Source organism: Bemisia tabaci, chromosome 9 (genome assembly GCF_918797505.1).
Source record: "Bemisia tabaci chromosome 9, PGI_BMITA_v3".
In the NCBI taxonomy this organism is placed as follows: domain Eukaryota; kingdom Metazoa; phylum Arthropoda; class Insecta; order Hemiptera; family Aleyrodidae; genus Bemisia; species Bemisia tabaci.
Genome location: NC_092801.1, coordinates 10020989 through 10165167, shown reverse-complemented (window position 1 = coordinate 10165167; position 144179 = coordinate 10020989). Strand labels below are relative to the sequence as shown.

Genomic DNA, 144179 nt, shown 5'->3' with positions numbered 1-144179 from the left:
AGGCCAAAATTGTATTCGTGAGACTAAGTTTTTGAAGTAAAATCATAGGAAATATGAATGATACAATTAGTGTAATATACAAAAATACGTGGAGCAAAACTGAAGATGTTATTCGTCTTTGAATAGTTAACAGCATATGAGGTTGACATATTGCTGAAGTCACTTCCCATCCCCATCGAGAGAAATTACAGGAGCGTGGTCCGATCAGTCAGGAATCGGTGATGTGCTGATTTCCTCTAATTCACTGAAAAAAAAATCTCGGTGTATTTACTAAGAAAAGGGTAAAATTACCAAGAATTCAGGGTTCTATTTGATCCCAGTTTTTTCTTGGTAAAATTACCATACATGGAATTGGTACTTTTACCGAGAAATCTCGGTAAAATTATTGAACTTTCTCGGTAATTTTACTGGACCTTGGTAAAAACGCAAATATTTTTTATCGACTGTGGTAGAATTACCGAGATAAAATGGCAAAGTTACCGGGAATTGATTACCAATAAAAGTGGTATTCTTACCTGAAAAAAACAGTAAAAATACCGGTTTTTAGATAAGCTTACCAGTCTGTCTTGGTAAAATTACCAATAATTGGTAAAAAAAGTGAGATGGTAAAAGTACCAACGAACCTTGGTAAAGACGCCGAGAATTTTTTTTCAGTGTTCATCTTGAATTTTATTATCAACCTGACGAAAAATGGATTTTTGCATTTTCTTTAAATATGGGCAGGAAAACTCAGCCCCCCCCCCCCCTCGTATGGCACCGTAAGGCTTTTAGAGACCCACTCCCTTCGAGCCTTACGTACTTTATGGTCGGCCTCAGTTGGCTTGTTTCTTCACAGGAAAATAAAATTGGAGCGGAAATTTTGAAAACACCGCGATTGAAATAGATGATTTGGCATCTTGGCTATCGAAATGAAAATTGGACCGCGTTAAGCAGAAAGGAACCAGGCCATCAGCTGCCAAATTGATTGAGCAATTTAATTTTATAGATGAAAACGGTAGCGCGGATATTCGCGCAAATTTCAGTGAATTCTCTACTTAATACGGAGCGAATTCCGGAAATTTTCAAAGGAATGCGTAGAAACTCTCTTGCAAAAAATTAAATTGCCCAGTTTTTGGAACTAGCTGATGTGGCTTGCTGAACGCAGTTCAATTATTTTGCAGTTGGACAGGATGTCCTCTTTTCACTGAAACTAATTTGAAATACACATTTAAACGCAATAATACGTCTAATTGTCATGAAACATTAAATCTACGCCTTAAGGATCAATGTTTCATAAGCGGAAACTCAACGCAAGTGACAAAACTAAAATGCGGAAAATACCGTGTCCGGCCCGAGTAAGAGTCGACCCACCGTGCGACGCCGACCGAGCATTGATACAGTCCTTCACGGTAGCAGACACCTAGCACGCGTCAATTGGCCAATCAGCGGTTGAGATTGTGTGCGATACCCAAGCTACCCCTCTCCTCGCTCCTCGATCAGTTTCTCACTCTTTCGCCGGCCGCCACAGTATTCGGTACGTAATCCTCTCGCGCGTGGAATCAGTCTGAAGCATTCATGGCTTTCATCTCATAATTTTGGGACAATCGACCGCCAATATCTTCGTGTCGTGTTAAGAATCTCGCTTGTTTTGTTTTGCGAAAACTCTCGGGTGTGTGCAAACGATCATGCGTCGTGGTTGATTTCTCAAATTGGATGTTCAACGCCGCGCCGGTGAGCATTCTCCGTCTAGGCGAAATAGAAACTTCGTTCGTTTCGACTTGTGTGCCCTGCGTTTGGGTGAATCGAATGATACATCCCTAATTTTATTCGGTTTTCGTCGTTTTATCAGTTCGAGTTTCGGGTGTGAGTATTTGTCGATGAATTTCCGCGGAATTCGGTGCGTTCTTGCATGCGTTCACCTGTTGCGTTGTTCGGAGTGGAAATCGTTCGAAATCGCGAGGTTGCAATGGCGACTACCCTGTTTAGTTTCGTACTTTCTCGTTTCCGTTCGTTTTATGCAAGTGCGTTCTGTGTGTTATCCGTTGTGTTTGTTCGGGAAGGAGGGACGGACTTCATTCTCTCTAGACATCTGAATATTTCCCCGGTTTCGTGTCCTTGGTTTCCGCGAGTAATTCGAACGAGTGCCGCCATTATCGACAAGAAAATTTTGGATCCTCGTCTCATCCTTTTTGATGCTGGTATATTCGTGGCTTTGGTCCTGGAGTCAGGTTTGATTTTGAAAGTCATTTCGTGTAACTAGCTTTTATTTGAATTCTGCCCAAATTTGGTGTCATTTTTTGTATAATTGTATCTTTATTTCTTCATATTTTGTCGAAGGTGTAGTGTGCTGATCTCATCTGAGTGAAGGACATGTTTTATGAATCTTGCTGTTATGTTCCTACCTTTCATTCTCCACTCACTGAAAGTTTCTATTTACCATTGGTTCTAGATTTACCAGGGCATTTTTCCCCCTCTACTTTAATTAAGCTCAGCGAAGTTTTGCCTCAATCTGAACTGAGTAAGAAGTTCGAGACATGTTTTATTTCAGAATTTTCTCCTACTTTGGCAACCCTAGTGTTTTCTGAGACTGACGTCTATCAATTTACACATTGACAGTGAGATTTTTCAAATGCATATCTGTTTGTGACGTTGCAAACTTCCTGTCATATTTTAATTTTTCAAACGAAAAATACGCAAGATTATTTCTTAGAAACTTCCCTGATTTTTCTGCTCTGTGAGTAAGAGAGAATGTAATGCAGGCTCACCAATGTTCATTTTTTCCTGAAAATTCCATTAATAGTTTATCCGAATTTTGAGACGAAAGTGTGTTCTCTAAGAGGGAAGGGGGGCTTAAAATCTTCTCGCTCTGCCCAGATGACGCCATAAAAAATTGTGCGTTCAAGTAACTGAAAACTCGAATTAAAATTGATAATTCTTAAGTCAAGACCGGTCATCTCTTGCCCTGCCCGTTTGGATAATTGAGGGCTTTTGAGGAAGAAGTGCAGTATGTAGTGCAATTTTTGGGGGAAAATGAGACGGTTGTTATTTCAGCTGAAAATAGTCTTAAAACATATTTCGTGGAAACTCACGATTGAAATTTTTTAGCATCAAAATTCGAGCAGGTATAGACTTCCTTTCCGCCACGAGGCTCTACTTAATTTTGAAACTTTAAACAACTATTTCTTGTAGTGGCAAAAACTGAGCCTTGCTCTCCAAGCCCCTTAATTTTAATTTACTGTCGTTTGGAATAGTAATTTTCGTCCTACAAATTGTTCATGTCCAAGGCAAAAATGCCGCAGGGTATTCATTACATATCCATCACACTCTTGAATTTCCATTTTAATAATTTTACTGTTCACCGTTAGTGAGAGGTATTTCAGTAGGTTTAAATGCCCATGAGGATTTTTTTTTTTCAATGTTAGAGGAGAAAGCAGCAAAGAATTGCACTCCATTCTGCAATTAGGAACTACTATTTCAGCCTTAGTTTGAAAACAGCGTAGGTACTATTGGTTTCCCATCGACGTATGTTTTTCACGGATGAGCCAGAAATTGCAATTCCTAATTGCATAATGTAGTTCAATTATTCAGTGCTGAGCAAGAGCGCTTTATGAACCTTCAGGCGTCGCCAGATTAAGTACCTCTAATAAAATGCGAGTTTACTGGAGCCAATTTTGAGTAATATTTTCAAATCTTTCAGATAATTTTGTTTGCAATTTAATCAGCAATTTTACCTGAACTATCCGAAAATTTCAAGGAGACATACGCCTAATTTTGTTTGCAATTCAATCCGCTACCTGAGCCATCCGAAAACTTTGGACATACGCATAATTTTGTTTGCAATTTAATCCGCAATTTTACCTGAGCCATCCGAAAATTTCAAGGAGGCATACGCATAATTTTGTTTGCAATTTAATCCGCAATTTTACCTGAGCCATCCGAAAATTTTAAGGAGGCGTACGCATAATTTTGTTTGCAATTTAATCCGCAATTTTACCTGAGCCATCCGAAAATTTTAAGGAGACGTACGCATAATTTTGTTTGCAATTCAATCCGCAATTTTACCTGAGCCATCCGAAAATTTCAAGGAGGCATACGCATAATTTTGTTTGCAATTTAATCCGCAATTTTACCTGAGCCATCCGAAAATTTCAAGGAGACATACGCATAATTTTGTTTGCAATTCAATCCGCAATTTTACTTGAACTCCCCGAAAATTTTAAGGAGACGTGCGCATAATTTTGTTTGCAATTCAATCCGCAATTTTACTTGAACTCCCCGAAAATTTTAAGGAGACGTGCGCATAATTTTGTTTGCAATTTAATCCGCAATTTTACCTGAGCCATCCGAAAATTTCAAGGAGACATACGCATAATTTTGTTTGCAATTCAATCCGCAATTTTACTTGAACTCCCCGAAAATTTTAAGGAGACGTGCGCATAATTTTGTTTGCAATTCAATCCGCAATTTTACTTGAACTCTCCGAAAATTTTAAGGAGACGTGCGCATAATTTTGTTTGCAATTTAATCCGCAATTTTACCTGAGCCATCCGAAAATTTCAAGGAGACATACGCATAATTTTGTTTGCAATTCAATCCGCAATTTTACTTGAACTCTCCGAAAATTTTAAGGAGACGTGCGCATAATTTTGTTTGCAATTTAATCCGCAATTTTACCTGAGCCATCCGAAAATTTCAAGGAGACATACGCATAATTTTGTTTGCAATTCAATCCGCAATTTTACTTGAACTCTCCGAAAATTTTAAGGAGACGTGCGCATAATTTTGTTTGCAATTCAATCCGCAATTTTACTTGAACTCCCCGAAAATTTTAAGGAGACGTGCGCATAATTTTGTTTGCAATTCAATCCGCAATTTTACCTGAACTCTCCGAAAATTTTAAGGAGACACGCGCATAATTTTCCTCAAAAAAACACTTGTCATCCAGGGAAATCTGGCAACTCTCGAATGTTCACAAGGCGTTCTTTCTCAGCACGGCAGAATTGGCGGGAAGTGGGAAAACGGACTCCGCTCAACTCGCCACGGTCGGGCCCGATTCGGCCGGATGCGGGTACGCACACACACACTAGCAACCCTTTCTAGGAATCATTTCAGTCTCCGAGGTTTTTTAGCAAGAAGGTCCAGCCATTCTGCCTTATCTGACTCTTTCGAGTCAATTCGTTCGCTCGCCGGCCTTCTAATCCGCCGACACGCACTTCGCTTTCAGACAACCCTCCTTCCTGTCACCACACACAGAGTTACTTACCTAACAAGCGCAGAATATCTCTCACTTCACCCCCCCCCCCTTCCCCTCTCCCTTTTCCTTGTCTATATTGAACACGGAACGGCACTGTCCCGATTTTTAACATTTTAATGATAGTCTCCCCCCTCCTCCCTCTTTCACTGATGAATACCTTCGAATCAGTGGCGTGGCGTGAACGATCGATTATCGATATTTCTCCATTTGAAGCTATGGTAAAGAATCGATTATTAAGGTGTTCGCAGCGAACACCGTGTTCATCGATCCTTTTCCGTAGGTTTGAATGAGAGATCTATCGATACATCGCAAAGCACGCCACGCCACTGATTTCGAATTCGTGTTAAATGTTTGGATTACATTTTGTCATTCTGAACTACAATTTCTGGCCCATCCGTAAAAACTCTTATGTGCCTAGGGAAACTTATGGTACATACGTTGTTTTTAAACCGAGCCAGAAATGTAGTTCGTAATTACAAAATGAAGTCTATTTCATCTACAGGTAGCAAGAACAACAGTAAAGAGTAGTGACAGTGTAAGTAGGTATTTTTGAAAATCTTTACATTTTAATTTATTTCATCAAATTGTGCCTAGCTTAGTTTCATGTTTCTTTGCATATTTAAGGTGGATCTTCAGCTTTTGCGCAATGCATTCTGGATACGTTCCGAATTACCTATTCTAATTTTAACCATTTGGTGGACTATTTTAGGAAACTGAAAATTTCAGTCCGTAGATGAATCATTAAGCAATGTTCATCCCGAGAATCATCTTTCAAAGCCTTAAAACGAAGTCTAAAGTATTGTCTCCAGTTTGCAACCGATTTTGAAGTATCGATATAGATTGAAACTGGAAACAATACCGTTGACTTCGTTTTAAGACTTTAGAGGATAATTTTCGGCACGAACATTCCTCAATTATTCATCTAGTGATTGAAATTTCGATTTCCCTAAAAAAATTCAGCTAAAGGTTCAAACTTGAAATATATCGATCGTAGCTAGGATGCATTGCGCAAAAGCTGAAATTCCAATATAAGACGATTTGAAGGCCTCCATATTTTGTGTCAGAATGACATGCGATATATCACATCAATTAGTTTCGTGTTTTCAGCTACATGTCATTTTTATCGAATTCAGAGATCGCGTGTCTGTTGTCACGGGACTAAAGAATTCACTTTTCTTTATACTTAGTCCCGTGACGACAGAAATGTGATCTCCGAATTCGATAGTAATGGCATATGGCTGAAAACACAAAACTATCGATGCGATATTTCGCATGTCGTTCTGATACAAAAAAATGGCGTCCGTAGAATCACCTTAACATTTATTGTGTCTTAATCTTTTCATTTTATTTCAGGTTTTTAGATTTTGAGTGGGTGAATGTAGATAGCACCCGCGTGAATGTTGTCTTGAGAAGGGAGAGGGGGGGGGGGGCAAACCGTGGGTGTCAAGAGACGGGTCTGATGGTGAGTTGACGTTGTTTGTCGGACGGTCGGGTGGGCAGTTGGTCGAGAAGTTTGTCGATCGTTTTTTTCCCGGAAAAAACTTTCGAGGGATCGTTCGACCTACTGCCTATCTGAAGGTTTGACAAACTGCGAGAGCATGTGGTTTGTTGAACTGAGTGAGTGCATGCGGTTTGTTCAGCGGTCGGGTGGGCAGTTGGTCGAGCAGTCTGTCGATCGTTTTTTCCCCGGAGAAAGCCTTCGAGAGATCGTTCGACCTACTACCCATCTGACGGTTTGACAAACCGCGAGTGCGTGTTTTGTTTGACGGTGTGAGTGCATACGGTTTGTGGAGCGGTCGGGTGGGAAGTTGGTCGAGCAGTCTGTCGATGGTTTTTTCCCCGGAGAAGCCTTTGAGAGATCGTTCGACGTATTGTCCTTCTGACGGTTTGACAAACGGCGAGTGCGTGTGGTTTGTTTGACGGTGTGAGTGCATACGGTTTGTTGAACGGTCGGGTGGGCAGTTGGTCGAGCAGTCTGTCGATCGTTTTTTCCCCGGAAAAAACCCTCGAGAGGTCGTTCGATCAACTGCCCATCTGACGGTTTGACAAACCGTGAGTGCATGTGGTTTGTGGGACCGTCCGGTTGGGCAGTTGGTCGAGCTTTCTGTCGATCGTTTTTTCCCCGGAAAAAGCCTTCGAGAGATCGTTCGACTACTGTCCATCTGACGGTTTGACAAACTTTGAGTGCGTGTGGTTTGTTTGACGGTGTGAGTGCATACGGTTTGTTGAACGGTCGGGTGGGCAGTTGGTCGAGCAGTCTGTCGATCGTTTTTTCCCCGGAAAAAGCCTTCGAGAGATCGTTCGACCTACTGTCCATCTGACGGTTTGACAAACTTTGAGTGCGTGTGGTTTGCTGAACGGTCGGGTGGGCAGTCGGTCGAGCAGTCTGTCGATCGTTTTTTCCCCGGAAAAAGCCTTCGAGAGATCATTCGACCTACTGCCCATCTGGCGGTTTGACAAACTTTGAGTGCGTGTGGTTTGTTGAACGGTCGGGTGGGCAGTTGGTCGAGCTTTCTGTCGATCGTTTTTTCCGCGGAAAAAGCCTTCGATTGAACGTTCGACCTAGTGCCCATCTGACGGTTTTACAAACCGCTTCACTTCATCTGGCGCTCGTTACACCGTCAGGTTACGATCTATGCTCCCATCATTGTGGGGTCAGGAATGACATCAGTTTGATGGGAGGTTGAGCGTAACCTGTTGATGCAGCGAGCGCTCTGGTAACACGGGAGACCGTTTTTCTTTATGCACCATCCACCGCGGGCGTACATGCCGCCGAGTGGCAAAGTCTGCGGGGTCGAACTCCCGCCGGAACTGGCCTGCGGTCGTTACGTTGGGCGTTACAGCCGTGATTTGCACGTAGCGAAGAGACTCTGGTTCCGTTCTGGGTCCCAGAACGCAACCGGAGTCTCTGGAACTTTTCCGGGGCCGAATGTATACCTCTCACCCTCTTTTGAAGGCACCAACTTTTACTTCCATGAAAACTCTGCATCGAACTTGCGTCCCTTGGTCAAAAAATGTCCCTTGATAAATCAATTATTTTCAAAAAATCGCACCAATTGCACTCCAGATTTTTCCAGCCTTTATTAAGTGACTAAAAAATCTTGATTGAATGTGTTGAGATTTTCTGAAAATAATCGACTTATCATTTTGAAACTTTTATTGGTCGCGATGAAATTCCTATCAAAAAATTTTGCACCTGTGTACCATAAGAAAAAGCGACGAGTCTTTTGCGTTCCGCCTTCAAAATGGGGACTCTCACTTGCATCCCGCAGTACAATTACAATCATTCTTTTTTTGCTATTGCAACTCTGCATTATATTTTTGAGTGCCCAAAAAAGTTTTGAAGTAAAGTCTCAAACTTTTCACCGAATTCAATTGGAGACGGTAGAATACTTGTGTTATACTACAGGGTTGACAGAAATTTCCCCAATTCAAGCTTTGCTTTTTGTTTTAAGAAGACTGGAAGATGTTTCGAATCCTCTCGGTCCTATCTTAGAAAACTGAAACTACTACTATACTATGAGTCGTACAATTAGATCTTCACCTCGTCCGCCTGAAACCAGGACTTAGTGAGAAAAATGAAGCCATTGAGAGGATTTCGCAGTAATTTATCATTTTGGGCCTCACCAAATAGTAGAATAAATAAATATTTTAAACTGAAGATTGATTGATTATCTCCGCTTTTTTTGCCCCTTTAAGTTTCATAAATGAAAATCATGAACTTAGTTAGATCGTTTACGAAATAGAGGACGCAGTGCGACGTTGCCGGCTCGTAGTCGCTCTCACTTTTTCCCGCGGGATGCAAATGAGACCCCGTCTTCCGGGGTTGCCACAGTCAGGGAATTCCGGGAAACCCGAAAAATGCCAAGGAAAATTTGTTAAATCACTGTTATTTGCTTTTTAGAATGGGTGTGAGGTTTTGAACAACACGTTTTGCCTGAAAACTATTTTCAATTATGTCTTCTTCATCACCCGTCATTTCTTCAGTTGTCAGGGAATTTCACCCAAATCATGGAATTTGATTTTCTAAATTCTGTGGCAACCCTGATCTACGTCAACACGGACCACGGGACGCAAGTCGGATGCAACCCTCGAAAAACAATTTGACTACATTTTACAATTTGGAACTATGAATTCTCGCTCTTCTGAAAAAAACACGTATGTGCACAGGGAAACTAATGACACATACGTTGTTTTTAAACCGGGCTAGAATTTATAGTTCCAAATTGCAAAATGCAGTCCAATTGTTTTTGAAACTTTTTATTTAATATGCCATTTTATACAGAGAGTAATATTTTTACATTGTTATGTACACTATTTTTGCTACTAATAATATTACTACTACTACGACTACTACTACTACTTTATTTATTTTGCTCAGTACCGTCACATCCTATACTCTAACCCTAGGGCCCGGGGTCAAAGTGGCCCTAGCGGCCAAAAAATGTTTGAGGTACTGGAGCAATTTGTTACCTAATTCGTCTCGGAAACTCACGAGTAAGCATATTTTCTGCGTTCTTTAAGTTTGGGGCCCTCTCTCGCAGTCTCACGGGCCCCTCTGGTCCATCTCTTTTCTTAATTTTTTCTTAGTCATCTTTGGCAATCAGAGCTATCAAGAAGGCATGAAATTTACGTTGAGTAAGTTCTAAATTGCTTCTAGTTTACCTTCGATTTTAAAAATGTATCGGGGGAGTCCCCCCACCTTCGGACCTCCCCTTTTCTAGAAGGGATCCTCCCCCTGGACCCCCAAGTGGCTCGTCACTTCAATTTTTAGCGGGGCCCATCTGTTGTTGTAGTTCATTTTTTTTTTTTTTTTTTTTTTTTTTATTATCGCTGGAGTATAGAAAACGGATACATTTTTTCGCTTACAATGGAAGTGACGATTGAAATTAAAGACAAGAATTATCGGGACTATAAAAAACAAAGATGAGCAAAGGTGGAGATATGAAAAAACAGGTACAGAAGGTTACTTAATTCAACTCTGGTTGAAAATGTGCGATACCGGAATCCGCCTTTTGGCATTCATCGGCAAAAATTAATGCGTCTATTAGAGCTTTTTTATTGACTAGGGCGGTTTTGATGTAAGACGCACTTTAATCTAGATGTCTTTTGAATCTTGTAGACAAGCTTGGAAATTTGCGATTGCAAGAGTCTTTCCGATGTGTTTCTTTAGTCGAGCTCTTTGCTTCTTTTACTGTCAACCGAAGAGTTTTCAGCACTACATATTTCCTGAACACGTATTCAAGTTTTGATCAATATATGTATTCCAACTTGATTTCATCAATTCAAATTTTGTTAGTTTCATTGCGCGATAGAATTTATATCAACTTACTTAACGTTAGAATAAAGTTACTAGCTCGTGGAGGTAATGCATCTTCAACTTTATCGCGGAAATCTCAAGGCGTAGCCGTTTCCAACTTTTCTTTAAAAATTAAAGCAATTAATCTGTTTAAATTGATTTGGAGGTCAGAGCTCACTTGAAACTTTTTACCGTCGATCTTGAGCTTTAGCATAGGGAGTGTGCATAAATTAGATCAATATATGTATTTAAACTCGATTTTATCAATTCAAATTTTGTTACTTTGATTGCGCGATTGAAAAATTTAAATCAACTTGATGTTAGAATAAAGTTACTAGCTCGTGGAGGTAATACATCTCCAACTTATCGCAGAATCCTCAAGGCATAGCCGTTTCCAACTTTTCTTTAAAAATTAAAGCAATCAATCAGTTTAAATTGATTTGGAGGTCATAGCTCACTTGAAACTTTTCACCGACGATCTTGAGCTGTGGCATAGGGAGCGCTCATAAATTACGTCCTGCACTTTTCCGGCAATTTTGACCCACCCTCCCCCTTGTAACGCTTTGTAACGGAACCTGGGACCCCCTCGACAATACGTGATTCTTGACTGACCCCTCCCCCCTTTAAGATTCCAAATAATTGTGGGAGACTGTTGAATAAATATCTGGTTACTTGAAGTATTCGCAATGATTTTGTGACACATAATGTTGAAGAGATGAGAATGATATATGCACATTTTGGATTTTCTGTGTTTTTGACCAACAGAGAAGACCACTTTTTAATGAAATAATCAAAATTTTTGAAAAACAGTAAAAGCTGCATTAAAACTTGTAGAGAAGACTACTGATTTGTGTCCTGATGTTTGATGAACGTATATGACCCAAACTTCAATTTATGATTTGAAGGAAGGCATAGAAAGGTGGAATATTGTTAAGCTTAAAATAATTGCACCCACACATTATGGAGCTCCAAAATGCTGAAAGAGATCCGAAGTAGTGTTGTTCAAGGTCGCTTATGGTGTAGGGCCCGGAACGTTTCATCTTGTTTTAAAAAAAGCTCTTATATATTTGATTACTTGGATGGTTCTGATTTCGATTCGCTGTCGTTTTATTGCCTCACCCAATATATGATTCGGGATGAAATATTAGTCCATCATTTTATTAAGGAAACCGAGTACCATTAATTTAGGAACATCAGCATTTTCCCCCTCTAATTTTTTTAATTTCAGACAGGAAGATTCCTTGATGATTTTTCGACTTGCTAGCTACCCTCGGTTTCAGCTCCCTTTAAACTTTTGTCACGCGTCTTCTTGCGCTTAAAGTTTTCGAGGTTAGGTACGTATCATTTAGTGGCGTGGCGTGGCGTGCTTTGCGATACATCGATTGTTATGCCATTTAAACCTATGGAAAAGGATCGATTAACAGGGCGTTCGCAGCGAACACCTTTATAATCGATTCTTTACCATAGGTTTAAATGGCATAACAATCGATATATCGCAGTTCACGCCGTATCATCGGTGTTGGCGCTTTAGTTTTGTCAATGATTCCACGGGAGGCAGTAATTTTATCTCAACGTTAGTTCTATAAAAGTGCACCGTTGCACCAGGCAATAGGCGACACGCGAGGGTCTTTAGTGGTTGCAACTCACTTTAGTTCGGTAGAAAGTGTTAAAACTGGCGAGAGTAATTATTTTAGAGTAAACTTTATGGATCAAATTCTTCAAGGAAAAACGTCTTGAATTCGGCTTTTATAGGTAGATTCAGCAGAGGGTTGGTTTTTGTGTTTTTTTGTTAATGTTGTTAGTTTTCTAGACTTTCAAATCTGAAAATTCTGAAACTAAAAAATTCACCCCCCTCCCTACCCTGTCCTCTTAGTTCTCAATTCGGAATGAGTTTCTATTTTCTAGCAAGTATAAATCATGGCGGATCCAGCAAATTGGCAACATTGTTTTTCTACAGTTAAACCAATGGGAATGTATCGACCCTTGGAGAAGCCAGGTGCTCCGACAAGTATCGATTATTTGATATAGGTTTAAATGGAGGGAACCCGGTGTTACCAAATTGCTGGATTCACCTATGGTATAAATGCATGAGCGAAACTTATGTTTGGCCGGATGTCGTGTAATGTGACAGTAAGAACAGCTCTAAGTTTCTCCCGAGACGACTCTATTTTTCAAAATTTTGCGGGGGAGGCCTCCTGGACCCCTCTTTGAGGTTAAAGATGTCCCCTGAGCTCCTCTTCTGAACTGCAGAGGAATTCCAGCAATCCTCATTGTCAGGGTGTTTTTTAATGTCCCTTGGCGAGGTGTTCTTCGGCACCCCCCCCCCCCCCTCCCCCGCAATATGTTCCCACTTCCGCGCATGTGCAAGAAGCTCTAATGTTTGTCAGGATCCACTCGGTGATAGCAGCTAACTTTAGCCAATTTGACGCCTCACTTCTATAAATTCGGTATCAGACTCGTGTTTTTTTTACTCAGCCTGCAATAAAATTATCATAAGCCTATTGCTTTGTCACACTGCCGTTATTATTAAATACTTACTTCTAAGTAACTGACATCAAGGACGTGGGTGCAGCTTGTTAATTTTCATTTAAGTCTTGAATTTTACTCAAATGTGGCCGGCAATCATTGTCTCAGACGCCTGATTTTCTTCAGTAAGTTTTCGCTTTGCGAATAATGCAAACATTAGCTGTATTAGTGTTTTCTGTAATTGTATCTTCAAAGTTTGAGTTTTTGAAATAAACTCGAACGCGGCGGTTTTTGAAGTATCGAGGAGAATGTAGACGTTCAAACATGTTTCGTGTGGTGATGATGAATTTCTCTCGACAGTAACATTACTGAAACTGAATGTGTTAATGATCTTAATGTGTGTACAATGTTAATAATATTTAATTTTAACTTTATTTCTTCTACTTAGAATAAAAATGTGTGAATGTTTTACATTACGTAACGCATGATGTGTGTTTACTTGTTTGCGCATTCAGGAAGGGTAGATAATTTATGGGAACAATTTTTCAAACTTAGACTGAGCTAGGGACTTAGGATTCATCTTAGAATGGCCAAAATTGCTTCTTGTATTATTTGTGAAGGGTTGGATTATTTTTTATTTTTTCGGAAGAAAAACTGTTTCTTCTTCTCCCTCTAAAACTAATAGCAATTTTTTTCATAACAAAGAAGAAAAAAAAAACACTATTCACTCATTGAACATGTCCTCTAAAAAATAATACATAATGCAATATTGATCATTTTTCAAGACACCCAGAGGTTTTTAGCGCAAACAGAAGTAGAGATTTTTCTATCGATCGCGAGCTTGAAAAATGGCTTAAATTAATTTTCGAAGAAAATGTAGGATTAATCTATGATTATCAGTTTCAAATTATTTTTGATGGGATCTCTAATCTAGATTAAAAAATAGTATGGAAGAATGCCATTTTCCTCAGCATTGTCTTCCCATGCATTGGGCAAAAATCCAGATAAGAGGCAGAACTAAAAATAACAATCGTAAAATTAAAGTTATGGAAGCTCAATTCGAGTACCAGGTACCAATTGCCTAACCGCCAGGGGCTGTCGACGGATATTTATTGCTTCCGCGTGAATTACCTATATCACGAGTGGTTATTTTCATGTTCTGCCCACAAAAAAAAAGAAAAAAAAAAGAAAAAAAAGAAAAAAAAAACTTGGACGTTTTGCCAAACCACGTCACTGCCATAGATCATGATGTTTAAAGACGTTCACTTTGGATTCTCTTTTTGCAATGATTACTACAAGTAATCATTATTTCTCTCTAATTCATAAAATAAATTATTTCAATAGGGGAGCTAATGGCCTACACGTTGTTTTTAAAATTAGCCAGAAACAGTAGTTCCTATTCCCAAAATTAAGTCCAATTCTCGAGCAGCCTATATGAAGTGTGTAAATGCTCATAGCTTGCAGGGACTGTCTGCAGCTTTATTGGACTATTTATGCTAAAAGGAACTATGTTACACGCAATTCCTATGCACTTACAGAGGCAGATCCAGCAACTTGGCAACACCGGATTGGCTTCATTTAAACCCATGCCAAATAATCGATTCTTGTCGGGGCACCTGGCCCCTCCAAGAATCGATACATTTCCATACGTTTGAATGGAGGAAATCCGGTGTTGCCAAATCGCTGGATCCGCCAATGTGCACATAGTTCCTTTTAGCATAAGTATGCTCTATAGTTCTGCCTTGGTAAGGTAAAACGTCGTATGAGCCCTCGGCTGCTGCCAAATTTCTTACGATAAAATAAGCAATTTAAGGAAACTTGTTTTTCTTCCAGTTCATCTCAGGACTATCGCAAATTTATTCACAATTTATTCTACTTTTTCTGGATAAAAAGTGTACTTTCTTCGGAAAATGCACTAAAAAATCGACAACTTCCCTTAAAGATGAATGTATCAGAGGGGAGTTACAGCAGTATTCCGATGTTCATGCGGCTGTTTCACGTAATTCTGCAGTGTTGTACATTGTGTATAGATAGTGTAGATAGTGTATAGACAAGAGCCGTTCTTTTTCCGGTCTCTGGGTTTCATGCCAAACATCCTCATCGCCGCAACGTTTCCAGCCCTTTTTTCTCGTCTCCTCGCGTGTGCCTACGGGAGTTTCAACCGGATTTCGTCTCAACCATTCGTTGAATTTTTATACTCGGACGAAGCAACTGGATCTAATTACATTCTGGTGCGTTGTTGTGCTCTCTCCTAATTCGACTGAAATTTTCCTCAACGTTTTGAATTCGTAATTTTGCACGATTTCTGTCTCCTCGCACGGTAATAATGCTCAACGATTTTTCTCAAAGCGGACATGAGTCTCGTCACCCCATGCCGCATCATGATTTTTGAATTTTTAACGATTTTTTAAAAATCCTTCATTAAGCTCGACTCAGAAGCCGAAACAGCAACCGGAATCGTATAGTTATGCCCACGACCGAGTCCTGTTGAATTGTTCCCACATCGATTTCGCCCAAAACTTGATCGTCGAATGAAAAAATGCGTGAAAAACGTCAATGAACTCCGAAGAATTTCTTTTCCGTTTTCCAACTTGGAGGAAGGACAAAGGTCATAGGATCAGAATCGTTCTTACACTCACGAAATACATTTTATTCAAAATTCATGTGAACATTTCAAGGGCATAATTTGATTTCCGGTGGTCTGAATTTCCCCCAGAATCAATGGAAATTCTATTCAAGTTAAAACAAAATTGTCGATCAAAATCATTGAATCGGCGAAAAATTCACGAACCGGTGAAAATATCCTGTCGAGATAGCACATCATCGCCGGAAACGGCGTTATTCGACGGCAAGCGCTATGTAAGCAATCGGCGCGTCTTTAGCGTTTAATGATGCAATGTTTGAAGTATTCACACGTTTTTGAAGGCGCTCTAAACGGTCCATGTTAAGTATGCTGACTTAACCTCGTGGGTGAAACAATTCGAAGTATTCGCATGATATTGCCGTCGCTCCGAACTGCCCTCGGTGGCTCTCAACTTCGTTGCTGTTTTACGAAAATCACAGAATCCACAGTTTTAGACAGTGTCGACATTCGAAACCAGGACAATCTCGAATCAAATATCAAATCTCAATCTTGTGGATTTAATCTCGAGAATGTTCCTGTTTCCATCAAACTGCTGATGGTGCATTTCCTGAGGCACTCAAGTCTGGAGACAACACCTCATTCGTTATCTCTGATACGTTAGTTCTCAATATTCGCTGAGCCATCTACAACGCAGAGATTTTGTTCTCAATGCCCGATTATACTCGAGCCGCTATCAAAAGTTGCAAGAGTGCATTACGCATATTTTACTTCCTTCGCCGATGGATGCAACGATAACAACGTCCGTGACCGGAAATCCGGGAATGTACGGTCGGATCGCCGTCCTGCGTCCATCAATTTGAAAGCTGACATTTCGCACCTCTCAACTCTGTGCCCTGAAGAAGATAACTTTTCCACGAAAGTTAGTCGGCAGAATTCCAGGCCGAAAGTTTAGCCGCCTGGGTTGTAGCAACGACTAGTGACTCACGGACAGTTATTAGAATCAATAAAGCATGGTAAATTGAATGTTTTCTCCTGGAATTGACATCAGCACGCCGACTTTCTTCAAAAATCTCTCTGACGCCACAGTTTCATCGATGCCACAATTTCATCGTTCCGAAAAATGCACCCACCAACATTGATGCTTTGTGCCCCAAACCAGCTTCTCCCTGTTGACAGGCATGCTGGTCCCTTAATTGAAGCAGCCTCTCCCTGTCAACAGGCAAGCTGATTTGGAACTGAAGACCTCATGGACATGATTCTACTTGCTTTTCTCTTGGCGATTTCCAGATGCGGAAAAACTCATGGACATCGTGCGCCAAGTCAGCCTCTCCCTTTTGACAGGCATGCTGGTCCCTTAATTGAAGCAGCCTCTCCCTGTCAACAGGCAAGCTGATTTGCGGGTACATTTAATGCCAAATCAGACTGAAAATTGGCACAGTTAGACCTGACCACATCAGAATCGGTTGAAATTTGGCCTTTCAGACTGCTCACCGACCTGAGTTGAAAAACTTAAATTTAAATTTGTTTGCTATGGCTCGTTCAACTTTCGTTGAGACTTGAAGTTCGAAAATATCACAGACATGGCATGACGATGATCAACACAGCACAATGAATGAAAATCACGGCGAATGGCTTATTTTTAAGACAAATATAATAAGCTCACATACTTTTGCCAAAAATGTCGAAAATTCATAAATTGTCGGCTTATTTTTTAAGGCAAATATAATAAGCTCATAGACTTTTGTCAAAAATTTCGAAAATTCAAAAATAGTTCTTGGAAAAAGTGCGCAGCCACCAATCCTCGTCAACGTCCGCGGACCTTTTATTCGTCGTTCGAGCAAGGCCGGCGTCCTTCGCCGTGGACTACATGTCATCATGGGCGCTTTACTTGAGAAGTATTTGCTGCAGAGGCACCGATTCGGTGTGCGTATCAAATGTCATGCTGATAAAGAAAGTCAAGGAATTCGTCGATCGATTCGGCGGCTGGACCGAAGAGCCCTCGGAGCCCTCAAGGATTTACTTCTTTCAAAAGCACCTTTACTCAAATGTCCCGGTTATCTACGAACAGGACTGCGGCTTTTTTCCAACAAGCGCCAACGATGCTTCAAGAAAAACACCCGAGTAGTACACTCGAGATGAGAGAAGGAGAGGAGAATGGCTACGAATGCAGGAAGATATGGATGGATAGTTTTTGCAGATGGATGAAACGGCGTGGAACCCAAGAAGTGAAGTGAATTTGCCGCAGCGAATTCCTGTAATCTAATAAATCGCCCAAGAAATGTGTGGAAAAGCATTGTTAGAAGCTTCCGTATCGTAACTTTGCACGAAAGTCATTCGCCGATGCCGTACTGGCAAATTAGAACGGTGAATTACTTTCGAGCCTATTTACGATGCGGAAGTTTCATTCTGATTTTATTACTTTTGTATTCTTATTGTGTGAAAACTGAATAAAAAAAAACTTAAAAAAAAAACTTAAAAAAAACCTTAAAAAAAAACAAAAAAAAAACAAAAAAAAAACAAAAAACAAAAAAAAAAAAAAAAAAAAAACAAAAAAAAAAAAAACAAACAAAAAAACAAAAAAACAAAAAAAAAAACAAAAAACAAATAAACAAAAAACAAATAAACAAAAAAACAAAAAAAAAACAAAAAAAAAAAAAAAAAACAAACAAAAACAAAACAAAAAACAAAACAAAAAACAGCCAACACTGGTAAAAAAATCTCTTGGTTCAAGAGTGCAGTTTCTTGTCGCCGGATTTAAGAGTCTGGACTCTTGTTTCAAGCGGATTTTGAATTGAATCAATGCAAAATCCGCTTGAAACAAGAGTTCAAGACTCTTTAATCCGGCGACAAAAAACTGCACTCTTAAGTCAATGCACCGCGGCATTGGTCCAAGAGGTTTTTTTTACCAGTGATAGATGAGGAAAGTAAATGAAAGAAAACAAAATGAATGAAGAAGAAGAAGAAGAAAAAAAAAATTGAAAAATAATGAAAAAAAGGGATAAGAAAGATAGATTCAATGTCATTCGTTTTAAGTGTTTCAATGTAGTCTGCATCCAAGAGCCGAAAGACCGTGTGCATATTTCTGTCGGTGGAATTTTTTAGCCATCGTGCATTAAAAATCCACATGAAGCTAATAATCTTAATACAGAGGGAAAAAATTCATATGAGCACTATTTCCCCTCAAAGAGGTACGCCGTTCGGTGCAACACTAGTTACGACCGTTCAGGAAAACCAAACAGCATATCTCTTTGAGGGAAAATTGTGCACGTATGAGATTTTTCCCTCCGTATTGAGAGTTTCAGCTTTATGCGGATTTTTAACGCACGTTGGCTGAAAATTCGAACTTACTATCTTAACCACTCGTGCGTCTACCACAATCAGTTTGATATTTCTGTCGTTTAGAAATTTTGAGAAATAATTCGAATATTTTCTGTTGCTAGATATTTAATGTTAACAATAGAAGAATACACAATTTAAACAAAAATTAGTTTATATTTTATTTCTTAAAAAAAAAATTAAACCTGGTCTGTCGGCTCTAATCTGCAATTGTATGTCAGTACCTGTAAAGCATTAGAGACCTACAGTAAGGTCACAAATTTTTCTAATGCTAAATGCTATAAGTACAATTTGTTAAGTTAAGTGCATGCAAATTAATTATTACTGTTGAGAAATTTATCATCACCAATGTTGCCAGCACGTCGGTTTTTCTACCTTTCATCCGTACCTCTACTTTTCGATATTCCGAAAACCTCGCTCATCAGTTGACAATCTGCCATTTAAACCCATGGAAAAGAATCGATTATAACGGTGGTCGCAAGGAACACCTTAAGAGTCGATTCTTCGCCATAGCTTTAAATGGAAGAATGTCGATAGTCGATAATTCACGTTTCTCCATTGCATTATTTACCTTTTAGGGAGCCTCTCGGTGTGTCTGTGATGCTACCTCGTGCGTTTTTTTATTGAAAAATGACTGGTGTAAAACGATACGAATTGTCGCGTTTTAAAAGATTTAATGTACAAGTTCAGGCGTTACTCTCATTGGCGGGCCGAAATCGCCGCACTGTGTGCGGGCAGAGACGAAACAGTCAGTGAGAGTAATTAGGTGAGATACTATTCTACGGGGAAATTAAGGTAAAAAGAAGCGCTTAAGTCACCAAATGAACTCTATCGAGTACTAGTATCAGTGCAAGTTAGAGGTGAGAAAGTTCTCAGCTCAGGCAGATGCCTAGGAATAGTGGAATACCTGAAGTACCTACCAATATAAGCCAATTTTTTTTTTGTATTTTTCAACAGCTTTCTTTGGTTAGTTGAAAAAGCTTAACTTTTCTGATAACCAATTAGACTGCATTTTACAATGTGGAACTATACATTCTAGCTCTTATGGAAAAACACTTATGTGCATAGGGAAACTATTGGCACATACGTTGTTTTTAAACCGGGCTGGAATTTATAGTTCCAAATTGTAAAATTTAGTCCAATTAAAAGTAGTAAAATAATAACATCAAAATGCGATTTTGAAATCAATTTTGCAATCAATTCAAGCAATTTTGAATTTTTTTAACTCTGAATTTTAATAGACAAAGTACCTGCCTGATAAAAAAATTGACAGGTGTTTAAGGTTTTATACCTGATGACCTTGATATCCCCGTAGATAGTGTGGCCCAGCTCTATCCTACCATTTTGTTACTTACAGTATTTGGGCCACAGTCTTAGCGTTTGATATTGTAATTAGGCAAGTAAATATCATTAGGATTTAGGGCATAAACCATCAAATAAATTAGACCAGAATAGGACTTTTCTTTGAAATTAAGTTCGCATACGAGGCACATCGAGACACCCTCCCTGAAGATTGTGGCGTCTGAGACACGTAGGCGGTCGAAACTAGCAATGTCAGCGTTAACAAATACAAGAATTGAAACAAAATGTGTTGGAAGTCTGAGTAGTTTTGACTAATGCATAATCATTGAATCGGCTCTTGCGGAAACTGCTTATTTTTGTTTTTCATTATCCTGTGAAGCATGCCCAAAAAAAAAAAAAAAAACTTTCCTTTTAATTGCGATTATTGCCCTCATCGCCTGGCCGAAATCGCCGCACTGCGTGCGGGCAGAGTCGAAACAGTTGGTGAGGGCACTTGAACTTTTAATGGTGGGATAAAAAATGCCCGAAAGATTACCGCTAAATTGCAAGGAGTCTTACAAACCGGAAAGCTTTTTGTAAAGTATGAAATTAGCAGTGTTCTCAAGAGCTGTTCAATTTAACGCCTTCAAATTATCGGTTACATCCATGATTAACGATTGAACCTGCGCGATTCATTTTTGTTTACGTCATTTACCACTACACCGATAACTGAATTTTTTTCTTTTTTTTTCCTTTTTTCCCTCTTTTTTTTTTATTTCTCGCGGATTTATTATGCACTGAAAAAAAAAAAAAAAACATTGGATCTAGAGTCCAGACTCTTAAAAACATCGACAAGAAAAAATACTCTTGATTCAATCAGATTTAAGCTTAAATCAAGAACAAGCCTCTTAATTTGAGCGGATTTCTTTTTGATATAAGCTTAAATCTGATTGAATCAAGAGTTCTTTTTCTTGTCAATGTTTTCGAGAGTCTGGACTCTAGATCCAATGTGTTTTTTTCCAGTGTGTCTCGTCATGCATGACTTCTCTTGTTGAGTTTGGATCCTGATAGACATTTGAGTGCTGTATTTTTACAATGAAACATCCCTTCTATGTACCCTAACAACTTAGGACCCAGAAATCAAAACTTTTTTATGTCATTGAGCCCTGAGCTTCGTTTAAAATGCAAAAACCCAACTTTTTCTCCCAGTTAAAGCAATCATTGTACTTTCTCCGAGTCTTTGTCCTCCTTTCTTCGAATGTCGTCCAAAAGGAAACACTTTCGTTCTCGAGAAGTCCCATCTCTCAATAGTTTTGTCAAGAGAGTTGCCATTTGATTTTGGAACCGAGGGAATTTTTCGTCAAAAACATGAGCGGGTAGGATGACCTTCACCATTCAGTGTCAAGTATACAACATTATTTCATGACATTTTACCGTATTTTCGCGCCCTTTTACAGATTTAATTCGTTCATTTTTTCTTTATCAAAGGAGACGCTGCCTCTCTAGGTGCCTAAAAAAATCGATGTGCTAGTGGTTGCGCTTTCTGATGATCAGGAGGTGTCGTTTTTTTAAATTTTTTTTTTCCTTCTTTTTTTCGGTCATTTGGTCGTGCGTGAAGTCATGTTAGCAATTTTTCACCTTTCGCGCCCTTACATTGCCTTTTTATCTTGTCCTCTTATGTCTTTTCGCATTTCTGCAGCAGATCAGTAACCAAAATAATAAGAAAATTACCTTTTTTCTGTAGCTCCATTGCAGAGTTTTTTTAAAAACCCACTTGAGTTCTGTGTCGTAGTTTTTATTATACCCGGTAAAGTAGCCAGATATTTTTCATGAGAAGGGGTTTATAGTTCAAACTTACTGATGTAAAGAGAGAGAGAAAGAGAGGGGGGGGGGGTTTTCCAAACACTCTCGGCGCATAATATTAATCCTTTTTCTCAAAAATTAATATTTTATCGGAGGGAATAAAACAAGCATACTGCCGTGCTAAGGAAAAACGCCATATGAACCATCAGGCGTTGCCAAATTTCTTTTCATTAAACGCAAATTTTCTGGTGAATTAAAAAATATTTTCCTCCCAATTGTTCAGATAATATTGTACCCCTCCCCCGTGCTACTATTGATACCTCATGTCGTCTCGAAAGTTCAAGTAGCTATTATGCCGATCTCCTATCGAATATATCGGTTTTATTTTTATCATAGTTTTCTGTGCGAATCGTATTTATGCTTCTACTCCCATGAGCTGTAACTCCAGATAATAAATCGTTCAGAAATGGTAGTATATTGATTCGTAAAATCGATGCAATGATGATTGAAGCTCCCGATGAAAAATTAACGTAAATTTTTTCTCGAGCTGTCTGAGCGACCATTTTCAATTTCTAAACTTAATTTTCGCAAGTAGTCATCGTATTTTAAAAAAATTCTGTTTTTTTTTCTCCTCTTTTTTTTTCTAATCAACAGATTTTAAGTAATTTCTTAAGTTAATGCTTTTGAAAGAATTGTGCACTTTTCATGCGCACCTCTTCGAACAGAAACAGAATGAAAAGAAGAACAATAAACATTTGACTGACTTAATACAAATTTCCATGCTTGACACTGCGACGTATGACATCACTACTGACTTTTTATCTCTCCGCCCATAAACATTTTATGTAGTGTTAGTAGTAATAGTAGTAGTAGTAGTAGTATTAGTAGTAGTAGCTTATTACTTATTTTAAAGAGGTGCCTTAGCACCCCTATCTACTCACATCTGTGCAATTTAAATACTGAAGAGTTAAGGCATAATTAAAAGTTAATTTTTGAGTAATTTGGAAGAAAAGTAAAAGTTAAAAGCACTCGAAGTTCAACTTGAAGAACATTTCGAGGGTAAGTGCCTTTTAGAGGGAGGGTGCAGAGGTTAAGGCGATTCGATGGACGCCATATTTTGTGTCAGAACGGCATGCGATATATCGCATCAATTGGTTTCATTTTTTCAGCTACTAGTCATTTCTCTCCAATTTTGAGATCGTTCTGTTCTCAGGAGACTTAAGCACTCGCTTACCAATTTTAACAAAGAAATTCAACGTAATAAAGGCGTGGTTTTTTTTAGAGAGAAAGCATTCCGAATGGGATGTTTTCCCTCTAAAAAAAACTATGCCTTTATTACGTTGAATTTCCTTGTTAAAATTGGTAAGTGAGTGATTTAGTCCCCTGACAACATAATTGCGATCTCAAAATCGGAGAAAAATGACGAGTAGTTGAAAAAATGGAACCAATTGATGCGATTTATCGCATGTTGTTCTGACACAAAATATGGCGTCCATCGAATCACCTTAAAAGGGCTGATTACACACGTCCTGATTGGAAGCCGTGTCGGTCCCCATTCGGGACATGTGTAATCAGCTTTTGTGGTCGAGTCAAACTCACAGTGTGGGGCCCAGGTTCCACGATCAAATCGAGCCCATCAAAATGAGTCATCGATGTGATTGTTGAGTATTGCCTATCAAAATTAAGAAGCCCCTCTACTTCATGATCATCATGAATCGAGAACTGAGTATCCAAAGACAGTTATTGGATACTCTATTCCCGATTTGTCTTGATCATAAAGTATAGAGCGGCCTCTTAATTTTGATCGGCAACACTCAACAGTCACATTGATGACTCATTTTGAAGGGCTCAATTTGATTGTGAAAACCGGGCTCCACGCTGTGAGTTTGACCCGAATTCAAGGTGATTCGTCAAGCTTAAGTAACGTGGTCGAACCGGCATACGATATATCGCATCTTTTAGGTCAAAAATCTCTGCAGATTTTGAATATTCAGCATAAAAAGGACGATAGCCCCTGCGCATGAGCCTAAAGAATCATTCTGAACCCAAAAATTGGAAAAATTAAGAGAAATGAATGCAGAATAGTGTTTGGAAAAAAATCTCGCATTCGATACAGAAATCGATAGCTGTATCGAATGTGAGGTTTTTTTCCAAACACTATTCTGCTTTCATTTCTCTTGATTTTTCCAATTTTTGGGTTTAGAATGATTCTCTAGGCTCATGCGCAGGGGCTATCGTCCTTTTTTTGCTGAATATTCAACATCTGCCGAGATTTTTGACCTAAAAGATGCGATATAACGCATGCCGGTTCGACCACGTCTCTTGCGCTCGACGAATCTCCTTAAAGAGGTCCCGGGAGTTCCGTATCAGCCGCGACGTGCATCTCACGGCCGTGACGCCCAACGACGACGACCGCCGTCAGTTCCGGTCATAGTGCCTCCCACGGTCCGACGTCCGACGATCGGGTGGACACCCGCTGGACGCTCCGTCGACTGCTCTACCGTGATGACAGCGCCTCCGTATCAGCTTCACTTTCAGGCTGAGGTCTTTTGCCTTGGTCTGGAAGTGAAGTTGAGTTGGGGGCTCTGTCGTCCGACCGAGCACTCGTCGGGGCGCCCGGCGCGCGGTCGTCCGCTCGGTCGGCGAATGTCGGTATACGTCCGACGATCGGGTGGACACCCGCTGGACGCTCCGTCGACTGCTCTACCGTGACGACAGTGCCTCCGTATCAGCTTCACTTTCAGGCTGAGGTCTTTTGCCTTGGTCTGGAAGTGAAGTTGAGTTGGGGGTTCTGTCGTCCGACCGAGCACTCGTCGAGGCGCCCGGCGCGCGGTCGTCTTCCCGGTCGGCGGATGTTACCGTCTGGAGGCGCTAGAGGAGCGACCTGCGGACACCGCCCCGGCCGCACGTCTGCCCCGGTGGATGGTTGCGGGCACCGTGGAGGTGCCCTTTGTACCCTTGGTCGGTGACCTTGGGATTGGCTCCCGATGCCAATGGGCATGGTTACCAGCTTCTTCTTTCTCTCTTTCTGTGGCTGACTGAGTGACTGATTGACTGCTTGACTGAGTGACTGATTGACTGAGCGACTGATGACTGAGCGACTGATAGACTGAGCGACTGATTGACTGAGCGACTGAGTGACTGAATGACTGATTGATTGAGTGACTGAGCGACTGATAGACTGAGCGACTGATTGACTGAGCGACTGATTGACTGAGCGTCTGAGTGACTGAATGACTGATTGATTGAGTGACTGATTGACTGAGCGACTGATTGACTGAGTGACTGAATGACTGATTGATTGAGTGACTGATTGACTGAGCGACTGAGCGACTGAGCGACTGAGTGACTGATCGACTGAGCGACTGAGTGACTGAATGACTAATTGATTGAGTGACTGATTTACTGATATGGTTAGGTGGAATGCATTAGATGAAGGTTAGAACAAGGGGGCTGAACTTATTGGACTCCATCCCACCTAAAGTGGCAAGCCAACTAAAAATTTTGATTCCCGTAGGAACAGCGATAGTAAAATAAGCCCGAGTATCGGCATCTATTCCATCGGTAATTTTATGACGACCTCAAGCGATAAAACCTAAGATACCGATAGTTATTATAGCATAAATTATACCCAACCTCCCAACCTCCAGCTTAGTGGTTTGTCAGGGCCTGAGAGGTTTATCCCTCGCCTTCACCCACTCATGATCTTATTCATCATGTAAGTATCTATTTTTTCTTTAATTTTTAAGTTTTTCAAGTTATTATATATTAAGTTGAAAAATAAATTCCAGCTCGAATTGTTTGGTGTTTTTCAGAAAAAAGTGACATGTATTTTGTATTACCCATCAATCTCCTCAGAAAAATCTGAAGAATTGATCTCCGAAATCTCCGACGTTTAAATTCTCCTGGTTTTCGAGATATTTTCGATGGAAAATGAACCCCGTGTTATTTTCCACGAGGGTCCCGACAGAAAGTAGGCACCAGGCAAATCAGCCAATCAGAGACGACTCGTGAAAGTAGGGATTGAAACTAGGCCCGCAATCAATATTGCTCTTGTTTTCTCCAGAGGCGTGGCGTGAATTGCGATGTCTCGATTGTTCTGCCATTTAAACCTATGGTAAAGAATCGATTATTAAGGTGGTCGCTGCGAACACCCTGTTTATCGATCCTTTTCCATAGGTTTAAATGGCATAACAATCGATATATCGCAATTCACGCCGCGCCACTGATAAATGTTAGTTAGGTTGGAGCAACTCTTCGCCATCCAATTCAGTTAAAACATAGATGAAGCTGCTATTGCAACAATTGAATCATTCGCTCCTTTTCCCCCCTCTTTCTTTTAAAGTTTGAGAATACGTCGTTTTGTTAAAGATCATCAGGGCTGCCGATTCTTCAGTAACTCTCACAGTGAGTTATTTTTGAGCATCAGTGAGTAGAACGTGAGTAGAATGAGAAATTCGCGGGTAATCTGACTGTCCAAGAGTAAATTTCTTGTAGTGTCTCGAAAAGAATTGTATTGAAGCGATCAATGAAATGGGATAAATGATCCCCAATTAGTTCATGTTTGGCGAGATTTTTATGAGTAATAAGTGAGTAAAATCATGAACGGTGAGTAAAATTAATAACGATGAGTCAAGAGTGAGTAAAATTGAGAACGATGAGTCAAGAGTGAGTAAAATTGAGGACGATGAGTCAAGAGTGAGTAAAATTGAGGACGATGCGGCAAGAAGAGTGAGTAAAATCAAGAAACGGTGAGGACCTAGTGAGTAAAATGGAGAAATGATGAATAAAGCGTTAGTGAAATCAAGAAACTGTGAGTAAAGAGTAAGCCGAGAACAGTACGTAAATATGAGAAAAATCGAAAACAGTTTTGCGAGATTTGTAGGAGTAATTTTTGAGTACAATCATGAACGGCGAGTCAAGAGTGAGTAAAATCAAGAAACTGTGAGTAACCAGTAAGTTAAATCGAGAAATGATTAGCATAGAGTCAGTAAAATCAAGGGCGGTGAGATACTAGTGATTGAAATCGAGAAACGACGAGGAAAGAGTAAATCGAGAACAGTGAGTAAGCGAGAAAAATTGAGAATAGTGAGTAACAAGCGAGAAAAATTGAGAACAGGGAGTAGCAAGCGAGAAAAATTGAGAATAGTGAGTAACAAGCGAGAAAAATTGAGAATAGTGAGTAACAAGGGAGAAACATTGAGAAAAGTGAGTAACAAGCGAGAAAAATTGAGAACTGTGAGTAGCGGGTAAATGAAATATATTTGCAAAACGTGATTAAAGGTGTCGGCAGCCCTGATTATGATGAACCAAGTCGGGAGAGTGTGCCCAACCTCGTAACGTCAGGAATTTTTGTTGCGGAACCTTGGAATTCATCTTCCAGTCGAAAAGTATTTTCTGTCATTATTTTCTTCCGCATTCACATATTCTGTGGACAAGAGCCAAAACTTCTGCCCTGAAGTCATGGAATTTTCGTTTTATTCTTTCGACAACTCGCGCCAGTATTTTTTTTTTTTTTTTTTTTTTTTTTTTTGTATAAAGCGATTTTATGAGAAATTGAGTCAAAATCTCATCGAAAAGGCATGGAAAAGTCAGGGATTTTCATATTCAAAAACTTTAAAAAGTACTTGACCCACGTATGACGAACTAGAGTTTGTCATTGAAGGAAAACACCACACCTCACAGAATATTCTCAAGCCAAACGAAGAATTAGTATTGATGCAATTCCAACCATATTTGGACTGCATTTTGCAATTTGGAACCATAAATTCTGGCTCTTCTGGAAAAAACACTTATGTACATAAGGAAACGAATGGCACATACGTTGTTTTTAAACCGGGCTAGAATTTATAGTTCTAAATTTCAAAATGTGGTCCAATTGTAGTTCCACGTTTATTGATGATGTTGTGTCATCATGTGCATGAAAACAATACGAATATTACTTTTTTCAGTCCTTCAAGCAACCAAATTAATTGGAACAAAAATAATTTTTGAAAAATATTGCATCTTCTACAAAACTGGACTTACTCCAATGGAAGGAGACACGCCATTATGATTAATTTTTTTTGTCCTTTGTTATCTTTTTTTGTTTCTTGAATATCTACAGGAAAAATGGCTTTTGATTTTATTTTTTATTTCAAGGTACCCTCTCACCATTATCATTATAATCTTTGATTTAATTTGTATTTTATCTTTACAAATTACGTTGTAACATGTACACACCTCATTTGGGCAGAATTTAAGTAAGCTAAGAACGTTTGTTTTTTGTATGATTCATTTCGTGGCGGATCCAATAACTTATTTTAAAAAAGTAGTCTCTGTTCTAGTATAACCTTTTCGTGGCTAATCGTTTAGGGCGCGGTGCGTTTTCAGTGGTGGCGTTGTGAGTGCTTTCAGCTTGGCGTCGGGCAATTGGATAACACTTACCTGGTGCGTATCTCAAAGTTTTTTTCATTCTTGTGTTTTAATTGCATCCATTGAGCCCGTGCACTGTCATGCCAAGGATAAACGTCGTATGAACTTTCAGCCGTTGCCAAATTTCCTTCGATGAATCAGAAATTTTCGGGCAAATTCATGAACAGGGTGTCTAGCCTCAGGAAAAACCTAAAAATCGGAAAATATCAGGAATTTTTGACCGATCAGGAAAATATCAGGAAAATCGGAAAAATCGGACGTTTTATCAGGAATTTTTCTTACGCGAATCTCCTGAGCGGAGAAAGTCTTACCGCCTTTTGCCTACCGTGCCAGGAGTCGAGAAAAATTAGGAAAATATCAGGAATTTTTAAAATGAAAAATCCAGGAATTTTTTATACAATATCAGGAGAAATCAGGAAAATTTCAGGATTTTTCAAAATTAATAAAATACTAGACACCCTGATTCATCTTTTTCTTCTGATTTTCCAGAGAATTTTCCTCGTAATTTGATTTAAATAGTCTGAAAATTTCAAGGAAACACATTCATAACTTCCTTTTACAATAAATATTTCCCGAACGGAAATTTGGCAACATTCGAATGTTCATACGACGTTTTTCCTTAGCGCGACAGTGCAGGCGTACAGAATTTGCTTGATCTCCCGATCCGTGGATCGCGGGTGGAAACCAGACGGTGTCAGTGGCGAGGCCTGAGTGATCGATTATCGATATTTCGCCATTTGAAGTTACGGTAAAGAATCGATTGTTAAGGTGTTCGATGCAAACACCCTGACTGTCGACCTTTTCCATAAGTTTAAATAGCAGATTCATCGGTATATCGCCAAACACGCCATGCCACTGGACGGTGTGAACCTCCAAGCTTGGTGTACCCTCACAATCAGAGACAAGGCATTGATATCTTGGCAATGGTGGAAGCTTTTACTTTCGGGATTTAAACATGCAACCGTTGATCTACGAAGTAGATGGCCAACAACGTGTTGAGGAATTATTTTTGCAAACAAACCAAAGTTTGGGAAACTTGTTTGACTCATGACATCACCCGAAGCTCGTCATCCACCTAGTAGTTAAGGGGGGGGAGGTCGAGGAGAGCGCTACGCCATTTTGTTTTTATAAGTTTAAAGACTCAAGAATAGGTATATGATGTGGTATCACGCTAAAATGAAGGATAACCTTGAAATTCTACCTGTCTGAAATTAGTGGCGCGGCGTTTTTAAATGAAGGCATTTTATTCGCATCGTGATATAAGCGGGTATAAAGCGTGCAACTGTGCGTACTTCGGATAGGTAGATGATGTGGTATCTCGCTCAAATGAAGGAAAATCTTAGCGTTTGGCCTATCTCGAATTAGTGACTTTATGAATGCAGGAATGCAGGCTGGGTTCCTCCTGGGAGAAGACGCAGAGGGCGCCCAATGAAAGGTTGGAGGGAAGGGATTGAAGCGGAAATGTTAAGGTGCTCAATCCCCCAAGATTTGTGGTTTGAAAGAGAGCAGTGGAGGTTAGGAGTCGTTGAGCGCGAGGGAGTGCTGTAAAGCGACTTATATGTATGTATGAATGCAGGCATTATGCTTGCATCGTGACAAAAGCGGAAATCAAGCGTGCAATTATGCGGATTCCCCAATAGGTATGTAGTGTGGTATCACGCGATATGGAAGGAAAATCTAAGTCTTAAAGTTATGAAGAATAGGAATTTAATCAAGGGCGTCAGTAGAGAAAAACTACTGAAAATTCCGAGCTCCAGATTCTAAGCCGGGAAAATCGGGAATACTGAAATTACAACATTTCAGACGACGCCCTAAACTGTCCGTGGGAAAACTAGTGAAAATTCAAGATAACATGGAAACATTAAAGTTTCCTAGTTTTACTACAACCTGCGTCTACTTTATTACGTATTGCGACATTTTAACTTTCCTGGATCAAAATTTAACAATTAGCGCAAAAATTATCCTCGGCAAAACCAGTCAGTGGCCTGGCGTGCTTTGCGATCCATCGATTGTTATGCCATTTAAACCTATGGAAAAGAATCGAAACACAGAGTGTTGGCAGCGAACACCTTGATAATCGATTCTTTACCATAGGTTTAAATGGCATAACAATCGATACATCGCAATTTACGCCACGCCACTGAAACTAGTGGAAACTCCGAGCTCCAGATTTTCCTTCTAGAAAACTGATTAAAAGCACGGCATTTCGGTTGTTTTCTGAAGATACTCGCACAGACTTCATATTTTAAAGCGTGGTCTTAACTTTCTCGGGTGGAAATTTTAAAAGTTTGAATTATGTTTTGTAATAAGGAACTCCTATCTGTGGATCTCCCGTAAAATCATCTTTCAACACGGGGAAACCAGTGGCACAAATGCTCTTTCTAAGATGAGGCAGGAGGCAGGAACAGTGGTTCCTTATTGCAAAATGGGGTCCATTTAAAAGTGCCTCCATTCATACCAGACGTCACTTATTTAGATTGCTTTTTGCGAAACGGAACCAAGAGCATTCCAATGTTGCTAGGATTGTGCGACTTACATTCATTGATAAAGTTACGGGAATCATGGAAACAGTCAAATTTACAAAGGTAATTTTAATTCACAAATTCGTAGGTCTTAAATTCATAATTTTTTGGAAGTTGAGATAAAATCTGTTCAGATGATCTGTTTATATTTGCAAGGTGAAAAAAGTTGCAAGATCTCAGCGACATTCGAATGATCCTGGTTCCTTTTTGCAAAATGCAATCCATTTGTGACAGGTGAAACGTCAAATTTTGCCTTCATTTTAACGTGATACAACATCACATACCTGCACCGTATCTTGTGATCCGCTTGTATCACAATGCGATTTTAATGTCCCCACACAGCTGGTCTTAACGACTTTAAATTTTTTGACGAGTCACAAGCAAAAACTCTTCAGATTCTTGAAGTAGAGTGTCCACTGAGTCATTTAAGCCAAAAAGAAAAAAATTCTGTCGAGCTCCTGGAAAATAAAGTCGATTTAAAGGTATTTTTGGGCTAAAATAGCCAAATTACCCATAGCAAGGCCCGTCGTATTATTTAAAAAAATTGTTTTCTTCCTGGGTATAATGCCCAAGTTTCTTAAACATGCATATTTTAAGCCTCCGATTACTTAAACTACCAATTTTAACCATATGGTAAATTTTGGGGGCCTAAAATGAGCCCTCAGAGCCAAAAATTGCAAACATTTTTGAAAACTTCGGATTTTCAGGGGGGTGTTTTTTTTTTTAACGTTGTTTTTTCTACAGTCGTCAATGAGTAATTCTGAAGGGCATTTTCGATTACATACTTGAAATTTTGACTGTTCAGGCGAAGGGGGAAGGGGGCACCAGGCTTTGCTTTGCCATTCTCACAGTTTCTGAAAACGCTTGAAAATTCCCTTTTACATTGGAAGTCCAAAATATCCCTTTTTATTCATTAATTACTGTATCTGATATTATAAAATATGCAGCAGGAGTTACTGCCCCCCCCCCTCCTCCTCACTACGCGATGCATGGAAACCTTGAACTCACTGCGCGCGCTACCGGATCCTTGCTTTTCGCATCCGGACATTTGCAGGATAAACTTGTAGCATAAACATGTCCATTTATATGTAATGCTAAAGACCGCCAAATGTTTTATTGCAAATGCCCGGATCTACTGTACAACGGACTGCCATCACGCGAAAAGCAAGGATCCGTTAGCGCGCGCAGTAAGATCAAGGTTTCCATGCATCTCGTAGTGAGGAGGAGGGGGGGGGGGGGCAGTAACTCCTGCTGCATATTTCATAATATCAGAAGCAGTAATTGGACGTATTTCTACCAAACAGACCTATGTGGAAGTGAGAAATATGGGGTGTGCTCGTTAGTCTCTGGCCGTAAGAGTGAATGAGAATAATAAAGCGCCAGTGACGTCAGCGGCAATGATAGTGCGCACTCGAGCGAGGGGGAGATCGTTAGAGGGATCCTTTAACTCATGAGCCCTGTCCACAACGCTCTCGTGCCATGCCCGCGGCTCATGAGTTCCGCACTCAGCTGCACATAGGTCTGTTTGATAGAATGCAATATCCCGCTTTTCCAATTCTTCAAAAGGAACCACGCCCACTTTTACATTGCTTCTTATGCAGATTTCTAGAGCACACCCCACATTTCTCATCGCCACATAGGTCTGTTTGGTAGAAATACGTCCAATTAATGAATTAAAAAGGGATATTTTGGACTTCCAATGTATTAGGGAACTTTCAAGCGTTTTCGTAGCGCGCAGTGAGTTCAAGGTTTCCATGCATCGCGTAGTGAGGAGGAGGGGGGGGGGGGGGCAGTAACTCCTGCTGCATATTTTATAATATCAGATACAGTAATTAATGAATAAAAAGGGATATTTTGGACTTCCAATGTAAAAGGGAATTTTCAAGCGTTTTCAGAAACTGTGAGAATGGCAAAGCAAAGCCTGGTGCCCCCTTCCCCCTTCGCCTGAACAGTCAAAATTTCAAGTATGTAATCGAAAATGCCCTTCAGAATTACTCATTGACGACTGTAGAAAAAACAACGTTAAAAAAAAAAACACCCCCTGAAAATCCGAAGTTTTCAAAAATGTTTGCAATTTTTGGCTCTGAGGGCTCATTTTAGGCCCCCAAAATTTACCATATGGTTAAAATTGGTAGTTTAAGTAATCGGAGGCTTAAAATATGCATGTTTAAGAAACTTGGGCATTATACCCAGGAAGAAAACAATTTTTTAAATAATACGACGGGCCTTGCTATGGGTAATTTGGCTATTTTAGCCCAAAAATACCTTTAAATCGACTTTATTTTCCAGGAGCTCGACAGAATTTTTTTCTTTTTGGCTTAAATGACTCAGTGGACACTCTACTTCAAGAATCTGAAGAGTTTTTGCTTGTGACTCGTCAAAAAATTTAAAGTCGTTAAGACTAGCTGTGCCCATCCATAGACGTCACTAATTTCAGAAAGGTGAAACGTTATTTATGATTTTCCTTCATTTTAGTGTGATACCACATCACCTACCTACTCCAGAGTCCGTATTGTTTCACGCTTGATTTCCGCCCGTATCACGATGCGATCATAATGCCCTCACTCCTAATTTGAGACCGGTGAAGCTTTATGATTTTCCTTCATTTTAGCGTGATACCACATCACATACTTACTCCGGAGTCCACATAGTTACTCGTTTGATTTCCGCGGGTTGTGCGATGCGATCACAATTCCCTCATTCCTAGACGTTACTAATTTCAGACAGGTGGAACTCTAAAATTTTCCTTCATTTGAGCGTGATACCACATCACATACTTAATCCGAAGTCCGCAAAGTTGCACGCTTGATTCCAGCCTTTATCATGATGCGGTCATGATGCCCTGCCCTCATTAATAGACTACACTAATTTAAGACAGTGAAATGTTAAGATTTTCCTTCATTTTAGCGTGATACCACATCACATACCCATTCCGGAGTTCACATAGTTGCAACTTTGATTTCCGTTTATATTACGATGCGATCATAAGGCTTCATTATATACAGCTACTTTTTAAGTTTCATGGAGCGAACTGAAAAATAACATAGGAATGAAAATAATAAATCGTCATTGAGACGGCATTATTGTCCCACTTTGTCATCGTTGTCCAAGTTTTAAAATAAAAATTAATTTGAAAAAAGCAAGAATTAATAATAACTAAACCAGTTAATTTTAAAGTACCTATACTTGATGAATTAGGGATCAGTTTTGAGGTCAACGTTTACCATTTGCTAAAAACGTTGTAAACAATCACGAATTTTGATCAAAAGGTTCTTTTCTGCCCATCGGGAATATTTCATCGTCATAAATCAATAAAATTTTTAGAATATCATATCAATGCAAGATAGAATTATTGACAATTTGCCTTAATAAGTACAGAATACTCTTCTAGCCTCCCTCTAGATTTTTATCCTTCCATTTAATAACAAGTTTACTTTTTTATTTTTTCCAGAAACCTGTGCTGTGAGCTGCAACCCCGACGCAAGGTATTTAAATCATTTTTGCACTTATTACTGCATTCATGAATGTCTCCTCGTCTCTCGAGTAGATGTGTCAAAATATCTGAAGCAGACTCGTCGAGTCACTTATTCTTCCACTAACAGGTTTAAGTTTCACTGTGTATTCATTTATTTAAAGCCAGGTCATTATTATCTTGTCAAGATTTAGATGCGATTGTATGTGGTATCACGCGAAATTGAAGGAGATTCATAGCTTTTCTTCTATTTGAATTTACTACGCTCACGAAAATTATACTCGCATATATGTTAATTTCGCATATTTTCCTCGAGCGAAGCGAAAATTTTGTGATTTTCATGAATTTTATGCTTTAATCGATACCAAGATTTTTCCGCGGTGTTGATGTGAAAATTGTGTTATCATTTGTGATCTTTATCAACCGCTGAAAAATTTGCGTACTATCCGCGATATTGAAGTGAATGTAATTTTTGAAAATGTAATTTTTAACGATAGTACCGAACCGCCGGAAATATCTCGTGTGTGCTGCGATATCGCTTATCATCGCGCGATTCCTCATTTTCCGTAAAAATCAGAGGTGGATCCAACAAATAGGCAACTCCGAATTTCCTCCATTCAAACCTAGGCTAAATAATTGATTCTTGTCGGAGCACCTGGCTTCTCCACGCATCCATACATTCCCATAGGTTTAAATGGAGGAAATCCGGTGTTGCCAAATTGCTGGACCCACCAATGGTAAAAATCGCGCATTTTCCGCGATATCGTGATGAAAAACGTGAAAGTATGAAGGATTCAACAAATCCACTGGAAAGATCGCGTTTTTTACGCAGAATTTTGATGAAATTCGCGTATTTTCTCTCATTAACATGCGGAATCTAAGCTAGCAATTATTCGAACTCCGGAGTAGGTATGTGGCATCGCATGAAGTTGAAGGAGAATCTTAGCTTTTCGTCTAGCTAACGTTATTGACGTGTACAAATGTTACGCTCAAATCGATCCAAAAATCTTGTATTTTTCACGATATCAAGCTGAAATTGTGTGACCTTTCATGGGTTCAAGCAACCGCTGGAAAAATTTCGTTTTTCTTCGCGACATTGGGTTGAATAATGCGTAATCATGAATGATTTTGCAAAACCGCTAGAATAATCGCGTATTTGACCGAGATGTTGCGGAGTTTATTCCGTAGTTTTCTCTTACGTAAAAACACCACAACGCAGTTGCAAAATTGGAAAAATCTAAAAAATGATTAGGAAAGTCCGCTAAAATACAATCGGAAAAGAACTCGAGTTCCCTATGTTTTTGGTCATATAAATCTCCTCAGTTCAGATGAAAAAGTTTCATAGCCGCCTAAAGACTAATATTCTTCACCAAAGACTTTTTTTATCCGGACTAAATCTCGCTTTCTACCACCGAAAACTCCAATGCTCCATGTATTGTGGATGAATCCTCGTAATTAAATTTGTTTTCGCCGTTTCGCATTCCCAAATTTGACCGCTTTTCTTATATCGTCCTTATTTAGCGTTTTAAAGTCTTTTGCGTGCTATTAATTGTGATCAAAATAATTTTAATCCTTTGAAGAGGAAGAAAATCAAACAAAATTCACCCCCCTCCGGCCCCGACGCTTCTGTGTTCAGGATGTCTGCAAGTCCGGAATTTCCGGAAAGTCCGGAAAAAGTACTGATTTTTTAAGGGCGGTCCGGAAGCACCAGAAAAGTGTGGAAACTCCGTTAGAAGATCCGGAATTTTTTCATTTTTTTGTCGTTTCAGTCACGATTTGAGCGGAAAACTTAAATTTTTGAAATTTTTCAAAATTCGTCAATTAGAGATACTGGAAAAGTCCTGAATTTTTTTGTTGAGGAGGCCTGAATTTCTTGGGAATGCACGGAAAAAGCACTGTAAAAGTACTGATTTTCGACCAGCCCGTTCTAGTAGACACCCTGGTGTTACTTGCAAACTCGTCTCCTATTTTTTTGCCTACTTTTGTTTAACGATCTTTTCCTTACCAAGAGCTTTGCCAAAAAACCTCAAGCTCCTTTTCTCAGCGGTCCTGTATCAAAACACATTTTTCGAGATGTCTCTCTAATCTTAACTCGAGGAAACGAATAGCGTGCATTTGTTGTTTCTAAAAATACTTCCTTGTCGAACAACTTGGTCCAGTAGCTGCAACAGCTTTGAAATGTATCGATTTATTAGTCTAAATCTGATAGGTGGAAGAGTCTAGAGCACTGAGGACGAGGAGTGAAGAGCACAAGCAACGGATGTTGCCTACGCTCAAAATGAAGGCGTTTTTAGCCCCTGATAATATTTCGATCTCAAACGGGGTATCAGAACAGAGTTCAAATACGCCAAGGAGTTTGAGAGCGTATTCTATTCCCGCGAGAATTGCCACTCTGTTTTTAAAAACTGATTTACAAGTAGTCATAGTAAGAAATAAAAGAAAACATAATTAGGCATCGTTTAACTTCATCAATTTAGGTAAAATCCGTCCATTTTAATATGAAAAGCGCCCAAAAACGTTGAATCAAACCTAAGTTATGGTAATTTGAAGTTTACTCTTCGCGAAATATAAATCTGCGACGAATGAGTTCAACATTACAATCTGCCATGTTCAGGAAACTAAATTCACGGAATGAAAATGAAAACGCCAATCGGCAAATCCAGCAAGTTGGTAACATTTGAGGACTTATGTGTAACAATAGCTGATGTCGAGTTTTCACATCGTGAGAAAATCGCGTTTGAAGTTTTCGAAGCTTTGCACTAAGCCGGCCTGTAGAATTGAGAGGATTCTTATGAAGATTTTCATGTAGAGCAACTCTTCTTGTAAAAAATACACGTTTTACGATCTATTTAAGTGAAAAATTGAAGGAGTAACAGCGATTTGAAAAAAAAATGTGACATCCGTTATTTATACTGAAAACATTTTTTTATGCATGAAACAAAGTCTTCAGGAAGGGTAAGGCCAAGGAAACAATACCAAAATACCAAAAATAAGTCAATGCTGAGTCGTTTAATTAAATTTAACGAAAAACTAAAACGTTTAATTGTAACTTTTACAACAAAAATAAGGAAAAACATTATAAAATCAGTTGAAAATTCATCAATTCTGGCGAGACGGCCCCGATATAGCTGCAGCCCATGGCAGGTGCGTGGGCAGTTATCGCATAAGTTCGTTCGAATCTCAGCGGTGTTCAGCCGCGCTGGTCGCGAGATCCACTGATCTCTGGAGATCAGTCGATTCTCACATCCGCTGTTTTTACTAATAATATGGTTTTCAGTTCATATCTCACCGAAAAGTTGAGCTGGAAGTCTGAAACTTTGCAGACATTTTTGAGGGCTCCAGAATTGGAAAAAAAGCGTTTGCCCTGAAAATGGCGGATGTCAGCGACCGCTATTGTTACATTAGTCCTCCATCACTTATGGTGATGAATCGATTCTCCGAGGGGCCAGGTGCTTTGCATTATTCCTCAGTATATGTAAAAATGGAGGAATTATTCGGTTTTTGGCCACTCATAATGGAATCAAATCAAATACTTACTGAGCTATTGACCGACTTTCATTGCAATGATAAGCGCACTAAACCCTTCCTTCAATAAAAAAAAAAAAAATTTGCAAGAGGATGTTTATATATGTAAAAATTTTACCTTAACATGGTGAAAATAAGAGAAAAATATGAGCCTAAACGTTTGCTCTGCTATTTTTTACCATGTTAAGGTAAAATTTTTATAAATATAAACATCTTGCACGTTGTGTTTTATTATAGCATGGCCTGAGCTCCCATATCATTGTAGTAGAAATCAGCTAATAGCTCAGTATTTCCTTTGATTTCAAATGGAGGAATGCCATCGTGCTAACCTGGAGCTGCCTCTGTTGCTCTGTTTACGCCCTAGAATTTCCAAATCTTCTTTTGCAACTAAATTCTACAAAAATTATTCCTCTAAAACATTTGCTTCAGTCTTCCAAGGTCCTTTTTTCTATTGACGGTCAAGTGCTCAATCTACACACGTGGTTTTGAAGTTCCATCGTCCAATCAAAATCATGCGTTTGCTTCTCCAGTAGGCAGCAATGCATAGAGAAGTATGTGATATTGCGTTCTCTCTGTTTGAAGGCGTTCGGTAGATTAGGTCCAGCCGCTAGCGCGCCAGCCTCTTCACTATCAACCATACATCATAGTTTGTAGGTTGTTTATTTTTTTCCTTTTTCAAAGAATAAGGTATCGTGAACGAACCCAATAAAACACTCACTCGAAAATACACATTCACCGCGCGTATTCAATCTCTGAATTTTTTGACTCAACTTGTATCTTCAACCCGAACTCACCCGTAATATTAAATGAACCACATTTTGCAAGAAGGTACCATTATATACCTGGCTTATCTTAGAAACAACATATATGCCATCGGTTTTCCTATGCAGGAAGGTCATTTTATGGAAGAGCCGGAGATAGTGGTTCCCTATTGCAAAATGTAATCCAAAGAAAGAAACCAAAGTTTAAAGTAGTGACTCGTTGTATTCAACTCCAAGAGAGTTTACAGACGATAATTAGTATAATATACTATCAATAAATTTACTGAACTCAACACACTCGTCCTATTCAACACGAACTCTTATTTGGACCGCAGAAAGGAATCAAGTCACGTTAGCTATTGCCAAATTTAAGTGGGCACTTTAATTTTTTACAAGGTAACGTTTGTGCGGATTCCTTTGAAAAATCTAAGGGATTTTTTTTTGTACTATGCAGGAATTTCGCTGTAATTTGCCACAAATCCGCACAACCGTTTTTGGTTCCTTCCTGCTTACACTGGAAAAAATAATTTTGCTCACAGGGCTCCTGCACTTTATTTGTAACAGTCACGGAAGTTTCCGTTATGAGGACAGAGCACTCAGTGTTCTGTCGTCAGCACCAACTATTTTTTTGCGTATGACGCGGCCCACTTGCTCTTTGGATTCAAGGTTTTGTCCCGCAAAAAGTAAAGTAAATACAGCGGCGGAAACTCGCTCTATAGAGCTCTACCGTAATAGTGAAGAGAGCAGTAAGGGTTAAATTTCCGAAATCGAGTTTCCTTCAAAATTCGTCCAATATCTTTCAGTAAGGGTTAAATTTTCGAAATCGAGTTTCCTTCAAAATTCGTCCAATATCTCTCAAATGAAACCTCTAAAATTGCTGAAACAGCAAAGTTTACCTTATTTTCATGAAAACGAAACATATGAGAAAGCAACGAGTGCGCCAAACAGGACTTAAGTTCAGGGAAGACAGCAGTAAGTGACTTTATTTCTCTAGAGCGCCAATGAAAACAGTGCTTTCAAGTAAAGTGCCGGCCTCTTCTGCCAATTTCTAACCGGAAAATGTGTTTGTTGTGTGTCCAAATTGCAACCACGAAAGCATGCAGTAGGTAGCACTCAAAGGCTGTCTTATGCCTTACACTATAGCCTAATATGAAAATGGATCATTCCCCTTTACGTAATTGAAATAAAAACGGTCAGTTTTTAATCATCCAAACGATTCCTATGAGTCTTTCCAGGGTATGTAGCATCAGGAAAAACCGGAAAATATCAGGAATATTGGCCAATCAGGAAAAAATCAGGAAACTCGGAAAAATCGGACGATTTATCAGGAATTTTTCCTACGCGAATCTCCTCGGCGGAGAAGTCTCACTGCTTTTTGCCTACCGTGCCAGGAGTCGTCGCGCCGGCTCTGTTCCCGATTATTTCTCACCCTTCAACTTAACTTTATCAGAAAATATAGGTTTCGCATGCATTTATGCAATAAATATAGTTTTTACGAGAAAAATCAGGAAAATATCAGGAATTTTCAAAATGAAAAAATTAGATATTTTTTATAAAATATCAGGATTTTTTAAAATTAAAAAATACTAGACGTTCTGCTTTCGGACGATTAGTGATGATTTGAGAAAGAACGGAGGCTTCTTTCCATAAAACTTTCCGGTCAGGAAAAATTTTATGTCGAAGTCCGTTTTCTCAAAATTTCATTTTTGCACTTACTGCTCTCTTGGCTATCACGGCAGAGCTGAGGAAGCGCGTGTCAAGCATGAAAGCGAAACGCGTGGCGGCTGGCGGCGTCGGCGACTAAATCGGAACAAGATTCGATGGGAGGGATGCTCCTGGCCTGGTCTGGCCGTGCTGCGGTTCCATTGGCCGAGGTCTGAATCGAACCGCGAACAGTCTACCTTCGTCGTTCGAAGTCGCCGCGACCGCAGGCTCACGGACTCCCAGGAGTCGGGTTGCGTCACGCCACACGTCAATCGCCGACCGGGATATCACTCGTCAAGCCCGTTTTCCGTTCTCAAGTCGGATATCAGTGCACGCTGAGATATCATCAGCAGGTCCCGTTTTTCGCCAAATTCATTTTGAAGTCGGATATCGGTATGCGCAGAGATATCACCCTTAGGTCTCGTTTTCCCACCTATTTCGAGTTCGGGTTGTTTTTAGTGCGTAGCGAGGTGAGATATCACTCGTCAAGCCAAAGTCTGAAAGTCTGAAGTCGGATATTAGTACACGCTGAGATATCATCATCAGGTCCCGTTTTTAGCCAAGTTCGAGTTCGGGTTCGGGTTGTTATCAGTGCGTAGCGAGGTGAGATTTCACTCATCAAGCGCGTTTTTTGGTTGAAATATCTGCAAGTCGGGTATCCGCACGCTGGGATATCACCTCCCAGTCCCGTTTCCCCGCCGAGTTCGAGTTGTTATCTGTTAGCGAGGTGAGATATCACTCTTCGAGCTCCGATTTTTGTCGGAAAATCTGCGAGTCTGGTTAAGCTATGTCTCGGTACGTTGCCGGTCGAGATATCACTCAATAAGTCCATTTTATCCGAAAGTCGATTCTAGTCCATTGTTTCGTTTTTCAGATGAAAATTTTGCAAATCGAGTGCGGTTCGGTTTCATTGGTACATCGCTAAGAGAGATACCATTTCTAGGTCTTGTTGTTCAGCTAAGTTCGAGCTCGGATTGTTTTCAATGCACGGGGAGCTGAGATATCACTGAATGAGCTCGGGTTTTGGATGATTGTTCCGCAAGTTTCTTTCCATCAAGTGTCAATGCGTCGCCAACTTGGATATATATAATTTCGAGACCTCGTTTTTCTGTCAAGTTCGGGTCTGGTTTGTTGTCAGTGCGTAGCGACCTAAGATATCACTAAACAAGCCCCTGTTTTCAGCTTGAAATTTCAGTTTTTGTAGTTTAAAATTCAGAAAACGTGCGAATTCTGTTATCAGATTTTTTCAAAAAAAGTGCGTGTTTGGACTTATATTCCGAGATTGTTTAAAGAAAGAGTGTGATAGGCAATTTACGGATAACGAACAAGATATTTAGATAAAGTTAGTGACGTTCAGTATCCAGTGTTTGGCGCTCTGTCATATTTGAATCAGGTACCTAACATTTTCACACGATCTCATTCACTAATAAAATTGTTACGTATAGTAATGCTAACACCGATGATCTATTTTGGTACTTGCAACTAAATGATCTGCAATGAGCTCAAATTATCCAGAGATTTATTGATACCATCGTACCTATCCGTCGTTTGTAAAGCACGTACTGAACTTAGTCTTCGCATAAATTTACTCATTTTTGTGGAAGAACAATCATTCTTCAACATTCTTGACCATCTTGATTTGATATTCGAATCTGAAGATTGGCAGTGACATTTTTTGTGTCAGAAGGTTGGCCGCCCTTTCGGGCCCTATAAGAGCTCCATATTTAGACATATCTGTACTATACCTATGCAAGTGCTATGAGAGCATCATGATAGCCTAAAACTCGCAGACCAAACAAAAAGCGTCCTCATTTTTCAGTATGAAAAAGATGGGAATGGCCATACTCTGCCATGGTAGCCAAGAGAGCAGTAAGTGTTAAATTTTCGAATTCGAGTTTCCTTCAAAATTCGTCTAAACTCGTTTTTTTATTATTATTTATTCAGCAACAGATTAATTACAAATGCCATATTGGCTTACAAATTAGACAATATAAAGGTTCAATAAGGAAATTTACTTTAGGTTCAGACTCGTTCAGATGAAATTTCTGAAATTGCTAAAACCGGAAAATTCAGCCTATTTGTATCAAAACGAGACGTATGAGAAAGCCATGAGTACGGAAGAAATGACGAAGTTTTTAGGCAAGACGGCAGTAAATGACAATATTCCTCCAGAGACGCAATGAAAACAGTGCTTTCAAGTAAAGTGCCGCCCTCTTCTGCCAATTTCCAACCTGAAAATGCGTTTCTTGTGTCCAAAACGCAACCACGAAAGCATGCAGAAGATAACACTTACGGTAGTCTTGCCTGGCAATAATAACCTAGCTTGACAATGAAAAATACCCATTTTATGTAATGGAAATAAAATCGGTCGATTTTTAATTATCCTAACAATTTCTACGAGTCTGCCCGATGATAAGTGGCAATTTGACAAAGCACGGAGGCTTCTTTCAATAAAATTTTCCGGTTAAAAGCCTTTCGCTTGAGCCCGTTTTCTCAAACGTTCATCTTTGCACTTACTGCTCTCTTCGCTATCACGGCAGTCTACCCACACAGATACTCTAAGGGCATCATTATTAGCCTAAAACCCGTTGACCAATCCGAAAGCGTCTTCATTTTCCTGTAATAAAAAGATACGAATGGCTATACTGCCGTGCTAAGGAAAAACGCCGTATGAGCATTCGAGAGTTGCCAAATTTCCTCTCATAATATGTTCGTTCCTGAGAAGAAATATTAATATTTTTCCTTGATATTTTCAGGAGCTTTAGGAGAAATTGCGAATAAAATTATCTGAAAAATTGGAAACGAAATATTCATTAGTGAAGAAGGAGAGAATTAAAACATGGATAAACAAGGCTTAAACATAGCAAATGGTCTAGCCTTGTTTACCCATGTTTTAATTCAAGACTAAAAATTAATTCAAGACTAATTCAAGACTTAAACAATTGCTATATTTTACCCATGTTTTAATTCTCTTCTTCTTTATTCGTATATTCGGGCGATGTTTTTCTGCGTTATCGTGATATTCATAAGTTCACTGGGGGAAAAAAAAAACACATTGGATCTAGAGTCCAGACTCTTGAAAACATTGACAAGAAAAAATACTCTTGATTCAATCGGATTTTTGCTAGAATCAAAACGAAATCCGCTTAGATTAAAAGGCTTGGTTCTTGATTTAAGCTAGATTCTGATTGAATCAAGAGTACTTTTTCTTGTCGATGTTTTTAAGAGTCAGGACTCAAGATCCAATGTGTGTTTTTTTCCAGTGAGGAAATTCGTGTGTTATCAAAGTATATTTGGCAACGCCTGAAGATCCATACGGCGTTTTTCCTTATCACGGCAGTATACTCTTTCTATGCACCAGGAATAGCAACGCCCTTACGCGAGTACACAAAGGTTACTCTGAATCCTTTTTTTCCTCCCGAGAGAGAGTTCGGCAGCACAGGTCAGGGACGGGCTTAACAAGGTGGATCCCTGGATCCCTGGCTCACACCCGGCTGCCTTTCTTTTACCCTCGCCCCCCCCCCCCCGCCCACGTCCCTTCCCGCGGGACGTGTCTCGCCGGGAACACCCGCAGCCCGCACTACTCGTCCTCGGCGAAATTTAAATTCGCCGCGTGTGCAGTTCCCGGAAGCAGCGCAGCGCGGAGCCCCACAATCCAAACAACTTGTTAGAGTAGTTTCCACAAGTTGATTATGAACGATTCCCATCTCGCCCGCTCAAAGCACCGCGGAGCTCTGCCGCGCTCGGGAAAAACGCCGTATGAACCTTCAGGCGTTGCCAAATTTCTTTTGCAGGGTGTCTAGCATCAGGAAAAACCAGAAAAACTGGAAAATATCAGGAATTTTGGCCGATCATGAAAAAACCAGGAAAATCGGAAAAATCGGACGTTTTGTGTGTCTAGCATCAGGAAAAACCAGAAAAACTGGAAAATATCAGGAATTTTGGCCGATCAGGAAAAAATCAGGAAAATCTGAAAAATCGGACGTCTTGTGGGTCTAGCATCAGGAAGAACCAGAAAAACCGGAAAATATTAGGAATTTTGGCCAATCAGGAAAAAATCAGGAAAATCGGACGTTTTGTAGGGAATTTTTCTCACGCAAATCTCCTTAGCGGAGAAAGTCTTACTGCTTTTTGCCTACCGTGCTAGGAGTCGAGAAAAATCAGGAAAATATCAGGAATTTTCAAAATGAAAAAATCAGGAATTTTTTTATGAAATACCTACCATGAAAAATCAGGCAAATATCAGGATTTTTCAAAATTAAAAAATAGTAGACACCCTGCTTTGATAAAACACGGCTTTCCTGGGACAACAATGAATATTTTCCCCCCAATTTTTCCGATAATTTTGTTCGCAGTTTCATTCGCAAAGTTCCTGAAAATTTCAGGCCGCAATATTCATAAATTCTCTGAAAAATAAAAATCTTAGTGGAGGAAATTTGGCAACACTCGAATGTTCATACGGCGTTTTTTAGCATGGCAGAGTTCTCCGCGGAGTGGGTCAGTTTCAGACGGAAAGCTCGAAGAGGGGAAATCGCGGATCTGAAAAGAGTCGCTCAGAGAAAACGTGGTTTGGTTATTGAAATGTTGCATAAACTTTTGTAAATGTGATGGCGTCGACAAAATGCGCCTTAAGCATCACTGAAAAAAATTATATCGCTGATCCAACAATTTTGCACTTGTTTTCCTCTAAATTTTCTCAACAAAATGCAACATTTTACCCGGATGTCCATGGAGAAAATAAACTTTTTCATCCTTTATTTGATTTTTTGAAGCCGAACAAACAGAAAATCCTCAATTCTAAGTATCATTGGATTTCAGAGCGCAGAAAGAAGAAATTTCCAATTTTTAGCATCGATATCCCGACTAATTCCGCATTTTACCAGAAATATTTCATTCCTCCATGAATCCCAGTTTTCTAGGTCCGAAAGAACATCACGGAAAAAAATGGAATGCTGATTTCACAATTAAGTTGTTAAAAAATATGCCCGACGTGTTTCAAGAAGATTTTCTTATTAAAATGCTAATTTAACCATCTCCGTTGTTTAATTGGACTGCATTTTGCAATTTGGAACTATAAATTCTGGCTCATCTGATAAAACACTTGTGTGCATTGGGAAACTAATGGCACATGCGTAGTTCTTAAACCAGGCCAGAACTTATAGTTCCAAATTGCAAAATGCGATCCAATTAGCTTTCCCCCTATTGTAAAATGTACGTTTGAAACATGTCGGACATATTTTTGAACAATTTAACTGTCAAATCAGCAACCCACTCTTTTCCGTGATGTTATCTAGGACCTTGAAGACTGGGATTCATCAAGGAATGAAACATTTTCGGAAAAATGGGGAATTCGTCAGGAAATTGATGCTAAAAATTGGGAATCTCTTCCATCTCCGCTCTGAAAAATGATTTTTAACGTCTGTAATTTTTGTTAGTTCGAGTTCGACTTCACAAAATTAAAGAAAGGACGAAGAAGTCGATTTTTTCCGACAGACTTTGGAGTAGAATTTTGAATTTTGTTGAGCAAATCTAGAGGAAAAAAAGTGAGAACCCTGGGTTTTCATTTGGAATTTTCTTTAATGAAAATCAGGGAATGAGTCACTCTCACTGGTCACAGGATCGTGTTTCGATGCTTGATTCCCATAGATTAGCTAAAAATAATAAAATCTGTCTACGCAGCATTGCTCTGGTTTTAATATTAGCCGAGAAATCGCCCTTTAAGAAGTCGTGGTTTTGACGTCATCCACCGCGGTAGTGACACCCTTTGGTCTCTTCCACCAAAACAGGGTGTTCGCATCGAACACCTTAAGAATCGATTCTTTCCCTAACATCAAATGGAGAAGTATTGATACTCGATCATTTACGTATCGCCACAGATTTCAGTCCAAACGGTTGTAGTTGAAAAAAAGAAACCATTTTTGGTTTAGTTCCGACGACACACCGGAACCTGAGAATGAATGGAAACTTAAGGTGATTCGATGGACGCCGTATTTTTTGTCAAAACGGCATGCGATATATCGCATCAATTGGTTCCATTTTTTCAGCTACTCGTCATTTTTCTCCAATTTTGAGATCGCAATTCTGTTGTCAGGAGACTAAAGCACTCACTTACCAATTTTAACAAAGAAATTCAATGTAATAAAGGCGTGGTTTTTTCAGAGAGAAAACATCGCATTTGATACTGATATCGAAACTGCTTTCGAATGCGATGTCTTCTCTCTAAAAAAACCCCGCCTTTATTACACGTTGAATTTCTTTGTTAAAATTGGTAAGTGAGTGCTTTAGTCTCCTGACAACAGAATTGCGATCTCAAAATGTGAGAAAAATGTCGAGTAGCTGAAAAAATGGAACCAATGGATGCGATATATCGCATGCCGTTCTGACACAAAATATGGCGTCCATCGAATCACCTTAAAATACAATTTTCTGAAACCTGTTTTTTTCGCCGTATTTTGTTTGATCGGAAAAGTCCTCGTAAGTGTTTTTACGGATAAGCCAGAAATCATAGTTCTCTATTTCAAAATGAAGTCCAGACTATCCACGTATAAAGATGAGAATCGAACAATATCTCACTGATTTTGCAACCGCAGCGCGAGATGCATCATCGTTAGCGCGCGAATGAGCGCCATAAATGCAGCTTCACCATAAACGTGATTCTTGAGTTGCGTAGTCCCATTAGCATGTCATATTCCCCACGCGGAGTGCGTATCCGCGAAAAGTACTGCTTACTATTGTTTGCGCTTCATCAGTAGAAGGTTCCGTTCGGGACCATCGACTGGCTTCGATTCTTGTCTTCGCGCCGGGAAGCTGGATGCATCATTGTTATGTTTCGAAGGCTGAAGAAACTGCGTCCTTTTTAGGTTTAGAGCCAATAAAGCTTTTCTTCGACATCCTTTCAAGGTCCTGCATGTAATGTTCCATTAATTAATACTAGAACCTCCCTCCCCCTAACCTGCGAAGCTTCATAGATTGGTTTCATATCAATGGCCAAAAAACACACGATCTTAATATCGTCCCATAACAGCGGCCAAAGTGCGAAACCACGTTACATTTCAGCGCAGGGTGGCATATAATGTAAGATAGAAATGAAAGATTGGAAATTTCAGTGAGATATTTCATGAAATTTTACGAGGCTGTGAAACATTTCATATTTTTCAGGGGCTAGACTATGCAACCCGCAATCGAACACACCAAAATAGAAGCCGCAATCGAACACACCAAAATAGAAGCCGCAATCGAACACACCAAAATAGAAGAAAGTCACAATTTTTAAATTTTGCGAAACATGAAAAGGAACCGGTATTTTCCAATACCTTTGAAAACTTTCTGAAATTTCATGAAATATTTCTCGTGAAATTTCTAGATCATATTTTTCATGAAATTTTGCCACCCTGTTTAAGTGTTTCATTATTTCCGCCCCTATTTTATTTTTCCTAAAAGCAACGAGTTAACTTAATAGTTTGGCATTTTTACTGGATATTCGGCCGACAGAGGAGAAAACTCGAGAAATTATATCGAATTGTTTTTCGAAGCGAAAATTAAGTATGACTGGAAGTCTACAGCGACGCAAACGGATGTACGTGGTTTTGCACTTCGGCCATCGATGTATCGATAGGAATTGTGGGGGTGGGGGGAATTCTCGCTCTTTTTCAACCGATAGTAAGGATGATCGAATTTCGTGAACCGATCGATCGTTGTTCCTTATCATTCCAAGTATACGGTTCGTCAAACCGAACTTTTGGTTTGTGTAACCGATTTTCCAGTTTGTGTTATCGAATGTTATAGATTCTACGACCGAAATTCGCTCGTCAGTTCTTTTCATCGCCGATTTTCGTTCTAGGAATGGAAGTTTGGTTTGACAAACTGACTAGTTCGGATAACATGGAATGCCGAACGTTCGGTTCATAATATGACGGATTTTTACGCGAAAACGCCCTCAGCTGATGGCGTAGGCAAATTGCGCTCCACACTGAAAAAAATTCAGTCATTTGAACCGAACGTTCATCGTTCCGTATCATCCCAATTATTCGGTTTGTCAAACTGAACTATCGATTCGCGTAACCAAACGTTCGGTATAAGTGACCAAACTTTGTTCGTCAGTCCTTTTTACCGCACAACTTCGATTACACGAACCGAATTAGGTGGGATGAAACGGAGCACCGAACTTCGGTACATACGGCCGAACTTTTTTTTTAGTGCAAAACCTGCTTGTTCCACTTAAAGATCTGCAGGAAATTTTCGTCGAATCACACAGCAGAACCAAAGTTTTGTTTTCTTATTGCGTCGTCCGGACGCTTCAACAGTGCGTTACGAAATAGATACGCGAGAGCTCCCAAACACATGTTTCAGTTACCTTGGGTTGAAACAGGGAAAAACGATCCGAAATTCGTCCCAAAACCTGAATCCACTCTCACGGTCCGTGGTCCGTGAGACACGGCACTGTGCTGTCATGGTTAGGATTGCTGAAAGAGCATCGGTCTGTCGCAAACTTCGGCTAAAACATCAAAAATGATACTCGCAACATGAGGAGAAAGGAATAAAAATTACGATGAGCGCAGTAGCAGAGTCTGAACCTCGCTCTTTGATATAATTTGAATTTACAGGAAATTCTATAAATATTTTTCTTTGAATTCCATCGAGAATTCTATTCGCGGCCAGATCGAAATCATGCGATTTCAAAGGAAAATACTCACAACTCTCCTCAAAAAGAAAAATTTTATCGGGAAAAAAAGTTGGCAACTCTTGAATGTTTATACGACGATGTTCCTCACCAAGGCAGAACACGTAAATTAAAGTCGTTGAACTTTCTTGACAAAATAGATGAAATGGACTTCATTTTGTAATTGGGAGCCACGATTTTTGGCTGATACTTAGAAACACATACGTTCATAGGTACTCTAATGGCACGTGCGTTGTTTCTGAACTGAACCAGAAATTTTAGTTCCTGATTCGCAAAATGGAGTCCAAATTAACCACTAGACAGGGCAAGAAATGAAGCACCGCGGTACATGTTTTCTGGTCAAAATGGACTTTTTTTCTTATTTGGGAACCAGAATTTCTGGCTCATCCTCAAAAACACATACGTTCATAGGGACTCTAATGATAAATAGGTTGTTTCTGAATTGAAGTGGTTCTTTATCTAGCGCGGGGCGCTACGAGTTCTAGGGCAGGTCGCAGGGCGAAGAGCGGAGACGAGCAAGATGATGAGAGGGCGGCGACGCGGCACGAAACGGCGGGAACCAGAATTTCTGGCTCATTCTTAAAAACACGCATGTTCCTAGGGAAACTAATGGTACATAGGTTATTTCTGAACTCAACCAGAAGTTGTAAGAAATGTCGTTGAAGTTTCTTGATGAAATAAACGAAATGGACCTCATTTTTCAGTTACGAACCACAATTTCCGACTCATCCTTAAAAACACACACGTCCTTAGAGAATCTAATGGCACAAGCGTTATTTCTGAACTAAAGCGGTTCTATGTCTGGCGCGGGGTGTTTCTGCATTTTGTAATTCAATCGGGGCGTGCGAAAACCGCTAATGTCCATTCTTCCAATCTTAAATTTTTCTGAGTTCATAATACTTTTTGGAGTTGGTCGCAAACACAAAAGTGGCGTTAAAACTCGCGTCTCCGGGTTGCCTTAAACCCAAAACGAGCCTTATGGTCGTGTCAACCCTTTAAAAGTATTTTGAACTCAGAAAAATTTAAGACTGGAAAAATGGACCCTAGCGGTTTTCGCACATCCCGATTAAATTGGGAATCACAATTTCTGGCTCATCCTTAAAAACACGTATGTGCATAGGGAAAATAGTGGTACATATGTCGTTTTAAACCAAAGTGTTTCTTTGCTTATCGCGAGGCGCTACTCCATTTTGTAATTGGGAACCATTTCTGGCTCATCCTCAAAAACACATACGTTCATAGGGACTCTAATGGTACATAGGTTGTTTCTGAATTGAAGTGGTTCTTCGTCTAGCGCGGGGCGCTACGAGTTCCAGGGCAGGCCGCGGGGCGAGGAGCGAAGACGAGCAAGACCATGAAAGCGCGGCGGCGGCGACGCGACGGGAACCACAAGTTCTGCCTAATCCTTAAAAGCACACATGTTCTTAGGGAAACTAATGGTACATACGTTATTTCTGAACTTAACCAGAAGTTGTAGAAACTGTCGTTGAACTTTCTTGATAAAATAGACGAAATGGACTTCATTTTGCATTTAGGAACCACAGTCTCCAGCTCATACTTAAAAAATACATGTTCTTAGGGAAAGTGATGGTCCATACGTTATTTCTGAACAGTACCAGAAGTTGTAGTAAATGACGTACAACTTTCTTGTTAAAATAGATGAACTGGACTTCATATTGTAATTAGGAAATTTCGGCCCAATCCAAAAAATGTCACTAATTACCAAAAACAAAAAAAAACAAAAAAAAAACCAGGCACCCAAAAAATATGATGGCAGTACCGTTTGGATTCATCATATAAAAGGAAATGATATCAAAACGGCCCAATTTTCTCTTTCATGCCCATGCAATATACCAAACACCCCAACTTTTTTCACAAAAAAAATAAATAAATAAATAAATAAATAAATAAATACCTATAAGGTATGATGACCTGAACACGTTTATTGGATCCATCGCTTTAAAGGAGTATGATATCAAATCGGCCCAACTTCTCTGAAATATGCCCATCTCGGATCAATAATTTTTTTGAGACCTTCCGACTCATCGCTGAGGAGACACTGATCATTACTTGACCCTTAGTATATGTCCTTGTTTAGATGTCAAAGAGTTCCTTATGAGAACTGTAATGAATTTTTTTTCTTTGAAGAGATAAAATCAAAAAATCGTCATAAAATTGAAAAAAAAATTCGAAGAAAAAAAAAGGAATGGGCCGGCCGGCCGTACATACAAGTGGTAGATAATATAGGGTGATTATCGTCTCTCTTTCACATATACATGAACAAGTATCATCGTCAAAAGGAGGATCAGTCCTTCTTGAAATCGTCATTGAAAGATAGACTGAAAGATATTCACACATGAGTGAACAACTTAACAACTTTCAAGCAATGCCATATTCTTTGTTTGTTTCTGATAGAAGGCCTTACAAACTACTGAACCTTGGCGTATTATTGCGAATATTATGTGCCTCCTACTTGTACAATGCTTCTTTCTTAGCAACTTCATGGATGTTGGCAAGACCGGTCGGTCACCCATGCCAAAATGTTGGGGCATACCAATGTATCTACATTTCCCCCTTTTTTTTTGTACGTGCCGGCCGGCCCATTCCTTTTTTTTTCTTCGAATTTTTTTTTCAATTTTATGACGATTTTTTGATTTTATCTCTTCAAAGAAAAAAAATTCATTACAGTTCTCATAAGGAACTCTTTGACATCTAAACAAGGACATATACTAAGGGTCAAGTAATGATCAGTGTCTCCTCAGCGATGAGTCGGAAGGTCTCAAAAAAATTATTGATCCGAGATGGGCATATTTCAGAGAAGTTGGGCCGATTTGATATCATACTCCTTTAAAGCGATGGATCCAATAAACGTGTTCAGGTCATCATACCTTATAGGTATTTATTTATTTATTTATTTATTTATTTATTTTTTTTGTGAAAAAAGTTGGGGTGTTTGGTATATTGCATGGGCATGAAAGAGAAAATTGGGCCGTTTTGATATCATTTCCTTTTATATGATGAATCCAAACGGTACTGCCATCATATTTTTTGGGTGCCTGGTTTTTTTTTTGTTTTTTTTTGTTTTTGGTAATTAGTGACATTTTTTGGATTGGGCCGAAATTTTGTACAAAAATCATATTTTTGTTTTTTTGGAAGGATATCACGTATTTTTGGTATGACTTCTACGAAGTATCAGGCAAAGAGAGTTCCCATTTTAAATTTAAAAGTTGTTCCCGCGGGCGCGAGGCAGAGAGGAAACGACCCCCCCCCCCCCCCCCTCGAAAGCGGCCCACCTTTTTTTAAGGAATTTCGTTCAAACCGCATGTCAATAATCTGTAATCGTTCTCGAGACATCAGTAAGGAAGGATCCATATTTTTGGCACACCCTGTACGTCACAGAAAAAAAACCGCAGGTCAGTATTGAAATCGTGACAAAGTTGGGTCACTTGACGTAATGCCTAATTCTCATTGGCTACGAACGATAGAAACTACAGTAAAGCGCATTGACTTATAACGCAATCTAGGTCGCGCGGTAGGTAAGACAGCTAGCGGGGTAAATCAGGGTAAAGACGCGCCTTCCGCTTAGTGGATACATCCGGATATACGAACGAAAAGTACCCGTATCAGGCAACGGCACTGGCATGACAGGCATTTCCATTGTCTCGGTCTCGGACTTGCTGGGTGTTGCTGAGTTGCCTATCGTCCCGCCTGAAGGGACTCTAGTCTCGCCGAAATTTCCTAATGCGCAGTCTAAGCCATAGATAGTGCATAGAGAGGTTATGATAATTACAAGGTACACTCTACTACAGGTATGGACAAATGGAATTTTAGAAAGTCGTCAAAACGCGTAGATTTGACAGCATCGAGAGTACGACTGCGAATGGCATGTGCGGCAAATGGACGGTACGACTTCATACGTCACTCGATCGCCGATTTTCTCAGCGCTGCCACTTCGGCACCCCGTTTGTCCATACCTGTAGTAGAGTGTACCTTGTGATAATTATGTTATAGGCCGTGTATTGTTTCGTTTGGAAATTTTGAATCGGGTTTGAGCAAAATAGCATTGCAATTTCAATTTCTCCTGGCTCCTGTCTCTTTTTCTATGTCATATTATTTCTGAAATTAATAACAATATAACTTCTTTAATGGTTTTCTCATTGTACGCACGAAACATTTTCAATTTTATGCTGCCCCGAGGAATAATACTTCCAAATGTGACCATTCTTGATTTTGCATGATTCCTTCTCTCTCTAGGTACCTTTTTCGTTGTGAGTGAGTTTTCTTTTATGATTCTCTGATTACTGAGGGCACAATGCTTGGGCACAATGTGCCTGAAACGGAAAGTTGCTACTTACTTGTTTACTATGTGCATTCCTATCCAGACATCATATGAAATCATCTTGGTACTTGCGTTAAATCTTTCCGTTCATAAGGAGATGGTATACAATAAACTTTAGTTGTGATGACATAAATTTTCTCAACTGCATGCTGATTATTGAAACTATGTCAGTACGACAAGGCAAGACACCCCTATCTTAACCGTGCAATATATCGCATTTCGATCTCTTATCAGACTGCTTCAAACTTTCAATAATCGGCCTGCTGCAATGAAATCCTTTTATAGCTTTCATCATTATGATTCTCCATTTGGCCATTCTGGTCAACTAGAGTCCACAAAGACACATTGACTTTAAACGAGCAACAGGGTGAAAGGGAGAGTGCCAGTTTAACTAATAATGGGTTTATTTTCAATGATAAATTTAACCAGTCTATTTAATGTCACACCTTCAAAGTGGGTGAATGTGTCAGGCAAGAACCCTGATAATCAACAACTTCAGAGCTGCTCTTAATATAGGACTTCTATGTAATGTTCCATCTCCTGTGTACAGTAGGCACAAAACCAGGATTTACATTAGAGGCATCACCTGTGTTAAGGGATACCTTTTATGACTTACATTATCCAACATTTTTTTTTGGATTCTTGGAACTAATGATAGAATGCAAGCTAAATTCTGCAGCTCAGTGCAGGACCTCTATCATTTACGCTGCTTATACCTAGTTATGCCTGCCAGGTCCTTTGACCATTCGAATCGCGCATTTCTCCGAGCTCCAATTTCATCATCAGTAATAACATTGCAAACGCGTGATACCGTCTCATAAAGACAGTAAGCAAAGTAAGTATTTATCAATATTTTTAGTTTTATGAGAGATGTCTCTAAAGCTATGGCATTCTGTATCTTGAGAAATGTGACCAGTTCACTCGTCATTGGAAAAGATAAACAATAAAAGTTGATGCTTCCGCAAGCAAAAATTACAGTTACCACAACTGAAATTTCGATCTCAATAGCATGAATCTTCTGAACTGTAATGAAACAGTTTGATAACATTTCATTTTCAGGAGCCTTTATCTGCCAATGCTGGTCATACAGAGTCAACAGCGATTGAGTTTCAGTGTGTTATCAGGGTACAACAGAGAATACCACTTTAATTTTTGGTTTTCCTTTCAATAACATTTCATTTTTATGAGTCTGTATCTGCCAATTCTGGTCATGCAGAGTCGGCTGCGATTGAGTTTCAACGCACTATAAGGGTAAAACGGAGAGTACAATTTTGATTCTTTGTTTTACTTTCAAGGATGGAAAAAAAACAGTCCATTTTCTGTCACACCTTCAGGCATGAACTTTTCAGCTAAGGACTCAAATAAATGCCAACTTAGGAGCCACTTGTCATGTATGGTTCTTCTGTATTAGTCCGTCCCTTTCGTACCGTAGACCGAGAACCAGAGGTTAAAGTATAAACATCACCTACATTCAAGGCTTAATTTTATATCCTATGCTATGTGATCCCTCTCATACGATTCTATCGAGCGAATGATTCTGCCGGTAAGTTAATTATGTGGAGCACCATCATATCTATGCTGGGAATTGCCAGGGAGATTCTGCAACCATCCGATTAAGGTAACTCTCACATCAATACAGTGGCAGGTAAAGTAAGCAGGTATTTATGAGAGATTTCTCAACTCGGGCATTCAATGCCCACTTTCCGGCAAAGAAGATGCTCTGTTGATATACTGTTGCAGCCCAAAATATCAATTACAACTAATATTTTTAGTCGCCTCAGTCTCAATCGATAGCTTTCATTATTCTGCCAGTTCTGGCTACCCAAAGTCCACATCTAATGAGTTTTAACTCACTTTCAGGGTGTGCCAGAGAATTAATTCCTGTATCCATTTTCCGTGCTAAATGAACCAGCTAATTTTCTGTCGCACTCTCATAGTGGGTAAATTTGTCAGGCGAGGACTCAGATAATCTAGAGGTCAGGCGGCACTGATGTATTATATCGAACAGCTGCTCTGTATTATCTCCTATATGTGGTAAGCAGTGACGGCAAGTTTACGTCTCCAGGTACTGCAAATTTTAGCCGATGTATAGAGAGGTTATCATCAAGGATATCCTGCATTAGTTATAGCATTTCAATTTTATCAAACCAATGAAATAGTAGCATATAGATACATACCTTCTGCAGAGGTCAATATGAAAGACCTTGATTTGAAGAATTTTATCCAAATACAGGCAAATTAGACGATTCAATCAACTTCTGACACAGAATCAAGGAGACTTGCTGATAATCAAATTAACAGTAATGTTTGAAGTCAAGTATCTTGGATGTTGTGACATTGAGTTGATTTCATTAACAGAGTGCTGCGTAGCTTCTTTAAGAAGACACATACGCACGACTGATGGGTGAATGCGTAAACCGCGTTTCCAATATAGAGCATTACAAGTATATGAAAACATTGAGGCTTTATGCACCGATATAACATGATACACTGAGAAGAGACACATCAACTCCAGAGGAGTTCGGCTGCTAGCAAAATTTTAGGAGAAAGTGGAAACACAACTTCATCCCCACAAATTGAGAACCCGACAGACATCATCGTATTGAGGGAAAGGATGATTTTCTGGTGGATAGTTGTTGAATCTGATTAACGAGAAATAGTATCTAGGACTCACTATAATGGGATATCATCAATTATTCATGAACAATTACTTGTAAAGATCACTAGATCCGGGCCGCTGGGAAGAAATAGTATAAGTAGCAGGTTGCGATCTGAGTAGGTACTTACTGTAACAGCTCATGCAATGTAAGGGTGTGGGAATCATAAAAGGATTATATAGAAATGGATCCAGTTATCTTCGGCTACGATAAAATGGAAACACGCATCAATTAATCTATCTTCATCTTATTATTTCAATTAATCTATCTTCTTCGTATTAATTAAATATTTAAAGCCATAATAACAGTAGCATAACCTGAAATTTAACCTCTGGAGTCGGCGCTCACCATCCATCGCGCGGTTCTACAAGTTATTTTCAAATTCAAATGTGCTTGAAGAATTGAAGGACCCGCTCCTTCTTTCGATTATTTCTCCTTTCGACGTCTATGTAAGTCTGCAAAAGTACCAAAAGTTCCATCTCCAGCGTCTACAGATTTAAATTTTACCTAGTTTAATGGGTTTTATGCTACCATTACTTCCACAGCCGTGCCCCCAGGTCGCCTATTGAGAATACTAGAAAATGAACTATTTACCGTTATTTCTCCCTTATGTCTCATTTATGTCAAAATTCCAAAAATATGTATGAGCTTTATGAATAGAAGTTTCAAAATATCTACAGTTGTATAGGGTTTTTTTCTACGGTTATAGCTGTAGGTTTGTCTAAATAACACGCCCGCCTTCCGCGGCCGGGCGTTTCGCGGGCCTCGAATCTGCCCCGAATCTGCTCAACAATTCCATCAGTGTCAGCTTTTGTTGGGGTCCATGTCGTCAAAAACGATCGTCAAGTTTTGGGGTCCAAAATTTGTCGTTAAAGCTTAATAACTTTTTTAATATTTAACTAAACTTAAAAAGGGTGGGCATTACGAGTAGAGCTGAGCATACTCTACCCAAATATTATAGGGTTTTTGGGGTTTACTCTCCGACTTAATTAGTAGGAGAGCTTAATGGACCGCAAACCGTGCAGAAAAGCCCGGTCGCGTTGTTTCGTGTAAAACTAGTTAGGCAGCAGCCACCCGTCTTTTTTTTTTTTTTTTTTTTTTTTTTTTTGGGTCGTCATTTTTTAGAGGGAGTTTTTTAGGATTGGGCCGGGGTGGCTACCGCCACCTAGAATTTAGGAACCCGGCTGATCCTTAAAAACACATACGGGACGGTCCATACTTCATAGGGACTCTAACGGTAGATGCGTTGTTTCTGAACTGAAGTGGACTTCATTTTGCAATTAAGAACCACAGTCTCCGGCTCATACTTAAAAAATACATGTTCTTAGGGGAAGTGATGGGCCATACGTTATTTCTGAACTTAACCAGAAGTTGTAGTAAATGACGTTGAACTCTCTTGTTAAAATAGATGAACTGGACTTCATATTGTAATTCGGATTTGGGAACCCGGCTGATCCTTAAAAACACATACGGGACGGTCCATACTTCATAGGGACTCTAACGGTAGATGCGTTGTTTCTGAACTGAAGTGGTTTTTTGCCTAGCGCGGGGCGCTACGAGTTCTATGGCAGATCGCGGGGCGAGGAGCAAAGACGAGCAAGACGATGAAAGCGCGGCGGCGGCGACGCGACACTCGGCTACGCGGTGACATCTTCATTGATTCGCGGTGCGAGTTACAAGTCGCGGGCGACAAGCGGTAATTGGTGCGTGCTTTATTGCGAAACTCACTTAGCGGGGACGCGCCCGCCCCGCGCCCACCAGACGCACAGTGGTCCCTGCGCGCATCTCGACGATCAGAATCCGATGTCAGTCGAATCGTCACGTGAGATAGTACGATAATTAGCGTCCTCAGCGGGCCGATTATTGAAATTGATAGACAAAGCAATAGACAAAGACGACAAAATAGATATGGAGAGATCCTATTGGTGGAAGCGGGTGGTTGCAATGGACAAAGGAGGTAGGTAATAGACTAACTAACGGCGACCCACGAAAGACCCGACAGTTAGTCTATCACTTTTTCCCTTTGTCTATAGGACCCACTCATTTCAACCAATAGGATCGCTCCATACTCCCTATGTCTTCTTTGTCTATAGCTTTGTCCATCAATTTCAATAATCAGCCCGCAGGTATGACTCACTTCATTCATAGACGGATCTATGCTGCCGTGATAGCGAAGAGAGCAATTAGTGCAAAAATGAAGTTTTTAGAAAAGGCGCTCAGAGTTGTCTGACTAGAAATTTTATTGAAAGAAGCCTCCGTTCTTTCTCAAATTATCACAAATCGTCCGAAAGACCCCTAGAAATCGTTTGGATGATTTAAAATCGACCGATTTTATTTAAATTACATTAAAAGGGAATTATTCATTTTCATGTTAGGCTGGCTAGTGTAAGGCAGGACAGCCTCTAAGTGCTATCTACTGCATGCTTTCGTGGTTGCGTTTTGGTCACACAACAAACATATTTTCAAAATCGGCAGAAGAGGGTGGCACTTTACTTGAAATTACTATTTTCATTTGCTCTCTGGAGGAATAATGTCACTCACGGCTGTTTTTCCTGAAAATACGTCATTTTTTGTGCACTTACGGCCTTCACATATGTCTCGTTTTAATGTAATTAAGATTAAGTTTGCTGTTATTTTGAAGAAAACTCGATTTCGAAAATATGACAGTTACTGCTCTCTTCGCTATCACGATAGAATCCGAAACTACATTATCACGGCAGTGTTCAAGAGTGCATTATTTTGACTGCGTTCTGCAATGGGCCTGCTGCAAACTTTTGCTAGAGCGAAAATAAGATTAGTTTCTTAGGGGCCGCCCATTTACGACTCTCATTTTTCGACAACCCCCCCCCCCCCCCCTCCCTAATTATATCCAACCGCCATCCACTGCTAGACCTAACTTTGAGATTTGCTTATTCTTCCCGAAGTCTTCCTGGGTCTGTTTACTATCCATTTTTTCGTGGAATAACAACTTCTTCGTGGGTATTTAATAAAATTCAACATGTCTTGCATGGAACTCTGATGAGGTTACATAATATGATACTTAATTTTCAATATGTCTTTCTGGGGTTTATTTGAATATTTCCGAACGATAACCAGGAGCAAAAACGGTACAAATAGAGGCAAGAGTCGACCCACTAAGCGACACCCACGGCTTACACCACGGAGTTGCCACCTCCAGGATCAAACCCCAATATTCCCCCTCGATCAAATCGCGATTTCATGATTTTACGCTCTATGTGACAACGGCGCAGACCCCATGCGGGCTCGCTTCGCAAATGCCGCATCATGGATTATTTAGTACCTTAATCCACATCACACCTGCTTTGAATCGCGTCGAAGATTAATAGCCACTCTATTAGTCTGAATTTAAGGTGGATTCGTTCGTAGTGAGCTCCGAGGGTCGATGGAAGGGTTGTTTTTGCTTCGCGGAAAGTGGAAGTTTTGCGAGTGGGTCGGTTGTTCACTCGTTGGAACTCTGTTTCAATTGTTGAACCTTAAGAACACTCAAAAAAAAGTTACGGGCTATGTAGACATACCGTCCGTTCTGGGCTCAGAGGCCGAAAGTTCCGGGGGATGGAGCCGTTACTTCGATTGCTCTGGATGCTGGCCTGAACTCTCGCCCTCTGAGCCTAGAGTGGACGGTATGACTATTCCAGGGTGCCATGAAACGTAAGAAAGAAATGAAAGATTGGACAGTTCGGTAGAATACCTCATGAAATTTCACGAGGCTATGATATATTTCATACCTTTTAGCACTGGAAAAAACACCTTGGATCTAGAGTCCGGACCCTTAAAAACATCGACAAGAAAAAGTACTCTTGATTCAATCGGATTTTAGCTTAAATCAAGAACCAAGCCTCTTAATTTAAGAAGATTTCCTTTTGATTTAAGCAAAAATCTGATTGAATCAAGAGTATTTTTTCGTGTCAATGTTTTCAAGAGTCTTGACTCTCGATCTAATGTGTTTTTTTCCAGTGAGGGGCTAGAGTATGCAACTCGCACTCAAACACACGAAAATTGAAAATTTTTACGTTTTGCAAAGCATGGAAAAAAACCGGTCTTTTTCAATATCTTTCATAAATTTCTGATACAGGGTTATTCAAAAGTTACGCACCACTGGCCATAACTTTAGTTCTAATTATGATATCGATTTGCGGTTTGTGGCGTCCTTCCTCATATCGAGGGGGAAACTTTTTGAGGTACTTTTCAGTTCTTCATCCCCCCAGGGGGAGGGGGGGCGGGGGGCAACTCAAAAATTTCAAATGGCAACCCCCATCATGTGATACATCGTTAGAAAGAGCATGAAAAAAGAAAATTTTTGGCGCAAACCGGAAGTCGATCCGACCCCCCTGTCAAAAGTTAGGGGGGTCCAAAGGTTATTTAGGGGGTCCGTACCTTCATTTTTTAGAGTAGCTTCGGCGGCTCTTGGACATGCCGTTTCTCTTTTCAAAGAGTCCTCGAATACTCCAAGTCTGATACCGAAGTCTTCATATTGCCCCCGGGCCACCACAGCCCCCCCCCCCCCCCCCCGTAGGGGGGATGGGCCTGTTACAATGAAACATTGCATTAAAATGCGAAAAGTCACAGAAGAGCTTCAAACTTAGTATCAAATCCGAGTGGACCTTCTTGCCAATGTTAACGCACACGCAGCCTGCGACTTTAAAGTGAGTTTTTAAAACTCTTAGCCCCCTGCCCCCCCTTATTTTTGGTTGCAGCGTGGGTAAAAACCGGGAAATTCACTACAAATAATGCCCGAAACTAATGTCCAACTTGAGGAGGACCCTTGAAACGTTGCGATCAGTCGGAGCATTGAAATACAAGGACTGCCACCCCCTTAAAGTACGGAAACATCCAAAACTACCCCGCTGCCCCCCTCATTTTTCGTTGCGGAGCGGGTAAAAACCAGGAAAATCGCCAGAAATGATGCCCGAAACCACTGTAGAACTTGACGAGAACCCTTGAAACGTTGCGCTCAGTCGGAGAACTGCAACACAGGAACTGCCGCCCACTTTAAGGACGGAAACATCCATAAAACCCCCGCTGCCCCCCTCTTTTTTCGTTGCAGAGCTGGTAAGAACCGGGGCATCATTTCTGGCGATTTTCCCGGTTTTTACCCGCTCCGCAACGAAAAATGAGGGGGGCAGCGGGGTAGTTTTGGATGTTTCCGTACTTTAAGGGGGTGGCAGTCCTTGTATTTCAATGCTCCGACTGATCGCAACGTTTCAAGGGTCCTCCTCAAGTTGGACATTAGTTTCGGGCATTATTTTTAGTGAATTTCCCGGTTTTTACCCGCTCTGCAACCTAAAATGAGGGGGGGGGGCAGGGGGCTAAGAGTTTTAAAAACTCACTTTAAAGTCGCAGGCTGCGTTTGCGTTAACATTGGCAAGAAGGTCCACTCGGATTTGATACTAAGTTTGAAGCTCTTCTGTGACTTTTCGCATTTTAATGCAATGTTTCATTGTAACAGGCCCATCTCCCCTACGGGGGGGCTGTGGTGGCCCGGGGGCAATATGAAGACTTCGGTATCAGACTTGGAGTATTCGAGGACTCTTTGAAAAGAGAAACGGCATGTCCAAGAGCCGCCGAAGCTACTCTAAAAAATGAAGGTACGGACCCCCTAAATAACCTTTGGACCCCCCTAACTTTTGACAGGGGGGTCGGATCGACTTCCGGTTTGCGCCAAAAATTTTCTTTTTTCATGCTCTTTCTAACGATGTATCACATGATGGGGGTTGCCATTTGAAATTTTTGAGTTTCACGGAGCGCAGACATAGAAACTCGAGTTGCTGCCAAGAAAATGAGGTGCGTGCTCCCGGTGGTGCCGAAAGATCCAGCCCCCGTGAGTTGTAGCTATTTTCGGACAAGGAGTCAGAGGTAAACATTCTCCGTCAATGCCGCAATTGACAAGCGATTGACCGCTCTCCAAAAGTTGCGACTCATTTTTAAAGGTGAAGTGTCAGGAGTATGATCCCTCCTCCGAGTTAATTTCTGATGACGCTGCCAAATAGTGCTTTAATCACATACGTGGAGTGAAAATTCGAAGTATGGAAGGAGCCATCGGGTGTTGCGATAATTGTACAACACGGAAAAAATGAAATCGCTGAGTTAACAGTTCTGTACTTACTAAAGTTTCTGACATGTTGCTATGTAGATTTTACAATACAAAAATGCTAATTCAGCTTTAATCACATAGGTGGAGTGAAAATTCGGAATATGGTAAGGGCCATCGGGTGTTGCGATAATTGTACAACACGGAAAAAATGAAATCGCTGATTTAACAGTTCTGTACTTACAAAAGTTTCTGACATGTTGCTATGTAGATTTTACAATACAAAAATGCTAATTCAGCTTTAATCACATAGGTGGAGTGAAAATTCGGAATATGGTAAGGGCCATCGGGTGTTGCGATAATTGTACAACACGGAAAAAATGAAATCGCTGATTTAACAGTTCTGTACTTACAAAAGTTTCTGACATGTTGCTATGTAGATTTTACAATACAAAAATGCTAATTCAGCTTTAATCACATAGGTGGAGTGAAAATTCGGAATATGGTAAGGGCCATCGGGTGTTGCGATAATTGTACAACACGGAAAAAATGAAATCGCTGATTTAACAGTTCTGTACTTACAAAAGTTTCTGACATGTTGCTATGTAGATTTTACAATACAAAAATGCTAATTCAGCTTTAATCACATAGGTGGAGTGAAAATTCAAAATATGGTATGGTAATAAGGTCCATCGGGTGTTGCGATAATATTGTACAACACGAAGAAATGAAATCGCTAATTTAACCATTACGTACTTAAAAAAGTTTCTGACATGTTGCGATGGAGATTTTACAATACAAAAATGCTAATTTAACCACCTCAATGGTCAAATTAGCTTTTCACCAGTTTAAAATGTACATTTTAAACATGTCGGAAATATCTTTTATCAATTTAATTGTTAAATCAGCAATACATTTTTTTCGTGAACGTGGACAATCTTTCAATAGCATTGCATGGCTCCGAAGAATATGAACGAGTCCGTCGTGGACATGAGCGCTACTGTCCTGCTAAGGAAGAACGCCGCATGAGCATTCAAGAGTTGCCAAATTTCCTTGGATAAAATTTTTATTTTTGAGGAAAATTATGAACATTTTTCTTCGAAATTCTTGGGAAGTAGGTATAGATCAAAATACTAACAAAATTTTCTGGAAAATGGAAAAAAAATATTCATAAGTTTACCAGGGAATTCGTGTTTTATCGAAGGAAATTTGGCAACGCCTGAAGGTTCATACGGCGCTCTTCCTTAGCACGGCAGTATAATGATTGAGTCCTTATTGGGAATATTTTGGAGACCGATGATCGCACTAGAATTGCTATAGACTAGGGGAGGGGGGCACGGGAGTCCCCCCTAGATGTTTTTTTAATCTTTTGAAGCATTTAATATGCAGTTTAAGTCAATTTCATCATGAATAATTACCAAATATAAGCGTCTTTCCCGCTTCTTTCCTACGTTCTTTCCTTCCTTTCCTTCCTTCTTTTTTCAGGCGAACGAGGGGGGGGGGGGGGCTTCACCCCCAATACGCCCCTCTTGGATCCGCCTATGAGAATCACGTTGAACACACAAAAAGGTCTGATAATCACTCCTCAACACATAATTCGCGTAGTACGTATCACGGTAAAATGTTAGAATGCTTGTGAACAGTCACGCAAAAGGGTCAAAATTTAAGCCCTACAAGATTTGTTTCCTCGTTAAGATCTCTCCTCCCAATCTGAGTAGGTTAAGTAACATTAGAACAATTCCTATATACTCATTCAGTGGATGGTTTACTTTAATTCAGACTCACTACCTTCATATTATTCCCGAAATTAATGAAGATTGACGTTCCCTCCACGAGATCTAACAAAATGTTGAGTAAAGAAGGCGTGTCTTCCAAATCTATCATTATTTCCTCATACAGTTACATTTTCCTCATAGTTTCATTTTCCTCCTGTTCTCATTCTAGCATTGCTACAATAATGTCCTATGTCTCCCCGTTTTCGTGCATTAACCTCCTATGGAAATAATCCGGGACAGTACATATATTTTTTACATATATTTTACATTTATTTTAGATATTTTACATATTTTTTTGACATTTTTAAAACTGAAGAAGGCTATCTCGGAACATACAGCTCGATAATGGTATACATATTGGAGATATCTAGGAGATATTGGATACAGTTCCTTTTGGTTAATAGAGATTCAATTTCAATCGCATTTCATCTTCTTTAAAGCATGCTATGTGTAAATTTTTCGCAGATTTTCTAATTTTTATTGTGTTTCTTTTTTGCAGGTGAGTGTCATATTACGATGGTCGTAACAAGGATTGGATTCTTGCTTGTAAGTAAATGTCTTCTCCAACTCCCTTCCTGCAAGATTTTCGTGCAAGAAATTTTACCATCTTCCGTGTATCACACGTGTTAACGCCTTGCCTGTTTTTGGTGTGTGTTTTTTTTAGGGGGGGGGGGGGATTCGCTATAATTTGCATTGAGACGTGTGTGTGTTTTTAGTGAACTTTAGTACGTACGGTTATGAAGAAGAGTCCAAGTATGACAGGGGAAAACTATGGTTATCTGCCACGAAGTTCGATACCTATGACTTTCAATTTCCTGGTTCAAAAACTTTGGTATTCCTTATGAACCCATAGGACTTTACCCATCGCGTACATAGGATCCTCACTCGTTTTACACGGATATTTTCGATTGGTTGAGCACAATCTAACGCGTTATCCACAAATTCTATTGGACTGAATTTTGCAATTATGAACTACAATATCTAGCCCATCCGTCTAAACACTTATTTGCACCGGGAACATAATGGTGCATACGACGAAAGTTCGGTAGGGAAGTACGGAGAAGGTGCGAACTTTCGGTGAAGGTATGGAAATTTGAGATTTCTGTGACAAACTCCAGAAAGTAGCTTTGAAGGTATGCGAGATTTCCCAACATTATCCATTTATGAACATCCCTGTTCGATTCATCGTGATTTTTGGTTTATTCCTTCGTCATTCCATCTAGTTCCACTTTCCCAATCCGAACATGGTTAAAAATGTGTGCGAGGTAAGGAAAAAGTAAGGAAAAGTTAGGAATAAACAGGGATTTTTGAGAATCGCTAAAAAGGAATTTTCGGGAAAATAAGGAAAAAGCAAGGAATCGGTACTAGAAAAGCATTACCGATGACAGAGTTCCAGTATACACCCTGCAGTTTCCCTACGCATATACGTGTTATTATGGATGAGCCAGATATTGTAGTTCCGAGTAGAGTACCTATATTGAGAGAGTATGGCCACTAGGCCCCATGGAGAGACTTAGGACCCAAAAATGGCGGTGTTTTGTTTAGGTTTTTGTGGATGGGAGGGGGGTCATTGCAAACTTTTGACGATTATCACCAACCGCACTTGCTGCCAACCTTACTACATCTAAGATAATTTTTCTCAAACATTGCACACGATTAGCCTTAAAAATATGTAAAGAAGTTGCAATAGTGAATTTGGGTAAATTCCTCGTTACGATAAGCAAAGAAAACTACATTTTGAGTCATTTCGCATCACATTAATTTATGGCGTCCGCCATTTTCTGGTCCTAATGGCTCCATTCAGCCTAAGATGGCTGAGCCAATCAGAGGTGGTAACACCCGTGGCCATACTCTCTCAATATAGGTACTCTAGCGCCGAGTTGGAAAATGCAGTCCTATTTGGACCGAGTTCAACAGAAAGGAACCAAGCCACATCAGCTATTGCCAAGTTTTACTGGGCAATTTAATTTTTTACGAGAGAACGTTTACTCAGATTTCTTTGAAAATTTTAAGGAATTTGCTCTGTATTGCGGAGAAAATTCATAGAAATTTGCAGAAACACCCGGACAACCGTTTTCGTGTAAAAAATTAAATTGCCCAATTAAATTTGGCAATAGCTGATGTGGCTTGGTTCCTTTCTGTTTAACGCGGTCCATTTACACCCGAATGTAGACGGTTTGGCGGCTGAGGGATGGGACGTCGCGGTTGGCAGCTGCTCAAAGAGGAAAAGTGTTGTGTTAAGTCGGGTGTTGGGTGCCCTCGGCCGGCGCGGCGACGAGGAGTCACTTTCGGGCGTTATCAATTACACCATCGCAGCGGGAAATATGAGGATGAGAATCGTTTAGCCGCACGCAGAACGCCGACTCAAATTGGGCGCCCGGCCCCGCGTTGCGATATCGGAGCTGCCCGCACCGACGCGACGGGAAAAAACGTCACGGATGAGGGCGTTGAGCAACATTTTTGTGATCTGTCACTGCTTACAGAAAAGAGAATCCTATTGTTAGCTTAGGGAAACAAAGATTTTGATTCTCTGGGAAAAAAGTTACGGGCTATACTTAGACATATCGTCGGTTCCGGGTGTTGGAACCGTAGCTTTGATTGCTTCGGGTGCTACGCCCGAGAGACATTTTAGTTCGCAATTCAACACTGGAAAAAAAACACATTGGATCCAGAGTCCAGACTCATAAAATCATCGACAAGAAAAAATACTCTTGATTAAATCGGATTTAAGCTTAAATCAAGAATCCAGCCTCTTAATTTGAGCGGATTTCCTTTTGATTTAAGCTTAAATCTGATTGAATCAAGAGTATTTTTTCTTGTCGATGTTTTTAAGAGTCTGGACTCTAGATCCAATGTGTTTTTTTTTCCAGTGAATCGGAAATATCTGGAAATTTCAGGGAGGTATAAACATAACTTTCTTTCGAAAGATATTTTTCTTCGAGGAAATTTGGCAACCCTAGAATGTTATACGGCGTTCTGCGTTCTACCTTAGCACGGCAATATTGTGAAAATCAAGGTGCAATAGACGCATTTAGTTGTTGGTTCGATATCTCGAAAGTCGAAATGTGCCCTAACAAACGAACATAACCTCCAAAACGAATAATCGATGAAAGAATGCTAAAACTAGCCCAAAACTAAATCATTAATCCGCGGGACCGTAAAATTATGAAAGCTAGTCATTTTCCAAAACGTTTGAGACCACATTCACAAGAATTGATAATATAATAAGCTTGTGACGTAATACTTAGTCTTTGGACTAACGTTTTGATCGTTTGTTGGGGCACATTTCGACTTTCGAGGTATTGAAATTAAATCGAGATGTGACGTCACACTAAATGCGTCCATAGAGCCCGGAAATCTTCTAATTTAAAGTGTTTCTCTATAAACAGAGATTATTGCACAAATAGATAGAGCGAAATATCAGGGACTCATCTTCATTGGGAGCTTTGAAAAAAGACTTACAGTGAAGTGGGGATGTTAATATTTGTGAGAATAGAAATGGTCACGAAATAAAGAACTGACGCAATCGACGTTGGAGCCTGGTAACGCAGAGCAGTGGCGTGGCGTGCTTTTCGATCTATCGATATTTCCCCATTCGAAGCTGTGGTAAATAATCGATTATTGAGGTGTTCGCTGCGAACACTCTGTTAATCGATACTTATCTATAGGTTTAAATGGCAGATCAATCGATTTATCGCAAAACACGCCACGCCACTGACGGAGAGCACTCTCGAAAACCGCTCAAACCCCCTTTAAACTCTATAGTTACTTAGTTTTTTTTAAATTTATTGGGGGATATGTTCCCTTTTTTCTAGTACGATCTCGCTTACGCGATGTTCAGCAGTGCGAATCGACTTCATTCTGCAATAAGGAACTACTGTCTCTGGCTGATATAAGAAACAACACGTTTGCCATAAGTATCCACCGTGCGGATACGTCATTTTACGAATGAGTCAGAAATAGTAGTTCCCAATTGCAAAATGTAGTACAAATGTTCAGTACTGCTGTGCTAAGGAAAAATGCAGAATGAACATCCGAGAGTTGCCAAATTTCCTCCGATAAAACATTTTTTTCTGAGAAAAGTTTAGCATATTTTTCTTCGAAATTTTCAGATATTTCAGATAAACTTGCAAACAAAATTTTCTGAAAATTTGAAGAATATATTCACAATTTTCCCAATAAGTTCGTTTTATACAGAAGGAAATATGACAACGCTTGAAGGTTCTTACTGCGCGTTCTTCCTTAGCAAGGCAGAATATGATGTTTAATTTTTTAGTGTATTTTCCGAAGGAAATACACTATTTTTTACAAATGATTTTTTTAAAACACCTCTCTGACAACAATGTTCCGCTCATCATTGTTTCGGATGATTTCTTCCCGGCTGAGAAATCGACTCCCCACCTGACAATCTTGGCATCTTTCGAATTTTTGTCACGATGCATTATTCTATTCATTTTTCACTTCTCTATTTTTACCTTTTACATCTCTAAAATGTTTTCCCTCCTCCTTGTGATAAGTTTTTCTCCATTCAGCGATCTGGAATCTTGTGTGCTTTATGGCTGCGAGAAGAAGAGATAATTATTACAACCCGCTTTTTTCGATCACACTCGGAACCATTGCAGTTCCTCGATTCTCAACAGTATAAAATTGAGTCCAATATTGATGAACCCCAAAAATTGACGAAATCTTTTCGATTATTTGCGCCTAAAGTGTCTCAAAGTAGGTAATCGATTTAGAATGGGTCAGTTGCGCTGATCTCAGAATCGTGTTTTGATGCTTGATTATTTTAGATTAGCTGAACATAATAAGATCCATCCAAAAAGTAACTTACCACGTTCAAGAAAACCTAAGTTATAACTCAGGATTTCCACGCGTTTTCCTCTAGATTTACTGACCGAAATGCAATATTTCACTTCATAGTTTGTGGAGGAAAAATCAACTTTCCCATCCTTTCTTTGAACTTTTAGAATCATCGGAAAAAGAAGAAATTCCTGATTTTTAGCATCAATGTCCCAACAAATCCCGTATTTCCCCGGAAATGTTTCATTCTCTGATGAATCCCGGTTTTCAAAAGACAGACAGATCTGATATACTTCAGCAATTTATACGAAAAAAGCGTCAAAACACGATTCTGTGACTAGCACAACTAACCCACACTGGATAAAGAAACACATTGGATCTAGAGGTCAGACCCTTAAAAACCTCGACAAGAAAAAGTACTCTTGATTCAAGCAGAATCTAGCTTAAATCAAGAACCAAGCCTCTTAATTTAAGCGGATTTCGTTTTGATTCAAGCAAAAATCCGATTGAATCTAGAGTTTCTTTTCTCGTCAATGTTTTCAAGAGTCTGGACTCCAGGTCCAATGTGTTTTTTTTTTCCAGAGCATTGTCGATCTGATACTTAGTAGAAGTAGTGAATTTTCGACCGTAAATCGTCGTCTCCTGAACGAGGGAACGTAACTCCATTCCAAGGTTGCAAGATTCATTCAAAAAATTCAAATTTTAAAAGAGTGTAGCGTGCAATTTTTGTCCAAAATTTATCTGAATTTCGCGTGAGATCAGAAGAAAAATCAGAGAAATTTTCAGCTAGAAATGGAGATGTTGCATGTGTGAGGAATTTGCGATTTGACCAATGATTCTTATGTAAAAGTTCGCGAGAAACACGATGGTGTTACTAGTTTTCTCTGAAATCATCTTCCAAGCTCAAAAAAAGCTCTCAAGTTGAGGCCAAAATGGAGGGGATATCCCAACGCTATCCTGAGAGTCCACCGCTACATGAAGACAAACTCTCCATGCAAAGATAGGGAGCAAATACATTAGCAGGGTTGCCGTGTTTTTAGTTTTAGAGTCCCCAAATGAAGTGGCAGCACTGTCAATGTATTTGCTCCCTATCTTTGTATGGAGAGTTTGTCTTGATGTAGAGGTGGACTCTCAGGATAGTGTGGGATATCCCCTCCATTTTGGCCTCAACTTGAGAGCTTTTTTTGAGCTTGAGAGTAGATTTCAGAGAAAACTAGTAGCACCATCGTGCTTCTCGCGAACTTTTACGTCAAAATCAACGGTCAAATCGCAAATTCCTCATAGACGCAACATCTCCATTTTCGACCTTAAATCGTCGTCTCCTGAACGAAGAAACGTAACTCCATTCCAAGGTGCAAAATTCATTCAAACAATTCAAATTTTTACAAGAGTGTACCCGTACTACCCGTGCAATTTGTGTCCAAAAATCTGAATTTCGCATGAGATCAGAAGTAAAATCAGAGAAATCTTCCGTTAGAAATTCCCGAGATCCTTTGGTAAAAATGCGATTTGTACGGGGAAACTTGACAACATTGGAATGTACTTACGTTCTTTCGTGAGGGAAACGACGAAATCGCTCGATCTGCTACTTCTGCGGCGTGTCGAACTTACTCCGTCGATGTCTTCTCGATGAGGGCGATACATCGTCGAAATTGGGGGCGGGCGCGGGACCCCGAATTAGTCGGACGCGCAAATCGTCGTCCTTCCGACTTAATGACGTTACTATCTTTCTAATTGAGCCCTGGGATGCATAGGTCGATACGGCCGTCAGGGTTCATCCGAAAGTATGGATACGCCGTCGCGTCAGCGGAGCGACGCAATATGTACCGGGTGACTCGTAAATCAACCGCCATAGCTTCCAGTTCTTCGTTAGAGTCGTTAACGCCACCGCATGTTGCCAGATTGCCATTTAACGTCCGCTTTTGTGGCTTGAATAATTCCTAACTTTCTCTAGTGGTGCATCAGAAGTCCGACACTTGGATCTTATTTAGAAAAAAGGAATCAGCGCGATCACAGTGTTGTAAAAATGTTGCATCTTTCAAGAGTGGCGGTAGCCACCCCCGGTCGAGGAAAATGACGACCTACTAAAGTCCAAATAGGAAAGGGGTGGCCGACATTCTTAGTCACACCTAACTCCCTTAATCTGTAAATTGATTCGATTTAGAATGGAATTCAGAGTAAATATCTCAAAAATCTCCTAGAGCAGCATCTTCGTTTTTCCTCCCCACCAAAAAATTGTTAATTTTTTTAGAACAGTAATTGTGTAAATTTTAGTACTGTACAATTTTAAGTATTTTTAAAAGAAAATAACAAGTTGCACGATTTTGAAAACACTGTAATCGCGCTGGTTCCATTTCGCTAAACGAGATCCACATATTTGTCGCTTGCGGTCACTGACTTGAATGGCGTGGCATTGTTTGTGATCCATTGGTTGATCTGCCATTTAAACCTATGGGAAAGGATCGATAATCAGGGGGAACACCTTAATGATCGACTCTTTACCATAGCTTCAAATGGGGAGATATCAATATATCGCAAAGCACGCCACGCCACTGGCCTCGCGCGTTTTAAGTTCTTCACCATGAAGTCGTGCCCATAGTCGTTCGATTACATTACGACTGGAACCATTTTGACAGACATGAAATTCTTATATTTTATGTTTCGTTGGGAAATTCTTGCAGACTCTCTTTTTTCCTCGCTCAAGAATGAGCGTAAATTTGAGCCTTAGGCTCTAACTATTTGAGAAAATACAAGTAACGTACTGAATAATCACACCTTTGTATTCAATCGGAGTGTTGGTGGATCCAGCTAATTGACAACATTGTTTCCTCTCCATCTCAACCTATGGAAATGTTTCGATATCCGGAGAAGCGAGGTGCTCCAACAAGAATAGATTCTTTAATATAAGTTTAAATGTAGGAAATCCGGTGTCCCCAAATCGCTGGATCCCCCTATGAATCAGAGAGAGAAAAAACAACACTAAAATGAAGAGAATGATTTATGCACTGCTGTTAAACCAAAACTCTTATAATATGATCTCTTTTGTTTTTATTCATTACTATCGTATAACAATAACGCAGTCGGCAAAAAATTCTTAAAAAATTCTCCGAATGTCGAGTTTTTTTAATCGCCAGCTTTGAAGCAGATTTTTACGCAAGGATAAATCGTATCGTATAGAAGAATACTAGCGCTTCAGAAACAAATAATCTTTTTGGCACATTTTAGCAACAACATATGTGTCATTGTTTTCCTTACACCGATTTGCTCTTTTACCGATCAGCGAGAGAAGTTTGTTCCTTTTTGCATTATTGCGATTTGTCCGCAGTGATTTAAAACCGCAATTAAAGCGACAAGCCTATGTTTCGGAAGGAGGATGTCTTTCAGAACACCTGACGAGCTACTGTTTACGACTCGAAGGCTAATGCTCACACTTTATCATGCAAAAAGGGACGAACTTTATCGGCTCAATTTAAAAATAACGTATATGCGTCGTTAATTTTCCTATGAAGACATATGATTTTACCCATAGACAAGGTTTAAGTCCTTTCTGTATAATTCGACGGGCTCCTATTAAATCGAGAAACAAGCACTGTTGAAGAAAAAAACTTAGTGTGAAAATCAGAACGTTGCCAAATATTTTCTGATAAAAACCAATTTTTTGGAATCTTTGCATTTTTATCCTCGAATTTTTTACGGGATTTTCTCCCAAAAATTTATCTAGTCTGTTTGAAAATTTCAAAAATAAATTATCATAATTTTTATCGAGAAAATATCTTACGATATTTTAAGGAAATCTGGCAAGGGCTGAATGTCGATACGCCATTTTTCTTTAGCACAACAAAACGAACAAGAGATGAATTCGAACCAGTGTACCTGTTGTCGGAAGCTGTGTTTTGGTTGGTGCGTAGGTGTACCTTTAGCTTGTCAAATTAGAAAAGGGAAGGAAGAACAAAATTAAGTAGAAAAGAAGAATAAGAAGAAAAACCACCTCCAGTTTTTCGGAAAATTTGGCAGTATTCGAACTTGTCTCAATATCCGGTCAAGGTCTTTTGCGGAAATATAGTGGTCCTCTAACGAGGTGAACATGACATCTGGTTCCTATCCTGAAGTAAGCGTTTAGAGGAATTTTTCGCTAATACTTTAGAGAAGCATTGCTTCCCCAAAGCAAGACGTAAATGAATTATTATGTCCATATTACTTAAAGGCATGGTGTCTAAGACCTGCAACAATCGGGATTTATCAGAATATGAAAAATCTTAGGAAAAATTAGGAACCAATAAGGGAATCCGTTCCAGAAACCGAGAATTTCTTTTTCTACCGCTCAGAGATAATTTTCTTTTTCGTTCTACTTAAAAAATTGAAAGAAAAATAGCAATGTGCTTTGTGCACAACCACCGTACTCTTTCCGAGATGTATTATGCTTCCAGGGTCAGGATGGCAAAATTTCAAGAAACAAAATCTTGAAATTTCCCGTGAAATATTTCATGGAATTTCAGAAATTTACTATCGAAAAACACTGGTTCTTTTTCATGTTCCGCGAATTGTAAAAATTGTGACTTTCTTCTATTTTTGTACGTTTGAGTGCGGGTTGCGTACTCTAGCCTTGAAAAATATGAAATATTTCACAGCCTCGTTTTTCATGAAATATTTCATCGCAATTTCCAATATTTCATTTCTCTCTAACGTCTCATGCCACTCTCCTGGGGTAATTCGACCGCGTTGAGCAGAAAGGAACCAAGCCACAGCAGCCACTGCCAAATTTAACGGGGCAATTCAATGTTTTACATGAAAACGGCTGTTCGAATTTCTGTGCAAACAATGAATTTTCTGCGTAGTACGAAGCAATTTCCTTAAAATTTTCAAAGAAATCCGCACCAACGTTCTCTTGTAGAAAATAAATTGCCTACTTAAATTTTGCAATAACTGATCCCTAGCTTGGTTCCTTTCTGCTTAACACGGTCCAATTTATCCGTCCTCTGCCAAAAAAGTGAAACTTTTATTTCAGCAAAGTTTTTCCGATTTATTGATGTCCTTTTACGTTCATCTCAGACCTACTCTCATCACCTACAGATCCACTTATATCTAGAGTACCTATATTAAGAGAGTATGGCCACTGGGCCCCATGGAGAGGCTTAGGACCCAAAAATGGCGGTGCTTTGTTTTGGTTTTTGTGGATGGGAGGGGGGTCATTGCCAACTTTTGACGGTTACCACCAACCGTACTTGCTGCCAACCTTACTACATTCAAGATAATTTTTCTCTAAAATTGCACACGATTAGTCTTAAAAATATGTAAAGAAGTCGCAAGAGTGCATTTGAGTAAATTTCTCGTTACGATAAGCGAAGAAAACTACATTTTGAGTCATTTTGCATTACATTAATTTATGGCGTCCGCCATTTTTGGGTCCTAAGGGCTCCATCCAGCCTAAGATGGCTGAGCCAATCAGAGGTGGTAACCCCAGTGGCCATACTCTCTCAATATAGGTACTTTACCTATATCTTTGTAAGATGTGCTGTGTGTGGAGATGGTCTCGGTTCCATTCCGACCCAGTGACTCATTTCCGTCGAGTTCAGGAACCTCGGCTACCTCGATCCGAAACTAGTTCAAGTTCCACCCGTGATTCCACCCGCGAGAGCGGAGGGACAGCTAATTTGGCATCGATCCCTGCCAACTCCCCTCCCCGCCCCCCGGAAGGGCGCCATCAATCACTTTAAACGAACTTCAAAGACTCCGTTGCAGTGAGAGAATTAATTTATCGTCGTTTTGATTCGATTACTGTCCGCGTTTTTATTGTCTCAGACCCGGGAGCTGCAGTGTTGCCACGCGGTGAAAGAAATTGGCAATTCAGCCGATTTCTTGTTTTGCCACGTGGCTCTACAAATTTTGACACCCCGCAACTCCATTTGGTGTGTTTAATGTATATCGTTACCTTCTGGTCAAAGTGTCACAGGCGCCTTCCGATGTTTCAAAATTTCCGCCAGTAGTTTATTTTTATCGGAGACATTGTTGCGGTTGAATCTGTTTGAAGATTTCACTGAATGTTATCGGCAGCACAAAAAAAAAATTCAGTGACATTTTTGGACAGCTTCGTTCGTTGAAAAAACTTTCTGTAAAAAAAATGACAGCGGAAATTTGGAAACGTCACGTGGCGCTTGTCATACTTTTGCCGGAGGATGACGACATGGGGACCACATACTGCCGTGCAAAGGAAGAACGCCGTATGAACATTCGAGAGTTGCCAAATTTCCTCCAGTAAAATGTTTATTTTTGAGGAAATTTATGAATATTTTTCCTTTAAATTTTCAGAATCTTTGGGTGAAATGGCGAACAAAATTTCCTGGAAAATTGGAAGGAAAATATTCATAAGTTTGCCAGGAAATTCGTGTTTTATCAAAGGAAATTTGGCAACACCTGATAGCTCATACGGCGTTCTTCCTTTGCTCGGCAGTATAGATGGTTTTCTCATGTCCTCTTTGAATGCAATGAGGATATATAGATTTTGAGATACTGATGTATACATACATTTTCCGGGACTCCGGACGGACTGTCATACATTTTTTTAAGTATGCTGTTTTTCACTGTAGGCACCCTAAAACGCATTAAAAACTCCTTTTTTTATCTTTTTTTTAAAAATGACGGCTGGTCCTTTTCACCGAAAGCATGATTACTTATTTTGAAACAACCAACCCAGTTGGCACTGGATTCTGATAAAATGGAGATTTTGCAGGTGATAAGTGCATTGTTTAACTGTTAAAGTGGAAACTGATATTTGAATTCAGCACAATGATACTCTTGGTTTCAAAATTGAACAATTGTTGTGGTAACGGAATGACTAAATCTGCTAAAACATTGGTGTTTAAATAGGAAATGCCGAAAGATGGCACATTACCCCACTTTTAAATTTATTCTTCTACGATTTCTTATATCAGAAAAATATATGAAAAATTCTGTGAACTCCGCTCATTTAGCACTTTCACATAATTTTCGTGCAATCTCTGCGATCTTACAATCCAAATCTCGATGGCGAAACAACCAAACTACGAATATCGATTGTTGCGTCCGAAAATTTCGCTAAAATTTTATTTCTCCAAAGAAATTCGAAAATCGAAGGAAAAGTAATTCGAAATTCTACAGTGAAGTCTTCAGAAAATATTCTTAAAAGAAAGTAGAAAAATTGAATATACTTCGGAACGGTAATAGGACCTCCATTAAAAAGTAGTGATATGTGACAGGGGATTTTCAACATTGCAAATGTCGATGCGTAGTTTGATAGTTTGACTATCAATTTGTAATCTTCCAAAAGTTAGAGGGCTGGTATTGTTACATACACTCCAAAAAAATTCAGTAAGTGCTTACAAGTTCTTAACTTTCGCTCATCACCAGAACCTTTATAACCAGAATGAAACCGGAAATCATTTCTCCCAAACTGATAGCACGGGTCGTAAGACAGTATGTTGGAATTGTTTAGCCAACGAGCGTTAAAAATCAGCATGAGGCTGAAATTTCAATACAGAGGGAAAAAGCTTACATGAGTACAATTCCCCCTCAAGGTGATACGCTGTTTGGTATTTTTGTGATTCGTTACTGGTGTTGCATCAAACAGCGTATCTCTTTGAGGGAAAATTGTGCTCATAGGAGCTTTTCCCCTCTGTATTGACATTTTCAGTTTTTTACCGATGAAATCATTTCTAGACAGACAAATAAAAATCACAGTAGCATTTATTTTTCAGTGTGGGTGAAGAAGCCAAAAAAGTATATAATGGAATACATGAAAGCAAACCACAATGTGAGGCAGACAAAGGTCACGAAATTGATTTATATTAAGCAGTGAATCAGACTGCATGCCATTGGGGCTTTAATCAATTGATAAGTGATTATAATATTGATTGATAATTGACAATTGATTAATTAATTGTATCCATTAATTACAAGCAGTTAAAGTGACTGTAACACGTGTTATAAATTGATTTCATGGCCTCTACCTCGCTTCAAATTGAGTTTTATTTTCATATATATCTGTGATCCAAAGTTTTCCTAATCTTTACATCTGCGTTTTAAAAAATGTTACCATGATAATAATTTATATGTCCAAAAATATAAGATATCACTTATTACCATGGTTTAACGCGTTCCTCATAATTATTAGAATGGTCTCTGTTATTGGCATTGTTTCAATGATTTAATGATTAGCGTGAGGTCAAAACATGTAACCATGAGCTATGCGTAAGAATATTTAAGGTTGTATTTTTTAGTAAAATAAAGAAACAGAGCTTAGGTTAAATACTGCCGTGCTAAGGGAAAACGTTGCATGATCCATCGCCAAATTTCCTGTGGCAAATCACGAATTTTCGGGAAAATCGCGAATGTTTTTCCTTCGATTTTCCAGAGAATTTTGTTCATAATCCGATCCGAAAGTTCTGAAAATTTCAAGGGAAAATATTTCTGATTATCCTCAAACACTAATATTTCCTGAGAGGAAATTTTGCAACATTTGATTGCTCACACGGCGTTTTTTTCCATTTTTGCATTGAATTAAGTTCTTATTTTGCTAAAAGAGGATGACACATTTCGGCTCGTTTGTGTCGTAAGTTCTGCAAAAAATTTCTTTAAGCAGTGGGAAGCAGCAGAAGTCGCACCTATCTCAATACTGAGTATTTTGAGTTTAGAAGTTCCTTAGTTTCCCGAGCACGCAATCAAATTTTTCCCGATCATAATCATGATATCCACATAATGAATTACTCAACGATTACGACTCGATTCATCAAGATGCACGATCGTCCCGCAGAGGTTTAAAACGGCTGGCCTTCCGGATCATTGTTTAGGGCAAGAAAAGTAAAAACGCCTTCATTTTTTCGCGTATGCATTTTTGACGACTCTCGTGTACGAATAGTTGTATCAAAGCGCTAAGTACAAACGCCTTCATTTTTTCGCGTATGCATTTTTGACGGCTCTCGAGTACGAATAGTTGTATCAAAGCGTCAAGTAAAAACGCCTTCATTTTTTCGCGTCTGCATTTTTGACGGCTCTCGAGTACGAATAGTTGTATCAAAGCGTCAATTAAAACGCCTTCATTTTTTCGCGTATGCATCTTTGACGGCTCTCGAGTACGAATAGTTGTATCAAAGCGTCAAGTAAAAACGCCTTCATTTTTTCGCGTATGCATTTTTGACGGCTCTCGAGTACGAAAAGTTGTATCAAAGCGTCAATTAAAACGCCTTCATTTTTTCGCGTATGCATCTTTGACGGCTCTCGAGTACGAATAGGTGTATCAAAGCGTCAATTAAAACGCCTTCATTTTTTCGCGTATGCATTTTTGACGGCTCTCGAGTACGAAAAGTTGTATCAAAGCGTCAATTAAAACGCCTTCATTTTTTCGCGTATGCATCTTTGACGGCTCTCGAGTACGAATAGGTGTATCAAAGCGTCAATTAAAACGCCTTCATTTTTTCGCGTATGCATCTTTGACGGCTCTCGAGTACGAATAGGTGTATCAAAGCGTCAATTAAAACGCCTTCATTTTTTCGCGTATGCATCTTTGACGGCTCTCGAGTACGAATAGGTGTATCAAAGCGTCAATTAAAACGCCTTCATTTTTTCGCGTATGCATCTTTGACGGCTCTCGAGTACGAATAGTTGTATCAAAGCGTCAATTAAAACGCCTTCATTTTTTCGCGTATGCATCTTTGACGGCTCTCGAGTACGAATAGGTGTATCAAAGCGTCAATTAAAACGCCTTCATTTTTTCGCGTATGCATCTTTGACGGCTCTCGAGTACGAATAGTTGTATCAAAGCGTCAATTAAAACGCCTTCATTTTTTCGCGTATGCATCTTTGACGGCTCTCGAGTACGAATAGTTGTATCAAAGCGTCAATTAAAAACGCCTTCATTTTTTCGCGTATGCATCTTTAACGGCTCTCGAATACGAATAGTTGTATCCAAGAATTAATTTTACCGTCGCGTCTCGTAGTCACCCTCGTCAGCGGAATCAGGCGTCTTTCAGGCTGTGTAAAGGTTTTCTCATCTAACGAGAATTTAGTGGCCGATTATGGGATTTCTTCATGCGGTTGAGATCGAAATTTTGGGAAAATTTCCAAAGTACAAGCTTGCGAAGCAAAAAAATTTAGGTTTTTTCGACAATGAGGAATACCACACACTATTTAACAACATGGCTTATATGATTTCTAGAATTTCCGTTTGAAGCATAAAATGATAATAAGCAGGGCACAAATCCTTTTTTTAAAATGACGAAAACCTACAAAACACCGTGAATTCGTCATGAATTGGGTGATTTCTCCAAAAGAGAGAAAAATTTTAGAAGTAACTTGATTAAGAATGAATCAGACCTGGGAATTGGAGGTGTGTGTATATGTTAGTTGTCAATTGTTCAGATATCGAAAGTTTCATCATAAATTTTTGATCATAACATATTTCTTTATCATACACCCTGATCCGAATAGTCTTCTAATCCTAACACTAGGTGCCATCTTAGAATTTCTGTGGGGAGGGAAATTTTAAAGTTGCTAAAAATTACCAGTCTGTGTCCATCATTTCTATATTCATTCCATTTTTGAAAATTTTCAAAATTCATGGAGAGAAATTCCCTCCCTACAGCCCTACACCCTTAACATTATTTCATCTCCACTGTTTTCCCCATTGAAAAATATAGATTCGTAAATCGACGGTGCAAGTCCGCAACCACATATCTCGTCCCTGGTGTTTGAAAATCTCCGCTCCTATTTTCTTTTTTTAAAGAAGAACGAATCGACATCATTCCTTTAAATTTTCCCAGAATTTTCTCGGCACTGAGAAGATCAATCACGGCAGGCAGCTTTAAGAGTGGAGATGTTGCATGTGTGAGGAATTTATTTATTTATATATATTATTTATTAAAATTTCGTTAAATGCGATCCTTTGACTCAATGTAAAATTAACTCCGAATTAACTGAACTACATAGCAATTTTCCTAACGTGCCTCTCGCAAATTGTATTTTTGCAAGGAGAATTTTCGGCATTTCTGACTGAAAATTTTACCAATTCTGCTTCTAATCTCGTGCAAAAATCAGGAATGGAGATGTTGCATGTTTGAGGGATTTGTGATTTGACCGTTGATTCGTATGTAAAAGTTTGCGAGAAACACGATGGTCCCACTGGTTGTATCTGAAATCATCTCCCAAGCTCAAAAAAAGCTCTCAAGTTGAGGCCAAAATGGAGGGGATATCCCACGCTATCCTGAGAGTCCACCTCTACATCAAGACAAACTCTCCATGCAAAAAAAAAGGAGCAAATACATTGACAGGGCTGCCACTTCCTTTGGGGACTCCAAAACTGAAAACACGGCAACCCTGCTAATGTATTTGCTCCCTATCTTTGCATGGAGAGTTTGTCTTGATGTAGAGGTGGACTCTCCGGATAGCGTGGGATATCCCCTACATCTTGGCCTCAACGTGAGATCTTTTTTTGAGCTTGGGAGTTGATTTCAGAGAAAACTAGTGGCACCATCGTGTTCCTCGCAAACTTTTACATAAGAATCAACAGTCAAATCGCAAATTCCTCACACATGCAACATCTCCATTGCTGTTGAGTGGTTTTTCATTTAAAAAATTAAGTATGACAGGAAGTTTGCGACGTCGCAAACCGAGATACGGGGCTGCGGACTTACACCGTCGAAATGTCACCTTAAGAATTTCGTTATGAAGAGATTTTGCGGAGTTTCTCTCTTACATGCTTCAATTTGCTCTTCGGTTTCTTTCACCTCGCTCCGAAGCAGAGCAGGGCGATTCAGCGGAGAGATTAGGCCCCGCGCATGGCGTTCTGCGCATCCTTCGCCGATGCAAATGAAGCGTGCGCGACACGCGCACCGCTCGTGGGGCTTCACAGTGTTGCCAGTTCGACCGAAAACTTACTTTCTCCGTTATTAGAGTACGCATGTAGGGAGAGTAGAGTACCTTTACAGCGAGAGTATGGACAGATCGCTTGAAGGAGGTCTTTGGGCCCAAAAGTGCAGCCATTCCTCTAATCAACTTCTACCACACAAAATTTTACCGTCAGTCTGCAGATTCTAATTCTAACCAAGATGGTCGAGAATGTACAGAAATGAGCGTTCTTCCGCAAAAATGAGTAAAATGCAAAAACTGAGTCAATCACGTGCTTAATAAACGACGGTTCGTAACAATAGTATCAGTAAATCGTTCTGGATAATTGAAATTCATTGGTTGGCTGCATTTCTGGGCCCTAACTCTATTCGCAGAAGCATCGGTGAAAGCCTGATGGATTTTCGGAGTCTCACATTTGTCCATACTCTCGCTATACAGGTACTCTAGTACGCATGTAGGGAGAGTATTGCCATTCCACTCCTTTTAATAGAGAAAAGTTTGTAGCTCTTCGATCGGTCCGCTAGTCTGCCGTGCTGAGGAAAAACGCCGTATGAGCCTTCAGACGTTGCCAAATTTCCTCCGGTACAGTACGAAATTCCTGGGAAGCTTTTGGATCTTTTCCTACCGATTTTTTACAGGATTTCTATCAAAATTTAATCAATGGTACCTGAAAATTTCAAGGGAAAATGTTCATAATTCTCCTCAAAAATTAACATTTTACTGGGAGAAATTTGGCAACTCTCATATGCTCATACGGTGTTCTTCCTTTAGGGAAAACGCATCATCTCCATTCAACACTTTTTTAATTTTTCTCTGACAAAATGCCGTTCTACAAAAAACTCGATGCCGAAAGTTCCGGGCGTAGCACCCGGAGCAATCGTAACCATGGCTCCAGTTTCCGGAACTTTCGGCCTCTGAAAAAACTCGATGCCGAAAGTTCCGGGCGTAGCACCCGGAGCAATCGTTACCATGGCTCCAGTTTCCGGAACTTTCGGTCTCTGAAAAAACTCGATGCCGAAAGTTCCGGGCGTAGCACCCGGATCAATCGTAACCACGGCTCCAGCACCCGGAACTTTCGGCCTCTGAAAAAACTCGATGCCGAAAGTTCCGGGCGTAGCACCCGGATCAATTGTAACCACGGCTCCAGCAGCCGGAACTTTCGGCCTCTGAGCCCAGAACGGATGGAACGTCTATTTAGCCCGTAACTTTTTTTTCAGTGTATGAACCAATCATAGAGTCACAGACATGCCAGTCCTCTTCCTATATAAGAACTCATGCGTTTCATCGGTGCAATTATTCGAATTTTGTTTTTCGAACTGGCAACCGTGGTTGGCGCCACACACTTGGCGCCGGATCGTCCGAAAAAATCCACCTAATGAATATTGAAACGCCCTATGAATGTCCGATCGTTGCCAAATTTCCATTGTTGAACATAGAATTTCCCTGAGAATCCATGCATATTGTCCTATAGTATTTTCACATAATTTCATTTCGACATTTGGACTGAGTTAAGCAGAATGGAACCAACCCACATTTTGGAAAAAATCGAGTTATGCGTGGTTTTGAACTTAACCACTGCTCTACTATCTATCGCCAAAAATTCGAAGTTTTGGCTGGAGCAAATTTTGCAGAAATTGAACTTGAAGTTTATCTTTTACATAGAGTCTTATGCAGGAGCCAAACTTTAAACCTCTTTTTCTCGGTTCGATTCCGATGTGGCTAGGTTCATTTCTGTTTGACTCCGTCCATTTAATCCAGAGTATCGAAACACCTCGAGGAAAAACATCCGTAGCTGCACTGAAAAAAAATTCTCGGCGTTTTTACCAAGGTCCGTTGGTACCTTTATCATCTCACTTTTTTACCAATGATTGGTAGTTTTACCCAGACAGACTGGTAATCTTACCTAAAAACCGGCATTTTTACTAGTTTTTTTGTAGGTAAGAATACCACTTTTATTGGTAATCAATTCCCGGTAACTTTCCCATTTTATCTCGGTAATTCTACCACAGTCGATAAAAGATATTGGCGTTTTTACCAAGGTCCAGTAAAATATTGCCGAGAAAGTTCAATAATTTTACCGAATTTCTCTGTAAAATTACCAATTCTACAAATGGTAATTTTACGAAGAAAAAACCGGGATCAAATAGAACCCTGAATTCTTGATAATTTTACCCTATTTTTAGTAAATACACCGAGATTTTTTTTCAGTGTGCTTCTGCTGATGGATTTTTGTCGGGGGAAATTTGGCAACTTCCGAAATTTTTCAAGACGTCTCATGTTAGCTCGAGCGGGTTTGGCAACGTCGCAAGGGATGGGTAAACGCACGGGATCCGATTCCAGGGCCGATGATTGGTAATTACCGCGAGATACAAATACACACTGCTATTATATCAACCGCAAGCCGCGTTTCGCGATCGGTATAGAATCCGATGAATTTTCGTTGGATCCTGAGTAGGAATGGCCGAATTTCGTGAGATCTGACAAGCTGTCGCAGCGTTGTCCATTCGTGGTTTCTTAAGATTCCTCGCGGGAATCCGTGGAATGTGATAAAATCGTAGCGTGCTGATTGTACGTGCAGTTTTGAAGTATCTTTGAAATTTAAAATCTTCCCTAGGGAATAGGGTCTTTCGTACCGAAAAAATCGAGATGGAGATATTGGTGCCTGTGTTTAGATGCTTGCGATAATTTGGTAAAAAACTTGCTTGGGGGAAAAAAAAATAAAAACGAATTTTTTGATCAATTTTGATGATTTTTTTTATCAAATACGAACTTCGGAACAAAGTGTGGGCGTATTTCTGAGTTTTTCCCCGGAACTTTCAGAATTTTAAAGGTAGATGCGATTGGTTTGCTGATCCCTATCGGTTTAATCTTCTCATTCCATTTCCAGCATCAGTAGGTATGACTTTCTTCATTTAACACAAAGATACGCCACAAGACCCGAACCGAACGATGCCGCTAAAGGTCGGGTGACCAGGCAACTCATGCCACTATTTAAGTCGGTGGCATCTGACAGCGATCCAGCAATTTGCTAAGCCTCCAAAGAGCAACCTCATCACATGCTAATTTACACTTGGTTTAAAGTGTTCCGGGCCGCTCATGAGTTGCCAGCTCTGAAATAAAATCCAGTTTCAGCCGAAAGAAAAGACAGAATGTTGGAATGTTTTAGTTAACGTGCATTATAAATCACTGCTGCCAGGGTGCATTGGAAAACAAAAACCGCATTGGATCTAGAGTCCAGACTCTTAAAAACATTGACAAGAAAAAATACTCTTGATTCAATCAGATTTAAGCTTGAATCAAAAGTAAATCCGCTCAAATCAAGAGGCTGGGTTCTTGATTCAAGCTTAAATCTGATTGAATCAAGGGTATTTTTTCTTGTCGCTGTTTTTAAGAATCTGGACTCCAGATTCAACGTGTTGTTTTTTCCAGTGTGTCTACAAGTCCAGAATTCCCGGAAAGTCCGGAAATAATTCTGATTTTTTAAGGGCGGTCCGGAAGCACTGAAAAAGTGCAAAAATTCCGCAAGAAGGTCCGGAATTTTCTTCATTTTTTTGTCATTTTTGTCGTAATTTGAGTGAGAAATTCAAAATTTTGAAATTTTCCGAATCTCGTCAAATGGAGATACTGAAGAAGTTGTAAATTTCTTAGAAATGTACTTAAAAAGTGCCGTAAAAGTACTGATTTTTGACCAGCCTGTTTTACTAGACACCCTGGCTGCGCTGCGTTGAGGATTGGTCCAAGAAGGCCGAAACTCGCACCGGAAAAAAAAAAAAAACCACATTGGATCTGGAGTCCAGACTTTTATAAACATCGCCAAGAAAAAATACTCTTGATTCAATCAGATTTAAGCTTAAATCAAAAACCAAGCCTCTTGATTTGAGCGGATTTCCTTTTGATTCAAGCTTAAATCTGATTGAATCAAGAGTCCTTTTTCTTGTCAATGTTTTCAAGAGTCTGGACTCTAGATCCAATGTGTGTGTTTTTCAGTGAAGGGTGTCACCGTTGGAGTGGTTGGCGTTCATTTTAGTAAATACAATTTTTAAGAATTTTGATTCTTTAAAGTTCTGCGCTGAGTTTAATTTTGCCGAGCTGTAAGATTTTCATCCTCTCTCTGTGTCCGTCGGGAAGAAGGTTTAATACGAAAAAAGTCTAAATCCTATGGTTGCGGCGATCTGGAAAACTGGGAATGTCCAGGAATTTGCGGCACAACCGGGAAAAGTCAGGGACTTGACATAAAATGTCAGGGAATTTAATGTATGTAGCGTCTGCAGTAGCGGGTGTAATCTAAAGGAAAAAAAATCAAATATGAACTTGTGTTCGAGTGTCAGATAAAGTCAGGGAATTTGAAGGTGAAGAAATCCTGGCAACCCTGAATCAAAATCATCGAGCAACAAGGAATTGATGTCTCTGCTTAGAGAAACGCTCTACAAGGTATTAGCCACCAAAGAGATACCGAGAAATATCAAACTAAATTGGGATCATGACGAGTCGGAGTCAGTAGTTTGAGAAACGAACATTTTCTTTTAATTTTGAGGCTGTACGGGTAAATCCAAACGGTAGGGCCAGACCCCTTGGCCCTTTTAAAGCTCCCTTCGTGTTTGTGTTTCATTCGCTTCCTCCCTAAAAATAGTTAAAGTAAATATATTCAGGGTGTCTACAAGTCCGGAAATAGTACTGATGTTTTTAAGGGCGGTCGGGAAGTACTAAAAAAGTACGGAAATTCCGCAAAAAGGTCCGGGATTTTCTTAATTTTATGTCACTTTTGTCGCAATTTCAAATTTTTGAAATTTTTCGAATTTCGTCAAATGGAGGTACCTATTGAAAAAGTACGAAATTTTTCTGTTGGAGGAGGTACTGAATTTCTGGATAAGGTACTGAAAAAGTACTGTTAAAGTACATATTTTAGATCAGCCTGTTTTAGTAGAAGCCCTGATATTAACATTGTAACATGACAACAAAGCTCGAATCGGTTGCCCGTTTTCGTTTTCAGCTCGTCTATGAAGCGGAGGCAAGCGTCGCTAAAGAGATAATCTAGTGTTAAAATCCTTATTTCCCGGGCTCAAAACATTGTTTACAAACTCTGTGAATGATCGGTAGTTTGGACATGAGCTCGTTACCAGCTTTTTTCATGCAGAGATGAAAAATATACATAACCTATCTGAACTAGCCCGAAGCCCGCTCAAGCCGATTGAAACCACATCCTATACTGCCGCGCCAAGGAAAAACGCCGTAAGAACATTCGGCGTTTCGAAACTTCCTCCGATAAAATGTTTATTTTCGAGGAGTAGTATGAATTTTTGTTCTTTGAATTATCAGATAATTTAGGTTTGATCTCAGTTAAAATTTTGTTAAGAAAATCGTATAAAAATATTCACAGATCTGCCTGAAAATCCATAATTTGTCAAAGGAAATTCGGCAACTTCTGAAGGCTCATACGGCGTTTTTCCTTAGCACGATCCGAGAAAATGGTTTGGGGTCGTAAGAACCATGAAACTTGTTTTGTCACCACTCTCAATCATTCAACGGAGTGGCCCACAAAGCCCGTGAGGAGGGGGGGGGGGGGGGGGCTTTGCTGGGATCGAAAGTCCTTTTTTGTCAAGAATGGCAACGTTTTTTTTTAGAGCACCAAAAAGGGGCTATCAAAGGTTAGACTGCCCAACAATAGGAGCGTATTCTTTACTAAAAATAAGATATTTTCCTTTTACGAAGTTTTTTTTTCGAAAAATGCCCGCTGGCTGAGCTACACTCAATTCAATTTTTTTTGGGAAATCAATGTTTTTTTTAGAAATTTGGCAACATTAATGCACCACAACTTATGTAAAATGGCTAGTCCCTACAATTGTTGGCGCTTAATCCACCCATGCTTCAAAGATATCGATATCTCAAATGAAGACTATGCAACGGGTTTGAAGGAGGGTCTTGCATTTTTCAGGGCAAGAAACTCTGAAAAGAGACCCTCAAAACCCCCGATTTAACTTTAGATATTGATATTTTTAAGACCATGGATAGAATAAGCGCTGAAAATTGGCATCAGAAAGGAACCAACCCACATTTTCGACAAAAATTAAGTTAAGAGCGTTTTTAAGTTCCTCTAGTTGTATCCCTCCTGCCAAAAATTCAAAGTCTTAAAATGCAATTTTAGTTCGTGAAAAGAGGGGATGAAGTTTACTGTCTACAATGAGTCTTATGGAGGAATAAAACTTAAAACCTGATCGTTTTCTCAGTTTCAACTTGACGTGCGTTGGTTCCTTTCTGATATACCAATTATAGGAAATCACTAATTTTTATAAGTTTTCTTTGACTTTTTGACTCACTTTTGAAATTTTTGTTTACAGGGTGGATTACTCGTGGAGCAGAGAGTTAACGAAGCAGAACATTTTCAAGTGAGTACACGTCACTATTACAACATTACCGGGGATCTGGAAAACCGGAAAAGTCAGGGAATTTGCGGAGACCAGGAAAATTCAGGGAAATCACATGAAAAGTCAAGGAATTTTGCGGGGTGCGTATAGCAGAAGTGAGTGTAATTTAGAGGGGAAAAATCGGAAGTTATATAAGAAAATCAGGGAGAGTGAGGGAATCAAAAACTTTGGAGTCAAGGAAAAGCAAGAATAGTCAGAAAAAGTCAGGGAATTCGACGATGAAGAATTTATGGCAACCCTGCTATTATCATTTCTGCGCGTTCATTTTCTGTGATCCACTGATAAAAAAAACCTCTTGGTTCAAGAGTGCAGTTTCTTGTCGCCGGATTTAAGAGTCTGGACTCTTGTTTCAATGCAAAATCCGCTTGAATCAATGCAAAATCCGCTTGAAACAAGAGTTCAAGACTCTTAAATCCGGCGACAAGAAACTGCACTCTTAAGTCAATGCAATGCGGCATTGGTCCAAGAGGTTTTTTTTACCAGTGTTTGCGTAGTTGAATGGATCCATTTGTACGTCGATTAGATTGAAGTCTTTCAAAAGGTTTCCAGATTCTGTGATTTCGTAGACGATTAAGTCAGTTCGCCTTCAATCTCTTCGCACATGCAACTACATTACCGGATGGTGCGAATATTTTCGAAAAGTTCCCATTTATCGCGCCTCACAAACTTTAATAGCACCCCTAGGCTATGCGTTTATCTTTCAGCAGATGTCGTTTCCCTAAGATTCGCCTTTAATTCTGCCACCTAAACAACAAACGTTTCGCCCTCAATTTCTTCGAATAGGCAACCACTTTAACGGGGGGTGCGAATACATACGTAAAGTACCCATTCATCGCGCCTCACAAACTTCAATAGCACCCCTAGGCAATGCTTTTACCTATCGGCAGATGTCGTCTACTTGAAATTTGCCTTCAATTCTGCCACCTAGTCAACAAAGCGTTTCGGGGAGTGCTAATAGACGCTATTAGTGCCACGTCATAGAAAAGCGATATATATCGATCTTTTCGCATTGGTAGCATTGAAAGAGGTTATGCCGATGTTATTGTTTGGATCCAATTCGATATAATGGAGAATCCCTATAGACGCTATTAGTGCCACGTCACAGTCGGTATCGATTGTATCGAACTGGATCCAAACAATCAAACATAACCTCATCTTGACACCTCCCTCCCAGAATTTCACTGTCAAAAGCCAAGAAACTGGAGTGGCCTAGGAGTGGCCTAAATCATGGTGGCCCTCGTGGGTATTTTCACCTTTCTGAAACTGCTTTATCCCGTCAACTTAACAATGCGGGAACGTTCCGCGATTAAAAGAGCTGTCTCTAACACAACTTTTTTCTCAAACTGGGCGAATTATCTCTGAAATTCTTTAGTTTCATATTGAATAGTAAGGTTATGTTTGATTGTTTGGATCCAGTTCGATACAATCGATACCGACTGTGACGTGGCACTAATAGAGTCTATGATGACGTCGCCACTTATAGCGTCTATAGTTATCCACTCGAAAAACACACAATCTTTCAAAGAGTCAGTAGACAATGCGTAAACGTATTGGTTGATATTGTCCACTTGATTTCGTCTGAGTGCTTTTCTTCCGTCCACAAAAGAACAATAGCGTCGGGAAATTGTCTATTATTCTTGTTTCGTTCATTCCCATCTTTACGGTGCCTTGAATTAAGTTAAAGACGAGCTCTGATGTCTTCTGCTGTCGAGAGCATGCGTAGCCGTTTAGTTCCTGTCAGAAAGAAATAATTATTATTAGTGGAATTCATTAAACTGGACCATCAGACAAGGTAATTACCCTGTCTGGCTTTCAAGCCCTGAGACATATATCCTCATCAAAAGTTTATGCAAAACACGGGGAACATATTAATCTGGATTAATTTATTTAAATGTGTACGATGAGCGCTGATTTCTTATTTACGCTGAGAAAAGAACCTCAGTGTTATGAACTGTACTCCGCCTTTCAAAACTGTCCCTCTTTATTCGGTTAATGCAATCATACTTTTGGCTCTAGTAAGTGTAGCCTATGGTTCCTGTAACCAAACTCTTTCTAATTTAATATTTAATCGGAGTAACTTTAGTAGGAAGTTACGTACAACAGAAACGTTAACAACACCCGAATGTTCATTTTGTTCATTTCCCTTAAATTGGTAGAATACCCGATTCTATCTAATCATCGCGAGGAAACTAGTGATGTCATGAAACATTTTCAGCGCTGTGTCGTTGGTTTGCTCAAATGAACTACGTTTTGCAATCGAGGACACCGCACCAAGAACAGCCTTTAGGCGTATAGGTCGTTATTACGCCCATCTGCTTTTCGGATTCTACGTACCTTGGACTATGCTGTGGTAGCGATAGAATATAGATAGGTAACAGCACGAGGTCGAAAAACCTTTTTTTCCCGAGTTAAGTCAGGCCACTGGATCGAAGGGTGCAAGAACGACCTATAAGCGGGCCTATAAACTTAAGGGCCTATAAGGCGCTATTTACTCCTAACTTTACTCACTATCGATATTCTTTCATTTTGCGTTAAACATGCGCGATTAGAATGATTTATACTTCATATTGCCACCAAAATGACTGTTGGGTGGGACTGATTGGGACCTATAAACCGCTTTTTTAAATTAAATATATTAGAATGCAAACCCAAAATGTATCGCATAATCTACCCGGTATCCTTCAATAGCAGGGTTAGGTCACCCAAAAACACCAAAACAGGGTACCTGCATAGAAAAGTCTGCGCAGTACATCAAAAACAAAACTTTAAATGTGTTTTTCTCAAAACGCGGTTTCAATTCAAGTTATAGGCTGTTCTTGGTGCGATGACCTCAATTGAAATAGCCTCCATGCACGCTGGGCTTGTCGATTTCCTTTGACACTTTTGCAGTGGTGAATGCAAAGCTGAAATGCGCTCCAGCTAGAATTGTATTTAGCAAATGGGTGGTTTTTATACGAGGATTAAAAATAAACAAGTGGTACGGAATATAACAAAAGAATATGAACTATGCAAAACGATAATCCGGATAGCGGAACTTGGCTGTTTTGAAAACGCCTTCAAATGCGGCGTGATACCTCACGCATTCCGGAGAGTTCAAATAGTTGTATCATTGCGCCTTAGAAATGCGACGGAAGATTACAATCGAAATAGCCTCCATGCACGCTGGGTTTGTCGATTTCCTTTGACATTTTTGCAGTGGTGAATGCATAGCTAAAACGCGCTCCAGCCAGAAGTGTATTCAGCAAATGAGTAGTTTTTATAGGATGATTGAAAACAAACAATGTAGGAAATAAAACAGAATAATAGGAACTTTGCAAAACGATATTCCGGATAGCGGAACTTGGCTGTTTTGAAAACGCCTTCAAATTCGGCGTGATACCTCACGCATTCCGGAGAGTTCAAATAGTTGTATCATTGCGCCGTAAGAATGTGACGGAAGATTACAATGGCAATAGCCTGTATGCACGCTGGGCTTGTCGATTTCCTTTGACACTTTTGCAGTGGTGCATGCATAGCTGAAGTGCGCTCCAGCTATAATTGTAATTAGCAAATGGGTGGTTTTTATACGAGGATTAAAAATAAACAAGTGGTACGGAAAAAATAAAAAAAAAATATGAACTATGCAAAACGATAATCTGGATAGCGGAACTTGGCTGTTTTGAAAACGCCCTCAAATGCGGCGTGATACCTCACGCATTCCGGAGAGTTCAAATAGTGTTATTATTGCGCCTTAGGAATGCGACGGAAGATTACAATGTTTTGGAATTTCTGGCTCAGTTTATCAATGAAGCTTGTGCCAGTAGTTTCCCATGCACATAAGTGATTTTACAGATAAGCCAGAAATTTTAGTTCCTAATGAGTCCGTCGCGCTGGTGTCAAACTCGTGTTTTGATTCTTGATTCTTGTAGATGGGCTAAAAATAATGAGAGCTGTTTAAGCAGCAGCTTTTTATGCTCTATATTAATGGAGATATTGAGATTTGAAGAATTCGGTTGTTGCCGTCATCCACCGCGATAGTGACACCCTTGGTTTTTTCCACTTGGCTTTCATTTTTCAGGGAGGCTCACATTTTCACTAGTCACTCAACGTGAAACTCGGATGAGAGCAGGTTGGAAAATACTGAGGGTGTCGCCACCTCGGTCGATGACGTCATAAACCGATCTTCTCAAAGTGCGTTATCTCGGTTAATATTGAACATAGAGAGCCGTAGTTCGGACGGATCGCATAATTAAGCGCTCAGCCGATAGGCAGCGCTTTTTGATTTCGACTTGCCTCTGAGTACTAGTATACTAGTGCTAATGCGTTTAAATGGCGCACCAGCTCATCGATGTGTAGGCTTTTTGTGGTGGTCCATTTTTAAAATAAATAAAGCTGTGAAAACTGTATTTTATGCTTTGAACGTAATGCGCAGGTAGTTTCGATCGTTTGTCTATAAGAAAATTTCTTAGCGGTAGAGTAATTCTTATCGAAATTGATCGTTGAACTCAAATGAAGCCTAAAAAAACGTGCGTGATGAGCTCAACGGTGGCTATCATTTTCGGGAAACGAAAAAACGCGTTTACGGTTTCCTTGGTAACCTTTGTTTGCTATCAGCTGATGTTCTATTTCCATTTCCCAGCCAAGTCGACGGAGTTATACTTCCTTTCTGCACTAAATACATTGACGAACATCTGAGCGCTTTTCTAATACGACAGTATTAGAACTTTCCCGCTTGTTTTTTAGCTGATCTGCAAGATTTAAGCATAAAAACACGATGCTGTGACCAGCGCAACTGACCCATCGCAAAATGTATTCCACCTGTCCCGTCTTCTGCGCAGTCAATTTCAACCGCGAGCTGAAATACAGCGCTGAGGATCCGGAAGATCAGGCATGACGGAAACCATGGTTGCAAGACGAGATCGAGCCACCTTGTCTCCCTTTGACCTGTGCGTATCAGGCGAATTCCTCTTCCAACCGGCACCGACCAGGACACCGTTCGGACACGCCGATTAATTGGGCGATGGAAATTAATAACCGCCGGGCTATGATTTACGGAGCGGTCCGATTCGGCCGTCTAAAAAAAGCCGCCCGGAATGCGAGATTTGTGCAGCGGCGAATGTAACTTCAGGTTGTCGGATTTTATGCCGTCAACAGGAACAATGTATTTTTGAGATCAATCCCAATGCTCCCATTCCATGTCCGTCAAAAGTTCCGGAATCCGGAACTTTTTCGTTGAATTTCTCCCATCTCATGGCCGTCAAAAGTTCCGCGATTCCTTTTAGATTTTTTCAAAAGTTCCGAGGAAGTTCCGGAAAGTGTAAAAGATCCGGAACATTTAGGGAATGTCTAAAGTTTCGGAAACAATTGAGGAAAATCTCCAAAATTTCCGGATTTTTTAAATTATTTGTTCCATTTTCTTTCATTTCATGACTGTCATAGGTACCGAGATTCCTCTTAGATTTTTTTCACAAGTTCCGAGGAAGTTCCGGAACAAACAAAAGATCCGGAACATTTTGGGAGTTTTAAAAGTTCCGGGAAAAATTCAGGAAAATCTCCGAAAGTTCCGGAATTCGAGACTAGTTCCGGGAATGGGAGAACTAACAATCCATGGGTATGAGACAAAAGTTGAGCTCGGGCAACGTTACTTTTCGCCCAATTGACGTATTTCTATCAAACGGAACTATGGGCATTATGACGTGAGACCTATCATGCATATATTCTTATGGTTCTATGGGCTCACGTCTTAATGGACATAGTTCCGTTTGGCAGAAATACATCCAAATAATGATTGCAACTTATTGTTGAAAAACAAACTCGAATCAAATTCGCCCAACGGATCACTAAACCTTGAGTGAATTTTGTCTTTTAAATACTCTTTCCTTGCGGCAAACACTGGTAAAAAAAAACCTCTTGGTTCAAGAGTGCAGTTTCTTGTTGCCGGATTTAAGAGTCTGGACTCGTGTTTCAATGCAAAATCCGCTTGAATCAATGCAAAATCCGCTTGAATCAAGAGTTCAAGACTCTTAAATCCGGCGACAAGAAACTGCACTCTTAAGTCAATGCCGTGCGGCATTTGTCCAAGAGGTTTTTTTTACCAGTGAATGATGCGCAGAGCACGGTGCTTCCAGTAAAATCGTGAGAAAGTAACTCTGAAACCGAGAAATACGCGGTTCAAAATGAATAATTTAATCGCAAATTTAAAGGCTAGTAAATTAGAGGCATTGTAGTTTTCGAGTGAGATATCTGGATGGAAATTCATCCATCTCGCAATACTGGCTCCATATCAAGGAGGACGAATTATTCGGATATCAGACCAAGTCCCATCAGCGGGGCGATTATTGAAACTGATAGACAAAGCGATAGACAAAGAAGACATAGGGATTATGGAGCGATCCTATTGGTTGACATGGTTGGTTCTCATAGACTAAGAAAGAAAATGATCGACTAACTGTCGGGTCTTTAGTAGGTTGCCGTTAGTTAGTCCATTACCTACCTCCTATGTCCATTGCAACAACCCGTTTCCACCAATAGGATCCCTCCAAATCCCTTTTGTCGTCTTTGCCTATCGCTTTATCTACACGGAAAAAACGAGCTTAGGGTTGGGACCTACATGTTAGTGCTGGGCACTAACGAGGGTTAGATCAAATGGAGCCAGCAAGTCAGAGGAGTGCTGGGCACTAAACAGCTCGAGGCTGGGTCACTAAGGAAGAAGTAGTGTCAAGCCCTAAAGTGACTTTGGAGCGAGCGTAAAATATGAAACGCTTCCGCCTGGGATCGAACTCGGATTGCGCCGGTGGAAGACCAGCGCGTTACCACCAGGCTATCGTGACTCCGACGTCTCATGGGTGAATTTACACCTGTTAAGCGCAACTACGTCTCGCAGCATCTGATTAGCACTACTCATGTTCAGTGCCCACCTGAACTGCCTTCCGGTGTTGAGCTGTACAGCGCTTAGACGCCAGCCCTCAACTACTCCCCACTAAACGGCCAGTAGTGCTCAACACTAGTCTTGTTTTTTCCGTGTATCAGTTTCAATAATCGGTCCGCTGGACGAACCAGGCGTTTTCCTTTTTTGTTCGCGGAACGTGACGCACGAAAGACACGACCCTCGAAATGGGGGGGGGGGGGGGTGTCCTGCCCCAGAAAAATTTTGACATTAAGGAGATTTTTATGATCGATCATGGCTCTCTTTCATATCGCGTTCAACGGGTTTTCATTCCCTCCACCCGCAAATTCGGGTTTTTCAGTGTTGTCTTCGGTGCTCCCACATTAGAGAGAATTTCCGATTTTATCATCATATTGGTTATTTACTTACTAGGGCACTACACCCCCTGGCCGCTACGTGGCCCAACCCCCAGAGGGCGCTTCGCGCTCTCGTAGGCCCGCGTCGACAAAAGAACGACCATAAAAAATGAACAGATTTTCATCCACTACTCTCATTTATCCAATCTCCCTCGCTGGCCGGGAGCAATTGGACCAATGAGAATCTAACGAAAAAACCGGCATTAATTTCAAACTTCACGCCAATTGACTGAAACGAAACGGGACGTTTGGATAGTCTGTAGCAAAGGAACATACCTTTTATTCACTTACTCAACTAACAGACCAAGATTCAACATTTCCTTCAATTATTTCATACTTGCTCATTTAAATTTTCCGCTAAATTTCAAATTTTTCCCTCCTTTCTAAGCTTTCTGGTCTCCTCTAATATAACAAAATCTGGGTCCTATTTTCATAGTCTGATTACAGCGGGCTCATCAAGGGACCATCAGCTGTTGATAACTGCTAAAATCATGGAAATCGGCCGAGTAAAACGCCCAAACGAACTATGAAAAAAAAATGAAAAATTACATTGTTTAATGGGAGCATTCGCAAAACCACGTAATATAAAAAAACTTGGGTTATATTTTCAAAATCTGAAAAAAGCGGGCTCATTTAGAGACAACTGCCTGTCGATTGCTGCAAAAATCATGAAAATCGGCCCGGTAGATCGCTGGAACTAAGCGTTACCAGATACGCTTTAGGAGGCATCGGAGCTTAAAGTATAGATTATGGAGGACCCTACTCCAGAAAAATCATGACATCAAGGGAAATTTTGTGATCGAACATGGTTCTCTTTCATATCGCATTCAACGGTTCTTCATCCCCCCTCTGTTTGCAAAATCGGGTTTTTTCATTGGAATTTGGTGCTCCCTAATTAGAGGGGTTTTTCGATTTAATCATCGTATTGGTTTTTTAATATTTATCTCGCATACTAGCAGACTTTAATTCAGATCCAAAACTGAGAGGTTAATTTTGTGTTGAAGTATGCGTCAAAATTGCAGTTTCCTCGTCATTAAGATGCAAAGTGATTGGTTTCTCCGTGGCGCATAGTGAAACGAATCAATTAGCGAAGTCGGACAAAATTTGGAAAATTTAAAAGCTCGAATCTCCATTATTACAAAACATGGAGGTCCTAAAAGTGGTCCGATTGGTTTTCTCGTCAAATTGACTTTAGAAAGCACCCTTCAAACCTGAAAATATTACTGAATAAACATCTACATTCGCAGTTTTAGTCCAAAAAATCATGTTCGACCTCTCCCATTGACTCAATCCTCTGTGTGGCGCGCGGAGGTTCAAAAGCTGGTTTAAATAATAGGTCAGTTGTGCTGGTCACAGAATCGTGTTATGATGCTTAATTGTAGTAGATCAGCTAAAATTAATAAGATCTGCACAAACAGCAAAATGAACGCAAAAAGTTGCAAATGGGACGGATCTGATTATTTCCAGGTGATCTACAATAATCAAGTAGCAAAACACGATTCTGTGACCAATGTCCTCACTTTTAAATCCATTTTTATACAATTTTCCGTATTAGGAAAAATTATTGAAAATACTGCGGAAACATAGCTGTAAGGGTGATCTCAGTGGAGCAATTAAAAATTGCGCGCAAATTCTCCATTAATTTGTATTCAAATTATTAATACGTTTTCCGGCTCCTTCCCTTTCGATCGGTCTCATTTCTTTGAGCATGGTCACGATTTGCATGTTGCGTGGCTTGTCCGGTGGGAGAAATGTCGCTCCTGGGACGATTCCATCCTGCGTCGGAAATGAAGCGATTCGGATTCAAACGAGATTCCCGACTGGTTCCGATGGCGGCATTTAGTGTTTGGATTACAGTTTAACACCATTTCCTCATAATTACCATTCTAATCGCATTCTTTCAGCCGAAGAAAGAGGCTGCCGTGAGCTGTGTGCCAGGTGCCGCGCTCTGCTCACGGAGAAATGCGCATGGACCGTATTCGATAGTGGCTCGATTTATCGTTTGGTTCAAAACAATAGAACGTACCTCTAACAAAAATTTTAGGATTTAAGTAAGAAAAGTTGAAAATGAGAAAATTCCTAGCAATTTGACTTTTCATTAACATTTTTTACTTATAAGAATTAAAAACCTAACACAAGAAACCCGATCCACAATCGGATTACTCGATTGACTTTTGAGGCTATGTTTACATATTGAACCATTCGATATCGATACCTTCTCACGTGTTTCATGTATCGAATACGATCCATTCGTCAGAGAAACCGGAGCTGTCGAAGATTCTATAAAAATTTCTTATTCCTTTTCGCCAAAAAACAATAATCAACGAAGGTCAAATTAGGCATTGAAGTGAACCATCGAGCTAGGCAACTAACTAGCACAAAACTCTAAAAACGCTGCCCGAACTGTAAGTAACGAGGTCGTAAAGTATAGCTGGGTCCACACTATTCTGCGGGGTAGGAAAGGCCTAAAATTTCGTTTTGAGTGAAAAGTGTGAGATGTTATGAGTATCAGTACAAGACTGAGGGGGGCGATTGTTCAACTCAGGCAGAAGCATTGGAACACTAAGTTGGCTGGGGTCACGCCGAGAAGTTTAAATCTTGCATTTAGAGTTTGTCTTGATGAAGAGGTAGACTCTTAGGGTAGTGAGGGATATCCCCTCTATTACGGCCTCAACTTTGAGATTTTTTGAGCTATGGAGTTAAATTCAGAAAAAACCATCGTGTTTCTCACAAAATTTTACATTGGAATTGAATCGCAGATTCCTGGCACATGCAAGAGCTCCGTTCAGAAACATTTTTAAAAATGTTGTCAAGATTATCAAGATGGTCTTTGATGACCGTACGATTGTGAACACGTTTTCAAAATTAACTTTTAACATTTTCATGGCATCATCCTTTTTATAACGACTAAAACATTGAAGCCATTGACTTTTCAAAAAAAAATGTTCGGCGATATTTCAAAAAATTGCTCATTTAAATGGTTTTAAAAATACCGTTTGTCTTGATATCAAGATTCCGTGGGATATCTCCTCCGTTACGGCCTCAACTTTAAGAGCTTTTTCGGGCTTTGGAGTTGATTTCAGAGAAAGCCAATGGCATCATCATGTTTCTCACACAATGGACCACTAGACAAGGTACGAATTCAAGCGATCTGATACATGTTTCTTAACCAGAATTTCACTTAGAACACGATTCACTCAACGAAAATTATTGAAACCAACTCCTAACGAAGATATTAACGTTTTTATTTCACATTGGTTACGAAGAATTTGAACTGCCCGCTCACAAGAAACTTAAAGCTCTTCGTGAGTCAAATCACGCACTACAACGGTTTCAGCAAGCTTCTCAATCGAGAAATGTTCATTTCCCACCATGTGCCTTTCAAACTTTAAGTAATTTGCTATAGCTGAGCCAAAGCGTCAAGATTGAGGTTGCCAGATTTTTATATCGCAGAGACTGTCATGATAACGTTCAGCGTACGATGTGAATCATGTAGAGCATTGAGTTTTCATGAGCGGGTGGTTTGATTTCATCATTACATATTTTCGTAGGGAGTTAATTGCGGTGATTTTTGTTGTGAGCATCGTGTCTTACGTGAAATTTTAGTTACGAAACATGTATCAGAATGCTGAAATTCGTACCTTGTCTAGTGGTCCATTTAACGCAGGAAACAGTCCTCAAATCGCAAATCCCTGACACATGCAAGATCTCCATTTCCACTTTTCATTTACGAAGTTATGACGAGGAGCCGTGCTTCAAGCGCGAATTTCCGCCGAGCAACACCGCCGCGCCGTCCGAGGACCGAACTTAGACAGCTTTGCTCAAGGTCGCCGATGGACTGACTCACCCGACGCTCCTCGAGCGGCCACCGGCGCGGAGACGAGCTCGGGTCATCCCGGAGCCCGGATTCGGAAACCCCGGCGGCCCCGGGTCCCGCACCCGGGAGTCCCGGCTCCGACTCGGAACCCGAACCCGACGGAGCCGAGGTTACTGTCATTAACCACACCGCTGCGCTAATCACGCGCATCGCACAAGGGGCCGGTCGCGGCAGCGGATGAGCCGTGTCGATTCAGTCTCATGTGCTCGATCAGTACACTGTAAAGAAAAGTTACGGGCTGTATAGGCAAACCGTCTATTCCGGGCTGAGAGACCGAAAGTTCCGGGTGCTGGAGCTGTCAGCTTCGACTGCTCCGTTTGCTACACCCGGGGTGTCTACAAGTTCGGAATTTCCAGAATGTCCGGAAATAGTACTGATTTTGAAAGCGCGGTCTGGAAGTATTGAAAATGTGCGGAAATTCCGCTAAAAGGTCCGGAATTTTTCATTTTTGTCGCAATTTGAGAGAGAAATTCAAATTTTCGAAATTTTTTGAATTGCCTCACCAAGAAGAAGAAGCCGGTCACGGGCACTGGATGAGCCATGTCGATTCAGTCTCGTGTGCTCAATCAGTACACTGAAAAAAAAAAAGTTACGGGCTGTATACTGCTGTGCTAAGGAAGGACACCGTATGAACCTCCAGATGTTGCCATATTTCCTTCAATAAAACCTTAATTTACTGTGAAAATCGTGAATTTTTGTCTTCAATTTATTCAGACAGTTGTTTTGTTCGCAATTTTGTATTAAATGTGTGGAATTTCAAGGAAAAGTACGTATTATCGTTCTCAAAAATACATGTTTTATCTTGGGAAATTTGGAAACTCTCGAATGTTCATACGGCGCTCTTCCTTAGCACGGCAGAGCTAACGTCTTGTCCTCCCGAAAAGACACCTTTGCCCTTTGCGCGGAATCGAGCTCATCGGAATACCCATCGGAGTTGTGGTCCGTTTCTTCCATGAAAATCATTCGGTTCTTAATTCTGAATTTGGGAAACTGTGCGATCCGCGGCGGCCGGCTCTCAGTTTCGTTAGTTTATTACTCGCGTTTTTTACTTGTTTACCGATCTTACCGCTCATCAGTGATTACGCGGCGACATCTATGTTGCCAAAATTTAGAACAACGCATAGACACGGGTAAGAAACTTGTTACACTGAGAAAAAACTATGGCTTATAAACCTATTAGTGGTAAATATGGAACACCACTAATAGTAGTACCTCTACATATAATAATAGCACATATACCTTAGTTATGGTCTCTGTACCTTAATTAGGTATAGAGACCTTAGTATGGTTCACAGACCGAGAATCATTAGTTTATTTACGACTATTATAGGTGTTCCATATTTACCTCTAATAGGTTTATAAACCATAGTTTTTTTTCAGTGTAGTACACTGAAAAAGAAAATTTCTTGAGATATTATTTTGATGTAAAGTAGCGTTTCTTGTGGACAAAATTGGTATTTTCTTTTGGTAAGAAAAAACCGATAGTAAAACAACGTTTCCTCAAATAAAATAAAAAACAGACCTCAAGTTAAAGCCCCACGGGTTTAAGTAAGAAAATAGAAACCACTAATAAACAAACAAGAAAGACAAATTTTGTCGACAAAAAACGACGCTTTAAGTCGAAGTCAAGATACTCGAAACGTGAATTTGAGATCAAACGAGAAAATACTTCGCGTATTCATGGTGGGCCGATCATCCATCTCTTAATAGCCGTCATATATACCCCGTCCGATCAGCATTCCACAGTTCTACTCGGCGTGGCGAAACGAATTCATTATCGACGCTTTAACGTTTTTAATCAATCAATTGGCTCAGCAATCGATCAACGGCTCCATCCACAGATTAAATTTTGTGTTGATCATAAGTTTTCGATAAAAATCAATCAATGATGCAGTAGTTTTAATTAACCCTTTTGAGCAATGACGAAATGAGTTTCTGTGGGCCTGTCCGCGCTAACGCAACAAAAAATCTTCATCTTCAGTAACCATCGATGAATGGATGTTTGAATTCGGGAAGTATCGTCGTTTCCCAGATAATAAACACGTAACTTTATTCTGTTGCCACTTAATTTGCACTCGCGATTTGCATTTTTTGCACTTTTTTTAATTCCTCCTCACGCGTCTTAAATTTTACTCATCCTCATGCCCTTCATGAATTTCAACTGGCAGAATGGGTCACTAAACCTTGTTTATTTTATTGAATACTCTGAAAGTACAATGTGAGTAGATAACGTGGTGATTTTTCCGGATATTTATGGAGCCGAAATCGCGGAGAAATCCGCTTTTGAAAAATCTAAAAACTGTAAGACATTTCAAACGCACCCGAATGGCGAGAAACTGACGGTGTTGACGCACTTCGGTAGTCATATCGCAATCTTCTCTCATTTTCCTCTGATGTTTGTTAAAATAAAACGTGTTTCAATGTGGGATTGTTGCTCGTTTATTACAGCTAACATATGAATGAGATTCAAGTCTTGAATTCTAAAGATATAATTTCGACTTTAGTATTGTTCTCATATACGAAGAGTAGATAGACATTTGACTGACGTCGTGGAAACCCGTGCCCGCTTCTGATTGGTGCCGGATGACATCATTCGGTGCGGCGCGAAACCGGGGCGTTTTAAAGAGCCGTATGCAAAAACGACATTTTTCGCCCCCCCACTAAAACTTATTCAAACTTCGTCTATCAGTTACTAATACTGGAGCGCTTCTTTCCCCAAATTTTCAGACCCCCAAAAAATTTTGGGGGGGCGCTAGGGGGGGTGGAAGTCAAAACCTGTGACCCTCGATATCTTTCGAACGAAACAAGATATTGAGGCCCGGTTTGGACGAAAAATCGTCTAAAATTGCATACTTTAAGATTCTAAAGGTCAAAATCCCAAAATTAAATTTTTAACTTAACTTATGTGCTTTTTTTCAGTTTTTGAGGAAAAACAATTTCTTTTAAACAGATTAAACTGAAATTTCACATTTTTCGATTTGAACCAAAACCAGTTTTTTAAATTGTTCGTCTTTTTCCGCATCCAACGAGTGGTCGTATAAGCTGGGGAACCAAACGGTTCCGGAGTTATGATCGATTGAAGTTTCCGCTCAACGCGCGCCGACCGATTTTCGCGCGCAAAAAAGTCGGATTTGACTGTTATTAAATCAGATTTAATGTTCAAACTGAGCAAAATGCATTATTAGGGACCCTTGAGGGTCGCTGAGTCCAGAAATTACAGGTACTTCCAAAAAATTCACGTTTTTAAAATTACAGCTCCGTAGCGCTATTTTAGAGGCCCACTGAGCGCCGACCGGCCGCTCAGTGGTCCTGTACGGAGCTGTAATTTTCAAAATTGTGCATCTTCTTATTTTTTTTCAAAAATACTCAATATATGCACAGTATTAACATTTACTCAATTATTTTCCTTTGAAATGATTATTTTTGTTAGGTTGCAAAACCCATTTTCTATTCTGTAAGACTTTTTAGATAATCAGAAGCAGTGCCGAAGAAGCAGCACTTTTACATCACTGTAATCGCGCTGGTTCCTTTTTGCAAAATGAAATCCAATTGGACGTATTTCTGCCAAACGCAGCTATGTGCATTATGACGTGAGTCCTATTTTCCATGTATTCTTATGGGTCTCAGGGCTCATGTTTTAATGCACATAGTTCCGTTTGGCAGAAATACGTCCAATTGATCCAGAGAATATATCGAACCATCGAATGCCGAAGTCTCTGAATCAGTGTATTCCAAACAGGACCGGATTTACATGTTTAGCGCCCTAGGCTAAACTTAGGGTGGCGCCCCTAAAAGTAGGCGCTCTCGTGGGGAGCGGGGGGGGGGTCTCCCAGACGCCCCTCCCCTCCAGATCAGAAGGAGGATGTTAAGCGTCCGGAAAATGTTCAAATTCACCTTTAAAAAAACACTATGTCAACCACAACGTAGACACTTTTTAATAAGTCACGTTTTTTAATAAATTCTCAAAAACTTTGCGCCCCTTAAAATGTTGCGCCCTAGGCTATAGCCTATGTAGCCTATTGGTAAATCCGGCCCTGATTCCAAATGCCTTGATGAAAAGTCAATGGCGAGGCCATGACTGTGAAACATCATCATAAGATGGGATTCCACCGGACCATGTTCCGGTCAACTGTCAGTTCTGATCACTACTCGACCAAAAAAGCCTATGTAATCCTCTGCTTAAATGCTTAGCTTCCTCTTCGTTGTAAAAGGTCAAGTCAAGACCACATATTTTCCTATCCTCGACCTTATCCTCGTGTAGGTGTTCGAATTAAGTTCCGCTTAGACTTTTGCTGGCCTTGCAAAATTAATTCAAATTTCAGGAACTTTTTAGCTCCCATGAGTACTTTGAAATCGTTTTGTGCTTTCAATGTAACACTATAAAAAGGATGCTGCTTCTTAGCTTTGCCATGTTTGTCGGAATAGAACGCATCAACACGTAAGATGATTTCACAGATGGACGAGTTACATTGAAACGCCTCAAGTCATATCATGTTTGAACTGAGAAAAGGAATTTTTTTATCTCTCTGTAAAACTCGATGCTGAAGGCAAAGTTTGATGACGATTTGTTAAATGTTCTTTAATTCTGAAGTACACCACTGATTGCCGTTACCCGAATGAAGGAACTTAACTTCATTCCAATGTTGCAAAATTGACTCAACCAATTAGATTTTTTATAAGAAAGTATCTGTGCACTTGGTGTCCAAAATTATTCTAATTTTTGCACGAGATCAGAAGAAAAATCATAGAATTCTAGTTAGGAATGCCCAAGATTCTACTGTTAAAATTGCAATGCATGACGAGAAATTGGGCAAAATTGACGTCCTTTCATCAGGGAAACGTCGAATTACCATCTCAATTCTTAGATCTTTCATGAGCTTGGCAGTTGGACTGCATTTCCTAATGAGGAACTGAAATTTCTGCTTCCTCGATAAAACACCTATCTACATAAGGAAACTATAGGCTCACATACTGTTTCTAAATGGAGCCAGAAATTGTATAGTTCCCCACTGCAGAATGTAGTCCAGTTGACTTGACACCAAACCGGTGGTCTAAGCTCCATTTGGTGGTTAGCTAGAAAAGTTCATATCATTGCCACAGTCAGGGAACGCGGGGAAATGTCAGGGAATTTTAAAAAGTCAGGAAGAAGACGAAAATATCTGGGAAAAATCGTCAAGTCACCTTTTTTTGCTTTCTCGGGTGGGTTGATTTGACGTTTCGAACAACAAATTTTGCCTGAAAACTATTTCTAACTGCAGTGAAAGTAAAGTAAATGTGCATGTGCACGGAGAAAAAAAACTTCCCACGTGGGATCCAAAGTTTAGGTCATATGGATCTCTGAAGTTTTCGGATGCAAGGTCCAGCTGCTGAGGTTTGGATCACACATCTGAAACTTCAGTTCGTACATCTGATGTACTTCGGTTTTCACATCCGAAAAACTTCGGTTCTCACATCTGAAGTACTTCAGATGTAAGAACTGAAGTTTCAGATGTGTGATCCGAACCTCGCACAGCTATACATAAAGGGTTCAGATGCTCAATCTGAAAACTTCAGAGATCCATGTGACCTAAACTTCGGGTCCCACGCACGAGGTTTTTTTTCTCCGTGTGAAGTACAGTAAATAGAATTGTGTAGGGACCGAAAAAAAATCCGACTTAATCGGTATGTTGTCTTTATCGTAGTTCGATTCGGAGAGATTTTACTGTATGTCTCTTTGACAAACCCGGATTTTGTTCTTTGGGCCGAGAATTTCACCAGGGAATTTCACGTTCGTCAGGGAACTCAGGGAAATGCCAGGGAAGGTAATTTTCCAAACTCTGTGGCAACCCTGAATAAGGATCCGACCTGAAAATATTGTCCGAGGAGGATTTTCAAGTCGAGATGGATTTCAAATATTTGTCGAGAGACTTATTTGGCGAAGTACAGTAAATAGAATTGTGTAGGGACCGAAAAAAATCCGACTTAATCGGCATTTTGTCTTTATCGTAGTTCGGCTCAGAAAGATTTTACTCTATGTCTTTTTACCAAACCCGGATTTTGTTCCATGGTCAGAGAATTTCACGTTCGTCAGGGAACTCAGGGAAATGCCAGGGAAGGTAATTTTCAAACTCTGTGGCAACCCTGAATAAGGATCCGGCCTGAAAATATTGTCCGAGGTGGGTTTCAAATATTTGCCGAGAGACACGGAGCTCGTCCAGAAAGTGGGACGAGCAAGCTTATTAATGTTGAGAACAATACTAGTTCCCAGCACAAAACGGGCGATTTGAATTAAGTTGCTGGTTTTCAATTCCGTAAAAGGGAAATCGAAGCGATAAATTAAGCGAGCGTCAACAGCGCCGTGCAGATCCGCGATTTGCGTGTATCAGTATCAACAACAACGATGTTCGCGGTTGCGGAGTGCATCTCGGCTGGATCTTCCTGTAAATTAATTTCTCTTTTTGTTTCGAAGAGAGTTTTTTTCACTCAAGAGGGTTTGCCAATTTTAAAATACCTAGGATTCAGGACATCGATCCAGGTTCGATCCTGGGCGTTTGAGCCTAATTTTAACCGGGTTTGAAAATTTTCAATTCCAAGATTTAATCTGTGTAACCCTTCAGAAATACTAATCGCACGTTCAGGTTTCCCTGCCTTACACTCTCTCTATATCCATCCAAAATGTCGCAGGGTGTCTAGCGACCGGGAAAACCTGGAAAATTCGGAAGTGGAATTTTCTATGTGGCAGGAAAATGAGGGAGAACGTCAGGGAATCCGCAAAAATCCGGCATGTCTCAGGAAAGTGTTATGTTCCAAGGGATTTTTATGTCGGGGGAATGTCAGGGAAATCGGAAAATACTAATTTTTCGGAAAATGTTTCGCAAATTTTACTCTCACGGTGATTTCTGCCAAAATTTCTATCAGAATTTCTACTAATGTCTTCTAAATATTTTGCTGTATTTATTGCATTATATTCCTAAAACATGATAAAAATTCTTACTCACATGTAATCAGTTTAACCGTGTCGCAAAATAAGGGATATTTTTCCTTGCTGTAAGGGAAATGTCAGGGAATTACTTTTTCCGTCTGTCTGGGAATTTTAAATTATTTCCTAGTTTCATGGCTGTTTTTGTCAGAGAAATCAGGGAATCTTTTCCTTGAAAATTGCTATAGACACCCTTTGTTACTTTTTCTTACTGTGTATCATTGCAATTTCTTAATAGTTTCATCTATTTTTGTTTCAGGTAAGTTTTCTTGGTACATCCGAAATCGGTATTTATACCCTGTCTTCTGAATTCGTAAGTGTTTCCAATTTTTTTTCTTAAAACTTGTTGATGATCAGTCAATATGAACGTACTAGGTCGCAACCAGTACTCATTTTGAAAGTCTAACTTTAAATCTTTTCCAACCAATTTTTTTCGACCGTGACGCTTATGTTCAACCACTCACTGGAAAAAAAAAAAAAATCATTGGATCTTGAGTCCAGACTCTTGAAAAGATTGACAAGAAAAAGGCGACTCATGATTCAAGCAGATTTAAGCTTCAATCAAAAGGAAATCCGCTCAAATTAAGATGCTTGGTTCTTGATTTAAGCTTAAATCTGATTGAATCAAGAGTATTTTTCCTTGTCGATGTTTTTAAGAGTCTGGACTCTAGATCCAATGTGTTTTTTTTTTCCCCCCAGTGCTCAACAACGAGCATACGCTTTATCCAGCGAATCTGATCATCAGATCAACATCAGATATTGCCAAATTTAACTGCACTGGGGAAAAAAACACATTGGATCTAGAGTCCAGACTCTTGAAAACATTGACAAGAAAAAGGACTCTTGATTCAATCGGATTTTTGCTTGAATCAAAAGAAAATCCGCTTAAATTAAGAGGCTTGGTTCTTGATTTAAGCTTAAATCTGATTGAATCAACACTGGAGAAAAACACATCGGTTCTAGAGTTCAGACTCTTAATAACATCGACAAGAAAAAATACTCTTGATTCAATCAGATTTAAGCTTAAATTAAGGACTAAGCCGCTTAATTTGAGCGGATTTCCTTTTGATTTAAGCTTAAATCTGATTGAATCAAGAGTATTTTTCCTTGTCGATGTTTTTAAGAGTCTGGACTCTAGATCCAATGTGTTTTTTTTTTCCAGTACTCAACAACGAGCATACTTTTTATCCAGCGAATCTGAAGTTTGAATGCCGGAAGTTACCTCTACACAATAGGGTAGATACGCGTGCGGAGTCTCAAAATGGACCGTCCCTCGTCCCTGATGACTCTACCATGCAAGTTGATAAAAACGAAGGTTAAAAATAATTTCAGGGGAGAACGAGGTCCAGCGCGTAGCTTTGTTCGAGCGTGCTTGCGAAGCTTTCTGGCGCATCATTGTGTATTTTTTCCTGGTCCCCGAGTCCCATCTGAGTACTTTCGTCGGCCATAAATTTCGCGGCGCGCAATTGTAGCATTGTCGACTTGTCGGCTTCCGCGCGGCGCGCCGTGTCGAGTTATTAATGAACCTCTCAAACTATAAATTTCCAAGTTTCCCGCTAAGGATCGCTTTGTTTTACCCTCGCAGCGGAGGAGTGGAGGATGGCCGTAAAGTGACATCTATTTCGCCGAGCGGTCTATCGAGACGAATTCATTCCCGCGGCGCCGTATGCTGCTTTGCTAAGGAAGAACGCCGTATGAGCCTTCAGGCGTTGCCAAATTTCCTTTGATAACACACTTGTAAATATTTTTCTTCCAATTTTTTAGATAATTTTGTTCGGAATTTCACCTAAAGGTCCTGAAAATTTCAGAGAAAAATAGACGTATCTTTCCCCAAAAATAAAAATTTTATCGAAGGAAATTTAGCAACTTTCGAATGTTCATACGGCGTTCATCCTTAGCACGGTAGTATAGGAATCGGCCCCAGTTGGAACAAGGTTTCTATGGAAGTCGGAAAATGAAAATGTCGATAGTCTAAGTACGATACTACGTATCTCCATTGTGATGTTTCGAAATCTCCGTCCCTTCTCGGTTTTTTTTAAGAGAATTAAGTCAGTTATAAGCTTGAAATTCCTACGAAATACACTGAACAAAAGATTTTTTGACTCATTATTTTGACTTAAGCGTCGTTTCTTGTCGACAAAATTATTTTGGTTTTTTGAGTCAAAGACGCGTTCTTTTATTATTGTGTCTTTAAAACTTAAACTTGACGGTAACACAGCTACTTTTCTTTAACCTAAATTACTAAATTTTGTCAACAAAAAACGACGCTTCAAGTCAAAATAATATCCCAAGAAATTTTTTTTTCAGTGTATTCTGCTGATAGGGAAGAAAAATTCAGGAAGTTTTCGAGAAATTAAGTTGATTTAATTGAGGGGTTTGGAGAACAAGGCGCATTGGTGCAGTTTTTGAAAAAATTAAAAGACATCTATGATTTCAAGTCAATTAATGCATATCCTCTGAAAAATTCGCTCCCAAATTCCAACTTTTAAGCACCAAAAAGTCAGGTTGAACTGTGTCTCATCCTAAAGATCCATGTAATTTCGGAACCTCAAACATGTATTCCTCGAAATAGTAAACAAGTTGGTTTTTGCAATCGCTAGCGATAGCAATATTCGTCATGGGAACTTTTGCTTCTGGGATATGAAAATGTTAAGGTACAGTTCGTTTGTAGTATCTTCAGAATTGAAGGGGCTATGTAATTTTGTGTCGACATCTCTTTTTTGACATTTTTAATTTTTTTTCTTTGCATACAAGAAAGCTGTTATTTACCAATTATTTATTTCCGTTGGATTATGTATGGTTTTCGGAAGTTAATGCATTTAACTTTCAGTTTCGTTTTTTTCGGCGTAAAGTATGATATTTTTACTCTACGCATATGCCCGAATACGCATCATAAGTGACCTATGTGCTTCCTAAGTTGCCATTTTTTTCATTCAAATAGATGTAACTGAAATGTTAGATGTGTACTACCTATACTACTTTCATGTCATTGCTTTATTTATTTATTTACTCATTTACTTTTTGCGTAGGTATAAATTGTTATTTTTTGCTGAATTTTGGAGAAAATATTGTTTTAAGAACGTGGAATGTAAATTAATTTTATTGAAAAAAGAAAATACCATCATTAATTTGGGCGAACAGAGAAAATATACGTCAATATTTGGGTCAACATCTCCCTGATTATATGAAGGATGAATATATTAGTATTTCTGTATCAAAAAACTTAGCTTTTGTCTTCAGAGATACAATGATTCTAGTCCCAGTCAATTTGTTTTATTGAAAAAACAAAAAAACGAAAAATAAATAAAAAAAAAAAAAAATAACTGAATTGTTAGACATACTATTTTCATGTCTTTCTATTTGTATCAATAGGTACTTTTCGCTTAACTTACGAACGTTGAATGCAAATTAACTTTATTGAAAAAAGAAAATAACATCATTAATTTGGGGGAACATGTGGCTGATTATATGAAGGAGGTATATTCCAGTATTTATGTTTAACATATTAACTCACGAGAAAATTTTCGCACATTTATCATCTAGTATTAATTATTTTTTGATGATTAGTCTAAAACATTCAATACAACCATTGAAAAGTAACACCCACCGTCGGGTATCGAACTCCCGATTGCCTATTGCCCGCTCCTTTTCATAAAAATGTGGCGTCTTAGTCAACCACCGCGAGCGTAAAAATAGCCTACAAAAGACTCTGACGGTGGGCGGGGCTTATCACAAGAGTTGTTTTCGACGCTTCGTAGCTCCTGAGATATGAAAGAAATGAGCTAAGCGCCTCTCTCTGTGAGACATTGTTTACCTATGCTATCATGTGTCTCAAGGTTCATCTCATCATGCATTTGCTATCGCGGCAGTAAGCTGAGGCAATATTTCTGTATTCATGGATTAAATCAATCAATCGAGTTCTGATTTTGGCTCATATATCCGTAACGAGTCCTCCAGAACAATTTTCCACCTTGTACGATGGTTATTATTTCTTTACTTCTATTTTTCGAATTTGAGGTGGGATAATGGCGGCTTCTTAAGAGCACCGAGGTAGGCGATCTTTTGCACCAACGAACAGAAAAACTGATGGCGAAAAGTAACCAATCAGAACCTCCCAAAAAAAAGAATTTGCCTAAAAACGGAACTTCGTGGTTCTGCGCAGATTTACCAGTCAGACACGACATCTCAAGGTGGAAAAAAACTCGCTGAAAGCGAATTTTAGCAATCAACACAACTTGACGTAGAGACATGATTGGCTAAAAAATACAACGGTTTTTGATACATCGGAAAATCAACCAAAAATCGGAGACTGGGCGAAACGCTCAAGGTCGCAGAGGTATAGGGAATCCCATAGCGAAAGCAACGGAACGATTCTAATATCATGGGGAACTCCGTTACCATGACAAAACAGTATTTGTCCGCCTTGTCCTCCAAGCCTCTCAAATGAGGTATGACTCGAAGTCCGTAACGTCGCAAACGTACATATATGGTTTCGCACTGCAGCCATTGATATTTTTATACAAGGATGGACTAATAACCCGGGGGCGAGGGGGCAGGTTGTCTACCAGTCCCCAAAAGTCCCCGATTATCCTCGATTTTTGAAGGGTGTCCCCAATATCCCCGAAAGTCCCCAATTTTCTTGTTCAGGTCCCAAAAAATGACAAAAATCGTCCTAAACATCGGCATTTTCAAATTTTCCCGCCAGACGCGGCGGCGCGGTATAAGCAGGAATAAAAAAACTGAAGTGTTGCTTGGTTTTTCGTATATTTTCATTAGTTCAACATGACTTTAAAATTAGTCTTATAAAATACGTCTCTTAATGCTCTAACTAGCTCCCTTTCTCTTACAATTTCCGGAAAAAAGTCCTTGATCTTCTTGAAAAATCACCCCTGAAAGTCCCCAAATTTGTTTTTTTAAACTGGTAAACACACGGTAGGGGGGGGGGGATCATTGCCGAAACTTTGGCCATGAGGGTTCGGTGAAGGCCCCATTTGGCTGGTTTCGGGGCCCCAGTTCGATACTGTCTGAGACTATCGGTAGATCTGTCGGTACTATCTTCGGTATCCATCTATCTATCTGGTTCTTTCCTTTATAAAAGGACCCGATATGTCTTAAGTCTCCTCCAGAATAACTCTACTTTCAATGTGACGTCATTATTTCCAACTCGATGAAAACGTCACATGGGACACTGGCCGTTCACTTGCCGCCTCCGTCCGTTTGAATCTGAAGAAGAGTGAGGACGAGATCAGTGGGGCTCATCGTGTCCACCGCGCGAGTACGACTATAAGGCCCTGCAGGAGGCGGGCCTTTTGATGTTGGCTCTAATCGGAAGTGAAATCGCGCGACAGACAACAGAAGCCCACGAAGGTATCACTTTTCAACCTGATAAACCGCGCGGGGGGCATGGGCTCCCCCGCGTTGTCGGTTGTACCGGAGGTACTCACGCGGAACGTTGAGCATATACTATGCCGTGGTATGGTAGAGAGCAGTGAGTGTCAAATTATCGAAATCGAGTATCCTTCAAAATTCTGCTATTCTCGTTTAGATAGCCTGTGTCACACTATCAAAATACTCCATCAAAATATCAAAGTCAGGGGTTGTGATTGGCTTATTCGATGACTTGGACCAATCACAGCACTTGACCTTGACATTTTGATGAAGTATTTTGATAGTGTTACACAGGCGGATGAGATCACTGAAAAAGCTAAAGCAGCGAAATTCATCTGAATTGTATAAAAATGACACATGTGAAAAATCCGTAAGTGCGCAAAAAATGACGTATATTCAGACAAAACAGCAGAAAGTGACATTAATCCTCCAGAGAGCCAATGAAACCAGGGTTACAAGTAAAGTGTCGCCCTCTTCTGCCGATTAATAACCTGAAAATGTGTTCGTTGTGTGTCAACCACGAAAGCATGTAGATGATAGCACTTACGGCTGTCTTGCCTCACGGTAGCCTAGCGTGAAAACGATTTTTAATCATCCAGACGATTCCTGGAGTATTTAGGACGATTAGCGGTAATTTGACAAAGAATGGAGGCTTCTTAAAATAAAATTTTCTGGTCAGACCCTTCTGCGCCCGTTTTCTGAAAACTTCAGTTTTGCATTTACTGCTCTCTTCGCTTTCATGGCAGTAACGGTTGCCCTACTTCCGCCCATGATTATTCTGCCGTGCTAAGGGAAAACGCAGTATGATCATTTAAATGTTGCCAAATTCCCTCTCAGAATACTATTATTTATGATTGAAGTTATGGGTATTTTTCCTTGAAAGTTTCATACCTTTCAGATCAAATTACGAACGAAATTCTCTGGGAAATCGGGAGGGAAATATTCACTTTCCCTGAAAATTCGTGATTTCTCAGAGGAAATTCGGCAACGGCTGACGACTCTTACGGCGTTCTTTCTTAGGGCTGGAGAATACCGGCCCCACATTCTGCCGTGCTAAGGAAGAACGCCGTATGAGCATTCGAGAGTTGCCAAATTTCCTCCAATAAAATGTTCATTTTTGAGTAAAGTTATGAATATTTTTCCTTGAAATTTCCAGGAACTTCAGGTGAAATTGCGAAAAAAATTATGTGAAAAATTGGAAGAAAATTATTCATATGCTTACCAGGAAACTCGTGTTTTGTAAACAGAAATTTGGCAACGCCTGAATGTTCTTAAGGCGTTTTTCCTTAGCACGGCAGCATTGCGTTGCGTCGCACGGTGGATCGAAACCTGCAAAAAGTCGGACATGGGCGATTCTCACAAATAGTCATTTCATTGATGTAAATGTCTTCCCAAAGAGTTATATTTTATGATACAGGTATTGGTTTTCAATTTTTTAACCCCAGTTTAACGCACACAGCCTCCTAAAGTGGCTCAGGCGGCACTCGAAAAATGTTGCCTCACTCGGGACAAACCGTTCGCCTGTTGGTATTTCCTCCGATAGATTTATGACAATTTCTGACTAAAGTAGCTTGTCCTCCTCCTTAAGTAGAATATATTTCACTAATAACAAGTTAAAATATCGCTATTTTTATAAGCGGTATTCTTTCTTAAAAGTACCCTCCTCAATACCGTAAAAATAATAATATAGCTAGACTTTTAAACTAGCTATTTCAGCGTATTTCAGGGAAACCTTTGTATAGCAGTGTTAACTGATCCCTGAAGATTCATTATCAAGAAAAATTGGCTGCCCCAAAGTGCCATTTTGGGAATAAAGCTTAAATGATTTTGAAAAAGTGAAGTTCATAAAATGGTGGCTCGAGAGAATTCGAATTTCACAGGTCTGTGGCAAATAAACACCGGGCATTTGATAGGTGATCTATAAGTAATTTTTAAGTGCTGAGTCCGGAAATGACCTTGGTTTTTCTCCTACACCCACCGATTTTCCGGAAAATTGAGATTTTCCACTTAAAATGGACTTTTGGGGAAATGTGATTTTCCGGAAAACTGGTGCATGGTAAAGAGAAACCAAGGTCATTTTCGAATCCAGGAGACAAAAATACATGAGAAAACATGCCTTGCGTGGTTAAAAAAATGTCCACGTTGTTTTAGATAACTGGGTTTTCCTCTCAAATGTCCTAGTCGACGCATATGATACTAATCCGTTTGTTTTGCGTCTGAAAAGACGGGAAAATTATATCAAGTTGGTGTCTAATGGAGCATTTTTCATCTACTACTTGATGCTAAAGTAAAAATTGGCCTAAATTCTTTTCTATCTTCTAACTATTTCCCAAAAACTCGCGTTTTTTTGACATCGGATTTTTTTTTTTTTTATGTTTAATTTCTTCGGAAAATTAGAAGTTAATAGAGAAAATTGAGGTAATATGAGCTTCAGCAGCAATCATTAAGCCGAAGAAGCTCCATTAGATACCTAAGTATAAATAAAGGCAGTGTACAATGGTGACTCGCGGGCCCTTAGTTAGGAAGGCTCGGATAATACATGATTTGTGTTGATTGATGTGTATTTGATTTGTATTTTTCTCTCATATTTTTCCTCTTTGTCATTTTCTTTTGTTAGAAAGCTAAAAAGGTGCCCAGGAATGAAGGGGAAAGGAGATCCTCTGTTTTCCTCTCAACATTTTCGGATTTCTATTAATTCATTTTTAGGGGGAAAGGAGGGGAATGATAAAAGAGATGAGTAATATACGTTTTATATACGATATTTAAACATTTTACCGGAGAGAAAAGTCCATTGAACACTTAAAACTCCGATTGAAATGAGTGTAGAAAGTTTAAACTTATCTGTTGTTAAACAATATCTCTTTATTTATCTGAAATTGTGCCAAAATACATATCTAAACCCAATAATCAGGAAAATAGTCATCAAAAATGAAATCTGCGACGAAAAATACATAAGAATCATGTATCGTGATTTGTTTTATGAGCGCAAACACTACGTAAATGAGCAAACCAAGTCGCGTGATGTGCCATGTCCGGCCTGCCCTATGACTCGATCCACCGTGCGTCGCGCAGAGACACAGCCGGAACCTCGAAGCTTTTTACAATGATTCATCTCCATTTTTGTCCCATCGCCGACACCGGAGGAAAGCAAATCACGATTAGTCGCCGATTATTCGACGATTAATCGGCCGCATCGGAACTATTTTACGACATTAGTCCTTATTAGCCCGAGACGGCTTCCGATTCGGAGACTTTGATAAACGCAGCCGATTCTCGAGGAGAGTCAAATGTGCGCAAGTCGAAGACGGTATATGTTCATTTGGCCACCGCTCATAGCGCACAAATTGACAATGGAGATGTTGCATGTGTGAGGGATTTGCGATTTGACTGCTGTCTCTTATGTAAAAGTTCGCGAGAAACACGATGGTGCCACTGGTTTTCTCTGAAATCAACTCTCAAGCGCAAAAAAAGCTCTCAAAGTGAGGCCAAAATGGAGGGGATATCCAGCCCTACCCTGAGAGTCCACCTCTACATCAAAACAAACTCTCCATGCAAAGATAGGGAGCAGGGGACTAAAGCAGGGTTGGCGTGTTTTCAGTTTCAGAGTCCCCAAAGAAAGTTGCAGCCCTGTCAATGTATTTGCTCCGTATCTTTGCATGGAGAGTTTGTTTTGATGTAGATGTGGACTCTCAGGGTAGCGTACACTGAAAAAAATGAGTTAGCGTCAGATGACTAAAAATGGTTTCTATACACTAACTCAAATTGTGTGATTTGGACACACATGATTTTCGGTTTCTGTACACTAACCACTATTAGTGCTGGAAACTAATTCCGCTACTCTAATTCGCATTCGGTAGGGTTGGGTCAACCTAACCTCAAAACTGAGAGAGGAGAAAACGGCTTAGCGAATGATAACTGGACAATACTTTCAGGAAAAGAAGATTTCTTAAAAGATGAGAGGTAAAAATCAACTGACCGGTTCCAAATGAACGACAGAGGAAAGGAATATCCCATAGGTATGTGCAAGTAGACAGAATTATCCTTTAGAGAGACACACACTCACACATGAAACGGTAGCGAATGTTCACACTGAATAAACATATCTCGTCCGAACACTTGAGATATTCTTTTGAAATTACGGGAGAACACGAACTATAGAAGTAAGCAGTAAGTTCACAGATTTTCATAAAATATAAACTGAACGCGGAACGCTTTAATCGCAATTTAATACAGAAGATTGACGACTCCAACGAATATCATGCTTGTTTACGTTTTGAATCGAACAGACGATTTCTAACCTTAACAGGTTTATTTATGTTGCTTTCGAACGTTTTCAAGAAAGAGAGGACACTATAAATCATACCGGGAGTATTTACATTGTCAAACGAGCCCGAAATTTCACATTTTAATTGATTTTCACGAGCTGACGCGATTGAGGCTGTTGTACCGACGCCACTTTTTCGAAACTAAATAAATGTAACGGACAATGTGGCAGTTAGTGTTGAGGGCGAATTAGTTTGACCCGAAGGTGAATTTGTCTTACCACAGCGCTAATTTTACAGCTAGTGCTGTTTTCCAATTCTGGTTCGCGCTCTAGTAAAGTCAAGACAGCGTATGAAGCGAATTGATTGGTGCTTCAGTACAATAAATTAGTTCTGAAGCCTAATTTTGATTCTACTTGGCGAGAACTTACCAAATTAGTTCTCAACGCTAACTCCTTTTTTTTCAGTGTAGGATATATCCTCCATTTTGGCCTCATTTTGAGAGCTTTTTTTGAGCTTGGGAGATGATTTCAGAGAAAACCAGTGGCACCAGCGTGTTTCTCGCGAACTTTTACATAAGAAACAACAGTCGAATCGCAAATCCCTCACACATGCAACATCTCCATTGAAAGCTAAGGTTATTTTGTGTTTTACTTCCCGTATTAACCAAACTATTGTGTTGAAATGTCTGTACGGTGGTCATAGAACTCCGGAAAAAATACTGCGACGTCAGGATCCTTTGTTCTTTCGACACAAGCAAAACAGAACTCTGCAGCACTGCCGTTATAGTGAAGAGAGTAGTAAGTGTCAAATTTTCGAAATCGAGTTTCCTTCAAAATTCATCTTATCTTTTTACGTCTAATCTTTAAATGGATTCACTGAAATAGCTAAAACAGCAAAATAAATTCTAATTATATGAAAACGAGACCTATGAGAAAGCCGTCAGTGCACAAAAAATGGCGTAGTTTCAGGCAAGACAGAAGTACATTATGACATTATTCCTCTAGAGAGCCAATGCAAAACAGAGCTTTCATGTATATAGGCGTCCTCTTCTGCCAATTTGTAACTCGAAAATTTGTTTGTTGTGTGTCCAAAACGCGACCACAAAAGCATGCAGAAGAAAACACTTACAGCTGTCTTGCCTAACAATAGCCTATTATAGCATGAAAATGATAACCACCCTTTTCATGGAATTGAAATAAAATCAGTCGATTTTCAATCATCTGAACGATTTCCAGGAGTCTTGCAGACGAGGAATAGCAATTTGACGAAGAACGGATGCTTCTTTCAATAAAATTCTCCTATTCAGAAGCTTCCGAGCTCGTTCTCTCAAAACTTCATTTTTGTCTAATGGTCTCTCCGCTATCACGGCAAAATAGATCCATTTGTAAGTTCGAGTTTTTGAATTTTTCGATTTTCTATGTTTAATTTGCTTACCTAGGTACAGCTCATTCTTTCCCAAAATTTGGAGGCTTCTTTCAATAAAATTCTCTGTTTAGAAGTTTCTTAGCCCGTTCTCTTAAAGCTTCATGTTTGTCTTCACTGGTCTCTTCGCTATCACGGCAGAATAGGTCCGTTTGTGAGTTCGAGTTTTTGAATTTTTCGATTTTCTCTATTCAAGTTATTTACCTAGGTATAGCTCATTCTTTCCCAAAATTTAGAGGCTTCTTTCAATAAAATTCTCTGGTTCAACAAAAGCTTTTGAGCGCGTTTTTTTCAAAACTTCATTCTTGTCTTAACTGCTCTCCTCGCTATCACGGCAGAATAGGTCCATTTATGAGATTGAGTTTTTGAATTTGTCGATTTTTTTATTTAATTTGTTTACCTTCAGCTCATTTTTCCCCATAATTTGATTTTGATCGTTCCTACCAACCTCAACTCAAATGACACATCTTTACTCTCCCAGCAGTAAACTCAAACCGGGGGCGGAAGGCTCTCACGATTCGAACGAGCGCCCGGTGGCAACCGGTTGTCGCATCTGCATATTTCTGGTCTATTTACGGGAGCTTGGTCTAGCAACTCGGGCGCGCGCCGAATATGGCCCGAGCCGCGTGCATCGGTGTCCGCTGCGGCCGGCATCATCATTCATCGCCCGGATCCCAAATTCCTCCTTAATTTCCCCCGGTTTTTTTTCGGCTTCCGCCACCGACCGGCTACCTTAACAAGTCCGGCTCATGGAAAACGCGCCACGACCTCCGAATGAGGTCTTCATCTCAAAAAGCTGTGTTTATTATGTTTATTACTCGCCGGGAGTGATTTATACTCCCGTGGTTAGGAAAAACGACGGATGAGCCCCCACGCGTTGCCAAATTTCCAGAGGAAACTCGTGGATATGTTTCACACAAATTTTTAGAGAATTTCATTCGTGCACTGGAAAAAAAACACGTTGAATCTAGAGTCCAGACTCTTAAAAACATAGACAAGAAAAAATATTCATGATTCAATCAGAGTTAAGCTTAAATCAAGAACCCAGCCTCTTAATTTGAGCGTATATCGTTTTGATTTGAGCTTAAACCTGATTGAATAAAGAGTATTTTTTCTTGACAATGTTTTCAAGAGTCTGGAATCTAGATACAATGTGTTTTTTTCCAGTGTGGTTGGATTCAAATTGTCGAAGAACTACGTATAAGCCTTCACTCGTTGCCAAATTTCCTCCGACAAAATTTGAATTTCCAGAGAAAACTCGTGGATATGTTTCACACAATTTTTTAGAGAATTTTATTCGTGGTCGGATTCAAATTGTCAAAGAACTACGTATAAGCTTTCATTCGTTACCAAATTTCCTCTAATAAAAGATAAATTTCCAGAGAAAACTCGTGGATATGTTTCACACAATTCTTTAGAGAATTTTATTCGTGGTCGGATTCAAATTGTCGAAGAACGACGTATGAGCGGCAACTCTGGAATGTTCATACGGTGCTTTTCCTTAGTTAAGCAGTCTACGAGAGAGCCTCCGGAGGTCCAAACACACACGGCTTTCAGCTTGAGTTACGGTTATCATACACGAAATAAGCTTACTGAGAGCCGTATTCTTAGTTACACCAGGTGTTTAGCACCAAGAATCACCGAGACTCAACAGAGGAAAATTTCAACAATTGAAAAATTTGTTTGAAAAATTTCAGGAGAAATCAGGGTAAAATCACGTAATCTTTTCCAGAAACCTTGAAACTCTTCTTCGTCCGTTGAAAAACCATTTCAAGGTTTATGTAATTGCACTAAATCGTCATTATTGACCTCACTGGAAAAAAAGAACACATTGGATCTAGAGTCCACACTCTTGAAAACATTGACAAGAAAAAGGACCCTTGATCCAATCAGATTTAAGCTTAAATCCAGAACACAGCCTCTTAATTTGAGCGGATCTCCTTTTGATTTAAGCTTTAATCTGATTGAATCTAGAGTATTTTTTCTTTTCGACGTTTTTAAGAGTCTAGACTCTAGATCCAACGTGTTTTTTTCCAGCGTTATTGACCTCTTGAACTTGAAATTGTCAGAATAATCGAGATGCATTGCGAACACCCGAATAATCGATCCTTTAAATCCTGTTTAAGTAGCGGGCAAACCGATTTATCTCAAAGCAAGACCGGCTGATTGTTGAAATTAATAGAGAAAGCGATAGACAAAGAAGACATGTGGAGTATAGAGCGATCCTATTGGTTGAAGTGGGTGGTTCTTTTAGAGTAAGGAAGAAAATGATGGAGAACGTCTCTCGTGGGATGTCGTTAGTTAGTTTTTACCTACCTGTCGATGTCCTATCGATGTCAACAATCAGTCTACAGAAGAGTCATTGCTGATTGACCTTACGTGTCGAAAACATACGTAGCTGTTAGTCCTCGTCAGGAAGAACTAATTAATCGCTTCAACCAGTAGGATCCCAACATATCCTTTTTGTCCTCTCTGTCTATAGGTTTGTCTATCAATTTCAACGATCAGCCCGCTGACACTTCTTCCAACCCTTTTCAACATCCTGTACCCACGGGCCACTCCTCCTATCCCCACTAGGCACAGTACAGAGGAATCCGTTAGACTACGTGCTAATAGGAGCGCGTCGGAAACTGATTCGCGAATTAGATAGATAAACACCGCAAGGAATGGCCCCTTTGCAGGCTGATTGACCGTACGTATGGTGTCTTATTAAGTGAAATACAGGCTCTGGTGCGTCTTCTGTTGTCGACAACGTGCGTAGCCATTTAGTCCCTGTCTGAAAAAACTAATTAATCGCTTAGAAACTAATAGCTTCAACCAGTAGGATCTCTCCATATCCTTTTTTCTTTCTTTGTCTATAGCTTTGTCTATCAATTTCAACGACCAGCCCTCTGAAAGAACTAATTAATCGAGAAACCAATCGCTTCAACCAGTAGGATCCCACCATATCCTTTTCGTCCTCTCTGTCTATAGCTTTGTCTATAAATTTCAACAACACTGGGAAAAAAAACACATTGGATGTAGAGTCCAGACTCTTAAAAACATCGACAAGAAAAAATACTCTTGATTCAATCGGGGTTTTGCTTAAATCAAGAACCAAGCCTCTTAATTTGAGCGGATTTCCTTTTGATTTATGCATAAATCTGATTGAATCAAGAGTATTTTTTCTTGTCAATGTTTTCAAGAGTCTGGACTATACATTCAATGTGTTTTTTTTTTTCCAGTGAATCAGCCCGCTGACACTTTTTCCAACCCTCTTCAACATCCTGTACCCACGGGCCACTCCTCCTATCCCCACCTGGCACAGCTCAGAGGAATCCGTTAGACTACGTGCTAATAGGAGCGCGTCGGAAACTGATTCGCGAATTAGATAGATAAACACCGCGAGGCGGATCGGCCAATAAACAAGACGTAAATAATCAGCCGGCCCGGACGGAGCAGCGCGAAATCAATTTGAGGGGCCGGGCCCGAGACGCGTTGGGGGATCCTGTCGAGGGGAGGGGGGAGGGGGCACCGTGTTGATTGTCGATATTGATCAGGTCCGCGGCTGATCGAAATCCCCTCGGGCGCAATCGCCGAGTATCGAGTTAAGCGGGTTCGGCTGGCTCCAGCGGCCGCCAGATCGCGGGATTTTGGGTCGTTTATAATCCAGGGGAAAACTGTAATTTTTAATTTTATTTACAAAAAATTATTTCATATTGAAATTTCAAATTTATTTGAGATAACAGTCTCATTCTAGTTATTTACACGCACTTTTCTACGCACTTGCGGTTTCCTCATATGTCTCGTTTTCACATAATGGGTCACTAAACCATGAACAAATTTTGACTTGCGAATATAGTTTTCTGAAGGAAAATGACGCATAGAATACGATGCGCACATTAAAAACGCGAACAAGTAACTCAATAACCGAGAAACGCGCAGTTCAAATCGCTCAACTTAAACGCAAATTTAAAACGCCCCGGTTTCGCGCCGCACCGAATGATGTTATCCGGCACCAATCAGAAGCGGGCACGGGTTTCCACGACGTCAGTCAAATGTCTATCTACTCTTCGTATATGAGAGCAATACTAAAGTCAAAATTATACCTTTTGAATTCAAAACTCAAATCTCATTCATATGTTACCTGTAATAAACAAGCAACAATTCTGCATTGAAATAAGTTTTATTTTAACAAACATCAGAGGAAAATGAGAGAAGACTGCAACATGACTACCGCGGTATATCAACACCGTCAGTTTCCCGCCATTTGGGTGCGTTTGAAATGTCTTGCAGTTTTTAGATTTTTCCAAAGCGGTTTTCTCCGCAATTTCGGCTCCATAAAAAAAGCGGAAAAATCACCACGTTATCTACTCACATAGTACTTTCAGAATATTCAATAAAATAAACAAGGTTTAGTGACCCATTAAGATGAACTCTGCTGTTTTAGTAATTTCAAAGATTTCATCTGAAAGAGATCAGACGAATTTCGAGGGAAACGCGATTTCGAAAATTTGAGAGTTCCTTACGGCTCGCTTCGCTACCACGGCAGCATGGTGTGCACCACAGCAGGCGCAGTATAGGCAATTTGCGTATCGGAACGTGTGTGTGACGGTGTAGCGTTTGAAGTATCTCAAGGATGTCGAAGGCGCCGTATGACGATAATCCGAATTTTCGGCGTCTGCTTCCATTCTGAATAGCTTTCCTTTTTGCTGAAAACTCTGCAACTGCTTTGTTGTTGATATAAATGCCTGAAATTGCGTCATTTTTTGTGCACGCAGGGAAGAAAAAACATTGGAGCTAGAGTCTAGACTCTTGTAAACATCGCCAAGAAAAAATACTCTTGATTCAATCGGATTTTCGCTTAAATCAAGAACCAAGCCTCTTAATTTGAGCGGATTTCCTTTTGATTCAAGCTTAAATCTGATTGGATCCAGAGTTTTTTTTCTTGTGAATGTTTTCAGGAGTCTGGACTCTAGATCCAATGTGTTTTTTTTTTTTCCCAGTGCATTAGGATTTTCCCGATTTTCCAGATTCTATCACAATTTGCGGTCAATCAGGATTTTAGAAAAGGCGACCGTCCGATCGGATTATTTTATCGAGTTATTTTCGTGAAGTTACATTCGTCTTCCGCAAAAAATCAGGATTTGATCAGCATTTGGAAAAATTATGAAACCAGGATTTAGCGGTCAAAAATCAGGATTTCATCAGAATTTCCCAAAATTAAAAGAAAACTAAGCACCCTGCAATTCGACCAAGTGTATTTTATTGTGTAATTAAGTTCTTATCAACTTAATACATTTATTAGATTTTTCTAATAATAATTTTAATTTTTTCGATTAGTTACTATTAAGTGGCCACGGCACTTTTGCTATGTTCATCTGTTGGATTTACGATGGTTGCCATGATACTTGGCGTTTGTGATAGTTGATATAGTACTTGACGTTTGCAATAGTTCTTAAACTTAGGGTCAAGGTAACCGGAAATCGTTTTGTATCTAAATCTTGAAATCCAATTTTTTGACCCAACCTGATAAAAATGTAAAGCTCTCCTAAACATGTTAAATCAGTAGAACAAAGGCGGTCACATTTACATGTATTGGTTTTTAAAAGGTTACTTTTCCCTGGGAGTGACACTGTTAAACAAGAAATCTTTGCACGTACAGTCAGAATTCTGTCTAGAATGGTTCGTTGTCTCTTCTATCATGGCGTTAAAGTCTCTCAATCCGATAACATTTTGCAGTATGTAAATTTACTATCTCATTTAATACTAACACGCAAAATGTGTTAACATAATTGAATCGGGAAGTGCGACAACCGCTAATGTCCATTATTCCAGTCTTAAATTTTTTTGAGTTTATAGTACCTTCTTTTCGGAGTTGGTTGCAACCACGAAGTGGCGTTAAAACTCGTCTTCGGGTTTCCATATCCCAAAACAAGTCCTTTCATCCTTTATACGGTTGTATCAACTTTTTTAAAGGTTTGAACTCAAAAAACTTAAGACTGGAAAAATGGACATTAGCGGTTTTCGCACATCCCGATTCAATTATTCATCAGCTCGCCAAGCCAAACAAAATGTGGTGTTAATATAGGAAGTAAAAAACGAAGTAACACAATCTTTAGGTTAGTTCTTGGTGATAGTTTTCCTTTCGTAAAATTGACGAAATTTTTGAGTTGAAGTGACCAAATTTTTGTGTTGAGAATCTGCGACCTCACTGAAAAAAATAATATCCTGTTTTAGCACCTAGGATGTCAAAAAGGTGTCTGGTGATCCCAAGATGCTGCCTTCACTGCCCTCGTAGTTAACTTTACATCCTATGAATGCAAATTCAACTGAGTGAGCAATCAAGGTAGCATCGTAAGATCACCAGACACATTTTTGACATTCTAGGTGCTAACACAGCATACCATTTTTTTCAGTGCTCGTTGATAATTTGACGCCAGTTGCCACGATCGAACCTGGATCGCATCAGTGGTAATCCAATGCGCTGGCCCCTCGCAAGCAGTGGCGTGGCGTGAATTACGATTTATCGATTGGGTTTGCCATTTAAACCTATGGAATAGGATCGATAAACAGGGTGTTGGCAGCGAACACCTTAATAATCGATTCTTTACCATAGGTTCGAATGGCATAACAATCGATACATCGCAATTCACGCCACGCCACTGCTCGCAAGTCGCGACCTCTAAGTAACAGTGGCGTGGCGTGCTTTGCGATGTATCGATTGATCGGCCATTTAAACCTATGGAAAAGTATCGATCAACAGGGTGTTCGCAGCGAACAACTTCTTAATCGATTATTTACCACAGCTTCAAATGGGGAAATATTGATCATATTGATATTGGCAAAGCTCGCCACGTTACTGCTAAGTAAAGGGAGGAAAACTAGAGTATATCAGTTCCGCAGAACACTTCCTCCATGCCCTGATTTTTTAGACAAACTTACGGTTTGGGTCGAGTAAACACCATAGTTGGCGAGCAACCAAGTCCTTTGGGTTGCCACGACACAAAATAAATAACACAGTGTTACTTTGGAAATTTTTAACTCTGTAACAGTGTCTTGCTCTTGCACTCAAGGAATAAAGCAATAAACGCCTGAAACTATGTTTTCTAGCCTTTTCAATTATAGGAAGTATTCCTGCGGGCGGTTTCGACCAATGGCGACGCGTGAATGATCGATTATCGATATTTTTCCATTTGAAGCTTTGGTAAAATATCGATTGTTTAGGTGTTCGTTACGAGCACCCTGTTAATCGATCCTTTTCCATAGGTTTAAATGGCAGATCAATCGATCTATATCGCAAAGCACGGTTTCGACGGAGAAGAGGGAAGTGGAGCGGGAATTCTGTCGTGCTTAGGAAAAACGCCGTATGAGCCTACAGATGTTGCCACATCTCCTTCAAATAGAGTTAAATTTACTGGGAAAATTGTGAATATTTTTTTTTCAAAAAGGATGTGTCCCATTAAGGAGGGTATTTTGGCCGTAACTTTAGTCGAAAATTGAAACAGCTTAGAATAATGTCATGTATGGTCAAATCGACTCTTAATCATCTACCTCGCGAGAACTTGTCCTTATTTGAGGTGTTTTTCAAAGGTTTTTGCCTGATTTATCAGCGCAAAGTAGTGAAGTTTTGCAGTTTTCTCGAATAATCGCTCATTGTCGGTCCTAAATTAGATTCTTAATGTATGAGCACAAGCGACTTCCACTTTCTCCTTTAAATATGTCGTAATGGGCGTACTAAAAATTAGTATATTCGAATATGATAGTGGTAGTCCCCTGTGCTGGCACTTAAAAGTGAACTTATGTCACTTTTCACAATCCTGGAATATAAATAAATGTATGAGACTTATTCGAATTTCGTACCAGTGTTTTCAAGTTTGGTAGTTCCAAAAGTAACCTTTTAAGTCTGAGAATAGTTTTTTAAATAGGTAATTAATTTAGGTCACTAATGTAGTGAATGGTCCGTTTGATGGTCACACAGTGATCAAGCCTCACCACAGCAGGGGCACTGTGGGCTGTCGGTTGGTTACTAATATTTCTATAATCAGTGAACTTCAACTGCTTGCACTTCCTTAGAGATACAACCGGTTCAGCTGAAATGAGTGTTTCTCAATGTTATAGGGTCTAAACTAAAAGGCTAGCATGCTCTTAGACCCTCAAACCTTTTGGGCAGAAAAACCCCCCTTAATGGGACACATCTTTTCAGGCAATTTTGTTTGCGATTTAATCTAAAATATCTGCAAATTTTAAAGGAGACCATGCAAAACACTGGGGGAAAAAAACACATTGGATCTAGAGTCCAGACTCTTAAAAACATCGACAAGGAAAAATACTCTTGATTCAATCGGATTTAAGCTTAAATCAAGAACCAAGCCTCTTAATTTGAGCGGATTTCCTTTTGATTTAAGCTTAAATCTGATTGAATCAAGAGTATTTTTTCTTGTCAATGTTTTCAAGAGTATGGACTCTAGATCCAATGTGTTCTTTTTTACAGTGTATTCTCTCAAATACATATTTTTTTCGAGGAAACTTGGCAACTCTCGAATGTTTATACGGCGTTCTTCCTTAGCACGGCAGAATTAGAGCCGATCAGAGAGAACAAGACAAGCGAACACGACCGTGATAAACGAGCCGGGGGTAAGTCTCGGTCGTCGGCTGGAGCACCTGTTAATGGGAACTGATATCCGATTGGTCGATTTCCGATCGTCGATTCCCGATTGGGCACCGGGGAAACACGCAATTAATTCGACTCACACCTGTCGCGCGGCAGGCCCAATCTGGTACCCGCCCACCGCGTCGCGTCGCCAACCGCTCTGTTGCCGATCGCGCGTTTGGATGATCGATATTTCTCTATTTGAAGCTATGGGAAAGTATCGATTATTATGGTGATTCGATGGAGGCCATTTTTTGTGTCAGAGCGACGTGTGATATATCGCATCGATTGGTTCCATTTTTTCAGCTACTCGTCATTTTTCTCCAATTTTGAGATCGCAATTCTGTTGTCAAGAGACTAGAGCACTCACTAACCAATTTTAACAAAGAAATTCAACGTAATGAAGACGTGGTTTTTTCAGAGAGAAAACATCGCATTCGATACTGATATCGAAACTGCACTCGAATGCGATATTTTCTCTCTGAAAAAACCATGCCTTTATTACGTTGAATTTCTCTGTTAAAATTGGTAAGTGAGTGCTTTAGTCTCCTGACAACAGAATTGCGATCTCAAAATTGGAGAAAAATGACGAGGAGCTGAAAAAATGGAACCAATTGATGCGATATATCGCATGCCGTTCTGACACAAAATATCGACGGTGAAACTACCAAACCACGTATCTCGTTTGCGGTGTTTAAAAATCTACGCCCGCATTTTATTTTTTTGAAGTAGACCAAATCAATATCATTCCTTGAAATTTTCACAGAATTTTCTCCGCACGAAGAGGAAAAATCACAGAAATGTTCAAGACTGGACGTTAAGTAGTTTTTCATTAAAAAAATAAAGTATGACTGGAAGTTGCAACGTCGCAAACCGAGATACGTGGTTTGGTAGTTTCACCGTCGATATGGCGTTCATCGAATCATCTTAAAGTTCATTTTTTACATTGCGCCATATGCATGCAGGAATAAAACTTTTTAACCTCTTTTTCTCAGTTTCAACTTGGTGTTCGTTGGTTCCTTTCTGATGAACTCGGTCCATCTGAACCTATGTAGAAAGTGAACGATAAATAGGATGTTTATGCGACGAAGTTTTAATAATCGATTCTTCACCGTAGCTACAAATGATAAAATATCGATAATCGATCTTTCCGAGCTCTCTCACGCGTCTCGAACGGAGGCCCACGATTAATCTCACGGACCGATAGTTTATCCGGTGCCGGCAATTTTTCACCTTTGCATCTTCCCAAGAGCCACAAGCCCTGAAATCGAACCAGCTCCGGGAGTCGGGTTCAAGACGAGGAGGACGGGGTTGGGGGCGGGGAGGTGCAATTTAATCACGCGCCGGCGAAAAATTATTTATGCACCCGAGTTATGTTAATGGTTTTACGAGGGCCGACCACGGCCCGCGATGCCGTCTCGCGTCGGCCGAGAAACTTTACGTTACGGCGCGAAATCCCGATCTTACGGCAGTCAGTCTTAGTCAATCTAGGAAAATTGAAGAGTGACAATGTTGTAGGTCAAGTGTCAAATCAGAGAATGGAGATGTTGCCTGTGTGAGGAATTTGCGATTTGGCTATTATGTAAAAGTTCGCGAGAAACACGCTGGTGCTACTGGTTTTCTCTGAAATCAACTCCCAAGCTCAAAAAAAGCTCTCAAGTTGAGGCCAAAATGGAGGGGATATCCCACGCTATACCCTGAGAGTCCACCTCTACATCAAGACAAACTCTCCATGCAAATATAGGGAGCAAATACATTGACAGGGCTGCCATTTTATTTGGGGACTCCAAAACTGAAAACACGGCAACCCTGCTAATGTATTTGCTCCCTATCTTGCATGGAGAGTTTGTCTTGATGTAGACGTGGACTTTCAGGACAGCGTGGGATATCCCCTCCGATTTGGCCTCAGCTTGAGAGCTTTTTTTGAGCTTGGGAGTTGATTTCAGAGAAAACCAGTGGGACCATCGTGTTTCTCGCGAACTTTTACAAAAGAATCAACAGTCAAATCGCAAATTCCTCACACACGCAACATCTCCATTTATGAAAAGAGCAGGTAATGGGTAAACTTCAGTCATTTTTACTTTATCTGCCCACATTTTATCATTCAATAAAGATGAAAAAAATTAAAAAATGTATTCATTTAAAAAAAGAAGAAAACAATTTTAGAGCAACCGTTCGGCTCGCTGTGATATTTGTAAAGTAATTTTGCCCAGTTTGGCTACATCGCCTTCGCTGGACACTGTGGAGCGCTACAGTGGAAATTAGATATTTATCAAATTGATTTAAATTTCTTCATCAGGGCAAGTGCACCCATTCCTCACCGCGGCAGCTGCATTGGTCCTTCGCCGCTGCACTTGAGCCGGCTCTAATATAATGCATTACCAGCAATTTATCAATGCGGTGTGATGCTACCGTTGGAAATGTTTTATTGATTCCACTTAAACATGATTTCCGACAAACGGTAGCAACAGGGTCGTTCAAAGAGGAAGCACTTGCCCTTAGCTTAGCTTTCAGCGGAGACTATCGAGAGGTGATAGAGGACCACTATAGACTGCGCAGAGAACGGCTATTTGTGTGCCGGATTTTTATAAGTCGCGAAAAGTAGGCGTCTCCGAGGCCTAACCGCCACAGTTATCGGCCCTTCTACAATCCCTCTGGAAGTTGGCACTCCTTAATTTCATTTAAAATCCTTGTCGCCACCATTTCATTGCATAATTAATATTCCATTGCAAACTGCCTGAGCTGAACACTCTCCCCCTCAGTTTCGTACTGGTACTGGTGCGCATTAGAGTTTTAAAAATTTATTTTTGACTCTAATTTTAATTTTTGGTATTTCCTGGCTTTGTTTCCCCGCGAAATGGTGTGGACCCAGCACCATTTCTCCACCTTGTTCCATACAGTTTCGGGCCACTTCTTAGTGTTTAATTTTTTCATCAAGCATCTTCCTTGGCAGCCTATCTTCCTTCATCATGTTAACATGGCCATACCAGACAAGCTGATTGATCATGACGTTGAATACTATGTCACTTCCGACTTCCAAGATCTTACCCACTCCATTACTACGGGCCCGATCTCTCCTAGAAATTCCTGCGGACCTCCTCTAGAAATCCACCTATGTTGCTCTTAGCGCTAAAGGGGGTTTTTACGCAGGGGCAGTGGCAGTGGCAGATCCAGGGGAGACATGGTGGCATGCCCCCCGCCCCCCTCGGGCCAATAAAAAGGGGGGAAAACGTATAGGAAAGAGAGAAAACGAGGGAGAGAAAAAAAGTGCTTCCAAATATTTACTGAAATCGTGTCAAACAGAACTTCAGAACTATTTAACCAAGTTTACTAAACCGAAGATTACTCGATACTGCAAAAATAAATGGGTCGTATGCCAAAATGAAACTCTTAAAGAGGTATTATTCGTTAATTTTCAACTCTCTAATTATAATGCTCAAATTGTATTCTAAAACTGCTTAAAATTCAATTTGGGAGGGGCTATTTTTTGTAAATTTTCCAAGAGGGACCCTCCCCCCCCCCATCATCTTTGCTCCGGGAGCGGATGGGTGTATCACTGTCCCGCGGACTCCCCACTAGGCATTAGTAAACGCCCCCCTCTCTGACTCACTCTGGATCTGCCACTGCAGGGGGCTTAAGTTCTTTTTTCGAAACTCTCAAGATAAGGAGGTATGATATCTGGTCTCCTTAGCAATATCCATTAACTCGACGATGATCCGATTTCTCACCTTTATGATCAAAAGTTTTTGGAAAAGCTCGCTCAAAATCAAAAGCGGAGCAGCCGCACAGTGGTTCGAGCTAGCAGAAGAGGTCCTACATGAAATTGTTCGCTACAATTTCTAATTGTGATGTTTTTTTCATCACAAATGCAATTTCAAGTGGTGTTTCTGACCGAAAATTTCATGAAGAAACCTATGGAACCATTCTTAAGCCCTTTTTGTACCATATTTTCGAAAGTGTGAGCTTTCAAAGTTTCCAGATTTTGTCCGACTCCTCCTATTGATTCGATCCACTGTGCGTCGCGTTTTTCGCGGGCCACGGGAAACTCGGTCGGTCGACGCGACGTTCTTTGATACTTTGATGTCGATCGCGGAGGGTGGGCCTCTCGGGAGGCTCAAGTTGGAGTCATTAGATCGGCGAAAAGTCCGGGACGCGGCCCGCGAAACGGGGGACGGGGGGTGAAGGGGGTTGGTGATGGGGGAGGGGAGGTGCGTGTGATCTTGAGGAACTCGGATTTCCTGGCTAACCGGCCGAGCCGAGGCGCTTACAGACGCGACTTAACAGGCTCGTAATGAAAACATTATTCAGTTATCAAGTCTGTGGCTCTAATTAACGGGTTTGCTCGGGAGCGTTGTCTCGCCGACGTCAAATGGCGGGTTTTCTGCAAGCAAGTCAAAGGTCTCACTTACAGAGTCGCCGAACAGCTCCTTTCAGCCATACTGCCGTGCTGTGGAAGAACGCCGTATGAACATTCGAGAGTTGCCAAATTTCCCTTGATAAAACATGTATTTTTGATAGCATTCATGCATATTTTTCCTTGAAAGGAGGGGTTGCGATTTGGGCCGAAATCGGCCCCTCCACGGAATCGGCCCCTCCACGGAATCGAGAAATTTTTGGATATATGGCAGTTGACGGTGCATATTTGTCAGAAATAATCGAGTTTTGCCGATACTCACGTTTTTTGGCTGCGAAATAGGGGCCTACACTGAGAAAAAACTATGGTTTATAAACCTATTAGAGGTAAATATGGAACACCTATAATAGTCGTAAATAAACTAATGATTCTCGGTCTCTGAACCATACTAAGGTCTCTGTACCTAATTAAGGTACCCCGTACCATAACTAAGGTATATGTGCTATTATTATATGTAGAGGTACTACTATTAGTGGTGTTCCATATTTACCTCTAATAGGTTTATAAGCCATAGTTTTTTCTCAGTGTAAACATGGCTCCGGAGCCGAAAATAGCGGAAATTTCGCGTTTTTCGCGGTTCCACCCAAGATTTCGACCTGAGTCCAAAAGCGACGGGTGATGCGCTTCGAATATGGTGTCGAGGACACCTAGACACTTAACATACTTGAATATGATCAACCTTCGCCTTTGAGCCCATCCTCAAAATCGAACTTTTCCGACTTTTTAGCCCAAAACAGCTGAATATCCATGTTTTTCGCGGTTCTAGCTAAGATTTCGACCTGGGCCCAAAGGCGACGGGTGTCCATTTTCGCATGAACCTTGGCTTGCATAAAAGGACATGCTAACTAAGACTCATCGAGAAATGCACCTGTTCCCTTTTGAAAACAACTGACTGGAATAGATTGAGGCCGAGGACCACGTAGGGGAAAACGCAAACAGTTTCAAGTATTTTTCATTCATCATCTATTTGATACAGATTTCCCGTGGATAACAGTCACTAATAGTATAGTGGTTACGAATTGTAAATGTGCAGAGGATACGTTAATGGTCAACGGAAGAGGACGGACGCTTCAAGTTTTTCCTTCTCCGAGTTATTTCCTCTGGTAAACAAAATCAATTACTGACATTTATTACAGGGAGGTCGGGAACATTCTTTCAGACGGTGCAATTACTGATCTCAACCAGGCGTAAGTGTAAGTTACAGGATAATTCGTATCATTCTTCTTGATAGCTCGTTTTAAGCCTCTATAGCATGAATTAATTTTGGATCTCAGATTCTGAGGGACAATAATTTTTTTTGTAGCTTGCATAAAAAACATATAGTGCCAATTTTGTTTTCACAATTTTGAATTTTTGAGAATCAAATACTCAAAAATAGAAATCACCAATGAAAATTTGCACAATCATGCCTCAGAGGAAAGAATCAATTTTTAAAAACCCTAAAAATACGTTGTTAGGAATTTGTAACCCTATGCCATAGAGGGTTGAGCAAAAAGTTTGTTCTTACTGACCAATCTTGAAGAGGTGTCTTTTGTGTACACCTGAAATTCTCCAGAGGGTAAAATCTAAATCGAGCCACACCAAGAGAAAAAAAACACAATTATTCTGCGATTATCGCAGCAGTAATGTCACACGGGATTCCATGATAGTTAAACCGTGGATTTTGATTATTGTAATGATGAGCACGGTGATGTTACCGTGTTCATCGCAAAATTACTATGAGCACAAAAAAGCTACCATGAGTACGAATATGCTACTACGGTCATCAATAATCTTACCAAAATCTACGTTTCTACTACGAAACACGTACTCGCTCCTGATTGATGCTGGATGACATCGTTCGGTTTGGCGCGAAACTGGGGCGTTTTAAATTTGCGGAAAGGTTGCATGCGCTTTTTGAACTATGTATTTCTCGGTTTTCGAGTTAATTTTTGCGTTTTAAATATGAGCATTGTGTTCGACGCGTCATTTACCTTCAGAAAAATAAGTTCGCAAGTGAAAATTCTTTCATGGCATAGTGACCCATTTGAATCCATCAATGAAATTTTTCTAGATGTTTTCATCGCACCACAAACGTCGCATCGTAAAGAATTCCTAACACCACTCGTGGTACTATAATTGTTTTTCTGCAGATTTTTCTCAGCGAAGCTGACTGAAATTCCTTCAGTAGTTTTCGCATCGTTTTCCTTGAAGCTCCGCCGGAGTAAATGAATGTTTACGCCGTACAATGCAGGCGTGCTAAGGTAGAACGGCGTATAAACCCTCAGGCGTTGCCAAAGTTCCTTCGATAAAACCCGAATTTCCTGGTGAGCTTGTGAATATTTTCCTTCCAATTTTTCAGATAATTTTGTTCATAATTTTGCTTAAAGTTCCTGAAAATTGCAAGGAAAAATACTCATAATTTTTCACAAAAACAAACATTGTACTGAAGGAAATTTGGCAACTCTTGAATGATCTTACGGCGTTGTTCCTCAGCACGCAGATTGGCAGTAATTCATTTAGAATGTGCGCATTTTCACACCTGAGGTATGTAGCTGCGGATTATTAAATGGAATGTGTTCGAGGCACGCAATTGAAATACAATCAGCTCCTATAGGGAGAAATTGCAGGGTAAGCTTCAAGTCGAAACCCGTTAACAATTCTATTTCAGATTGTCGTAGGTAATACTACGTTTTAACGATAACCGCCTCGAGAAGATTGAGAAGCTGAAAAGTCATTAATTGTTATACAATTGTAAATAGGCGCACTAAAAATAAATTCTTCGTTTCTTTTGAAGGGCTGTGCAGTTTGAATGCATGCGTAAAATTCCAAGCACCCCCAAAACTTCATTATGAACAAATAATGGCGTAGCCAGCGGGCTGATTATTGAAATTGATAGACACAGCGATAGACAAAAAAGACACAGGGAGTATGGAGCGATCCTATTGGTTAAATGTATGGCATAGACGAAGGGAGGAAATGATGGACTAACTACAGCGTCTCTCGTGGGTTGCTGTTAGTTAGTCTATTACCTACCTCCTTTGTCCATTGCAACCACTCGCTTTCATCAATACGATCCCTCAATATCCCTTTTGTTTTCTTTGTCTATAGCTTTGTCTATGAATTTCAATGATCGGCCCGCAAGGTGAGAGCTGTCCAGATCTCCCCTCCTCGACCGAAGAACGTAATTTTTCGTGATTTATTTTGGAATTTTCTACCGCAGGACCCCTCCTTGAGAAGTGTTTGAGTAATGACAAGGGTGTCTAGCATCAGGAAAAACCGGAAAATATCAAAAATTTTGGCCGATCAGAAAAATCGGACATTTTATTAGGAAATTTCTTACGCGAATCTCCTTAGCGGAGAGATTCTTACTGCTTTTTGCCTACCGTGCCATGAGTCGAGAACAATCAGGAAAATATCAGGAATTTTCAAAATGGAAAAACCAGGAAAATATCAGGATTTTCCAAAATGAAAAAAAAAAAAAAAAAAAAAAAAAAAACTAGACACCCTGGACCCCCTTCTTCCTACCTTGATAAAAGCTACGTCACAAAAGACCCAGTGCCTTCAGGTGTCCAATAGATTCTTGAGTAAATATACAATACGTAATCCTCAGAAACTAGTTTCACTTGAAATCATTAATACTTCAATTTTTTCTAAAAGTGCATTTATGCACCTTGTCTTTCAAGCCCCTCAAATGTACTCCATACCCGTGGCTGGTCACCAACATTTGGACGTATCCATGCTAAAAGAAACCACGTTGCACACAAATCCTATGCACATAGTTCCTTTTAGCATAAATACGTTCATTTAGTGCTTGATCCACTCACGAACAGCGTCTTTGGAAGGAAAGTCCGTAAGCTCTGTCCGTAACGGCAGTATGAAAATAAGTGCGTGTAAGTATGCGAGCGGCTCGCGTCCTTGACGGCGCGATGAGTAGGCAGGAATGGCGGCCGCCGCGGCTCTCGCGTTTGAAACAATAGTGAATAAAGCTACCGGGTTTTTTTATGGCCGATCCCGGCTCAATGGGTCTATTGAGATGCTCGCAGTGGACGGACGACGTTCCGCCGGTCACAGCCGATCGGCCGCCGATATTATAAATCGACGGCCGACGACTCTGTTGTCTGGTTGGTGCACTTGGGTTCGTTAGAATACGATTCTCATCGTTAAATTCATGCGCAGTGATACTTAGAGTACCTTTATAGGGAGAGTATGGATAACTCGAAAATTGGAGGTTAGGTTTGATCAGGTCATGTAGCTCTTGGGGCCTAAAAGAGGAGCCAACCTATGAACTCGAATGGAGATGTTGCATGTGTGAGGAATTTGCGATTTGACTGTTGATTCTCATGTGAAAGTTCGCTAGAAACACGATGGTGCCACTGGTTTTCTCTGAAATCATCTCCCAAGCTCAAAAAAGCTCTCAAGTTGAGGCCAATATGGAGGGGATGTCCCACGCTATATTGAGTCCACGTCTACATCAAAACAAACTCTCTAGGCAAAGATAGGGAGCAAGTACATTAGCAGGGTTGCCGTGATTTCAGTCTTCGAGTCCCCAAATAAAGTGGCAGCCCTGTCAATGTATTCGCTTCCTATTCTTGCATGGAGAGTTTGTCTTGATGTAGAGGTGGACTCTCAGGGTTCAGGGTAGGGTGCGATATCCCCCCCCCCCCCCCCAGTTTGGCCTTAACTTGAGAGCTTTCTTTGAGCTTGGGAGTTGATTTCAGATGGAACCAGTGGACACATCGTGTTTCTCGCGAACTTTTACATAAGAATCAACAGTCAAATTGCAAATTCCTCACACATGCATCATCTCCATTTTGGGGTCTCCCGAAGAAAATAGCTGCCCGAAGAACGACAATGGATACGGTCCTTGAACGTGCACAAAAAGGAGCCGTGTTTACTTGCTCCAACGTCAATACTGCCGTGCTAAGGAAAGACGCCGTATGAAAATTCGAACGTTGCCAACTTCCTACTGAAAACAACTTTATTTTGGGGGAAAGGTGTACTTACTTTTCATTGAAATTTTCAGATATTTTAGGTTAGAGTGCGAACAAAATTATTTGAAAAAAATGGACGAAAAATCTTTACTATTTTCTCAATGACTCGTATTTTATTCAAGGAAATTTGACAACGGCTGAAGGTTCATACTGCGTTTTTCCTAAGCACGACAGAATAAATAATGACTCCTGTATGAGATGCAATTTGGGGGTCGCAGCTGCCAATAAAAGGAACAAAGCGACCGATATCCGGAACTCGACTAATTTCCTAAATCCTCGACTCACTAATACGCAGGCGCGCAATTTGTTTTCGACGGAATCACGTGTCGAAGTATCGATTTGGTCTCGGCTTAAGATCCTCGAAAGCCGAACTAGGAATCTGCCGAGTGGTTCGAATGGAAGTTCCTGCCACTACTTACTGGCTACCAGTCGATTAGTTAAGGCAATCAGCGGCGGAGTGATTAGCGTTGTTGCCGAGACACGCGTGAAATTTTAAATAAATATTGACAACACCAGTAGAACTGCCGCAATAGCGAAGAGAGCAGTAAACTAGTGGGAACATAAGTGAAGTTTTGAAAGAACGGACTTGGAAACTTGGGACCGGAAGATTTTACTGAAAAAAGCCTCCGTTATTTGTCGAATTGTCATTAATCGTCCGAAAGACTCTTATAGAGGTAGTTTGGATGATTAAAAATCATCAAATGATTATTGCCTAGACACCCGTGAAATTTTAAATAAATATTGAAAACACCAGGAGAACTGCCGTACTAGCGAAGAGAGCAGTAACGAGTAAGGACAAAAATGAAGTTTTGAGAAAACGGACTCGGAGGCTTCTGACCGGAAAAATTGTATTAAAAGAAGCCTCCGTTCTTTGTCAAATTGCCAGTAATCATCCGAAAGAATCCTAAAAATAGTTTGGATGATTAATGATCGATCGATTGAATTCTCATTACATAAAAAGGGTATTTTGCATTTTCATGTTAGGCTACACTCAAAAAAAAAACTACGGCCCTGTGACCCGGTTGCTCTGGACACTGGTGATCCCGGTGCTAACGCGCCGTCAGCCAGCTAGTACCGGATGCCGCGGCCGATGTCCCGTGGAGCTCGCGCGGCCTTCGTGGCCGTAAGACCGGATAGGAGCCGAGCGTAAGTTACGGGTTTCAGGATCGGAACCAACCGCTTCCACGGCCGTTGGCAGTGAGGTGAGATTCAGTTTTCGGAAAATGGCGTCACCATCAGATTAAAATTCAGACGGCTCCGTGTATATTCGCAGAAAATTATAATATTTTACGTCAATGTTATTCAGTGCGTGAATTTAAAGTTGCCGCCAGCCTTGAACATATTCGGGAGCCACCACTCAGCGTTGTTTATTGAGGTTAGAATCTAGTCACTAAATTGCTTGGTCATTGCTCATTACGTGTGTTCGTTTTTCGTTTAATTTTGGAGGTTTCCGATATATTTTCTTGATTCTGTGTGGTGCACGATTGATTCTAAAGTTCTGTGTGATAACGCTTGTCAAATACTTTCGGAAATGCGACGAGAGTTAAGTGAAAATTGTCAGTTTTGGTAGTACCTACGCACTGAGCTCATATCCTCTCCCCCTGTAAGTTCGTTTGCAATTCACTTATTTTCCCCCTACTAAGGGAAAGAACTTAAATTAAAGAAAAGCAATCAATTACCTGCCACGCATCTTCCCACAGAGTAAATTACCGCCACACTAAAATACTGATAATGTAGGCACGAGAATATCCATTTATTGCTGACTGTATTCTATCATCACTGCTTTTGCTTTGTTCTGCCTGTGTAAGAGGATACAGTTTTTATTCCATTTCGATCTAATCTCTAACTCATAGATGTTTTCAACTGTGAGTAGTATTGCAGTCTCTGACATCTTCCCTCTCTGTTACAAAAACAGCTGTTTGATAGCGGAAACTGTACAGATCCCATCCTGCGCAGATTATCTAATAGTGAAAGCAAGCTCGGAAGTTGTTGCTGTGAATAATCTCTCTGATTCCATATCCCAATTCTAGGGAGCTCAGTGTTACTGTAATAGTGGTAAAATTTTGTGTGAATCGCGCTTCAGTTTGCTGAAGGGAAGATCTATAATTTTAACAAGTGTGACAATTTTCGGTGGTATATTTCTTCGCTAATATTTTGTGGAAATTGTATCCGGTAGTTATTGCGGAGAGTTATATCTTGAAGTTTTGTCAACTTTTACTACTGAATTTACACTTTGAAATATTCTCAACCTCATTTTCAAGATTCTGAAGCTCTTCTAGTCGTAAGGAGTAAAAATCTGTAAGTACCTAGACCTACGCCTGTGGTTTTCCTTTGTTAATCATTTAGGTGATTTCCTACTTTGCATTCGTATTTTTTATTGAGGGATGAACCAGGTTTTGTTTTTGACAAATGCTGAATTCTCATTGAGTGAAAGTAATTACATTTATTGAGAACGGGCTGCCAAGTGATAAAAATGATTTTTCAATTTACATTTTTCGCTGCAATGAGTTTTAGCAATTTATCATACCTTGGACAGTCTGTTCTACATTTAAAATAGGTAGCAAGAATTTTTGATCTATCTACATTTGTTCCTTCCAGTGCTTCCCCAGTGCTTTATTTATTTCTATGAAGGCTTGCAACATTAAAGTTAGGTTTTTGAAAATTTCTCTTGATATCTCTACACGATGAATAAGCTAACATTCATATGCTGATTTTCTTTCTCAATAAGCATCATCTCTTCTCTAAGATTTATCTCTTTTCTCAAATTGACTTGCTGAACTATCAGCCAAGGAGTTCAAATCTCTCTTGATATCTGAAACATGATCAACAAGCTAACGTTCATATGCTCTTTTTCTTTCTTAGACAGTGAATTATCCATCACTTTCCTGAAACTAAATTGTTATGAACTATCAACAAAGAAATATATACCTATTTTAAAAAGAAGGAAAGAAAAAAAATCTTGTTCAGAAATTGACACAAGATAATTCACTCAATGTTTAAAACTTTGCTGGAAAGTTTTTCTTTTCTATGTACTTTAATGGTGAATTTTCAGCTGTAGTTCCGAAAAAATCCACCACGTCGCGGACAGCGGCGGCGCGCAGAGCTCCGGCCATCCAGCCCGTAAGTAGCGCCTAGAGCGCAAGCTGCCTATGCCGCTCGAGGCCGCGACTTACGGTTTTCATGTCCGTTGCAATCCGCGTCGTCCCCGCACGTAGCAATCCGGCCGTTAGGCGCGTAGGCGAACGGTAGTGCCATATAGCCCATTCAGTCCGTGCTCCAGGTCCGCTGCTCCTGGCCTCCACGGCCGGAGCTTTTTTTGAGTGTAGTGTTAGGCAAGACAGCCGTTAGTGTTATCTTCCTCATGCTTCGGTGGTTGCGTTTTGGTCACACGTGAAACACATTTTCAGGTTAGAAATTGGCAGAAGAGGGCGGCACTTTACTTGAAAGCAGTATTTTATTTGGTTCTCTGGAGAAACTACGCTATTTTCTACGCACTTACGGTTTTCTCATATGTCTCGTTTTCATATAATTAAGATGAATTTTTGCTGTTTTAGCAATTTCAATGATTTCACCTTAGAGATCGCACGAATTTTGAGGGAAACGCGATTTCGAAAATTTGAGAGTTCCTTACGGCTCCCTCCGCTATCACGGCAGCCTGGTCTGCACCACAGCAGGCGCAGTATAGGCAATTTGCGTATCGGAACATATGTGTGACGGTGTAGCGTTTGAAGTATCACACGGATGTCGAAGGCGCCATATGATGATAATCAAAATAAGCTGCGTCTGCTTCCTTTCTGAATCGCTTTCCTTTTTGCTGAAAACTCTGCAACTGCTTTGATGTTGATATACATGCCTCCGTTCTCTGTCGAATAGTCACTAATCGTCCGGTAGACTCCTGTAGAAGTAGTTTGGATGATTAAAAATCAACTGATTTTATTTAAATTACATAAGGAGGGTATTTTTCATTTTCATGGTAGACCATTGTCAGGCAAGACAGCCGTAAGTGCTATCTTCTGCATGATTTCGCGTTTTACACACACAATCGGAGGACGTTTTAATGTTCGGTTTTGTGATAAATATATTACAGGGTGAAGATTTTTAAATATATATTGGGTGGTTTAGCAACAACACAAGCGCATATACACGCAGGATTCACTCTCCGCGGGAAAAATTAGAAGTAGAATTATGTTTATTTTCTAGGTTTATTAATTTTATGTAACTTCCAAAAATCTTAGTATTTTTGGGAAATTCTCAGCGCCCCAACGCACTAAAAAAATTGCCATCTGGATCGGAGGGATGGTCCAATGAATACATCTTGCACTGGTATTTTCTCTCAAACACTATTGATTTTTGCCGTTCTAAAAGAATTCTAGTCGTAACCGTGAAAGCAAGTTATTCTGGAGGAGACATCAGCACAGAAATTGCTTATTAAACGGTCTTCTTTGATTTAAGTTGAAAATTTCCTCTTTGCGATTACCGCAAGCCATGAGCTTTTTCGATCTCTTACCCTGTATACATATAGGTTTAGATATTCATTTTTTCCGCGGAAACAACATCCGGTTTTTCGCATTGTTCCTTTTAAATAGCTGTAAAATTGAAGATATTTTCATTAATTTCTTCCATTTTTTTTGCTCTGTTTCAGGGTGAGTGAATTCCTTACCTGTTGACATTTTATGCGTTTTATTTTGGTGAGTAAGTTTTTTCCGACTACGGTCAAATATTTTATCTCTCTTCCTAACTATTGACTTTTAATGAATGTTAAGGGAACACAATCCAGACTTTCTACATGCACGTTATACTCGTTGCAAATAACTGAGGACAATTTCATTTGAAGAAAAAAAAAAAAAAAAAAAAAAAAAACACTGCACAGAAGATTTTTGCGCTTCATCGGGGTTTTTAAAACCACATAATGTATGGTTTTCAGTACACGACGTACCTTTTACCGTAAATATTGAGTTACGGTCGACCGTAAAAACGAGCATAAACACGCCAATCATGCAACACAGAGCCACCGGAGAAAAAAACACATTGGATCTGGAGCCCAGACTCTTGAAAACATTGACAAGAAAAACTACTCTTGATTCAATCGGATTTTTGCTTGAATCAAAACGAAATCCGCCTAAATTAAGAGGCTTGGTTCTTGATTTAAGCTAGATTCTGATTGAATCAAGAGTACTTTTTCTTGTCAATGTTTTTAAGGGTCTCAACTCCAGATCTAATGTGTTTTTTTTTTTTTTTTTTTTTTTTTTTTTTTTTTTTTTTTTTTTTTTTTCTAGTAGTCCACGTCACAATATCGACTGATTTAGTAGGTAGGTCATTCGATAGTAGATCGATGTATTCGCTAGTTCAGTTGTAAGCAAAAACCTAAGCTTAACAAAAAAAGCATTCCTCTGATTGCCTATATTAATTTTACTGCGCTTTAAAATCGCGGTGGACTAATTGTCGCATTTGTCAAGAATTTGCGACTCAAGCACTGATTCCTATACCTACAATTTTGCGAGAAACATAATTCGGGTGTCATATTTCGGGGGTCTACTAGTCCGGAATTTCAGGAACGTCCGGAAATAGGACTTATTTTTTAAGGGTGGTCCGGAATTACTAAAAAAGTGCGGAAACTCTGCAAGAAGGTCCGGAATTTTTTATCATTTTTTTGTCATTTTTGTCGAAATTTGAGCGAGAAATTCAAATTTTTAAAACTTTTTAAAATGCAGGTACCTAGTGAAAAAGTGCTGAATTTTTCTGTCGAAGAGGTACTGATTTTTTGCCAGCCTGTTATAGTAGACACCCTGACGATGGTGTCACTGGTTTTTTTCTGAAATCAGCTCCAAAGCTTCTATGAGCTTATAATCCAGATCCAATTAATCTACATCATTAATTATTGCAATGTATCGAATGGCGTAGCCACTAAATCAGTCGATAATAGAGTACCTTCATAGGGAGAGTATGGACATGGCGAAAATTTTGAGGTTAGGTGATGGAGCTCGTAGACCCCAAAAGCAATCAATGAATTCAAATTATCCAGAGTGATTTATAATCACAATGGACCACTAGACAAAGTACGAATTTCAGCATTTTGATACATGTTTCTCAAACAAAATTTCACGTAGAATACGATGCGCACAACGGAAATTACAGAAATCAACTCCTTTCAAAGATATTTAATGACTCTTGATTCGTGAATTCAAACTACCCGCTTATAAAATCTCAATGCGCTACGTGATTCACATCGCTGAACGTTATCATGACAGTCTCTGCGATGTAAAAATCTGGCAACTTCGATCTTGACGCTTCGGCTCAGCCACGGCAAATTGCTTTTGAACAACACATGGTGGGAAATGAAAATTTCTCGATTGAGAAGCTTGTTGAATACGTTGTAGTGCGCGATTTGACTCACGTAGACCTTTGAGTTTCTTGTCAGTGGACAGTTCAAATTCCTCGTAACCAATGTGAAATAAAAACGTTAATATCTTCGTTTGGAGTTTGTTTCATTAGTTTTTGTTGCGTGACACGTGCTCTACGTGAAATTGTGGTTAAAAGACATTTGTCAGATTGCTTAAATTCGTACCTTGTCTAGTGGTTCATTTTTGGGAACTGCCGTTGGTAATGCAAGTATTTGACTTGGTTTTTGCATAAACTTACTCATTTTCGCGAAAGTATGCTTACTGCTTAAGCATTTTCTTGTCCATTTTCCTTTAAATTTGGCGTCAGAAGATTGACAGTGACATTTTTCGTTTTCAAAGGTTACCTACCCTTTTGGGCCCCAAGAGCTACATATTTCGAGTTGTCCATACTCTCCCTTTATAGGTTCTCTACTCCAAAGCTCCTATGAGCTTATAATCTAGATCCAATTTAGCTACATTATTAATCGCAATGTATCGGATGGCGTAGCCACTAAATCAGTCCATAAATGTCCAAGTTGCGGAAGTTGCGCGAAAGAATACGATGATTTCCGGTTCGATCTGACGAAGCTGTGGAGATGATCCTCGTTAAGGAGCGGAGCTTAGCACGGGTCATTAAACAAAGCTCAGCCTTCGTCTAGGATTTGTCACTTGGCGGAGGCCGAAGATGAAAGGTATTACAGGCTTCATGGCTCCGTTTTCCGTTTCGGAAATTAGACGTATTTCTACCAAACGGAACTTTGTGCATTATGACGTGAGCCCTGTTATGCCTATTTACTTATGGCTCTCAGGGCTCATGTCTTAATGCACATAGTTCAGTTTGATAGAAATACGTCCAATTGAGGAATAGTTGCGGTCAAAGTCAAGCCATACCGCGCGCATCGTCGGTCGAGCTCGGTTCGAACTTCAAGGAGCTGAAATCAATTAAAAATTTCGGTCGGAGGGGAACGTTGATATTTTTCCGGGTAAGTTCGACCGAGTTTAAAAGGAACGTGGACTGAAATTTTCAATTGGGAACTAATATTTAAGGCTCATTTTAGGAACAACGCAAATGCCATTTAATGTACCCGTGTTGACTTATGTTTCATCCCCATCTTTTTTCTCTTCCCCAGTTTCCTATTTTTATCGTTTTCTTTAAATAGATTCTCCAAATTTCTAACCTTTGGAGTTTGCTTTGCAGTATGCAGAAAATTCACTGATATTTGCACAAAAATCCGCACAACCTTTTCCAAGTAAAGAATTAGATTGCCCGATTAAATTTGACAGTAGCTAATGTATTGCTTGGCTCTTCATGCCGCTTAATGCGGTTCATTTTGTCTTATAAACAGAAAAAGTTGGTAATGTACTCAAGGTGCGTTAAAAATCAGCATTAAGCTGAAAATCTCAAGATGAGCACAGTTTTCTCTCAAAGAGACGTGATGTTTGGTGCAACATTAGTTACGACTATTCAGGAAGGCAACTGCAGACGCGTTTCGGGTCTGATTGGGCCCACCCTCACTGCAGTGCAGCGACTAAGTGTAATTTGTGTCGCACCAAACAGCACATCTCTTTGAGGAAAACTGTGCTCACATACGCTTTTTCCTTCTTTTTTGAGATTTTCAGCTTTATGCAGATTTTTAACGAACTTTGGCTATGTCGCAGGCAAACATTGAACTCAGGCATTTTGTCAAATGCCTAGGCAGATAGTCAAATTTTGACAGTCTAATAAATTTTGTGAATATATGGCGAAGAACTCAAGATTTTTCACTATTTTTGAAAAATAACTCATCAAACCTGCGAAAACCTTTCTGTCTCTTCCTTTTCAATTGATTCTCACATATTTAAATGTTGAAATCCCAAAAATCCTGTATTTTATGAAGTGCATAAAATTTCAAGATCAGTGTCTCTTCAGGAGCTAAAAATCGTTTAAAACACTATTGTGTGTGCAAATTTATACTGAGAATTTTTTCTTGCAGGAGCAATGAAATTGCTGGAATTAGGAAAAGAATTTCAATCTATGTTAGAATATTTGACTATTTTTCTACGGTTTTGACAAAATGCCTGATTTTACTATTTGCCTGCGACCAGAGGCGGATCCAGCAATTTGGCAACACTGGATTTGCTCCATTTAAACCTATGCCAAATAATCGATTCTTGTTGGAGCACCTGGTCTCTCAAGAGTCGATAAATTTTCATAGGTTTAAATGGAGAAAAGACAGTGTTGCCAAATTACTGGATCCGCCAATGCCTGCGACAGCTTCATCACCAAATTTTTCTGTGTATATGACTCGTGCATCTGCTGCTGTCAGTTCGCATTTTGTCCTAGGTCGGACGCAAATCTTTCCAGCGGTTATTACCGGCACCTACAGGGGGCTTCATTGAATTCAGACGTGGGACCTCGGGGTGGATCGGATATTTCATTACGTCCGGACGAGATTGACGGATGTCGGTATTCAATTTGCGGCGACGTGCAAGGATGACGGGCGGGGGGTTATCTTCGGCGCGGATCTGTGCAGTGAGCCTGTTGGCTCGTGTAAACCGGGCGTTACAAGATCCTGCCAGGCGCGGACGCGAGGTGCGCGGGCCACGAACCGGTGTGGGCTGCGGGTAGCCGCCAGAGCGCGCCGTTGCCGCTATTATTCACCCTACTCGAGGATTTAAGTCCTTTTCCGCGGTAATAGCGAAGAGAGCCGTATGTGCATGAAGGAAGTTTTGAGATATCGGGCTCAGAACAGTGATCCGATGTCCAGGGATATTCTAGGGACCTAAGGCATTCCGAATGAATGCATGCGGAAACTAAATTTTCTGATAAAGTTCTTACGGTTAGAAACTAGTATAAATACAGTATAAAATACAGGCGCTGAAGATGGACGGAAAATTTTGATTTCGCAAAGACGGCGACACTGCGATGAGGCCTTCACTTTACGACACTTAAGCGGTACGGGTGAGAGATAATCGGAAACAAAGACGGCATGACGACTCCTGGCACGATAGGCAAAAAGCAGTGAGACTTCTCCGCTGAGGAAATTCGAGCAAAAAAATTCCTGATTAAACGTCCGATTTTTCCGATTTTCGTAATATTTTCCTGATCGGCCAAAATTTCTGATATTTTCCGGTTTTTCCTAATGCTAGACACCCTGCACTTACGCCAATACAATCCCTCCATGTCTTTGTCGTCTACTCTGTCTATACCTTGGTCTACGTCTGATTTTTCCGATTTTCGTAATATTTTCCTGATCGGCCAAAATTCCTGATATTTCCCGGTTTTTCCTTATGCTAGACACCCTGCACTTACGCCAATAGGATCCCTCCATGTCTTTGTCGTCTACTTTGTCTATAGCTTGGTCTACGTCCAATTTTTTTCGATTTTCCTGATATTTTCCTGATCGGCCAAAATTCCTGATATTTCCCGGTTTTTCCTGATGCTAGACACCCCGCACTTACGCCAATAGGATCCCTCCATATCCTTGTCGCCTGCTTTGTCTATAGCTTGGTCTATGAATTTCAACGATCAGCCCCCTGCTCGTCAAAAGCATCTCCATGGAATCAAATAGCTGTCGCCGCTGGCACTGAGTACTGATATTTTCCTGATCGGC

General features: G+C 40.0%; 1 long non-coding RNA gene across 1 annotated transcript; it reads left to right on the top strand.

Annotated features, from left to right (window-relative positions):
• The first annotated feature begins 27768 nt into the window (after nucleotides 1-27768).
• On the top strand, nucleotides 27769-87199 carry LOC140225513 (uncharacterized). Its single transcript, XR_011900577.1, has 3 exons — nucleotides 27769-28431; nucleotides 34390-34423; nucleotides 86910-87199. It is a non-coding gene; the product is annotated as an uncharacterized lncRNA (long non-coding RNA).
• Nucleotides 87200-144179: the final 56980 nt, after the last annotated feature.